We start from the raw sequence: 144,179 nt of genomic DNA, 5'->3' as shown, positions 1-144,179 counted from the left end.
ACTTTGGGAACTGTCCGTGTCAGCCTCTTCACTTTACAGGTAGGAAATGGACACCTGCAGACGTGAAATCCCTCCCTTCATGAATTCACGCTGAACAGGCTCAAGAATTTAGATTGCTTTAAGTCATGCCATCATAGCAGCTGAAAGGAAAATATTATGAAAATCTTTTAGGAAAAAAAAAATCATCCTGTCAAGACAGTACGTATTACAGGTCCTTGTACATCTGTCTATGGAGCAACTCCTGTTCAAGCAGTTATGTGGCTTGTGAAAACATGATTGAGACTCTTGCATCAATGGAGAGATAAGCCCAGAAAGAACCGTAACATCAGGCAGACTATAAACGTGAGACGTATGTAAGTTAAACCTCAGTACTTACCATTCCCACATCAAGGCAATAACCCATTAAGTAAGGGAGATAATAACCTGATAAGAAATAACACTGGGAATCTCAGACTCTGCTGTATACAAACGATTGAGGTTCGGGTCAATTAAACACGCCACAAGATTCGAGTTTTCGTGTTCAAGTTTATAGACGTGTTTCCATTATAGATACTTAGTGCCATATATAAAAATAATCTATATGCAAAGCAAAACTCCAAGGATGCATCTTCAAAGTGGAAAATACTCCCCTCTTCGTGGAGGCTAGATTTGTGTTTTATAAACTCCAAGCTTTAAATTCTGCATAGAAGGGAACCTGCCCTGGAAACCGATCCCTAAAGAAAAGCGTATATTCCTGTTTTAAAAATCTTTACCAGAGAGCTGTAAGTTTAAGATTCTTCAAAAAAAGTGATGTGCCTTTTAATATCTCAGAGTGAGAGTTTAGAAAAAGGCGGACAGGTTTTGGTGTCGGACATTCTTTTATGGGAAGGAAATCAGCAGAAACGGTTTCTCTTACAGAATCCCCTTCATGCCCTCTGACAAAAAGTTGCAACAAACTGTGTCCGCCCTTGTTTGGGAGGTATTTTAACACTTCCGGAAGCCATGAAGTTGTGTTGCTTCTAGTAGGCCCTGCCACTTGGACTTCTGCTCACTCAGAGCACAAAGGCCCAGAAAGGTGGTTGATAGAGGCCCCGGATGTGTGATTCAAGAGTCCTTTATTAACTTGAGAGGATCTTCTGTTTATGAAACATTTACATACAGCATCGCGTTTTATCTTCACAGCTCCTGGAAGATGTCAGGCAAGTATTAGAGTTCTTGCCTCCTAGACGAGGAAACAGAGATCCTTGACTCTGATTCCAAACAAGGGACACAGCTAGAACTTGAGTAGGAGCCCCCGACTGCCAAGTTGTTCCTTCTACCGCATTATATTTAAACCAAAGGCAAATTTTGTTTGATAATTTTTTTGTTAATGTATTTTTTATGATGTTCAATTAGTGATAACTTTTTTAAAAGATTTTATTTATTTATTTGGGAAAGAGAGAGAGCATATGCACACACACAAACGGGGTGGGGGTGGGGGGGAGGCAGAGGGAGGAGCAGCAGACTCCCCGCTGAGCAGGGAGCGGGACGTGGGGCTCAGTCCCGTGAACCTGAGCTCAACACCTGAGCCGAAGGCAGTTGCTTCACCCATAAGCCACCCAGGTGCCCCTCGTGGTAATATTTTTAAATCTTAAAAAATACACGAGGCTTTAATGTGTCAGATTTTATATGAAACTATCAAACTGGCACAGAAGAAGTATGCATTCTCTCTGGGCCCAGACATTTTCATCAACGTAAGAAACCAAGATACTTATGAATGGAATCCTTAATGGGCAAGTTAATATAAAATATGTTGCTTATTATGAAGTGCAGTGAATATATCCAATAGGTGAAAACAAGCTTGAAAGTTGAACCACAGAATCCACTTGAAGCATCACCCCCAGGATGCAGACAGATTGATGGTTCCCACCAGCACTGGAAAACAGAAAAGGCTTGACTTTTTCATTTAAGAGGGGAAAAATAGGATTAGAAGTGGACAAAGCTCTAGAGACAGATACACTGCCTAGAAGCCCTATTGCTGTCTGGTTTTTCACCACTGAATCTTTACGGACACCGGGAAAAGTAGAGCAGAAAAGCAATGTAAATTATTGACATGGTCCTGCCATTTTCTGAAGCAGCTGGGGTCGTCTGTCCATAAAACATTAACATGACACTTCTGAGCTTTGGCAGGTCGTTTGGAAGGAAAGGGTAAAGAATACACAATTCCTTTGGTGAGAATGGAGACATTTGTTGAGACAAAAAAACAAACGGGCGCTGTGGCGGGTCTGTAGGCCAGCATCCGTGGAAAAACAGGAAGCAAACATGAAAATGTAAAGTCCAACGTTGACATGGATTAAACTTGATTGGTTCACTGGCATACGAACAGGCAGGATTAGGAGCATCTAAGGCTTTTCTTTCCCCACTTTACTTTTTTCAAGAAAGAAAGTTGTCCTGCCGCCTGAACTATGCTCAAGATTTAATATATGCCTCTAGTAAATAATTTGAACTGCGTGTCCTTTGTACACAGTGAATTAATGCGTTTATCCATCGTGACCAGAGGGAGATAAAGAATAAAAAGTATTTGTTTCCTCCACTGGCAAAAGGATCATTCTTTTTCTAGTACTGATTTTTCCACAGTACTGGCTTACAAGTAGGGCTTAACCTTATTCGCATGAAGGCTATGGGGAAAGATATTAGCAGGACCACCTACCAGAGAAACATCTGTCCTCAAACCGAATAATCACCCCTAGAAAACCAGAGTGTGGGCACCCAGGTGCCACAAAATCCCCATTTTTTTTTCTTTTAGATTTTAATTATTTATTTGACAGAGAGAGATCACAAGTAGGCAGAGAGGCAGGCAGAGAGTGAAGGGGAGACAGGCTTCTCGCTGAGCAGAGAGCCTGATGTGGGACTCGATCCCAGGACCCTGGAATCATGACCCGAGCTGAAGGCAGCGGCTTAACCCACTGAGCCACCCAGGCGCCCCCACTTGGGTATACTTTTCCAAGTGGGACACCAAAATAGGTTCATGAGAGATGCGATTGTTCCATAGAGATCAGCTCCAAAAACGTCACTGATACATTCCAGATCGTCCCCACTCCCTTAAATTACTTATTAGGAATCCCAAATGAGTCAACTTATTTAGATTTTCTCTTCTCTTTGAAATGGTAAAGAACCAGAAGTGTTCACGAATTACAGACTCAGATATAGGCCATGCCTTTCACGGAAGCTTGTTTTCTGCCATTTCATGCATTCTGTTCCCTGCTCCAATGGCACTTCAAGAACTCGACTTGGGGCCATCCACAGCACACCTATATGCTCAGCCTTGCTCAAGCCCTGGGAATAGTTAAAGCCCAAAGCAGGGATGATGACGTGGTCCGTGCTCTAACCCGCCCTGTTCTTGGAGAGCACATCCCAGGGACAGTAGGTACTGGCCTCGTACCTCAGTTCCAGGGTCGGGCCTTCCTGCATACCTTCCCTATCTAGCTCTCCATTCTCTCCCTTCACCCCTTCCCAGTTCTGTCCTGGCGCTGGAGCCTTGTTTCTGATCTCTAGTTCTTTGCGCGTTCTCTGTCTCTCCTTTGCCAGTGGCCCCTGGGAGGTGAGCCCTCCCAACTACAGTCTCACCCAGTACATCCCGTTGGATTTTACCTTCACTTCTGTCCTAGCTGAGAGGAACCCTCTGTGTCCAAGCTCCAACCTTCTTTCCAGATTCAGTGCTGACATACATATGCTAGTCAGGGCAATGAGTTCTGTGTGGATAGCACTGATATCTTTACATTGTAACCTAACATTTATATGAGACTTCTCTCTGTCATCTTAAAATGGACAACCCCTGATACTTGGGATTGGAATCTGAAGAACGACCCCTCTTCACGTCCTTTAAGTTTGGCTGACCAAACTAAACCATCCTAATTATTTCTAAGCCAACCCTTACACCTAGCCCTCTTCAGGCACCATTTTGTAGTCCTTATCCCATCCTCTTAGGCTTCCTTGAGTTTTAATAACCAACATTGTCCATAAAATCCAACGACAGATAGCCCACGTATACATGGAAGAGTATGTTCTCTATTGCTTGCAATTTTATCAATAGGTGTTGCCAAGCACTTCACTGACCTTTTTGTCGGTAACAACACCTCCATTCAACCAATGAATATTTCCTAACTAACTACTATGTGCCAGACCTTGTTCTAAGCACTCAGAATACCTCAGTGAAACAGGGGATCCCTGCCCTAGCGGAGCTGATATTTTAGCAAAGAGAGACAGACAATAAACATAATAGAAAAGAAATTATAGAGCAGTGAAGAAGGGTTAAGTATACAGAAAACAAAGAAAAGACAGAGTAGTATAATATGACTGAAAATGCTAAAGGATGGGCAAGAACTGTTGAGGGAATTGATTGGATTGATTACATATAAGTGATGTACGGGATAACATTTTATATATACACACAGATGCATACGTGGGATAATGTTTCTGTTTCTGCTGTCATGGCGGATGAGGGCATCGGTATAGGGTTGGTGTGGAAGTTCGATTGTGGAATCAATATCCGAGACTCTTCTCTCTCTTTCTGCTCACCATGTTCGTGGCCCCAAGTCTCAAAACCATCACAGATCGTCACTGTTCTCCACTTATCATGTCTACATTCCAAGTCCAAGTCAAAAGAAAGAAGCACAAAAAAGGCACCTACAGCTGAGTCAGCCCCGTGGTGGGCTTATATCTCATTAACACCTATATCTAAAGGGAGACTGGGGAATATTTTTTAGCTGGGTTGATCGTTACTCACCGATAGTGAGGTTCTTCTAGTGAAAAAAAACAAAGGACAAGTGAATATTGAGCAGGCAAGTAATAATTTCTGCCACAATACTTTTAATAGAAAGTCGTAATTCATCTTAGCCTCCCCTAAGAGAATCTTAAACTAATAGTATAAATTTTAGTGTTAAGTACTTGGGGTTTTTTCCCCTTCTAATTATTGCCTTAAACATACACTCAAAGAACCTAAATAGTCATTTTCTCACTCACATAGCAGGTTGACTTCTTGTTGAAGTTTATTCTACTCATCTGGCATTTTGTTCCTGGTTTTTCATACTTGCTTAACTATCACAAATTTTTTATATTTTCCTTTAGTAAAACCCATGGGAGGACCTGTCATATTACTACCTCTTGAATTTATAACAGATACTTAACCACAAATATCACTATGTATTGTGAACATTTTCCATAAATTTTGACATAAAGTTTATTAAAATGGGGGCAATGTCCCAAGTTCAGTGACTACCAGATACCCGGATTTTTATAATTCAGGATCTCCTCAGATGGATTTTGTCTAATGGGAGCCAGACATCTTTCAGCCTCCCCAGCCCAGAGGTTATACTTTCTGATTTTCTTATTAAATGTTAAGTTTTTTATGTCGACCTCTTATTTATAAGTGCCACTACATGACTCTCGTTTTACAGGTCCTTGGGAAAAATAAGAAAAAAAATTGTTATTTAATATTTAAAGCCAAAAGAGAACTCATAGTTTTCTTTTTTCCATTTTTGGAGGAAGGAGAGAGAAAGTGTAAACAAATGAGCCGGAGAAGGAGAGAGAGAGAGAGATGGGATACACAGATACACAGATGGAGACAGAGAAATGGAAGATGAAGGAGGCACAGGTGCGAGTGGACACAAGGACGGCGATAAAGAGAGAGCTCTGTCTGCCTGCCCTCACTCTCGGAACAAGCCGTTGGTAAAAAGAGGAGGTACTACTATTGGCGATCACTTGACAGGGACAAACACGGCAGAACCTTGCGGGGCCACTAATCTCTTGACTTCTTAAGTGTTTGTTAAACAAAGCCCAGGAGCCTGTGTTCCACCTGCGGCCAAGCACATCCTCTCTCCCAGCGCGCCGCGGGGACATGGACAAGAAAACGGAAAGGGCAGGAAATTCACAGACCCGGTGTGGGGAGAGAGACGGACACTAAGGAAAAGCAAAAGAGAATGAGGCGTGGGGAGGAGAGCTAGTGGAAGGGAAGATGGGCGGAGAGAGCCAGCGGATTCTGGGGGATTCCGAAATGTTTTCTTGTCTCACCCCCGCTTCATTTAGGAGGTGGGTTGCTTGAGGGGCTCCTGGGTGTCTCAGTGGGTTAAAGCCTCTGCCTTCGGCTCAGGTCATGATCTCAGGGTCCTGGGATCGAGCCCCGCATCGGGCTGTCTGCTCAGCAGGGAGCCTGCTTCCCCCTCTCTCTCTCTGCCTGCCTCTCTGCCTCCTTGTGATCTCCGTCTGTCAAATAAATAAATAAAATCTTAAAAAAAAAAAAATTAAGGAGATGGGTTGCTTGATCTTTCAGCTTCTCCCAATCCTTATCATGTCTTCTAGAGCAACCAAAAAAGCCAACTTTCCGAGAAATGGTGCTTCCAACCTGAACAACAGTGAGCAGAAAATATTCCAGGGAGGTAGAAGAAATCAGTCCAGGCCCACCCCCTCCACATACTCCTCTACGCCTGTCCTCCTATAGATGCTTCATTCCTCTTCCCCCCCTTGTTTTAAAGAGCTGCACAAGAGGCAGCTGGAAATAGGAAGGAAAATGGCCGGTGCCCGTGTTCCTAGTAACGGAGATAAATGTCTCCCCTCAGAAAAGGGAGATAGCTCGGTGAGTGAAGCTACAGACCAAAAAAAAAAAAAAATCAGAGGCCAGTTTCCATCTACCACCTGCGAACCTGCAAGGCACTCAGCTTCCTGAGCAAAGACAATAGCTATAAAAGGAGATTAATTATTTTAACGAACAAATAACTTCTGCGTCAAAGCTCTTTTAAAAGTATATAATGTTATAGTCATTTGATGATTTAAGAAAGAATGAAACATTGAGTCAAAGAGTGGTTTCCAAATGGGTGACATTTAATCCCTTAGCAGTTGTGACAAGGTCTTTAAGGTAGCAACACGAGACGAGATAAAACTGAATGTGAAAATAAATAAATTGGAAAAAAAAAAGTTAAAAAAAAAACTGAACGTTATCATAATTACAATCTCAGAAAAACTAAAATAAGATTTCTTGAAAAGTCATTATTTTTAGACTTTGTTTGTAGAAGTAAGATATAGTGCAGGCACTTATAGTTATGTGGAGTGAAATCAACTTTGTGGGTTTTATATTTGCTTTTTCTACTTATTTTTTTTTTTTTGAGTTCAAGAAATTCAAGAAGTTCCAGAAATGACGGCTGCAGTGTGAGGTCGCTGCAGAATTTGCAAGCACCGTCACTCAGGTGAGTGGAGAGGAAAGAACATACATCAAGGGAAAACACCAAAATTGCTTAAATTATATTCTTGGACCCTCATTAATACAGTCCCACGCATGCAGGGTATCGCCGATTCTCTTAGGAGGTAAAAAAGCATTCATCTCAAGTGTTCGATTATAATGACACACATTCAAAAATGCTAGTAATTAGTATAATCACTTTTGCCAAAGAAGGAAACACATGCGAGATGGTTTCTAGTGTATTTGTGACTATTCACATCAAAGCAAGTGCTGGGTGAGTCCGCTGAGCGGTGTGAGAGACAGCTACCCGCTGAGAGGCGACAGGAGTTTGGATCCTTCCTTTTCAAGGATAGCTGTGCCCCAGTTGGTATCAGAAGGGTTCCTCATTGTTAGTGCTTGTCCCTGCCTCCAGGACAGCTCCTTCCACAGCCCCCCACTGTGGGGCCCTCCATCCTGCAATGAGCCATCTGGAGAGGAAAGGCTGGACCCGGCTCCCTCTGGAAGTTGTTAGCTCTGTCCCACAGTTGGCGCCCAGGGGCTCCAGGGAGTTGACCTCTTCCCAGGCTTTCTTCCCATGTCAGGAAGCTGATTGTCCCCTTTTCACAACACTGTCAGCTTCTACCGGTCCTCCAAATTACAGGACAAATCTCTAAGGCAGACATGGGCTTCCCATGGGAAATGCTCTTGCTACCCTGAGCGTCCTTCTTAACAAGCATGAGGACCTTGAGGTTTAATTTGAGGGGAGAGCATCCCACCTTGTTTCCTTTGTGTAGCTTTCGAAAATAATTAAAATCTGGAAGAAAAAAAAAAGCATAGAAAGGGAATGAATCACAGAACAAGCCAAATAAATCTCTCATTACTGTAGTCTATGACCATGAGCTTGGGAGTTAGAAAGGCTTGTGTGTTTCACCCCGACTGAGACTAACTCTGTGATCTCAGCCCAGTTACCTCATCTCACAGCTCCTCAGCTTTTGCGTCGATAAAAGGTGCGTGTGTGTTAAAAGATTCATGGAACTGTGAGACATTAGTATAAACATAGAAGACATCGATCCTCGTCTACCACATGTATTTATTAAAAGAACTTTTTTAATGTCTCTGCTAGGTTGCAAGATCCTATGCTAAGTTCCGGGGAGCAAAGGCAAAGAAAAACCTTCCTTCCTCTCCAAGAGATTCTTTCTGTAGGAGGGATACGAGGCTGTATCATCCTAAGGCAGACTTTAACAGCAATCCTTCACGCGACTGAACTCAGGACTATAAAGGATCATAAATGACCATCTGGCCCAGCCCCTTAGAGCATACTTAGATTGTCTCTTTACTATCCTTACTGAACAACAAAAATCAGCCCCTTTGTAATAAGACAGAACTATATGACAGTCCTTAGGGAAAATTCGAGCTTCCACAAAATAATAGCTGTTTAATGCTTTGCTGGCTACAAAGCCCTTTTCAAATGTGTGTTATTACCACCCTTTGCAAACAGCCATTTTCAGGTTTACTCGCTTCAAGCTCCACCTTCTCCCCACTACTTGGTATCATGGCGACTCCTCTCTGTCCCCTGGGTGTCATGGCGCCTCTCTTCCCCGGATAACCAGCAGGCAATGGGGGTGGTGATCTGAAGTTGCACTCGTAGAAAAGAAAATCTCCTATTTTGCTGTGTCAGGGAATTCAGGTGTAATGGTCCGACCCTCCTTTTTTCCTGCAATCCAGTTCTTTTTAAAGTCAAGGTTCTATTTTAAATTTTGAACCCCTGCTCTTTCATTTTCTATAGCACTAATAAGTAGTCCTGTCACTTTGCCTGGTGCAAACCTTCATCAAGGCGCATTCCCTCTTGGGCTGAGGCATCCTGTTAGATGCATCTTTCTTCTACTGTACTCAGGGTTGGTGGCATACCTTTCTCGTCACATATCCTGCCTTTGCTGCCTGACATCCGTGCTCCTACCAGGATGAAATGCTTGATGTTCCTCACAACACATTCCACTCTTCTCTGCCCCGAGTCCCTGCTCTGGCCATTCCTCTCCTTCTCATTATCCCTCCTTTCTCCCCTTCCCTTCCCCCCTTCATCTTAAGATTGAGCTCAGGCCTGCCCTTCTCCAGGAAGCTAACTCTGGCTTCCCTGAACCCACACATACACCTCCTGGTGGGTTCAGCACTGTCCAAACTTCCCGTCTGTCCCCAGCGTTGTGACCATTTTCTTATCACTGTCATGATCTTTGTACCTAACACCTTGATTCTCAACGGTAAATCTCATGAAAACTTAAGCCATTTCTTATTCCATTTGATAATCCCAGTCCCTGCTATGGAACGGCCTCTCCAAATTGCATCTTGAAAGAACAAACTGGTTTTTTTGCCTTCCTATGACATCATTCATTCTTTCTACTTTGGTCATGTAGAACTGAAACCAGAGCTAATTCCTCTTTGAAACAAGAGTCACTCATACATTTGAGGAAAGATGTGATATTATTCATATTCATTCATTTCTTTTTTTGACCAGTAAATAGCCTTCTGCATGGCAAGTATTACTGAAGATACTTCTGGAAAAGAACAGAGAGAGTAAATGTGAACCTTATCGTTAGGAAGAAGATGATTTTGGATAGTGTCCCTGAACTTCTCCATTATAAATTTCAACCGTCCTCCCATGTAATTTTTAAAAATAATTTTAATTTGGCAATTTGTTCATGTGGTCCAAATGAAATGTAAAAGGTTACATGGAGCAACCTTTTTCCTCTCCTGTCCCTGCCTACTCCATTCCCACTCTGCCTACCAGGGGTAACCACGTTCTTCAATTTCTTTTTTATTATTTTGGAATTTTGTTTTGCAACCAAAAACAAACACAATTATATATTCTTATTTCCTCTATTTCATACATAAAGGATAGTATGTAATATATACTATTATACACCTTTTTTTTGCTTAACAATGCATCCTAACAATCTTTCCCAGTTAACACACAGATAGCTTCTTTATTCTTTTTCATAACTGCAAAGTATTCCATTATGAGAATGTATCATCATTTATTTAATTAGTGCCCTAGTTATGGGCTGTTCTCTCTGTCTCAGTTTAACACATTGCACATACCAAATTACAGATTCTCCTGAGTTGTACCCTAACCTCTTCCAATTCATTAAACTAGGTTTGTATTAGCATTAAGGCAATCATGTTACCCTTCTGGCATCATTAGTATGTAAGCTTTTCATCAAGTAAAATGCTAATCCTTTCCACATGAAGTGGTATTAAGTCTTTCTCCTCCCTTCTGTACTTTAAATGATTTACTTTAGTATAAAGGGAAAATTTTGCATTTATCACCACTAAAGTTCGTTTTGTTTGTTTCACTTCATCACTCCCACACTCCAATATGACTTCTTGACTCTTAACTCTATCATCAGTCATGTTAGTGACTCCTCGCAGATTAGTAGCATGCACGCATTTGATAAGTGTGTTTTCTATTTTTATCCAAATAATTTATCTTCTCACTCTACCACAATAAATCTCTTCCCCAAAGGATGAGATCTTCTTCCTTATTCCCACAATTTTCTCTTCTTCCTGGGCCCTTGGCTTCATTCTTTCCAAGTTCCCTGATTCCATTTTCCTTAGTTAGTCCTGCTCTCTACATCTTCACTGTTTCTTTTCTACTCACACTACTCATACTCTACCCTCGAAATCCTTCCTTTCCCCCCTTAAATCCACCTTAAAGAAAATCCACTGGACCTTGCAAACATCCTAACTTATTTTCTTCCTTTCCCAGGTAAATTTCTCAAATGCGCAATCTGCGCTCACGGTCTTTAATTCCTCCCCTGTTCGGGCCACCACATGACTGAAACTTGGCCATCAATGGTACCAGTCACCTCCGAGCCACCAGACTCCCTTGCTTTCTCCACAAATTTTGAAATAGTATTGATTTGACAGTATGGGGCTCATAAGTGTCCCTGACAACATCTGGCTGTTGCTGAGTAGCAGCTGTCCGCTCTTGATGGGCTCGTCCTTAAACCCACCGCACTTCCTGTCGTCTTCTTCCCAACCCACGTGACTGGATGAGTTAATGACCCCTGCTTTGTGGAAACAAGACTGACTTCCGAACAGATACATCAAAACCACTCCCCAGGACCCCTACAGAGCAGCCAGCTTGTCATACCACCCATTTATTCCAGTGATATAGCTATTGCTTAAACTATTTTAGCAACCTGTGCATTCTTCCATGTATTATTAATGCTAATACATCTTTTTTTTTTTCCCTTGGAGGGTATATTGAAATTCACCTTTTAACCAAAATTTATTTGAAAAGGCAAATATTTTAATTTGGCTAATCATGCTTTTGGTCAAAAACGAAAAGCAAATAATTAACATTGGGCTGCATCAGGCTCCCTGCTCAGCGGGGAGCCTGCTTCTCCCTCTCCCAACTCCCCCTGCTTGTGTTCCCTCTCTCCCTGTGTCTGTCTCTGTCAAATAAATAAATAAAATCTCTTAAAAATAAATAAATAAACAAATAAATATTCAAAAACTGACAGAAAGGAAAAGAAAAATGGCATCATCCCTATTAAAATACACGTAGTTTTATATGGAGACTAGCTTGAAGATCAACAACTTTTTTTAATGTATGTGGTTTGGTTTAAAATAAAATCTCTTAACTTACCTAACTGGAATAATGAAACTACCATCCCCAGCTTCTCTAACACCATATCTAATGGGGACTTATGGATTTAACACAACACATGAAATGATGGCACTGGGCTTCACGCATTGTCACAATTCTTGTCACAAAGGACCTCATGCCATTGCTTTGCTTTATTTTGTTTTAAAACAGAACTGAGAGGGGAGGAGAGACAGAGACAGAGAGACAAAAGAGAGATTGAGAGGGAGAAAGAGGAATTGGCTTCTCCTACAATTGTGGAGACAAGCTGGAGAGCAGAGGAACCAAGGGTGTAGTCTCAGTTCAAGTTGAAAGGCCTGAGAACCAGGAAGAGCTAATTTCTTAGCTTGAATTCTAAAGGCTTGGAAAGATCATTGTCCCAGCTCCATTAGGCGGGAAGAATTCCCTCTAACTCTATATTTTTGTTCTGTTCATATTAGGGACAGAAATCTGCCTTACTCAGTCTACCGATTCCAGTGTTCATCTCGTCCCTCATAGACACGCTCAGAACAATGTTTGACCAAAGATCTGGGCAGCCCTTAGCTCAGTCAGGTTGACACACAGTTAACCATCACAATACTTAAGATCATTTATTTTCATTTTAAAAATATGGATTTCTGGCTCCTCAGACGTAATTCCAGTGGTCTGACAACATTGGAGACTCATTCCCAGGTAGTAACAAAAATTGTGGTATTTAGAGGTCGTCACAGTCCTTATCTCTCCCTGTGACACTGTACCCCCACACTCACTTGATTTTCCTGGCTGGCCTCAGGAATTTGAGACCCCCATCGCTTAAACTGTATTATCTATGAGAACTGAGGCTGGTATTTGGGAGGGGCTGTGTGTTTTCCTATAGTTATTATTTTAGTCAATGAGAAAAACCTAAGATGCATATACACAACTCACATTAATGGAGAGACGGCAAAAGAGAACAAAATTGGGGTGCCTATGTCCATACCCATGACTTCTAAAAGATTTGAAATTCGAAGATCCCTTCTTCCCCTGACTATCCCAAGATACAGACACTGACAAAAGAAAACGCAGACTGTCTTACTAGAATTCCTGAGGCATTATTCTAGACTAAATTATGCAGACACAAGAACACGTCCTGTTGGGGCAAAGAGACTCTATCTTGAGGCAGGACTATCCATCCTAGAACTTTTGCATTGACTGAAATAGGAGTGATACTGAATGTGAGTGAATGCCCAGGAAACTGGCTACTAGGCACTTTTTTAAAACATTGATTTCTCAATCCTTAATTTCAGACAAATATTGGCTGTTTCTTAATGCTAAGAGGCGTAAGTGAAGATTAAGCACTGAGCCAGAGAGCAGCTCTGGACTAACAAGAAAGAAACTTAAACTCCATTACAAAGTGGTGAGTCTAAGTAAGTGAATCAATGAATGAGTGGTTTCTACCTACCCAGGTGCCTGGCTGGGTTCCCCAACACCTCCTTCCACTCTTCCCCAGGGACCCTCCTGCTAACCTGGGATAAGCTTTATTTTGACGGCTGGTGGAGTCTAAGTTCCTTTAGGGGGAAAAGCATATCACATTTTTATATTACCTGTGACTCTGAAAATAGGATTGTCACATAATAGTGGTTCAATAAATATATATTAAATGAATGGAATGAATGTCCTTAAATATATTCTTTATAGTTGAATAAAACCATTCAACTGAGTGAAAGAGCTGCTGTAAAGAAAATGAAATTGTGACAGGTAATCACGCATATGCACACGCACACGCACACGCACACGCATGCACACACACGAGACCAGTTAAAACACTCTACCTTGTTACTTAACCAGCATGGTGGATGTGAGAAGAGGAAGTCAGTTCTCACATTTATAAACATGTTTCAGTCACGTGTGCACAATCCCTTTATAACATAAAGTAATTGAATCTTCTAAATAGAGATTCCTGAATTAACACATTTTACCCCATAACTAACATGTTCGCCTAATGGAGATTTGAAGGTCGTGGTATACATGGAATTTCTGACTCCTCAATGTGCAGAAAATAGTAGAGAAATCAGAAAATCGGTTACAGAATACCGACGTGGAAAACAAAAAACAAACAAACAACCAGGAGATTAGGGATAAAGAGCTCAGAGCTAGATTGTAAAGCACTCTAATGATTTGTCCCTTTGGTCAGAATTATAAGGATTGCAGTGGTTTTTTAAAGGGGGGAAAACACGGAGAATTGGGTTTTTTAGGAAGAAGTAATCTAACAGCTCCTTCAGACTCTCCCCTTCTAAGGCAGGAGGCAGTGGGAGGGGCTGCCGCAAGGTACTGATCTAGGCAGGAGGAAAGGGCTCGCAAGAGGACATCGCTGAGGATGGAAAGACAGTGACACACAGAAGAGATGTGTTGAAGGGATAATTGACACGGATTCCTGCCTGATAAAGGGAATGAGAGACACCGCAGCGTGTGGGGTGGGGGGGAGTCAGTGCAAAATCAAAGTTTCTACCCCATAGGACTGACATAAGGAGAATTCCACTGATATAAATAAGACTGATAGAATTCGACATCATGGAATTGGTCCTGAATCTGCCAAGTCTGAGATGACCATAGGACGTATCTTTTCTGTGCCACAGCTTCTTCCTCTATAAAGTGGAGAAACTGCCATCTGTTTTTAAGATCTTCATGAAGATCAAATAAGATCACATAAAGCACTTACAACAGTGCCTGGTACAGGGCTACGATCCCAGTCTTAGTTCAATACATGAAAATATGTATCTGTTTCAGATGTAAAAGGAGAATTTAAATAGGAGGCCTTCTACTTAGATGGAGATTTAAGTATCACCAACATCTTTGCCAGCCTCAGGCCCTTTGTATGTGCTGACTGTTTTCTCCTGTCCTTCAACTGGCTATTTTATTTGTCCCTCATTGGCTACCTCCACAGGAACAGATTTTCATACCTAAATTAGCACAGTCTCCAAAGCCCCACACCTGTCTGTCCTTGGAGCCACTCTCTTGCTATCATAAATTTTACCACAAACAGTCATTTTCTTTTTACTAGTTAACCAGCTTACTGGCTAGACCCACATGCTAGGATGTAAGCTCAGCAAAGACAAAAACATTACCTGTTTTGTTCGCCACTGCGTCTCTAACACTTACCATGATTCCTGGTACCCAGTGAGAAGCTGTCTCTGTCGGGGTTCCAAGGGTGCGCAAGATGAAGGGACTCGAAAGGCCGAGTGCATCACACAAACTGGCAACAGAAGGAAGCTGCATTAATTCCAGTTACAAAGGAGCAAGAGGAAGAAGTGATGGGCTACCTGAGCCCAGTGGGAGCTGCCATGGCAGAGAAGGGGCTCGCCAGCAAGCGTAGAAGCCAGAATCACCATTCAGCAGTGAGAAGGGAAGAGGAGTAATTACCCAAATTCACTTTCCTCCAAGCCTCCCATTGTCTAATTCCAACCAGAGACCAGAGCGAGGAGTCAGGACCATGCGGTCCATGGCAACTGGCCTCCCGTGGCACAAAGCAAGGCACCGGAAAGCCTGCGGGCAAGCGGAGACTAACCGGCCCCACGTCAAGCGATCACACACAGCTGTTCACTCTACACAGAGATGATACTTAAAGCCAAAGGACCGGACCCAGTACTCTAGCAGAAGTGCCTTTAGAGATGAGCAGAAAATCTAGGAGCATTTAGGGAGTGAGCAAAGAAAGTGAAGTTTAAAAGAAGGAATGTGACATTTGCGGAGGGCCACCCTATTCTGTCACTGCTCTCTTGAATGTGCTGATTCCATGTTACTAATGAATATTTTCAATAGCCAATGCTCCTCTCCCACATTTCAGTTGAGACCAATTTCTCACCCATTTTGAGGCTTATGGTGTTCACTTGACTGTATTAGAATGAAGAGCAACTCCTGGGTGGCTCAGTCCGTCGTTAAGCGTCTGACTCTTGGTTTTGGCTCAGGTGTGGGATCGACCCCTGCATTAGGCTCCATGCTTAGCGGGGAGTCTGCTTGAGATTCTCTCTCTCTGCCTCCCCCTGCTTATGCATATGCACACATACTCTCTTTCTCTCTAAAATAAATAAATAAAAATTTTAAAATAATATAGAGAGTTCTGCTTTTGAGACCACTGGTAAGAAAATAAATGATAAATAGGAAAAGAGGGGGGGAAAGTCCACTGGCTGCAATCACCATCACACTAAGCAAATCACTGTAATACTAAAGGCAAACTTGCAAAGGTGAAGTAAGTTGATATCAACATATTCTGCTTTACTGAAGAAGTCAGAAAAGCAAGGGAGTGAAAAATCATGAAAGACATAATGGACAAAAGATGGATACCAATTTTAAGTCTGAAAATTTTAATGTGTTAATCTTAAAAAGAAAACTGTCAGTTATTTTACCAGAGAAAATGGGTGTATTCAGGATTAGCAGAGACTTGTAATCAGTCCAGGGACCAAAAGAGAGGACCACTTTTTTATGGAGGAAAGGAGGGAGTTAGGAGGGGCTATTAGTAACTAAAAGTCTAATTATCAAATTATCTCTCTGATATGAAGCATTTGAAAGGCAGGGTGGGGGTTGTGGTGGGTAGGGAAAGGAAAAATGAAACAAGATGGGATGGGGAGGGAGACAAACCATAAGAGACTCTTAATCTCACAAAAGAAACTGAGAGTTACTGGGGGGTGGGGGGAATAGGGAGAGGGAGGTGGGGTTATGGACACTGAGAAGGGTATGTGTTACGGTGAGTGCTGTGAAGTGTGTAAGCCTGATGATTCACAGACTTGTACCCCTGGAGCAAATAATACATTTTATGTTAATAAAAATAATTTTTATAAAAAGAAGAAGAAGAAGAAGAAAAAGAAATGGAAAGTCCAATGGAGTAAACTAGAGCTGAAATAGAGTGGCTTTTCATTGGCTGAATGTGACTGTCTCTCACAGGCTGGACTGTGGCTCAGCCAACTTCCTTCCTCCTACTGAGATAAAAAAGTTAGTTTCTTTCATATAAAAACTTCTGATATAATTAAATGAAATGTATCCTAAGCTGACAGAAGGATTTCCTTCATGATGGGACAATTAGGAAGAAAGAGAGAGAGAGTGTGTGTGTGTGTGTGTGTGGTCTTTAAAATTTTGCCTTTTTTCCCTCACTGTGAGCATCCTTGGTCTATAACCGTAACAGTTGTAATCTGAAATTATATATGGCCATAAGAATGATTGTATTACCCAATATGAAGTAAACTTCACACTTTTCAAAAAAAAAAAAAAAGAAAGAAAGAAAGAAAGAAAAAGCTAGTTTCCAGAGCAAAGTCCCTCTCTTACCATTGGCGCTGTAATTGACGGGAGGTAGGGGATGAGAGCTCCCCCTACTGCCTGCCGACTCCATTCTAAATGAGGTTTCTTTTTCTTAATTTTCGCAAAGGAGATGCTTCTCAACTTGGAGATGGAGTAAGCTATACACGGAGTCATTGTAAGGGAATCATACCTATGCAGTACAATTGCTATCTAGAGTACAGTACTTACACAGAGTTAATTAGGATGTTTGCAAAGGTTTGAAGATCCACAACCCAAGGTAGGTTTGAAGTTTTTTGGCAACAAGGAGTCTCATAAGGCTCTTCAAAGCTTTGCTCTACTGATCAGATGTTTAAAAGAACACAAGGATTTCGTGGCTGTTGCCGTTGTTGTTATAGCTACAGATACGTTGCAGCTGACAAAACTCAGATGGCTCTTCACAGCAGAACTGAGGGAAATGTTTGTCCAGACATCAACAGGATTTATATTTTCAATTTCTCTTTAAAACAATCTACCATTGCCAACAGTACCCTGTTGTCATTCCCCAAAGGTAAACCAGATAACCTAAGCTTGAAACATTCCATGTTTTTGCAAAAATATTTAAACATAAGCACTGAGATCATTTCATATAAATTCTACCTAAAAAGATTTCTAGAATTTAAAACAACAACAACAACAAAACAAAGAAAAAAAAACCTAGGAATTATTTAACTAAGAGATGGGACTGTTAATTCTGCTTTCCAGACATAGGACAGTTGAGATTGGTTTCAAAGAATCATCAAGCTTTCGGAATTTAGTTTGAAAAAAAACCTTAACCATATGTAAGTGGACAACTGGAATCTTCTGGAACTTTGGAGATTAACTACATGATTAGAAATATTTTAGCTCCACTTTATCCTTATATACCCATAATATTGCCTTTATGGTTATGGAAACTGCAGGATTCAGGCAGGAATTCTGGGTCAGAATAAGGTTAAGGGTGAGGGGCACCTGGGTGGCTCAGTGGGTTAAGCCTCTGCCTTCAGCCCAGGTCATGATCCCAGGGTCCTGGGATCGAACCTCACATCGGGTTCTCTGCTCAGCAGGGAACCTGCTTCCTCCTTTCTCTCTGCTTGCCTCTCTGCCCACTTGTGATCTCTGTCTGTCAAATAAATAAATAAAAATCTTAAAAAAAAAAAAAGGTTAAGGGTGAAATCATACTTAGAATATGGGACAGAGACCTGTTCTGTTTTGTTCGCTGCATTAACCCCAGAGCCTGGGAAAATACCTGCCACATAAGTACTCAATAAATAGTTGCTGCATGAAAATGAGTAAGTGAACAGTCACTTTAACCTGATCTAAAACATCTGTCTCCAGAATGGAGAAAAGAACTCATAGTAAATCATTCGGGACCTTAAATGAGAACTTAGCCTGAGGGTAGCTCAATTAGACTATAATATTAGAATCTGTGTGACCTGAAAATTTCCTTTTTGGTTCAGGAAGCTCTTCTTCTAGAACCAGCCCTTAGTGTGGAAACTTCTCAGTTCAAGATTTGCCAAAGCATTTTCTATGCTGACATTCAAGTTTCCTCAAATTATTAAGTCACAAGCCAGACAAACTAATACCAACCACAGCAGGCTTCCTGTGGACTTAATTTTTGTCTTAGCACAGATAAAATTGAGACAATAAAATTTCGTCTTTTATCTGGTTTATATGAGATGATCCACCTTCATACTAAATTTGGTCTCTATTGATCCCAACCACAGGTGACGTCTTTGATTCTACACTGAGAGTAGAGAATGGAGATAAAGCATTCCTAAAAACTCAGTCCTGAAGGAAAATGAATGTAATCCATTTGGTTTTGCTTATTCTGGAAGCAGGTATCCTAGTGAATCAATCGGGAACCCTATCCTGTGCTTCTCCTCAGAAAGCTTTCATGGAAAGTTTCAGCACACGTCAGTTTTTGTAGAAACAGAATTCTGAGGCGATGACTCACAGAGAATATCTTTGGACTTGGTTTCAGGCTTCTTCTTCCCATTTACTGTATGGCTCCCGCTGCATGCCGGAGCCAGGCGGTTGGAGGTCTGCATGTCTGCCTCCTAACCTGCCCCCTTCACCACTGGGCACCAGCCGATCTGGGTATAAGCAAACCAGGCAATCTTCAGTGCGCTCTTAGGGAAATGTTTAACTTGCCACCTGCTAAGAAGCCAGAGCTGTGATTTTAGTTGTGGAGGTTCTGGTTATCCCATTCTTTTATCTATTCGTGCACATGATATATTTTAATTGCCAACTATGTACCGGTGCTATGCTAACATTAAGCATTTGTGATGTAGAAGCCCGCTCCCAATGGGACAAGCAAATCCTTTTAAACCCCAGGGTGGGTTCTGTTCATGACCATGAACTAGATTTAGCTTAGATTGTTCAGAATACTCTGTACGCTGTCTATTTCCATATTCATTATGCCATGGGATACCCATATTTTAGAAAGTTTTTTAAATGAGTTTGAGTAATTAATTAGGCAGTTCAAGGTCACAGAGTGAAGGAAGAGGACTCCTCCTCCACATACAGAGTTCGCTCTACCAAACCCCATTATGCATTGTCGTTACTACCCTGGAACCAGCTCTCCTAAAATCAGTGCTTTCTCTTCTGTAATACCTGCCAGACCTGAAGAAAAATGTGAGGCAAATAAACATATTTTATAAGGGCCAAGAAATTCCAAAATTCTCTAAAGAAAGAGATTAAATTTTTAAAATAGGAATAAAATGCAAAGAGTAAGTAGTAATTTGAGAAATACGGTTAATGAATAAAAAATAGGTTAAACGTAAAGCTAATTTTTTTAAAGATTTTATTTATATATTTGACAGACAGAGATCACAAGTAGGCAGAGAAGCTGGCAGAGAGAGAGAGGAGAAAGCAGGCTCCCCGCTGAGCAGAGAGCCCGATGCGGGGCTCAATCCCAGGACCCTGGGATCATGACCTGAGCTGAAGGCAGAGGCTTTAACCCACTGAGCCACCCAGGCGCCCCAACAAAAAGCTAATTTTTAAAATTTTGACAAAATAAAGAGATCCCTTAGAACAAAGCCTAATCTCTGATGGACCCTTTTAAGGGTCAAAAGCTAAAGATGTAAAACTAAGTTCTTCCATGTCTTAAGAGAAGTGTCGATCCCAGGTTGAAAACCCTAATTAGAGTTTCTTGGACAAAGATCTCCTGAGTTTGAAGCTCAGATTAGAAGTCTATACACTGTTTACCTATATTTCTTTTCAGACTACAGTACAGGGTCTTGGCTTAGCATGCAATTCTCTTCAAAACCTGGTGTTGACCTCCTTTTCCAACCTGGACCAACCCTCCAGACTGATTTCTGTGTGTCTCCTGGGCCTTCATAAAGGCCCATGCAGGTCTGGGTTACCATACTATGTTGTAGTGATTCATTCCTTACCCACAGTGCCCCTTAGATGACTGTCCTGAAGAACAGAGACCGGATCTTCACAGGTAACCTGCACTGAGTACACAGTCATGTGCCAGTATCTGGCTCTACTTGCTCTACTCACCTAATTTTTAAAACAAGTCTCTCACCTAGGTGACATCCCCATTTTGCAGATAAGAAAACAGATGAAAGGGATTAAATAAATGCTCAAGGCTAGCCCCTAGTAACCCAAATCTAGAATTCAAATCCAGAAAGCCTAGCTTCAAAGCCTTATCACACGATGACACAAGCTTTCCTCTATTACTTGTATTTTTATTTGCAAACTCTAATTTGGTCTCGAGCATGGAGCAGATGCCCAATAAGTGTTGAAATGATGATTGAATGAAAGCCCAAAGCAGTTCCTCGTAACCCCCCCAACCCACCTCCTTCCATCTGAACCTTCACGGCAGAAGATTCAGTGTCCAGACTGAAATTAAATTAGATTGCTTTCCTTAACTACACACTGACAAACTTGTAAAAGGAGACAGCTCAGAAATATATTATGTGGCAAGAGGATTTCAGTCCAGAACTAAAGTTCTCCACATGTAACCCACTAAGTGGGATTTGAGAGTTGGCTGTCTTTGGTAACCATACTTAGATCCAAGTATCTCAAGAGCTTCATGAAATATTCATGGCTTTATGTTTCTGAAACCCCCGTTGCAATTCATAAACACTAACAATAATATCTTTAAAAGAGCAAAAAAGGAGGGGGGAGGGCTTCTGGAATTAAGTGATTTGATTTGGCAAAGATCTGTCAGTAAATCTCTGGCTAAGGCTAAAATAGAGACGATAAATCTGACTATGTAGTCTCAGGAGGGAAGAGCTCGTTTTCGCCCCCTGGCTCACCATCTTGATGCTTCATTACATTATTTCTTCTTTCAGTTCCCTTTTTTTTTCTCTTTTCCCTTATCTCATTTGTACCCTCCACCAAGCATAGGAAGTATGAAGTAGAGAAAAAGAGGACAACCCCTGTGGAATGCATAAAGAAGAAATCCCTTAATTTCTCAGAGAACATTCCCCCTTTTCACTTCCGCTCTCCCTGTCTTTGCCTGAAAGCAGTTAGTATTTTATAAAGGTGTTACTGAAAACTTGCTCCGTAGGTAAATCAAGTGTTCTCTTAAATGGTCCCAGAGGCAAATTTTCTCTTAGCACAGCAGTCTTCCAGAACCATACTGGGATTCTAATATTCTATATTTTTCTCATCCATTTTACTGCAGAAACGATGAGACCAACCAGACATGAAGTCAACCTTCCAAATGGCATTCTTCCAGCAGTAATCAAGTAATGCCTTCCTTTCTTAAAACCTTCTCATTGTGTAAATTCTGTGCCAGAATTTAACCAAGTAATGTCAAAAAGAAAAAGAAAATATAATTGTATCATTCACACAGAAAAAAGGCATGAATCTTTCTAAGTCTTCTTCACAGTATTAGAAATCTGATTATCATAATAGAATGAACCTGAAGGACATAATTCTTTTTTAGTCAACAAATGAACTTAGGATCATAATATCGAGCAGATAATAAAGTACACATCAACTGGTTTTCAGATCCACCAAAAAGTATCGGTGTGATTTAGATAGCCTTAAAATGTTAACATAAAATCAATACTTGACATATTAATATATTTAAATTTTATGCTGAAAGTGCATTAAAGATTTAGTGGAAGAAAATAAAATTATTCTAAGGTTCCAAATTAAGTGGAGTTAATGCCACGAACAACATATCATTTTCACTGTTTCCTAAACTGAAAGTTCTAAAGCACAGTAGGGGGAAAAAATGTACAATTTTTCACCGGTATAAAAATAATTTAACTCTTTTATGATTGAAAAAAATGAACTATGATTAGTTGTCAGTTTTGCAAGGTCGTATTGAAAATGTTTTACTTTTTGTATTAATAACAATCAAAATGCCTATAATTTTTTAAAATTAATTTCACAGAAGTTTATTCATACCTCTTTGTTATAAGAGTGAATAAGCAAAGAAAGCAAGCAACACTATATAAAGGGTATGTCAGTGCGTTTGGAATATAACTGAGCATGTGGGAAGATATTCAGGGCATATCATAAAAATACATATAAAAATGAGAGCTAAAATATTAAAATCTATACATCAAAAAGGGAACATTCATGAAGGCTACGTGCCATTCACTCTACTTTGGTGAGGACTCAAAGTTACTTTGGTAATTAGAGTTTGGGGAGAAGTGAGCTACGTGTAACTGTGCATTTCTCGAAACTGTGGGGCCCTGTACTGTCATCCACAATCAGTGTCTTCATGCAGGTCTGAGCATAGGGACTTAGGATCACGGGAGTTTACCTCTGCTATTTTTTATTACACAAACTAAATAGGAGATGAGAATTTTAGCTTATTTTCAAGGTTCTTTTCTTCTCTTCCCCCCAGTCCTCAACTGGAGCTCTTCAGCTGCGATCTGGGCCCCCATCTGCTGGTGAGCTTGAGAACTTGTGGACTTCATTTATCCCGGCTTGATTTCTGCTATTACTTGATGTTGGTACCCACTCCCATTTGCACAACGTTGCACGCCTTGCGTGCTTTCAAATACCTTTAATGTGCAGCCACAAAATCAAATCTCGAATTTTATCTTTGGTTTTCTCTAAATTAAGTACCATAAGTTTCTCTAACACACAGGAGAAAGATAATTAACTTGAGGCAATCTTATTTATGCTGAGTCTTTTCTTGAAGATTTGCAAATAATTCTACAAGGATTTAAAGAGTCTAGGAAGCATTTTACTTTGAAGAAAACTCTCTCTCAAATAACTAAATACCCCTTGCTTTTTATTATTTTTGCTTCTGAGTTTTCATTTCAAAAGAAGAAAAGAACTCCTGTGAGACCAACTATATGATCTCGAAGGTGCCTACCAGCTCTCCAATTCTGTGGTTTTATGAAAATAGGTTGATGAAGATAATGCCCAAGAAAGATTTTATTGTGAAATCACATCTGTCTGACTCAAGTCCAAAAACCTAGGGTTTGAACTAAGGCTATTTTAAAGCCAAATAAGTACATTTCTGCATTATTCATAAGCCAATTAATAAGATAAATGAAGAAATATTTCTCCTAAGATTTTGATGATATGTTTTCTTAAAATAGCCTTGCCTTTCTTTGTTGAATTTTCCTTTTGTTTTCCCTTTTATTCTTTATGATTATCTTCTTTGGGTGTGGTTCAAATGCCTTCCCCCTGAAATATTAACCCTCCAGCTTTGTATCACCTCCCTGACATCATTGTAACATGCTCTTAAGTGGATTTCATAATTCATCCGCAACGAGCCATAGTGTTTCATTTTGAACAATTAGAACAGACATTCAAGGAAAAAGACATTCAAGGAAAATGAATAGATATTTTACTTGGGATTACTTGAAAAAAATTTTTTTCTGTTTCTCTAATCCTGTTAAAAGTTATATTTCTAAAGAAAAGTTAATCTTGGAGAAACAATCAATCTTGGAGAAACAGGTAAGAAAATTTCACCATGAAATTTTCACTCAAACAAAGTAAATGGTTCTGGAATAGGAGATAAAGTCATTCAAAGATGTTTCTACTACATTCCAGACTTTATTTCCCTTAAGGCAAGGATATTTAGCTTAACTAAATTAAATATCCATATAAATATCCGTATTATAGAATCCATACAAATTTAGTGAGCAAGGCAGCAGTTATTCTTTAAGATTTATTTTAGTTGCAAAATGTTTCCAGACTGTTCTCACTCTTGCTACAATAACCTCTAGAAGCCATCCTAACAGCACTCAAACAAGATCTAGTCTCTGATTTTTAGAACCTCCTCTGAGTCCCACATTCACTGTTCCATGCTACCTGTCATCTCCTGCGTGCACACTGCCCTATAGAGAAAGGCTGTCCAGGCCCTAAGTGTCCTCACCCGTCTCGTGCTTGTGCCTCAGCTCCCTACAATCTCACTTTTGATCCCACTTCTCTGGTGAACTTGCACTTTCAAAGGACTGCTGTGTTTCTAAGAGCTCAAGGAACCTTCCACTTCCCAGGTCTTTGACTCTCATTAAGGTTCAGTACAATTGGCACTCCTTAATTCTTGACTTCCTGTAATAACACACTCTTGATTTCCCACCCATTTCTCTGGCTTTTTCTCTACCCACATTTAAAGGCCCATCTCCTCAGAACGAATCCTCTTTGTTTCTCCTTCTCTGCTCTTTCTCTGAGGGGTTTTCCTTTCCTGACATGATTCCCTTATACCAAAGTCCTCCTAAGTTTACATTTGACTTCGTACTTCACTTCTGGGCTCCGGGTCCAAGTACTCAACTCTAATTAACATCTCAAGTTGGATGATTCTTCTCTCTCTCTCTCTCTTTTTTTAAGATTTTATTTATTTGAGGAACAGAAAGTTAGATAGCAATGAGAGGGGAGAAGGCCAGAAGGAGAAGCAGACTCCCCGCTGGGCGGGAGCCCCATGCGGGACTTGACTGTGGGACTCCAGATTGCTGAAGGCAATCACTCAACCTACACCACACAGCTGCACCACACAGGCTCCCTCAAGTTGAATGTTTCACGACAGCTGATCAGCTAACCAACTCCTCTGATTGTTGTTCTCCTGACCCGCTTCCTTTCCACTGTTTCACATCTAGCTGCTCCTAGAGGACATATAGGGTCATCCTTGATACGTAATTATTCCTTGCCCACATATCCAGTTATCAAGAGCTCCTTGCTTTACCTCCAAACATCTCACGTGTTTTCAGTTTTCTAGATCCCCTGCCATCCACTCCTCTGGCCCACTATCATCTCCCTCCCAGACAAATGGACCTCCTAACTGTCTCCTCATAGCCATTCTCCATTTGCTAGTGAAAACAGTATTTTAAAAATCCCAAATAGGTCGTGCTGCCAATTTAAAGATATCAATGTCTGCCCATTAGGATTAAAAATAAGATTACTAACCTGTGACTACACAGCCCCCATTACTGGGAGGAAAATTGCCTGGCTGGTCTTAACTTATGAACCATTCCCCCTCACTCCTCACACTCCAGGCCAACTAGATTTCTTTTAGTTCTTCAGTTGTCCCACACTCTTTGTCTTTGTTGTGCCTATTTCCTTCCAGGAGTCAATAAACACCTTCTTTTCCTTCAGACCACAGTAAAACATCATGTCTCCATTTCTCCCCAACTCTCCAGACCTAGTTATGGGGACATTTATTCATTGTCACAGCACCATACATTTCTCCTTCACGATCTCAGCACAACCATAGTCAAGTAGTTATTTATGTATTTTTGTTTCTTTGTTTAATTTCCATGTGTGGCAGGATACTATTTTAAGATATGAATTGATGTTTTTTTCCCAGGTATTTTTATTATGCTTTGGACCTCCCATATCAGGCGACTAGATCATGAGAATCTGTTATCAAAAAAAAAAAAAAAAAAAAAAAATTACAGTGGAAAACAAAAGTCAAATTCTTGTCTTTTAAAATTCAAGGCTTTTCAGCAGTCATCAGCCTTCTGGTCCACCCCACCCAACCCCACAACCTTAAAAGACTAAAGCTATCAAGGACAAGGGAAGAATGGGGCCAAAAGGATGCACATGAAGTTTGTAAGGCCCCATTCTGATATGTGAGGAAGGAAAATGGGAGGAACTTCCAGATGGCTTGGGGAATCTGAGAGCGGAATTCCCAAGTAGAGCATGCAAGGGAGGAAAGCACTGGAGTATTCCCAACACCTGTCCTGGTGAAGGAGAGAACAGCTCCTGCTATTAGTGAGGGGGTCTGGACAGATGGGTCAAAAATTTCTGTTGGACCCAGGGAGAGCAGAAAAATAGAGGAGAAAGAGCTAAGACCAAGAAGTCCCTTCAGATGGGAGAAAAGATATCTCAGGGGTTGGGCACATGGACAGCTGATGGCCTGATATCAGCCCTAAACAATTAAAACTCTTCCCAAATCTAACCATATCATGAACACCCAGTACTTAGACAAAAATCCTAGCAATATCTGAGAAGTTATTTTCCAATACCTGGTGGAAGGGAAGTTTTAAGTAGACAATGTGCCATTCAGAAATTGTTCCAATCTCTAGAAAGAGAAATTGGAAATAACATCTGCTTGCATAATGTTCTCTCCTTCTCTCTATTCTCTCCCTCTCCTGCAGTAGAATTTCTGAGGTCAGCCATCCAAGGCAAGTATGGCAGCTGCCCTCTTGTCAAGAGCCCAGACTCTACTGATAAATGACTTCCATCTATAATGCTTCTTTACAATCTAAGACGGTTATTGGATTTTAGGCTTAAAATAGTACGAGAGAGGAAAAGAAAGAAAAAGCCCATTCCGGTTCTCTGTCCACCTCTTATGGAGTCTTCCTAGAAGTCCCTCGAGCAATTTTCTCTTACATCTCCTTGGTAACCCTGAGCCACAGAAAAGGCTGAGAAATGTGATCTTTTAGCTGGGTTCCAAGGAAAGAGGTTCTTCTATTTTAAGAAGCAAGGAGAGAACGGACAAGGATAGTAGCTTACCACAGGCTAGTAGCTTACAGACCTTAAGTTCATTCTTCAGGAGAATATGAGAAGATAAAATTGTGCACATAGATTTGCGAGTCACATATTCCAATCCATCTCCCCGGATAGATTGTAACCTGAGAGAAAGCAGGGTCCACTTCTCCCTTGTTCACAACTTTATTCAATTATGTAGCCCAATGTCTGTTACTCATTAGCAATCTACATTTGTTTAATGAATAAATAAAATAATTAAGGGAAAGAAATGGGTAAATAAGTATAAGTGGCCTTCCAACACTCAGCTTCATGTAAAACTTTAGGTTCTAATGTAGTGTGATAGCGTTTAGTGCTGTTCCCTGAGTATTTCTGGTGCCCTCTCTCTGGGTACATGGTAAGATTATACACCCAGTGCTCCTTGTATCTCAGTAAAGCCTTGTGATTATGGTCAATGAGTTAGTTGTTAGTAGAAGCAACATATATATCTTCTGGGCCCAAGGATTCAGTTGTCAACATGAGACCCACTAGGGCTCTCATTCCCACTGCTACAGCAACGGACAATGTCAGAGCTGGGGTCTCTCCATCAGCTTGGGTCTCTGATAAAGGTGACATGAAGCAGGTGACCAGCAGTGAGTGTGTAGCAAGGTCTATTTCTGGATTCACCAACTTACTTTGCCCATCACATAAATGTAAGCCCTTTTAATGTAGTCAACTGAGGAAACATTTTAAATGCAAAAAATACATCAAATTTATGTCATGGGTCCACAACCAACTTGACCTCTGAAACAGTGAAGTCAACTTTTAAAAGCTAAGTTAAAAGTAATTAGTTTGATATAACTGGCATAATGAAAACATCCAGCATAAATAAAGATAGAACACTTAGAGTAAAATGTATTTTCAAGAAAAGCCTTTGCCTTAGTATTTTAAAGAACCCGGAAGTAAAAATTTTTCAAATATTGGTTGCATTTAAACCAAGATAAGGAATAGCACTGCAACAAGTGGAACAATTAAAAGAAGTCTTTCCTTTTTCTTTTATTTTAAGTAGGCTCCACACCCAATGTGGGGTGTGAACTCACGACCTTGAAATACAGTCACATGCTCTACTAACTGAGCCAGCCAGGTGCCCCGGAAGGAAGTCTTTTTTATCTTTTTTGGATACATATATTAATCACGTGTAAATACATTTGCATGTAATCATACAATGTATTATTAAAGCATATAACATAGAACTATTCATTTTTTAGAGACAAATTTTTAGAGACTATGGTACCTTTAAAGTATAGAATCTGGCTAATTTGCTTTCTTTCCCACTTTCTGAATCTATAATTAAATGCAGATTCTGAAAAATGATTAAAAGCTCTAATATCCTTGACCCTGAAATTGTGTGGACCATAAACATTAAAGCAATTTGGTTAATATCAAGCAGCCTTATCTTTCACAAAATTACAATCAAACCTCTATTCTAAAATCCTAGAGAATTATTACAAGACAATGTTTAGCTTCTTCCAAACCAAGCAATTTTAGTTGCTTTTAGCATTTTCCCCTAACATATGATTTCAGGGTTATTATGTTCTATGACTTGAATCCCCTGCACAGAAATATATATAACTAGATACTTAACACAGGTTTGAGATTTGTTACCCTTTTCTGGAAGAGCTGATTATATTCCAAGAAGATGAAAAAGATGTTACATTGAAGTCTGTTACTTCAGATGACTAATGGATAAACTACTTAGGCAAGAAGAGTAAATGGAAATAATTGGGTGTTTCTGTCCTTATAACTGAATCTTGTAACTTCGATGTAGATAGTGCCATCCGGGTGCAGATTGAAGCTTAACTTGTAACAGGCTCTGAAATTCAGGGTTTACATGCTATTTTTATTCTCCAGTTTATGTCTAAATGAAATAAATAATTTAAGAGATTTACCATCACTTCCTTCATAAGAAAAAAAAAAAAGGAAAAATCGGAAGGAGTTTAATGGTGTAGTGTAGGCAGTAAAAAGATGACACAATGAAAATTAAAATATTACTGGAGCCATGGATTTAAAAGATTTATAAGTTTTCCCATTCCACCAAACTACCCAGCCTTTTCTCTATTTTTTAATGTTACAACATTAAATTTTTCGATCATATTGGAGACTATACACCAAAACTTCTCCATAACAATGCCAAGGAAATACCAGAGAACTGAACATTTCCAGAGGAGCCCACAGGCAATTCCGGTACCCAGGCATTCAACCCCCATTTACCATTTATTTTGAGAGTAGGTGGTTTTTAATGGGAGAAAACAGTAACACAAGGTGAATAATTACCCATGTTCTCATCATTCTGGTTTGCACAATGTATCATTGCAGGGTCCTTAAAAATCACCACAGACACACTATCAGACAGGCTTTTTGGTCCAGAAACCATATGCTCAACTAGACTATGAAAAACCTTATTGCAGATAGGGCATGTGCTTGGCAAAGGCATGGATCACCAGCAGGGTGCTGCTTCCTCAAGAAAGCTCCAGCTGGGGGACACGATGGCATCCTTCCAAGGGCAATGGTTCTCTTTGGGCCATCAGAGAGAGAATCAAGAGCTTTGGCCCCTTACAATTGAGTTGATCCATGCAGTCACCATGCAGACATGTATTATGAGAGGATGGGAATGGGCTCAGCCTGATATTTCCCCATGCCTGGTCTTTGGTGTCCTTTGAGACACCCCCGCCCACCATGGCCCAGTTAGCAGATTGCCAGTCCCTTCCATTTTACTTAGTTTTCAATGATACAATATTCAGGTTCCACAGCTATTAGGAATCCACTCTGTGCCTCTTTTGACCTTAGGTAATATATACCTATTTCCTTCCTAACCTTCTTCAAAGAGGTTTAATGGAATTTTGAATTTTTCCTATTGCAAAAATTCTTAGGTTTTTGTCAAAAGAGATTTGAAATACCACATGGAATGATGTACTTACATCCTTCACCACCACCTCCAAATAACTGAATTACATAAATAAAACATTACCTAGAAAAGAGCTTTGCTACAATTTATGGGAGGTAAATTTAACAAGAACTGGCTCATTGTAGGAAAATTCAACTTATCTTTTCCCGATCCTTTTATCCTATACAGGGAAAGAAATTTATGTCATCTTAAAAAAAATCTATTACTGCTTCTCATAACTGAGTCCATTATTTTTCTCTATGATCCATCAGGAAAAAACAAGAATAATAGATTGCTTTGACAGAACCTTGAACATAAACGTCTCCAAGAATCAAACGTAGTAAGTTAAACCGGTTTCAGGTGTTATTAAAACAAGAAATGATAGCCTTCTCTATACATTTCAAAATCAGATCTTACTAAGCAAGTTATTATTATCAGCTTCTACAAAAAAGATTATACAGTAGTTGAATTTTCACAATTAGACTCTGACTTTACACAAATAAAGTTGTCCTATACATAGGCAACTGATTTATACAATTTGTGTGGACCTTATCTTGGAAGTCTTTCCTGTTTATAAAAAAAAGTCAAGGCGCTCTATGATCAATAGCTCCACATGACCCATTTCAGTTTCAGAGAAGTCTGAATGTATATACACACGCCGACCTACATCTGGGATTTTCTCCTTAATGGATACCTATTCAGCATCTAATTTTATTCCGATAAGCCGACCTTCCAACTGTCTCCGGGAAGAATCGCCACATTTCCGGCTTCAGTGGCAGAACTTATTCTAAGCCAATCGGCACATAACATTACAGTAAGTCTATTATGTGTCAGCATATGCCCCAATTTGCCTACAGAGAAAAAAGAATGATGTTCTTTAAAGATTTATTTATTTATTTACTTGAGGGAGAGAGGCAGGCAGAGAAGAGCAGACAGAGGGAAAGGGCATCTTAGGCAGACTCCGCACTGAGCATGGAGCCCGATGTGGGGGTTGATCTCATGGCCCTGATATCACAACATGATCGGAAACCAAGAGTCGGAGGCTTAACGGACTGCACCACCCAGGTGCCCCCCAAACGAATGTCTTTTATGCCAGCTGAAAATGCAGAGTGAGAGGTTTCCCACTTTCTGCTACTAGATGAGGAGAGGAGAAAAGAACAGGAAGCCCCAGCTGCTAGTGAGCCGTCTGTGACTTTGAGAACGAGGACAAGGCTGGTGACAGAGAAAACAGACGGAAGAAACGCGGGTCCCCATGACTACCACTTAAGTGGTGATGGTGTGGAACCAGCCTTCCAGGTAGAGTTCAAACACTTTCTTCTTAGCCCTTCCTCTACTTTGGATTTTGGTTTCCAAAACTGTTCAGATATGTTCCTCTTCTCCTTTAAAGATGAGAGAATGTACTCAGAATCTTATGCTTCCTTGTGGCTTGTTTCATTCATATTGCTTTACAGCAGAGATCTCTGAATATATACTTGATTCTGAAACTGCCTCTGAGAACCCTCCCTAATCACCTAATGGGGCACAAAATTTGATCTACCCATTGCTTAAGAAGACAGTAACATTCTCACAAAGGTTAATGCACATGTAAGATGAGTAAAAACCCCTTTTATCCTACCAGACAGAAAAATACAGCTTCATAACCCAAGTCAGACATTATTCCTAGCTAGCCTCTAGATCTAAACTGAGCTTGACCTGTACCGTAATCAATTTAAAACTCCAGCCTATATGCCAAAGGTCCATCTTCTTAAAATTATTCAGAAATCCAAGCCATAGCAATCCTACTGCTCTCCTCTCATTTTCCTAAACTATTTTATACTTATTTCTCAGATTTTGCAGGCTATTAGATGTTTCTCACATATTTCCAGAGATAATAACTCATCCGCTTTGCAATCTGATTCTTAACATTAGGAGATTAAAACTAATGTAGATGATTCTCAGATGACACATACCGAGGTACAGAAAAACCCCATCATTTCCTTCTACAAAATGAGAGAAATTTTAATTCTTTTTCTCAACAGCTGCTTCATTTTTTTATGCATAGGAAAAAAATATGTGCAATTACTCCAAGTACAATCAAGTCATTTCACATGGCTTTACCATCATTGTAGTTACAGGATATTTTAAAAGAGAAAAAAAAAATCTCAAAGCACAGGTCCTGCTGTGCAGCAAAGCAATCAGATTCCTTCATAATAACAGCCTGATGGGATTCAGCAATCCGAGGAATAATGAATAACCACTTTAATCAGTAAACAGGAAAATGCTACAACAGTCACTGAGTAAAAATTGACTATCATCTGTTGATCCTCTTGATCAGTATTTCAAACAATAAATAGAAATGTAAGTATTTTTTTAAAAAAGAAAAGTAACTGTGTTTATGTGTTTGATTTTTGCCAGACAGTGATAAAATATCATCTTAGACTGTCCTGCAGTGTTGCCCAGTCAATGAAGTGTACATACAATCTTCTTCGTAATACACGGCCAAGTTGACCTTCTCACTTGAATATGTCGAGGTAAGCTCTTCTGGCAGTCGATTAATAAGGTTGTTATTTCTGGACTGATTATTGAACTCTTTTGTTACTTCATTATTGAATTGTCTTCTTCAGTGTTCATCTTACAAAGTTGTTTGTATCCGAAAATGAAAAGTCTGTTTCAAAATAGTCTTCAAGTTTCCAATGCAGTTTCTCAAATGTTGGCCGTTCCTTAGGGTCTGCGTTCCAACACTCCCACATGATGTTGTAGAACTGTGCTGGACAGTTAGGTGGTTGAGGGAGTCTATAGTTTTGACCCAATCTCTGGATTACCTGAGCACCTGTCATGCCTAAATAGCATAGAACGGAACCAACAAAAAATAAGTTAAAGATCAGGGTCTTAAATTCATCGATAATTATATTCAAGATTATAAAGCAAACTGATTTCTTTGGTGAAGATCTGAGGTCTACCATCCACTTCCCCGGCTGCAGATATTAAACTAAATCTTGCAGCAAGTAATGTCTATAAGACCGCAATTCAAGAGCAAAGGAGAAAGAGGCAATAAACTACCTCATTAATGCAAATCATCATCATCAAATTTTATCTATTATGCTCCCACAGGCACATGGTGTGGTCAGCCCCATAACTCTGCCCTCTAAGTCTGGGCGAAGCAGTTAAAGTCACACCTAAGTAAGTGACCTGCAGCAGAAAGGCCCACTTCAGAATTAATTACTCACCAGTATAAGGCATTTTGCCATAAGTAATGATTTCATAAAGAAGGATCCCAAATGACCACACATCGGACTTAATGCTGAATTTATTAGCACGGATGGCTTCGGGCGCAGTCCACTTCACTGGAAGCTTTATTTCATGTTTGGATTCATAGATGTCTTCATTACCTACCTGTTAATGCATTGAGGAATCAAGCCAAGTTCAAGTGAGATAGATAGATATATATATTGCTACCCTCGTTCATCTGTAACCTGCTTCACATTAAAATTTAGAGGGAAAGCATTCAAAATGATCTTAGTTCAATAGATAATTAGTAGCAAATTCCAAATCTGGCTTATAAGACTGAGAAATCTATGAGAAAACATTTATAAAATATTATTTAAGAGCCTACTATGTGCTAAACATAGCACTGACGAGAGCATGCTACTACACATGGGAGAACTCACATGTGGTGGTCTTTGGCATTTGGTCTTCAGCAAATTAAAAAAACAAAAAGTGAAGGCAAAGTCTGTTTCCAGACTCACTGCTGTTATTGGAGAGCCACTGACTTTAATAATTACCATGTTTCACTTTCTAACGTTGAAAAGTAGGATCCAAATGATTTAAATTAATATATCAAGTCACTGGGGTTCTAATTAACTTATTTAAAAAAGAGATAATGAATTCATGAAGATCCAAAGAGAATCACTTATACGTTGTGTTTCATGTTCCACACCCTATTTGTAGGGCACGATGTAGAAAGTAAAAATTAAACGCAGAGAAAAACACCTAATAGTATGTCACTTATGTCAGTGTCTTTTGGCCTGATGTCATGACACAGGATGAGGGCCAGGAATTAAAAAGTCAGTGATTGCGAAGAATTCTGGCAACATGAATATTAATTTGGCAGAAAGTGAGCAAAGGTGGATGGAGTAACTATACAAAATGTATTGCTTTTTGTAAGGAAAATCGAGGCAAATCAAGAGAGGCTACTGCATGAAAGGCAGATCATAATCCAACCACAAACTTAATCACATACTTTCCCATCTGGTTAGGAATCATTTTCTCTGTTTCTCCTTGGTGAAGAAAGAAAAACAGGAGGTGTTATATCTGCAAGGCCTTGGGCTACTAAAGTGTTCTATGGACCACCAAACTTGGAGAAACATTATTTTTTGGATAAACTTGGAGAAACATTATTTTGAGGAACAACAGTAAATCTATCAGTTTGCTGGTATGTTAGACTTTTAACCCGTGACAAAACCTAATTAAAACAAAACACAATTCACCTTAAAAACTCTTGCAAGTCCAAAATCTGCAACTTTGTAGATATTATGTTCACCAACCAGGACGTTTCTGGCAGCTAGATCTCTATGAATGTAGTTCTGGGACTCCAGATAAGCCATCCCAGAGGCAACCTGCGCGGCCATGTCCACCTGCTGAGGCAGATGGATTTTTGTTCCAGCATCATCTGAGCAGTAAGAGAAAGTAAAACGTTGACTTTGGAAATCAGGTGAATTATTGAAGTGAATTTTGAGAATTGTGATGAATGAGCTATCGGTGGGATTAAGTGTCATAGCACTGATCTGTTGAGCAAAGAAACATAATTAATACAGACCATTCATTTACTTTAAAGGGTTAATGAGGCAACACTTTTCAGAGTCTAGACACTGTGGCCCTCACTCCCCGGAAGGAACATTCCACAGAGAAGGAAACAACAGCATCACATAATTCGAACACAACTCCAAAGTTCTGAAGAGCCCAGGTATATTTCCACAGCACGCATCCCTGACTCATCTCTTTGTGGAAATTGTTTACTTGGCTGCCTCTAGATTTCCTTCAAACATTTCATAGTTTGTTCTAGTCTTTAGGGCTATAAGATGATACCAATGTGCATGGTGGAGCTGATGAAAAGTTCTCATTCTTCCATCAGATTGGTATTGTTTTCCTATCATATTGTTCTTAAAAACTAGCTCACCAACAAAAATGAAAGGTCTAGTAGTTGTTATAAAATGAGTATGTCACATTTGTACTCCATTAAGCTGGATACATTTTTTTTTACTTCCCTTTTTAAGCCTGTTATTCTTAGAAATAGTTCACACATCTCTCCAGGCATGGACAAGACTTTAATAGACATAGTTTCGGGTGCCTGGGTGGCTCAGTCATTAAGCGGCTGCCTTCAGCTCACATCATGATCCCAGGGTCCTGGGATTGAGGTCCACATTGGGCTCCCAGATCTGCGGTAACCCTACTTCTCCCTTTCCCACTCCCATTGTTGTGTTCCCTCTCTCTGTGTGTCTCTCTCTGTCAAATAAATAAATAAAATCTTAAAAAAAAAAAAACCTTTAATAGACATAGTTTTTACTGCCACTACTCATCCTATATAGCTAAGTATAGGAAAGTTAGGCAGTAGACTCAGTTTGATCATTAGTAGAGAGGTTAGTGTTATTCTGGGCTGACTTTGTGAGGAGGGGTCAGCCATCCCTGGATACTTGTTAGCTGCCATACTGTTAGTAGATGTCTTCAGATTTCTGGAGAATTAAAAAGGTCTCCTATAAATCCAAACTACCAGCACCCCTGACTCAATAAGCCAAATATTACCAAAAGTGTATTGAATTCACAGTCAAGAGACTTAGATACAACTTGATTTGAAAGAACCAAGATGCCCTTCAATGGATAAATGGATAAGGAAGATGTGGTCCATATATACAATGGAGTATTATGCCTTCATCAGAAAGGTTGAATACCCAACTTTTGTATCAACATGGATGGGACTGGAGGAGATTATGCTGAGTGAAATAAGTCAAGCAGAGAGAGTCAATTATCATATGGTTTCACTTACTTGTGGAGCATAAGGAGTACACAGAGGACATGGGGAGATGGAGAGAAGTGAGATGGGGAAAGCGGAGGGGGAGATGAACCATGAGAGACTGTGGACTCTGAGAAACTAACTGAGGGTTTTGGAGGGGAGGGGGGAGGGGGGTTGGGTGAGCCAGGTGGTGGGTATTACGTATTGCATGGAGCACTGGGTGTGATGCATAAACAATGAATTTTGGAACACTGAAAATAAAATAAAATAAAATTTAAAAAAAGAAAAGAAAAGAAAGACAACTATTGCTCAGGGGTTAGAAAACTGGCTTGAAGCTAGAGTGCCAGGATCTGGATCAGAGCTTTGTCTCACATTACTTCCTGACCTCAGGCAAGCTGCTTAACACTCCTGTGCCTCCGTTTCTTCATCTATACAGTGGTCATCGTAATATCCTTATGGTATCAATTGTTAAAATGAGAATTAAAATGAGTTAATTCATGTAAAGCACTTAAAGCAGAGCCTGGCACCTAGAAAGAACTGAGTAAATCTGTTTTTTTATCTGACTACCTGTTTTTATTATCATTGCAGAACTAAACAGTTTAAGAATTGTTAAGGTTGAGATGCATATGGATTGCCCAAATGGAAATGCCTAAATGAAGACAGACATACAGGTCTGGAGCACACATGCAGTGGAAGATATCAACTTAACAGTCATAGTTTGTGGGTAAGAGTTAAACATTAAAAGTGGGTGAGACTGTTAGGAAGTGACAGAATCATGACAAACACCAACATTTAGGGTGGACAGAGGAAGATAAACCTATGAGAAGACCGAGAAGAATCAGCCAGAAGAATGAAACAAAAACCAGAAGACAGCATCCTAACAAAGGTTTTGAGAAAGTCACCACCATTGTCAAATTCCACAAGTCCAGCAAGATAAGGTCTAAAAGGTATTTATTAAATATTACTAGGGAGTCACTGGTGACCTCGGTGGCAGGAAGAGCATTTTCACTGCAGATGTGGGATAGAGGCCAGAACGGGAGCTGAGGATATGGAGACAGCAAGAGGAGATGTCAATTTCCAAACCCTAGTTAAGAAGGGAAGGCAACAGCGAGTTGGCAGAGGAGAATGGAAGTCAAGGGAAAGCAATTAGCAGGAAATTCACGATTGTGAGGGGCTATCAATGATATGGTACTCAGGGAGTCTCTGGAGTGCTAACCACATTCGCATTGTTGATTTGTTCGGTGGCTGTCCCATTGTTCACTTGCTCACTCTGAATTAACAATAAATTATACTAAATGATGTATGTTATTTATGTATGTCATCTTTTCAATAAAAAACGAAATAAATAAGGGCGCCTGGGTGGCTCAGTTGGTTAAGCATCTGCCTTTGGCTCAGGTCATGATCCCAGGGTCCTGGGATTGAGTCCCGCATCGGGCTCCCCGCTCAGTGCTTCCCCTCTGCCTGAAGAGCCCTTGGCTTGTGCTCTCTGTCAAATAAATAAAAATCTTAAAAAGAAATGAAATAAATATAGTTGAGTCCATTTTTTAAAATGGTATAGATCTAAGCACTGTGTCTGTGTGTGTGTGTGCGCACTCATGTGTGTACATACATACATATTTGTTTTTTTAACACAAGCAGCACATTTAAGTACAATGTGTGGTGAAACTAAGTACTCATGGACCTATCTGTCCTTTTCTTCCTGGGCAAACACTATATTCCCCATCTTCCCTAGAAGTTAAATTGGGCCACGTCACTAATTCTGTGCCCTGCAATGTGTGTAAGACAGTACGTTTGCCACTTTAGGCCTAATCCTGTTTTTAAAATCTCTGTTTTTATAGCTAGAAGAAATACATTTTGAAATGGCAGAGCCACATGATGAAAGGAGTCTAAATCCCTATGTCACCATTTAAAGAGAGTCATGTAGAAGGGCAAGTCTGTTGCATATAAAAAATGCAAATATTTATTTTGTCACTAAAATATTTGAATTGTACATTATAGCAGCTAACATCAATCATTCAGTTTAAAATGAGATGTAAGCAAAAAGACAAAACATAACTTTTTTTAAAAGACTTTATTTATTGGGGCACGTGGGTGGCTCAGTCAGTTAAGTCTCTGCCTTCTGCTTGGGTCATGATCTCAGGGTCCTGGGATCAAGTCCCAAGTCAGGCTCCCTGCTCAGTTGGGAGTCTGTGTCTCCCTCTCCCTCTGTCCCTCTTCTCTGCTTGTGCTCTCTCTCTCAAGTAAATAAAAAGATTTTATTTATTTATTTACTTATTTATTGAGAGAGAAAAAGAGAGAGTGCACAGCGGGAGAGGTAGAGGGAGAGAGAAAATCTCAAGCAGACCACCCAAACATGGAGCCCATTACAGGCTCCATCTCATAACTGAGATCATGACCTGAGCCAAAATCAAGAGTCAGATGCTTCACTGACTGAGCCACCCAGGCACCCCAAAGACAAAGCATAACTTAGTGTGCAGCATAATGAGAAAGCATTGCTACTGTGTTAGCCAAAATAGCTATGCCTTTCGATACCAGATTAACTCAATATGGAAAGAAACATAAAAAAGTCCAGATACACTGGTGACCAGTCCTACATCAAGTGACAGTTTCTAAAAATGGTTTCTCCTATTCTCTATCTCCTGGTATTAGAGCTCTTATGAAATCCCCTTCCATTAAATATGGTTTGGAACACCAACTCACTTTTAAAAAATAAAATATGGCAAGAGCCATGGGGTATCTCTTCCGAGATAAGTGATCAAAGACAGTGTCTTCATCTTGCAGGACTCTCCTCTCCTGTTCTCTCACTTGCTCACTCTGATGAAGCCAACCGCCATGTTGTAAGTTGCCCTGTGGAAGGGCCTTGTACCAAGGATCATAGGGCAGCTCTGGGCTAATGCCCAGCAAGGAACAGGCTTCCTTGGTCCAACAGCCTCGGAGAAACCAATTCCTGCCAGCAATCACACGGGTGAGCTTGGGAATAGATCAGCCTCCCTCAGAGCTTTCAGATAACTGAAGCACCTGCCAACACCTCACTGCAGCCTTGGGAGAAACTGGACGTAGAAGACCCAGCTCTGGGGCTCCTGGGTGGCTCAGTGGGTTAAAGCCTCTGCCTTCAGCTTGGGTCATGTTCCCAGGGTCCTGGGATCGAGCCCCAGATCGGGCTCTTTGCTTGGCAGGGAGCCTATTTCCCTCTCTCTCTGCCTGCCTCTCTGCCTACTTGTGATTTTTGTCTGTCAAATAAATGAATAAAATCTTTTAAAAAAAGACCCAGCTCAGCTGTACCTGGATTCCTGACCACAGAAACTGAGGTAATATGTGCTGCTGTTTTTAGCCACTATGTTTTGGGTAATTTGTAGCACAGCAATAGACCGTGAATACAGGTTCACAATAAGAAACTAATGCCAGTGCTATGCGTATGGTTAAAAGCATAGGGTATGGAGCCAGATTTCTGGGTTTAAATTCTGGCTCAACCACCTCAGGTAAGCTATTCACCTCTCCATCCTTCTGTTTCTTCTACCATAAGGAGGAAATGATGATAATAATAATAATTCTCATTTCATCAGATTTTTAGAAGAATGAACTAAGTTAATATTTGTACACCACTTAGAAAAATGCCTGGCAGAGGTGTCTACGTGGTTAAATAGGCGATTAACCTCCATCAATCAGTTAATCATCCGATTCTTGGTATCAGCTCAGGTCATGATCACAGGGTTGTGGGATGGAGCCCCGCATCTGGCCTCATGCTCAGTGCAGAGTCTGCTTGTGCCTCCCTCTCCCCGGGTGCCTCCTCTCCTTCCCCTGCCACTCACATGCTCTCTCTCTCTGTCTCTGAGATCGATCAATCAATCAGTCAAGGAAGGAAGGAAGGAAGATGCACGGCACATCGTAAATACCATATAGTGTTTTAAAAAAAATGAATATATATGCACCTCTCTTACCACTATTCCATATGGTTGATTTTCACCACATCACCTCATTTTATATTTAGAACTATATGAAGTAGTATCATTATTATTGGCTCCCTTTCATAGCAGTTTCTGCCACTTAGAAGAACAGGTAATAAGTTGTAGAGTGGAAAGTCAAGTTCAGGCATGTCCGAGGTTGAAATTTCGTGCTCTTAAAAACTATTCCATCCTCCGCCCTAAGACCAACCTTACCCATGATTCCTGAGCACCTGAATGCTGGGGCTACAATTGGGGTCAGCTAAAGAGTATCTCAGTGAAAACACTTCTGTCTACTTCAGTGCACCTAAGTGAACTCCCCAAGAGATCCGATGAACAACATGTAGGACTTTATTTATTTTAAAAAACATGTATGTATATAAAAAATGCAGATATATTTATTCTCTTTAAATTTCAGTAAGAGATACCCAATATCACTTACCCTCAATGCTTAAGTTTTTTGACAAGCCTCTTCCATTTTGGAGAAATTTATTACAAAAAAAATATTTAGCCAAGCTTAGGGACTACAAAGATGGTTCTATGGAAGAATATGTATGTCATTCCCACTATCAAATATGGCATCTAATCCTATTATAGTGGATATAAAAAGTTTTCACTGACAGGCACAACAGAGAAGAAAATTGAGTAATAACACATTTTCTACCCTGAAAGACTGCAGTGGTCTAGGAACTGCCTAAGTAAACCTTGGAACACACTTCTGATACAACAGCCAGTTGTCAAAAGTGACATAAAGGTTCACAGGCCTGTGACAATTTATATCTGCAACAAGAAAATATTTTCAATTACGTTCCATTACCCAAGAGTCTTAGATCTTACAACAGTTACTGTGATGGGCTGTTTAAGAGCGGCAGATTCATTTTAACATCACTTTGTTGAATGTAAGCCCTCTTCATTGGGAAGGGATTGTTTGTAATGAGCAGCTCTTCATTTCTCCTCATGGATACTAAGGATCTTGGCAAATGAAGGTCTTGGTAAACTTGACCCTGAAGACCCAACTCAGCATATGACAGGGTTTGTGCTCACCTCTGAATAAAACACATCAACACACCACGAAAAAAACTCATTGTCAAAGGAGTTTGTAATTAATAAGCGGATCTTGCCAAGCTGACACCAAGGGTCTCAAAACAAACTCAACCCCAAGTCTTGACATTAGGTTCAGAATAGCCCCCACACAATTTCTCCATTCATTTTCTCATTCAGTCAGTCAATGCAGAATTAGTGCATACCTTCTTTTTTTTTTTTTAAAGATTTTATTTATTTATTTGTCAGAGAGAGAGGGAGAGCGAGCACAGGCAGACAGAGAGGCAGGCAGAGGCAGAGGGAGAAGCAGGCTCCCTGCCAAGCAAGGAGCCCGATGTGGGACTCGATCCCAGGACGCTGGGATCACGACCTGAGCCGAAGGCAGCTGCTCAACCAACCTTCTATGTGCCTGACACTGTTCTATCACTAAAACAAAAATCTCCGTCCTCGTGGAGTTGTATTCTAAAAGATACTTACAAGAAGCCACATAACAAAGTCACACATTATAGGATGACCAGCAGCTAAGAAAACAAAAAGGCAGGAAAAAAGCATACAAAGAGACAGATGGAGAATAAATTTAGAATTCAGAGGGTGACCAGAGAAGGACTCACCATAGTGGGAATGTCTGAGGAAAGACGTGGCAGAAGTGAGGAAGTGAGCTATGTGGATATTAATGGGGCGGGGGGCGGGGGTAGGAATTCAGATAGAGGAAGGAGCAAGTGCAAAGGGCCTGAATGAAGAGCCAGCAAAGGACAGTAAGACCGACACAGAGTCAAGGGAGACAAGGGAGATGTTGGGGGAGATGTGGTCAGTGAGGTAATGGAGAGCTGTGCCATGTAGGATTTTAGAGGTCGTACATGCAGAACCCATGGGAGTCAGTGAGGCTTTGAGCTGAGGAGAGACATGATCTGACTGACATTTTAACAGGAGATCTCCAACTCCTGCGTTGAGAAGAGACTGTGAGGAACAAGAATCAAAAGAGGGAGACCACTTAGGAAGCTCCGGCACCATCCAGGAGAGAGCTGATGATGGCTTGGACGAGGGTGGGTGGGCAGAGAGGGGGCAACATCCTGGGTATACTTTGAAAAAAGTCAGTTGGATTTGCTGATTGGTTAGCTGGAAGCTGTGAGAAGAAGTAGAGATGATCCAAGAGATTATGAGTGTTGACATCGTCTAAGAAGGAACGACCACAAGTGTAGCAGATTATTGAGGATAACATGCGATCAGTTTTGGACACGTTGTTTTGAGATTTTTTTTTTTTTAATGGACATATGGAGTAGAAATTCTTGCTGTTCACAAACATTTATTTTTTTTCTCCTTTCAGCCGGCTTAGCGGATTGTACTTCACTACTCCCTCTGACTTGATTTGACCAAATGAAAAGGCACAGGAGTTCTCTCTGCATCTCCCAGTTGGAGCTCTAAGAGCCAGAACGAGATTAGTCCCATCGCCTTCCCCTGCCAAGGTGATCAAAACACCTGAGGCGTCAACCAATCTATTTTGCACACATGCTTGAGCAAGAAATAAAGGTCTCTGGGATTTGGGAGAGGGGGTGTTGCTGCATCACACCAAGGTTATCAAGAGAAGCACTGAAGTAGAGCAGTCAAGAAGGAAGTTGGATTTATGATTCTGAAGTAATGAAGGGATGTAGTTTGAGAAATCTTTGATACATAAATGTTATTTAACCCTGAGACTGACTGAGATTAGCAAGGGAACTAGTGATGTTGCAAAATTCCAAGATATTGAGAGGTCTGAGAGATGAGGGAAATCACATCGATGGGAGAAGGGACCAACGAAAAAGACAGGAGGAAAAGCCACTGACTGAAGTGTCTTGGAAGCCAAATGAAGGAAGTGTTTCCATTCATCCAAGTCCATTGAAATAAAAGCTCTGAATAGGTCTGAGGATTGAGAATTGACTGTTAGATTTACCACCATGAATATTACAAGTAAGCATTTTTGTTAAACCTGGCCCAAGATGGCTACCGTACTTTTGTCCCTGGGAATAAGGCAAAAAGGGTCAATGGCTGAGGTCAGTCTTACTCTGATGGCTAATATATTCTGATACGGTTAAATTTGCTCTCTTTATGCAAAGGAGCTAAGCATATTTTTTTAACAGCATTTAACAGGTCCACGCTCTTTTTTCCTTTTCTCCACTTTTGCCATTTAATACCAACAGCTTCACAAGTCACCCTGAAATCAGAGAACACTCTTATCTTTCTAATATCTTTGTTCTATTATTCTCACCTCCCTTTACCTGTACGCGTTCTATCAATACCACTCTTGTCATTTCAGGAAAGCATAAAAAAAAGTCTCTTTTTGAGGCATGAATTATTCTTTCAGTACTTGATCTCCACTACTTTGAACATCTCATTTTAATACTCATTATATTGTTGCGTATTAAATTATTCATTTGCAATAAACATCAAAATTTCACAATGCCCTTAAGTCTTCTCTGACTATAGGAAGCAGATGTAGAAATAAAGCAATAGTATATTTCTGCTTTTTAGTCTAAAAATTCTAATGCTGCCTAGCAGTGGACGTATTTTAAACACCAACAAGTACGATGTTGTCAAACACTGGCAAAGGAAAAAGAATGAGGGTACCTCTCCCTCTATTGCCCCAAAAGTATTCCACGCCCCCTAATTCTGGGCCATAGAACAAATTGGTCCATGACTGATAATGCTCCATTAGTTATTATAGGAAACAATGCATCCTGTAAAACATCTATTCCTCAGTTTTCTACATTACTTTACATACCCCACTATGTCTATTGTGAACAATTTGTTCTTTGCTACATAAATATTTTTCCTCCTTTTGGCACACAGTATATCTCCTGTTAAAATGTAGTCGAGCCTTTCAGTGTTGAGACATTCATTCTCACAGATGTACACATTGTAAATATCCTCTGGGTTACAGAAGGCTTGCTAAATTGACATTTATAGGACTAGCTAAACTAAATTCCTCTTTTTCTTCCTTTTATTAAGTCTTTAGCTTACTTTGGAGATATTCTTGCAGACTTCCATGTCTCATCAACTCTGTAATAATATAAATTGGATCTTCCAAAGTGCAAACAGCATAAAGCTGGATAAGCTTTGGATGTCTTAGGTTCTTCATTATCTGTGCCTCCCTCAGGAAGTCATTTGGATCCATTGAACCTGAAACAAGAAAAGGAGGAAATCACTTTATGTTATTGAGGCATTCCTATCCTCACAGCAGTCTGGTGGGAATCACCAAGATTGCTTCCTGCTTCTCCGTAAAGTAAGAGCACTGGTGTCACAAATCTTCAGATTTATCAAAGAAAAGAATCAGTCCAGCCAGGGCAACCTAATAACTAATGTGTAGGTACACCAAGGGGGTGTAATTTATGGGTTATGACCTGTAGGTGAAAAGAGGTGGATGCAGGTCCATATAAAAAATGAAGGGAAAAGGAGTGACTGACAGTCTAATTGATAAAACAAGGCCAGCAAATTAAGAACACAGAGAGAAGACATTCTGTTACCATGAATGCTGGAGGACACTGAATGTTTAATTACCACAGCCAGACCTTTTTGGTCCAGGATCCAGAGAAGACTGATAGCTGCCCCGTCCTTGGTACCCACTGTGGGAACAGCTGGGTAACAACCCTGAAGCAATGACATTCTGCCATATTTATGTTCTTAATTCTGTAGGGATATATGGTATCGGCCAAGCAGAAAACATTTAAGGGCTACACCCAAAACTTAGAGGTTGTTTTTTTTTTTTCCCACCAGTCTTCTATGTCTAACTTCAAATTGGTCTTCAACATTTTCTCTCATATTAATACATCTGTAGTCAGACTCTTAAAAGCTTAACAGAATGATAAGGGAGACAGTATTGGGACCTATTTGAAAGAGTCACCTATAATTAAATTGTATTTTAATGGCTCAACTGTTACCATGCAAAGTGCCCATAATTAACAAATAAAATCTAAGAGGAGGACGGACACACGGAGCTTACATTTCATCGGTAATTTTTTTAAATCTTTCATATTTTTTTAGGATATGATGTTTCAGAGACATTACTGTAACTGAAGGAATCCTGTCACTTCACATCTCAGTATTCACTGTGGACAGTGCAAATAACATTTCCACTGAAGCTCAAAGGGATGGTTCCATTCATCTAACTCATGATGAAGACTTCACAACTGATATTGGAACCCAGGCATGGGGAAGCTTGGACATTCTAAGACCACACTCCAATTGGTTTATTAACATCACGTTAAGAAGAGTTAGATGTGACTTGCAGATCATTTCACATAAAGCATTTAGGCAGTCTGTCCTTTGGTATTCCCTTGAGTGTAGAAGTTCAGAACACAGGCTTGGTCAAACTTGGATTCTGATCAAATCTTAGCTCACTTGTGTGACCTTTAGTAAGTTACCAAATGTCTCTGAACTTCAATTTCTTCATCTTAAAACATGGCTAATAACCCTACTGATATCATAATATCATCACCAGGAAATAGCAATATCTGGCATAAATATACATATATGTATATATATTTTTTTCAATGACTATTGGTTATGATTTATATTATTATTAATATGCATACTTCACAAAAAAGCCAAACACATCAACTCTAAGTATTTTCTCACAGACTGAGGAGGGAAAGGGGCAAGGACTTGAAACAGGACGAATAGAGGAAAAGGACCTATACTCATTTCCATCATGATTTTCTCTGTTCCTCCATTTCATCCCTACCACTGCTTTGCTCCACATAACCAAATAGTGATGAAATGGAGCTCAGAAGAAACAAGGGACTTGAAACATGATAAAGGACTTTCTTCTTGTCACAATTAGTTTGGTCTATGGTCAAATATAGATACACTTGGATTCTCCCCACCCCACCTTAAAATAATCTGACTCATGAAGCTTCCAGTGATAAAAGCAATTATGATCACCGTTCAGGCAATTTATGTATACAGTATGCCTCTACACAAATGCTTTGGTCGCCGTCAGATCCGTGAAATGCAGGACACTCAAATCATCGCCAAATCAGACTATGCACAAGAGCTGGACCCATGGGGGACTTCAGGAGCCTCTGCAGGTGACGTCTGCTCAGAACATTCCATGGCTACGCTGGTTACAGCTGACCAGCTGCACAGTAGAGACCCAATTTCAACTCAGCGAGTAATGCAACATTAAATATTAATTTTTGCCTGTCATAGCTACTGTGGGAGTTGATTTCAGGCTCGTCTTTATTGCGTGGTAGTCTGCTAAGCAATAAATAGCTGTTGAGATTGATTAATGGCCCCGGTGAAGTGAAGACATTTAACCAATCACCAAAGCTGTTTGCTGCTATTACACTGTAAATCAATAATAATTATTCCTGTTGGAGAGAAAACCATCGTGGCTTTTTTTTTTTTAATATAAGAAATGCAATTTTTTTTTTGTTCTCTTTTGACCTCCAGAAGGCCATCCTTAAAGAACAATGTTAGGATGAATAGCTAGCAGCTTCGTTTTTGGAAAAGAATGATTAGATTGGGAAATAAAGCTGAGGCTCAACTGTCAACAAGATTAGAATTCCAAATAACATATATGCAGTGATTGGGAACATCTCAGGTGCTGGAATAGATCGTCCTCACCTGGAGTGCTCAACATGACATCTGGCCACCGGGAAGTGCTTCTCCATCACTTGAGAAGGCAGGTGTAGATGCTGAGACAGAAAGGCTGTACTAGCAAATCGCACGTCAGTGGACATCTGCCAGCAGCCCCACTGAAGCTACCATTTAGTAATAAGTAATCACTGCCTGTATTTTATACACATTGACTCAATTTGTCCTCATAAAACCCTGTGAAGTAGGAACTATTATAATTCCCACTTCCAGATGAGGAGATTCAAAAGATTAATAAATCGTCTGATGTCACAGAAGCCAGAGCCAAGGCTGAAATCAGGTCTAACTTAGACCAAACTTTATGCTCCCACTATCACACCAGAGAGGCCTAACTTTCTCGCTTCACGGCACTTCACTGTCTCAAGAACCTTTTTCATGTTGCCCCTAAGCCAATATCTAACAGTTCTATTGATTCCTTGGTTAAATCAAAGCAACTTTAAAAGTATTTGTGTTCCAATAAGTTAATACCCATTTTGAAAAGTAATACAGATAAATCAAAAGAAAAAATAACTTTTATTTCATTCTTCACCACAATTACTTACTAAAGAGATACTTACATTTATGGGACACAACACAATTTTTCAAGTCTTGGAAGCAGAGAAAATGTGGCTCTGTTCATTTCCTGCCCCACATTGATTTCTGCTTGGATCTTGCTTGTGATCCCAGTCCCCACCAAAAACCCATTTTCACAAAGATATGATGTCAGCAAAAGAGTGTAACATGGTCTAATACTGAACCGTGTGGTATTCAAGCTTAGCTCAAAACTTTTAAATATCCTGTGACAGCCCTGTGAATTCACTGTGGTACCCAATGTGCCCTGGCACACAGTTTGGGAACCATGGTGTTACACCAGACTGCTACCCAGCAGCACCCAGAGGCTCCAGTTCTGCCACCGGGCGGTTTACTAAACCCTTAAGGATTCTGGGTTCGGTAAAGAAGGAAGGTCCCCCAGAGAACCATATTCTAGCTTCTGGTTATTATTCCTGCTTATGTTATTGGAAGTAGTTGTGAGGCAACTACAGTAAAGTCACACTGTCATAGAATGTCACTTCCCTAGGGAGACGCAGCAGTGATAGATGTGGGTTTGAATTCCAGCTCTGCCACTGAATGACCTTACAGTAAAAATAACAATAATAATAATAATTAAAATAAGAACAGCTTTTCCTGGTCACTTACTGTGAACCAGACTTTATTCAAAGCATTTGCACTAATGACCCTCTTCTTTTTTTTTTAATTTTAATTTTTTAATTTTTTTAATTAACATATAATGTATTATTAGCCCCAGGGGTACAGGTCTGTGAATCACCAGGTTTACACACTTCACAGCACTCACCATAGCACACACGACCTTCTTTTTTGTAAATGATAAAACTGAGACTTTGTTTTATATGACTAGTAAGTTTTAGGAAAGTTACTTAATCTTTCTAAATTTTCTTATCCTGCTTTTAAAATGGAAGGGATAATGCCTGCCTGAATAAATACGATTTTAGTGTACTTCTAATTTCTATGATAGGAAAAAGGAAGATGGAAGAAAAAAATAGTTCTTACATTTCCAAATATGAGTGCTTTTAGATGGACCCTTTTACCTTTTAACCATAAATAATTAGTGTTTAATAAAACTGTTTCTCCCTTCAGATCCCTGAAGATCTCCAAGGTTCCACTGATTTCAGTATTTTCAGTGTTTGTAATGGAGGCTAGGAAAAAATGGGAAGAGGGATAATCCAAATTCTAGAGAAGAAATATTTTGTTGAAATCTTGCCCTGGGGATATCTTAAGCATTAGCTGATCACAGGCACCCGCTCTTGCCTTTATAATCTAAATCATGTTATCCTTTATTGTCATCTGGTCCAGAGAAAGTGATCACAACACTTGCTTGGTGCCTTCATTGGTTGTCCTGTGACCCCTTGGACATTGACAGAAGCAAGCTGAGCTTCTAAAAATCAACATCTGACATTTAGCCTTTGACATTCTCTGTCCATACCTGGTTTTAATGTTTTCACTGCTACTGAAGTGGTGTTGTTCCACAGTCCTTCCCACACTTCCCCAAACTGCCCAGATCCTAATCGCTTCAGAAGCTGTATGGACTTGCGGTCTATCTCCCACTGGTCCGCGGTTTTATACGACAAATCAAAAGGCACTGGTACTTGTATCTGTTGCACAGAATAATTAGAGTAAGTATAAGAAAAAGATTTGACAATTTTTTGGGCTGAAAATAATAGTTTAGGCACTTTTTTAAAAAGACACCATTTTTAAAACCAAAACATTGTACATTTTATTCTCATTGCTTTAAAATGAAAAGGCGATCATGGCAGAACCTGCATCCTTGCTATTTGAGCTGATCTCCCCCTAATTCTTGCTACATCAGGCACCCTGCTGTCCATCTGACCCATCCCACACCCAATCCACTTCTACATGGGTCTGGTGTGACTTTCCTCTGACTTTTTGCTTAGCTAAATCCTCCCAATTTTAAGGCCCATTTGAAGTTCCACCTGATTTGCAATTAATTCCCAAATTCTTTGGCCTATAACGTTTACCATATGTATCATATATTTTTGCATAATTAAAATGTCCATCTTCTTTCAAAATCATTTATTTATTTGTTCATTCACTCATGTACTTGTTCATTTAGTAAATACATATTTTTCAAACACCAACAAGGTCCCATTCAGTAAACAAAACAGACAAGACCCCTGCCCTCCTAAAGTCCATCGTCTAGTTCGTTATCTATCATCAGAAATTATCTTAGCGGGGCTCCTGGGTGGCTTAGTGGGCTAAGCCTCTGTCTTCGGCTCAGGTCATGGTCTCAGGGTCCTGGGATCGAGCCTTGCATCGGGCTCTCTGCTCAGCGGGGAGCCTGCTTCCCTTCCTCCCTCTGTCTGCCTCTCTGCCAACTTGTGATCTCTCTCTGTGTCAAATAAATAAATAAAATCTTAAAAAAAAATTATCTTAGCACCTCTGCCAAATCATCAGCACATTGAATACACAGAAGGTATATGCTTCTTTGTGAACATTTGTCCCCAGCAGAACCCAACAATATTGGTTAAATTGAGTATTTTTTAAGCCCCATCTTTCATCAGGTAAGCTATTCTTAGCATGAGCTTACATATTCTTGTGGGTCATGCCTACACCATCTAAGATGCATGTACTTATACCAAAATTGCACATTCACTTGGCAAGATTTAAGTCAATGAATTCCCTACACATACACACTGAACAAAATTCTTCAGCTTCTACCTGTCCATAAAATTCTGGTCAGGTGTTACCAGGAGCCTTTCATTCATCATCCAGACATAAACCACAGGGCTGGCTGTCCCTTGACAGGACAAGACCTGAACTCTGATGAGGAGCTGAGGTTTGGTCCCACACCAGTGCCTGACCACTCCTCAACTTTAAATAAGTCCAGGTTAGACATGCCACAACTGATAGATGTAGATAAATTCTATCAATGGTTGGCCCGGCCAAACTGTTAGAACAGTTAGTTAAATGACATCTCTACGCAGACCAGCTAATGAGTCTAGTATTTTCATATTAATACTCTTGAGTACAGATCTAAATAAGATCGGGCACTTTTTCCCCTATCCAGAGATATCATTAAGTGCTCTAGTGGCAGGACACCAGATTAATTTCCTAGTGGAAAGAATGAATGCTTTCTGTCTTGAGTGAGTGCCTTAGGTCAGGGGTTGGCAAACTTTTTCTAAAAAGAATGAGATAGTAAGTATTTCAGTCTTTGCGGGCCATGAAGTTTCTGTTTCAACTATTAAATGCTGCTAGTACAGAGAAAAGTCAAAGACAATTTGTAAATGAAGGAACATGCCCATGTTCCAATAAATATTTAGTATTTAAAAAATAAGTGTGGGACAATATGGGTTTGTAGGCCATAGTTTTTCTATCCGTGCCTCAGGTAATCAAATGACCTTTTTCCCCCTGCTCCTGAACAGACAGATCACATGAGAGATACTCCAATATCTGAAGGCAAAAGGTTAACTTCAAAATGAACCATCTTGAAAGCATTTCACCTTTAAACATGGTTTTCCCAGCTGGACACACAGGCCATCACTTGTCTTGGTGTAGTAGCTCACAAATTCATTCAGTGTTGAAAAGGTTCTTCTCTGGGTAAGGAAAAATGCCCCTTCATCCAGCCTTCTGATTCTGTAGTGTTTCACAGCCCTCTCATCTAAAACTGGAACACAAAGTAAGTCCTATTAATACACTTCTTGCCAAAGCCAAGCAGATTTACTCATTCTGTGGTGATAGTTCCAATACATGGAAAAAAATTCTCAGAAGTTCTATTTATTTCACAATTTGGTTTCAGAAAAGACTTCAGGAAGTTTACAAAAAATAAATAGCAGAAGAAAAAGGAAAAAGAACTAGGAAATCACATTTTAAAGGAAATATAAAATAAAAATAAAGGAGTGAGGTCACCACTAATAAAGCTAGGCTTAGAGGTCTATTGGACTTGATTAAAACAAGACATAAAACTAACTCTATCATTCTAGGGGCACCTGGTTGGCTCGGTCAGTAGAGTATGTAAATCTTGATCTTGGGGTCATGAATTCAAGCCCCACACTCGGTGTAGAGCTCAGTTTAAAAAATATTGACTCTCATACTAGCAATGCAAGGAAGGAACATTATCAGCTTCAGAAATACCACAAGATAAAATCATAAAAGTTGTTTAGAAACAGTTCAACTCTGGGCGCCTGGGTGGCTCAGTGGGTTAAAGCCTCTGCCTTCAGCTTGGGTCATGATCTCAGGGTGCTGGGATCGAGCCCCACAACAGGCTCTCTGCTCAGCAGAAGCCTGCTTCCTCCTCTCTCTGCCTGCTTCTCTACCTACTTGTGATCTTTGTCTGTCAAACAAATAAATAAAATCTTTTAAAAAAAGAAACAGTTCAACTCTTCCTGGTACAGAGGCCACAGAGAATATTCTCCCATGAAATCTTATGAACTGGAGAGTAAAACAGTGTCCTCAGCCCTACCTGACAGGAATATAAGGAAATCCGCAGGGCAGCTCATTATACTGTCTCTAAATGCAGGCTGAGAACAGAATGTCCAAGTACAGTTCAATAAAAGCAATTCCACGGGGCCCCAAATAATGCAATCCATGTATACAACCTTCCAACACGATCACTTGATCCAAGGGCAACTTCTGCATTAGCTAAAGGAATAAACAGACCGCTCACCTTTTTGCAAATCATCTGACTCAGAGAGGATGTTGATTTTGGCTGCCACCAACCATCCTCCCGTCTTCTGGTATCAGAATCCCACCTTCTCCAGAGAATCACTGCTCCTTTAAGAGCATGTGGTCCTGGGGTACGGATGCCAACCCTGAGCCAAGGAATGAACAAGAGCCAAGAAGACTCAGTTCTAGGACGTGGGTTATAGAGCTCGAGGAAAACAGGAAGAAGTCTATCGTTATAGTTGTTATTTTGGTTTGGTTTCTGTTTAACTGCTGGGAGTTTAGAGCTCCTGGCAAAATCTTGTCCCCAACAGGGAGAGAGCCTGCCTGAGAAGCTCTTTCCGGGATATGAAAAGCAAAGCTTAGCCCCTAGAGCCCCCCAAGCTTGGATTCTCAGCCAGAAGAGTCAACCACATTTTTCACTTAAACTAGTTTGAATCGGTGGCTTTATTAGAGCATTTGCATTCAGAATATTGACTAATGCACTTCATAAACTCACCTTTCACTTAGCATAATTACTTGTAAGTACTGAGCGCATTTACCAGAAATACAGATATTCTGAATTCCCCGCAAGATCTAGAAGCTTGTGCTCCAGTAATCAGTCAAGCTGGAGCAACACTCTCACAAAAGGAAAGAAGACCAAGTAGAAAACAGCTCAGTCCCAGCACGGAGGCTTACTGAGGGCACGCTGCTGGCGAGGACAATGTTTTCCTCACAGAATAATCAATGCACCTCACAATGGCTAAAATAAAAAACAGATAATAGCAAGGGGTGACAAGGAAGCAGAGTAACTAGAATTCTCCTGGACAGATGATGGAGGTGTAATTTTCACAATCACTTTAGAAAACAGTCATGATCTTCTAAAGTTGAACATAATCCTACCTAGTGTATAGTGATTCCACGCCAATGTATTTAATCAACAAAAGGAACAATATAGGTGCCAAAACACATGTGCAAGAATGCTTTTAGCAGCACTGCAAGAGTCTAACCCTGGAAACAATCCAAATGTCCATCACCTGTAGAAAAGACTAAGAAATTATTGTATGTTTGTCCAGGGAATACTGTACAGACATGTGATAAACCAAATACACACATGAACATGAATGAATCTCACAAAAATTATTTAAAACCATTAGTTAAAAACTAGCAAATCTACTGCTATTTGGAGTCAGACTGGTGAATTGATAAGATTCTCTTTCTTGACTGGGTGCTGGTTTACATGGCAGTATTCACCTTCTGAATGCTCATCAAATCAAACTCTTACAAACTGTACTTTAGTGACATATGTCACACATCAATTTAAAAGAATTTTCTTAGCGGTGCTTGGGTGGCTCAGTCGGTTAAGTGTCTGCCTTTGGCTCAGGTCATGATCCCAGGGTCCTGGGATCGAGTCCCACATCAGGCTCCCTGCTCAGCGAGGAGTCTGCTTCTCACTCTGCCTCCCATTCCCCCCGGCTTATGCACGCACGCTCTCTCTCTCTCAAACTAATAAATAAAATCTTTGGGGGGGAAAAAAAACTTCAATGTTCTTTTACCAAATAAGGGTAAATATGTGAGATGATGAATGTATTAATTAACTCAGTGAGAGTCATCCTTTCACAAAGTATACGTATATCAAATCAGCACATGTACACTTTAAATATTTTATAATTTTCTCAATTTTTCCTCAATAACTGAAAAAAAGGATCACATCATCTGCATACAGAAAAATATTTTGGTTTCTTATAATACAGAGGGTAGGAGTGCACTTAGATACTCCAAAAGTCATAGAAGTTTATTTAATTACAATTTCTGAAGTATCTGTAACATATTCCTCTACTCTCTGATCTGTCAGGTTACCATTCCCGCTGACTGTGACTCTTGGGACAATATTAGTTGCCCTATATAATCATCACCAAAAGGAAGGGTTTTACCATGATGTAGAGCTAAGCTCATAACAATTCCTATATATGGATTAAAAGGCTAACAGAAAAATCAAGGAGAGCTGTCAACCGTATTAGCCCAATTCATTTCTTCACAGAGTAACAGAAATATTAGAAGCAGAAAGGTAGCTGAAAGCATACCAGCAATTTATATAAAAAGATTAACTTGAAAATTCAAGCTTTGCCATTTATCAAACAGGAAAGTGCATAAATTATAGAGATGTCTAGCAAGCCAATAGGGTTATAATCGGAAATTATTGGAAGCAATAAAAAAATCCCCTTCTTTTAAACAAGATGGACAATATCTACTTTCAAACTGAAGTGGACTGTGTGGAAATTAAACAAGAAACAGGAATTCCTTTTTTTGTTTAAGATTTTATTTATTTCTTTGACAGAGAGAGAGATCACAAATAGGCAGACAGTCAGGCAGAGAGGATAGGGGAAGCAGCCTCCTTGCTGAGCAGAGAGCCCGATGCAGGGCTCTATCCCAGAACCTGAGATCATGACCTGAGCTGAGGGCAGTGGCTTAATCCACTGAGCCACCCACGCGCCCCCAGGAATTCCTTTTTGATACACCACAAAAGAGCTAAAGATTTCCAAGCTAGAGACTAAAATCAATAAATGACTGAAGGGTTAAAGCACTTCCTGTGATTTTCTTAATAAAGGATGCAAATCACCATGATTGATATGGCTTTGGCAATTGTTATTGATTATGAAAAAAAAGCCTAAATAAATGTTTACCAACTCTGTAAAGGTTTCAACTCTCAACTGTAAAAACCAAATACTTTGCAATACATTTAGAGTTCTTAATCACAATAAAAGTAGTTTCGTTTAATAGAAAAAACAATAGATCTGGAAATGGGAGACCTGAGTGACAATTGAACTTGTATATGACCAAAAACTCATCAATCTCACCTGGCCTCTGTTTCCCCATCATTAAAATAAAAGAGCAGGCTTTGAGAAATCTCCAAATTTCCAGTTGTTTCCCCCTTAATAATCAAACATTTCTGATGGCTGTTGCTTTCTCTCCCTGAATTCCCATTTTTTTGGTTGTAGTCCTTTTAAAAACAAGTAATGGGATGCCTGAGTGGCTCAGTTGGTTGAGCGTCTGCCTTTGGCTCAGGTCACGATCCCAGTGTCCTGGGATGGAGTCCCACCTCTGGCTCCTTGCTTGGCAGAGAGCCTGCTTCTCCTTCTGTCTGCTGTTCCCCCTGCTGTACTATCTCTCACAAATAAATAAATAAAATCTCAAAAAACAAAAGAAAACAAAAAGAAAAAAAAGCCAACTTAAATAATTCTCACCTCAGAGCCTTGAACACCACTTGGATGCTTTTCCTAGGAATCTGAATCTTGTCCTCGAACCTGGTCCCTTCCTTCCCATCTCAGTTTAAAATCCTCTGAGCCACCCTTCTCCGCCCACCCTATCAAATGCCGCTCTCCCTATCTCCCTCCTATCACCCAGTTTAACTCTGAAACTATTTATCTCCATAGAGGTAACTCCCTGACAGCACTGGCTCTGCCGTTTCCACCCCATATCGACTCAGAGCTTGGCACAGAGTAACGACTAACATAAACATCTGCTCGATGAACGGACGGTGATGCGCCAACCCTTAAATCTGAAGTGAAATCCAAGCTTCTGAAATGTCTGATGCAAATTAAAAAGGTAAGTATACAAATATTTCAAGACACACGTCCCTGGAACTTTATTTTTAAAGGGAGGAAAACACACTTAGCCCCAGAATACAGATACTTTTAGAGGACAGTCATTCAAATTTATACCTTTTTTTTTTTTTTAAATTCTGTAGCATAACACAGAAATAACTACTCTCTCTCTAACTGACAGCATGGATATTCTATTTGGTTAATTCAAGTTTTCAACCTAAATAAGACTGAAAGACTATCTATCCATCTCTCTCTATATATATGATGTACAAATTAGACCACAGAAGCTACATCAGGGAAATTCAATACATTATAGTCAGGATGAAGGCCCTTTCAGTATGGAGTAATCAATATTGAATAATCAAATTCAAAATATACGGTTGTTTTTTAAAAGTGGTTTTAATTTGTTAGTAGTGAGCCCAGACGTTTGCAAGTTGTTATTCCTAACAAAGATAGAACTTGGGGGGCGGGGGAGGGCGCGTCTCAGAACTAGGGAGAAATGAATTTTCTATTCCTTTTCTGGCTCATTGTGATCTTTATTATTGGACCAAACCTATCCCAAACTCTACAGATAATAAGTGAATGATAATGTTTGTGCCGTTCTTATTGCGAATGACTGAGTTCAGACTAATTAAGCATTCTAGTAGTTCATCAGCAAAAACCATACGGCTAACTATAAAATATAATGGAACCGTCCATCAACAAACTCAGCAGCATCACGACTGAATGAATTTAGCTAAAAGGCCAGGCATCCTGAGTTTATATCTTGACTCTCATTTATGCTATTTGACCTACAGGAAAATGTTTCACCTGTCAACAGATTAATCTACTAGAACATGCCCAAGAATTAGGATATATTTCAGAGATGTAGGTAAGCATGTAGGAGGAGTACAATAAAAGTTTGTTGAATGTTGAAAGAATTCAACTATTTCTCCCCCATGAACTTCTGTAAGGGCTGTAACACGGGTCACGTGATTATCTGGTCCCCTTCACTTCCAGAGTCACTAATTCTGGGGGGAAATTGTGTGATCAGGATGGAATCTTAGGACTGCAGTCCTATTTGCCAGACTCAAATGCTTTTCTAAGTGGTCGATAGCAGATACAGAAGTTTCACCTAAAGGTGAGATCTTACTTTATATCGTCTCTGTTGGTGGTAGTGTTTGTGCAGGAAGTAGTGCTGTGAGCTTCCCAGGAGTCCCGTCCCCATTCTACCCATCACTAGTACAGTATTCAGAATATATTAAAGCATTAGGAATTACACGATATTCCAAAGTCAGACTTTTAAAAGGCAGATCCTCCAGAAATGAGCTTTAGAATACAATATGAACGTAAAGTTGGAGACTATGTCTACAAGACAAGAAGGCAAGCTAATAGCTCAGTGAAAAATACCAGTGAAATGAGTAGCTTGGCACTTTACAGATAAACGAATGGTTGATTGAGCAGATTTCCATTTTTCAGCTGGTCTCCTGGCATCATCTGGGCACAGCCTTATTCCTCTTGACTGATAATAATCTGTTCCCATACTGAGTAAAACACTCCGACTTAGATGATTGAACAAAGGACTGAAAATCAAGAACTCACGGCCCTAATCTTATTCCACCAGTGATTTGTTCTTTGACCTTAGGCAAGGAATTTCATTTCAGTTTCCTTATCTAGAAAATGAGAATAATGATCTTATCTATATAACCCCCCAGGGATAGTTTGAGTGTCATTATTCACAAAGGATGATAGATATATCTAAATGTGCCATGTGTGAGTACTATATTAGAATATCAGTAGTATCAAAAAGCTTTGTCAACAAAAGAGAACCACTTTCAAAGTAAAATTTTCCACTCTTTGCACAATAATGGCTACACAACATAGTGGTCACCACAGGTATTAAATGAGGAAATTGCTATTAATTCAGTGTGACGGAGCTCCTGCACTTGTAAATTCCCATTTATTTGTACTTTTCAAAACTATTACAAACAAAGATAGCCATGATTAACTCCTCTCAATGGCGATTACTCCGCCACTACCTCAGAAATCCTGCTCAGATGGGTCTACACCAGCAAGTAACACTTCACTGAATTATTATACTGTATCCCCATTAAAACAGAATTCAATATACACACTCATTTTATACTCTATTTTGTTCTAGAGTAGATAGAGTAGGATCCCAGTATGAATAGTTTCGAAAGGATCAAGTACAGCCTTCTTAAAATATTAAGGCAGGATCATGCAGAATAATTGTTAACTCCTTTTCAGGGGAAAGAACACACACAATACAACCGAAGGGAACAAACAGAACTACTTTCCTGCGTACACCTCAGCTAGTGGGCCCCCAAGGACATCTGCCTTCCAGCCAGGCATATTTGAGAGTGCTGTGGACCTTGGTCAGTAATTCTATTAAACTGGTGGGCTAAGTGAAGCCCGATTAAGAGAAGGTTTTCATTAGTTGACTCAAAAAAACATACTGAAAATACTAGTTGAGGACACATCCAATTACTAGGTACCTTTTTAAGTCAAAGATGACATCATCAGTTTACACATAAGTTGACTCTCCCGTATTATATAGCAAGAAATCAGGAGCCGGACCTATATACTGTACAAATACTTATGACATTTTTGAGAAAAACGTCAGTCTTATCCTCAAGACACCTACGGTCTAACTCTTTCTAAAAGTCAGTCCACTCCTTATCAAAGCTGGCTCTTAAATTTTCAGAACAGAATGTCAATTTTGCTGTTTATACGTATGTTATCTTAAGAAGATGAATTACCTCAGGGCACCTAACTGGCTCAGTGGGTGGAGCACGCGACTCTCTTTCTCAGGGTTGTGAGTTCAAGCCCTACGTTGGGTAGAGAGCCTACTTTAAGACACACACACACACTGAAATTTAAAAAAAAAGAAAAGAAAATGAGTATGTCTTTAATTAATAGTACATAATTGTAATGTTGAATATTTTGCTAGATAACTGGGAGCTTCTCCCATAGTTTCATATGAAAACAGCATTTGCAGTGTTGAATACTGCAGAGGAAAGTCTCCAGGAAACAAGTTGACTCTATTCCTCTGGGGACTCTAACAACTCACTTAGTATTATATCTGCAATAAATCACCCAGAATTTACATGTTTAGATTATATTATCTCAGTTTCCTACAGAAAATTTTTCACGGGGCTAAGATTTAATGTGACATGAGAGCCAGTACTTCCACTTTTCAAAACTTACCCTAAGGAAATAATCCAAATATTGACATGCATTTATTTAGCTCTATCCCTGCTTTGTTCCAGAAAGACTCAAAGGCTTGCACAAATTATCAAAATAAAAGCAAACTTAGAGTAAGCAGGTAAAGGAAAGAGGACAGAAGGTAAAAATGGAGGAGGACACTCTGGGGACAAGGCTGGTATCCTTTATGTAAGGTGTTCTTTACAGTCCGGTCCAGGTTTGCTAGAAGCAGGCCAAGATGTGACTCTCTGCATTTCTGGCAGCTCATAGCCCTGAAGGAAACACATCCAGTTACCTGACTCCCTGAAGAACACAGTAACATTAAATGAACATAGTAACATTAACATTACTCAAAACCAAAACCAAAACCAAAACAAAACCAAAAAACCCAAAACCAAAACAAAAAAAAACAACTATTCCTGGAATTGAAATGAGAGGAATTTCTCAGATGCGTCATCATAAAGAAAACACAGAACACGAGAAAGGAAGGAAGGAAGGAGGAAGAAAGAAAGAAAGAAAGAGAGAGAAAAGAAAACACAGAAAATGTAATAAGTAATATAAGCAGCAGCACTCTCGATATAAATACACAGACACACTGCAAAGAGGTGGCTCTTATCATGTCCATTAGCGTGGGTCCACTTCCAACATGAAATTCAATAAAAGCGTTTATATGGGAAACTAAATGCAGTTCATCATCCAGAATAGGAAAAGCGAGATGTATAAGGATGTTCACTGCAGCGTTTTTATAGCGCTAAATGACTGTTAAATTGCAGTAAATCTGAAAATTGAGAGTTAAAAATATAATCATAAAAATTATGTAGTAACAAGAAAAAACATAATGTGTTAAGGAAATAAGTGGGACACAAAATTAAGAGAATAGTATAATTGCAAACACGAGGCTGTATCTGGCGGTTCCCATATCCCCGGGGCCCTTTACCGCTTAGGGAACCCAGCTGAGGTTCCCTGTGAAAACCATAATTGCATAAGGGCAAAGATGATTACATTTGCCAACATGAAAAGATTGGCAGATTTGTATTTTACTCCCTCTGTTTTCCTAACCAACAGTAATAAAGGTACAGTGACTTTAAAATAAGAACAAATACATAATGCTTCCTGTTTTTTTAGAGAAGCCATATAAGAATTGACTCTGTGAGACAAGATGTACACATTCAGCTCAACACTGTCCAATCTGATACTTGGTATTCTTTATATAAAGACCCCCACGAACTCATTTCTCTTCAAACTTAATGCTTAAAACCAGAACGCATCTCCTCCTACAGAAGCCAGTGGGCAGCACAATGTGCTTTCCTTTTTGCCTTATCTGCCAGGGAATCCTTAGCTGAACTGAGTTCTAAACTGTGACAATTATCTCCCATTAGAGGCTCAGCAAAATCTATTTCTCTATTCTTTTTCATTGATTTTGTCTTTTTTATGTTTAGCTGTATTTTCCGCTGTTTCCGCACCGTAAGCCAACTTAAAAACCTTTTGTAGAAGTAAGCAAACACATGCACATACGAAATGGTAATCAAAGAAAGGTGCATCTGCTGAACATAAGAAGGAATTCCTAACGGAATGAGCTGGCCAACGACGGAAGAGGCTAGTTCTCTGGGGTTTCTGTCCACCAGAGGTTTGCAATTCCTTTTCAAATTATAAAAGAGTCCTCAGAAAGAACAATATTAGACTAGACAGTCCTGGCAAATTCTACTAGGCTTATCAACAAAGAGAATGTGATATGTGAACAAGAAGAAATTTTAAAGGTGATTTAGTCCCAATCCCTCCTTTACTGATGGGAAAAACAAAGGCCCGAGTTCAGAAACAAAACTGCTGGCTGAGTGCAGGGCTGCAAGCCAAGTCCAGTCATCTGGGGTGTCAGAAAATGACAGTAGGAACAGCAAAACTTTCAACCTCTTATTTCCCAAATCCTGATTTTGTTTGTTTTAACCAAGTAATAATTTACTAAGTCCTCAGGAGACTGTTTTAGATCTCAACGCTTTCTGAATGGGATCTTTCTGTCACCTCCTTGTCAAAACTCTCGGGAGGGGCGCCTGGGTGGCTCAGTGGGTTAAGCCTCTGCCTTCGGCTCGGTCATGATCCCAGAGTCTGGGGATCAAGCCCTGAGTCGGGCTCTCTGCTCAGCGGGAAGCCTGCCTCCTCCTCTCTCTCTCTCTCTCTCTCTCTCTCTCTCTGTCTGCCTCTTTGCCTACTTGTGGTCTCTGTCTGTCAAATAAATAAAATCTTAAAAAAAAAAACAAAACTCTTGGGAAACTTTCCCCATGCTGGAGAACTTGGGTTCTGAAGTCCTCTTGCCCCACCCACTTTCAGTAACTACCAGACATATTAAACACAGTGACCATGAAAGTCACTGTGGAATGTAATGAATGATAATCAAAATACCTTGAAATCAATTTTTATCTTCTTGCGAAAATACAAAGGACCTTCTTGTGTATTAGCTAATTTATTTTCACAGCATACTGTCTTCTTCCACTTTTTTTTTCACTGTTTTTACATACTCATGACAACTATTGATAATGTGCTCTTTATTCATTTGACATTTCCAAGAGGTAATAGCTCTCATTCTTGGAAATTTCTTTATATTGAATGAGGACCTATGATATATAAGATAGGTTCCTGCTGTTTATTTTAGATAAGGATTTGATGACGGTTACACAAGGCTCTGTCTGTCTGGTTACATCTCCTTTGTCATCGCTTGGTGCTCACATAGCTCAGGTCACATTCAGGTAAACCTTTCGCATAAAGACATACTATCCCCTAGTGACAGGCTGCACTGGGAAGGCTGGCCAACCATCCTCCTGATGACTCACAAGCTCAGGGTGACACAGGTGAACAACTGCAAATACTCAGCATGACGCGTCACTACTCCCAGAAAAAGTTCAAAGCACACGTTCCAGTGCAAGGGGGGCTGACGCCTCCATCCTTCTGTGCAAAAGGCAGCGCTGTTTATGCATAAGAACAAAATGCAATTGGATTATTATTGAGCAGATGCCTCAAGCACCCAGTGTGCTCCGCGCTTTTTTATGTAATATTTTATTTAATCCTGATAACAACCCTGTGGGATATGGATATTATTTTCATCACATTACAGAGGAGAAACTGAAGTGTATAGAGAGATTAAGTAATTTGCCCCTGGATACAAAGCAGATAAGTATTAGTGCTATGATTCAAAAGCAGGTGATAAAACTCTGCATCCCACACTCTTATACCAACTGATCCCTACTCCAGCTGTCTCCCTCGACTGCCAAACAGTAAGTATTTTCAGGCAGCTCCCAAACGGCAGTGCTCACAGCTCTGGAAGCTACTCTTGAATCATGAGATGATGGTAACACCGCAGATAAAGCCTGTTTCTGCAACTGACATCTTTTAAAGGGAAACGGAGGTTGAACGTTTCCTCCTTGAAACATTGTGCTCCTTGGATTACCACGATTCTATTCTCTCTTCCTCATTGTGTCTCAGGCTTCTCCACCTGCATCTGCTCCTTCAACATTGGTTCTGACCCGGGACTTCACATAATCTGCCCCACCCAGTGTTTTGAGCTACTGCAGACGTCCAGCTTCTGATGATATAATGCACATCGGCGACTCCCTCAGTAATGCTGTCCTCACTCTTGCCTTCTAGATCCCTCAGGCAGCTCCAGTGTACCAAATCGAAACTCACTCCTCAAGTTTCCTCCCAGATGGAATATTCTCTCAGTGAAATGGCACTGCCGTCCTGAAACCCTGAGAGTTAAACTAGAGATCTGGGGCGTCACCTTGGCTTCCTCTCTCCTTGACTATTGCAGTCAGCTCAGATGCTGGATTCCCTGCCTTCATCATCACTGTCCTTCTGCCACAGTCACCCAAGCAGTCTTCTAAAACCTAAGTCTGAACCTGTCATTCTCCTTTTGAAAGCTTTCCAAGTGTTTCCTGTTGTTTAAGTTCAGATGCCCCGAGACAATTCTCTGCTGTACCCTATCTTCAAGGTTTAAACACTTATCTATAGTTTCGCAAATGCACTATGCTGCTTCCTGTTTTCGTGCATTTGTACAAACCGCTAACTCCAATTAGAATGCCATTCTATTCATGTATTAGAAACAGATTCATTTTTCAAGGCCCCACCCAGGCATCTCCTCCTCTGTTAAGCCTTTTGGTCTAAGCAAGCAGACTGGCTCACTTGGTCCTTCAGAACTCACTCTATATTGACTCCTGCTATTGAATTTAGTCCAAAGTGTTGCTCCAGTATATTGTTGGGGATCAGGAATTCCTATACCGTAGAAGGTCCTTCCACCTGGACTAAGAATCAAATTGACATAAGATAGATTCACAGGAGAAAAACGGATTTAATATAAGCATACATATGGGGAATTCACACAGACATGGAAATTCCAAAGACAGCCGAGCTAATTGAGGTATATATGTCATTCTGAACTAAAGAGAAGGGGGTAGGGGTCTGAGATTTCAGAGGAAAGAAATGTACTTCACAGAGTGATAAAAAGAGCAGATGCTTCATAATTAGTTTGCCCTGTCATACAGATGAGTCACCCAGATAAAATGTATCTTTGTTAATGACCTGTATTCTGGAAAGGCCCAAATTTAGATTCTTCTGTGTGCTCAAGTGAGGGACAAAACCCACAGGGTCTCAAGTGCCTTCAGCTCAAAATAATCCACATGCCAAAGTGGCACATTGTGGGGGTGGGGGGAGGGCAGGACCTGTCCTGAACCCCTTCAATATTTACAGTGTGCCTCTTCTATTGGATCCTGAGCCTTCAGTTGCATTTATTACAAAAGGCATGTCAATGAAATATTCTTTCTTGGCCTTTGATGTGGCTTCCAATAGGTGTAACATCTTTTCCCATCTCACTGACTTAGGATGTGGCTGTGTGATTCCTTTGGTGTGGGGGCAAAGACAATATATGGCACAACGTCACAGGAGCTTTAAGTAATCCGAATAGTTTGCTCTCCTCTTCTTTGCTCTGCCCCCATCTTCTGCTCTGTACCTTGAGAGTGCTGCATCCCACACAGCCACTGCTGCGCCCCTGCCCGGAGTCCCAGCATGAAAGCTGCATGGACCTGACCCCAGGGCTGGTACCACGGACAGAGCCTCGCCAAGCACAAACAACTACCAGTGCTCATGCAAATGAGCAAACCACTGAATTTTAGGGGCACCAGTGGCACAAACTAGCTAACAGAGGGCATTTTAAAGAAAGCGGCATGATTTCTCAGTAATATTTAAAAGATGTCAAAAGATCCCATTTTGAAGGTGGCTACACCTTGCTCACACAACTTGTGTTCCGTTGGCCAAGTAACTTACACTCTCTGACCTTCAACTCCTTCCATTATAAAATTGTGTTATGACTAGATGATCTGAAGGTCCTTTTCTGTTCAAATTCTCTAATTCTACTGTTCTAGCAGGAAGTTTTACAGTAATAAATATAGTCATTGCAACGTTTGAATGTGGTGGAGAAAAATTGTAATTTCTACTTTCTGGAGGGAAAAACGAAGACACAAACAGTTAACTAAAACATGAAAATCCTGGGGGTTCGGCGTTGTGACAAAGGCCCACTCAGGAAAACATGGTGGGTTGTACATATTTATATATGATGATAAACATGCTTGATACTCAAGATTCTACCCCATTTGCTGGGCATCTCTCCCACTCCTGATAGCTCCATTATTGTACCTAATCCTTGTTTTTTACAACCTAAATTACCAAAACTAAAAAAAAAAAAAAATGCTGAAACTACATCACAAATTTCAAAGAGAAAAGAACAAAACCATTATCTTCTTAGGTCCATCCTACACAGCAATTAACATAGTTTCACGGTCCCTTTGTCATGTCTTGACAGCAAGCTGCCAGGATGGGTCAAATAGTCTGAGAGCTCATTATTGCTCAGGTTTGACTGCTAATGAGAATGGCAAATATATTGCTTGCTCTGTGCCAGGCAATGTCCTAAGTACCTTTCCTGTACTATATTAGCTCATCTAATCCAAAGAACAGCACCAAGAGGTAAATACTATATATATTTTTAAAAGATTTTATTTATTTATTTAAGAGAGAGAACATGAGCCATGGGGCTGGGGGGTGGGGCGGGAAGCAGACTCCCCCCTACCCCACTGCCCACTGAGCAGGGAGCCAGATTTGGGGCTGGATCGCAGGACTCCAAGATCATGGCCTGAGCCAAAGGCTGACGCTTAACTGACTGAGCCACCCAAGTGCCCTGGTAGATACTATTTTCAATTCTCATTTTGCTAAAGAGGGAACTGAGGCACAGGGAAGCTGAGTGATTTGCCAAAAACCACCCCGTATAAAAGGAAGAATCCAAACCCAAACAACCAGGCTCCGGAGCTCATAATCACAAATTGTAAAACCTTGAATGGGAGAATCCAACTGAAGCTCTGATTGACCTCATCTTTCCAGCCTAGATATTCTCAGCATAAAATTCTGCTGCCAGATTTCTTTCCAATTGCCAATGTAAAAAAGTGATTCTCATTTTTACTCCAACCCATCATTATTATGTATAGTAAAACAAAGTGTTTTCCTTGATTTTAATGATTTGCTTACTCTTGTAGAAACCAGAGTAACACAGCAAATATATAAATATCTTTTCTATATGAGCGTGTCTTTTATATTTAGTTGGCACTTGTCTCCCACTGTCAACTAGAGTGTACAGTTCATGAGAGCAGAGACTGTTGGCCATTGTAGCTCAGCCCTCTGAACACTAACTGCACATAGTGGGCATTATATAAGGATTGATTAAATGAATGAATGAATGAATGAATGAATCACAAGTTCCTGAAGGCCTCGGTTATCATTTTGTTCAGGATTATACACATAATAGATAAACAGAAAATGATGCTTACTAAAATTATATAAAAATATGAATATAACTTTTGTTTCTCCTTTTATACTTTTGCCTCCTCCATGTTTTACTCCAAGCAAAACATTTTTTAAAGCATCTGAAGGTGATAAGGAGCTAACTCTGCAGAGAGAAGGAATTTAAAGAAAGTTCCTGTCCTGCTAACACAAGTAGGAAAATAAATTTAGTACCTGTCACACATAGGCTTTTAAGACAACAGAACACTTTCTCAGATTGTAGCTTCTGTGCCAAAGTTTCTAACAACTTAATGCAAAGCACGTTTCTAAAATGCATTAGAAATGACTTTGTGATTGATGCGATGCTGATAGTTATAAAGTAGCTAATATGCATATTTCATTTTAAATACATAGTTTAAAATTAGAGCTACTAATTTATTAAATTGGATTGTACTTATTTCATTCACTTATTACATCATGAACACATTTTGGGTAACTATCACCCCATAGTAACTAGGTATCTGAATCATTAAGAAAATATAAACCTTGGTCAATTTTTTGACAAGTAAGATTACTGCCAGTCAGATGTGTTTCCATTTATAGCACAGGCTGCTGAATATATTTAAAAATTGTAATCTTGTTTTGAACTGGAATCAGATATTCTTCTCCTTCCTATAAATTAATGGGTCACAAAACCTAAAAACAAAAACAAAAATCTCCCGTACTCTTTCTGTAATGGGACGTTATCTCATGACGTGCCACAAGAGGGAGCAAATCCCCAAAGCAAGGGTCTGATTGAAAGCCCTCCAATGGCCCATGGGTGTAAAGAGTGCAAGCAGAAAATAGACGACAGCATAGTGTTTTGGTTTTAAAACAAAGAGAGACATAAAGCATTCAGCACTAGAGACAGTGTCTCTGTATAAACACCATATGAAATATGCTGGTTACGCTTCTACAGGATTCTTTCAAAAAATTATTTTTACCACTTTGGAATAACTAAAAGAAATTGATTAGATGCTTAATATAACAATCAGGCAGCCTTGAAATGCAAACATTTAGTTATTCCCTGAAATATACACTGGACGAGAATGCTCAAGACCAGTGGAAAAGAGGAAGAATTAGAAGGCCTGTGGGTCACTGACTCATTTCCAGAGCCAAGATTAATTTTCTATTCAATCCAAAACTCAACATCATGCCTTCTCAAATGTTCTTCTCTCTGCCTCCTGCTGTTTTTCACTGCTCAGCTTTTCTTTTACTCTTTTCCCTTTACCTCAGTTTGTGATCATTAAGTTTATATGTTATTTGGGCCCAAGATCCAGAGAGACCTCAGTTCTGGCATTGTCTTGCTATTCAAAAATAAAACTCATGTCGAATTGATCATGATCACATTTATAATAAATACAGTTTACTACCTTGATAGTTACCTAAGCATACGGGTAGTAATGGATGAATTATTTACAGATCTCTACTTTGTCAAAGTGTTCAAAATAATTCCCATTTTCATCTAAGGCATCATTTGATTTTTTTCAAAGTAAGAAAGATTCTGAATAATGGCCATTATCTGAACAAAAAAACTAATTTTGTGTGCACTATTTTCCATTTACTTCTACTCACTATTAGGTAGTGTTGACTGTTGTCTGATTCCCCGTAATGCCCTCCCTTCTTAGTCCAGGAAATAATTGTTCTCTTCTCTGGGTTCTAAATGCAATTTGCATATAAGTGCTTTATATGCATAATAATCAAATGCTTGTTATAGTCTGAGCTGTTTGTTTATACAGTTATGCCACACAACATACACAAAAGAAAGGTTCATGATGAATGGGTTAATGAATCAATCAATGAATAAATGATTTAAAATAGTCCAAAATAAATATTCCTCCCAATATTTTCTTTAAAGATTTTATTTATTTATTTGACAGACAGAGATCACGAGTAGGCAGAGCAGCAGTCAGAGAGCGGGGGGGCGGCGGGGCGGGGGGCGGCGGCGGCGGCGGAAAGCAGGCTCCCTGCTGAGCAGAGAGCCCCAATCCCAGGACCCTGAGACCATGACCTGAGCCTAAGGCAGAGGCTTAACCCACTGAGCCACCCAGGTGCTTCCCTGGTAAAAAAGCAATATTTTTTTAAATTGCTTTTCTATATAAAGAAATATACTGAGCCTGAATAGCTCAGTAGGTTGAGTGTCCAACTCTTGATTTTGGCTCAGGTCACCATCTCAGGGTCCTAGGATCAAGATTCTTAGCAGAGAATCTTCTTGTCTTCCTCTCCCTTTGCTCCATGCCCCCCACCCCAGGCTCTTTCTCTTTCACTCTCTTTCTCGAACAAATGAATGAATCTTTTTTTAAAAGAAGAAGAAAGCAAGGAAAAAAAATTAGTAGCAAACTATTAAAATGATTCACCTTTAGTAAACAAACATTTATCAAGAAGATTTTCTACAAGCAACACACTTCTAAGTCTTAAAGTACCTTGCTCATTTCAGAAAGTTAAAAAAAAAAAACAAAAAATAGGAAGGGGGGAGTGTAAGGAATGGTCATTGTAATAGCTGGTATTCACCTTGCAGGAAGCACTGTTTGACTACGGAGACTAGGAAAGATTAGGCTGGGAGATGGCTTTGAGCAGTTCTATGAAGGGCTGAAATGTCAAGGTAGATAAAAATTTATGGGGTATGCAAAGGAGAGTTATCAAAGGCTTTGACTCTTCAAGATAAAAGAGACTAATGAGATACAATAACCAAATGCAATGCATGATCATTTATTGCATCAAAACACAAATAAATAAAGGGCTAGCAAGGACACTAGGAGAGATTTAAGTACATACTCTGTAATAGATAAAATTGTTCTATAAGTGTGAAATTTTTTGAGTTTAATAATGGTATTGTGGTAATATAAAAGTGTCCTTATTCCTAGGACATGCATTCTAATACTAAAGGATTTAAAGGTGAAATAACATGATATCTGCAGCTTCTATATAAATGTCTATATAAAGAGACATATATCAATACATGAATGATGGCAAGAAAGTAAATGTCACAAAGTATTACAACTGGTGGATTAGAGTGAAGGTACACAGTTACCTTTTTAACTTCATCAACAAGATTAGGGAGAAGACTTTATATTGTGGGTCTTTATTTATTTGTCCTTGATCAGTGGTAAATTTTTTTTTGTTGTTTTAAATGTTTATATTGAGTTTTGGTGTAGGAAAAGAATGGTGTGGAAAAGAATTCTGAAACCAACTCGATCTTCATTCCTTTGAAATTATTTTTTTCCTAAATGCTCACAGAATTCTTGGTTTACACTGATACTAAATTGTTTTGAAAAGATACACTAGTTAAGGATCTTTTACATGCAACAATGTAAGTTCTTTTAATTGAGAAGCACAGATTATTTTTCTTTAATTCAGGAAAGTTTTCTTCTACTGCATATTTAACTGTTGCTTGCATTTAATTATTCTTATAAATTTCAAGAAAAGTCTCCTGTTTGTGCATTATTTTCCCTCACAAATTTTCACGTGTTTTTTCTGTCTCTGAGAGCATCTCAAGTATCCCTTTACATCCTGAAAGTGACAGTTTTGCTGTTTGTTATCTTCATCTTTTGCCTATTTGTACTGCTTCTGATGCCTAATTTCTTGGAATTTGCATTTTCTTGAATTTTATAATTGCAAATCAAATGCTTTCAAGAATTTTCTTCTGTTCCTTTTACTGAATATGTCTCCAAAAGATGACTTTTCTCTACATCTTCAGATTGTCATTTATCATCTCTTATACTATTATTTTTTCCCAAACCACATTTTACAGAAAAAGAAATGGTTCTCTCTAATCAAGTGGTTTGGGAAACTCTGGGTTGAAAAGTTAGGCTTCTTTGCTGTAGGGCTTCTAAGACTTGAATGTGCTTTGTCGAGTCAGGGCACAGACAATGTAATATGAGGTGCTCTTCAAATGCATTTTAACCCCTAAGCCTGTTCTATGGGCCACTTTCGGCTTATCAAAGACCTCACCTGCTGGAATAGAAGTTGGGAAAATTTGTTACTGGGTATACAGACTCTCATTACTTCTATCCACCGCCCTCCCACATTATACACAATGAAAAGAAACTTGGCATTTCAAAAAAAAAAAAAATGTGCACTGGTCCTCCTCTCCATCCAGTTGAAGGTGTGTATGTTTCCTTCTCAGGGCACACGCATCAGGGCTGCTAATGCACCAAGCCTCGGAGCAGACTGCCAGTGTTCAGTAGTTGTTCAGCCCTTGTGGCTTTGCTGGAAGAAAGGTGGATCCTCTGTACCCCGGGCATACCTGCTGACTGTAAGGAACAGAATGCAGTCCTTGACGGATGCTTGTCTGCCCCTCGAATTCACCTGCTGAAGCCCTAATCCCCAGTATGACGGTATTAGGAAGTGGGTTTGGGGAGGTGCTTAAATATAAATGAGGCCGTGAAGGTGGAATCGTCATGAAGGGACAGGGCCTTCAGAAGGAGGGGACGAGACCAGAGCTCACATGCCATCTCTCTCTCTGCCATGCCAGGCTACAGTGAGAAGGCAGCCGGCTACAAACCAGGAACACTCATCAGACATTCAATCTGCCGGCACCTTGACCTTAGACTTCCCAGACTCCAGAACTGTGCGAAACAAATGCTGGCTGTTTTCAACCACCCAGCCTCTGGTACTCTGTTTAACCAGGAGAATGGGTGACATACACCATCACAAGAGACAAGAGTTCTCATTTCTTTCTTTCTCTAAGGTCAAATTCACCCAATTTGCAACACACTGTCATTGCCTGTCAATTTCCATCTTCATAACATTGACTGTGTGGCAAGTGGCTGTCCCCTATGGATGCAGAAAAGGTGGGGGCAACCAGTGGATGCCAAGGGAAGACCCAAACCAGTAAGTCATTCCACTCAGGAGAGCAGTGGCTGCTTGGTTTCCTGGTCGCCGCATGTCCTGCCTCTCGAAGACAGAAATACACCCTGAGCACAGGTTAGAGCCTCCCCACTCCTTCGTGGAACCCTGACCTGCTGTGAAAGTCGGAATCTGCTCTAGCCACTTCTAGACATTTCAGCATTTCAGCGACATTCACACTGAAGGCAGGAGAGTATCCATCCAGAGTCTAACAAGTCAGGCTCAGTTTACAGAGCTGCTCTGAGCTATATCTCATATGTATGTTGGTTTGGTTGTTTTTTTTTTAAAGATTTATTTATTTGAGAGACAGAGACAGAGGGAGCGTGCGAGCACAAGTTGGGGAGGGGCAGAGGGAGAGGGAGAAGTGGTCTCCCTGCTGAGCAGGGAGCACAAAGCAGGGCTCCATTCCAGGACCCTGAGGTCATGCTCTGAGCCAAAGTCAGCTGCTTAACCAACAGAGCCACCCAGGTACCCTCTTACATATATTCTTAAATAGAAAACAAGAGGATGCTAACTCAAATCATTCGTAGCTAGCTACTATGTCCATCTAGAAGTATAAAATGGGACAAAATGTAAATAAAGAATCCATTAATTTGGCAACTAATAAAATGAAAAAAATAACAGAATGTCATACACTTTGAATTACAAGAAGGTAGCAATTTCACCAACCTCCACATGACTTAGCAACTTCCCACTGATTTATTTAATATCTGGAATTCATTATTATAACATTACATTCAAAAAGCAGTAATAGGGACGCCTGGGTGGCGCAGTTGGTTGGACGACTGCCTTCGGCTCAGGGCGTGATCCTGGAGTCCCAGGATCGAGTCCCACATCAGGCTCCCAGCTCCATGGGGAGTCTGCTTCACTCTCTGACCTTCTCCTCGCTCATGCTCTTTCTCACTGTCTCTCTCTCAAATAAATAAATAAAATCTAAAAAAAAAAAAAAAAAAAAAAAGGCAGTAATAATATGCATTATTTTTGTGTTTTCCTCTATATAGCTCAAAATATTCACACAGAAAGGTCTTTTTTTTTTAAATAAATGAAATAAGGTAAGCAAAACCAGAATCTAAAATTTAGATGAATTAGTATGTGGTGTTCAGAGACAAGTGGGAAGAAGAAAAAAAAAATAGACTGCAAGCGCCCTAAAGAATACTGTGGCTTCTAGAAATGTTAGTCATAGATTTCCAATAAGACAGAAGATTTCTCCATGAGCCAGGGCCCTAGAGAAAAGGTTCTCTGCCTATGCATCTCTATGTGTATGTATACGTACAGACATAAACACAAATATATATACTAGATAATAAAATGTTAATTTAACTTTATAGAGTATTTAAAACATTTGAAATATAATTTATCAGTAGTAATGTTAAGAAAAGGAAATGTTAAGAAATGCCATAACTCACCAAAAAAAGCCACTTGCTATTATAGGCAATGATATTTGCAATTAAGCTGAATACAACTAAATTATGACTTTAATTAAAAGGCATTTTCTAAGATGGCACCAACATGTTTAAAATTTAATACATTTTATATGAGATACTGGAGTTATTAACATAAAAATTTCTTTCTGCAGCATGTGCACTTTTTGAAAAGCAAAACATCTTTAACCAATATCAAAATGCTCCCAGAATCCATAGAAGTTTCATTGCATAATAAATTCAAGGAGCAATTTTTTCCAACCTTTAATCCTGACTCCTACTTGGGATATATAATAATTGTATTTACATTCATGGCTAATAGTAAAAGGGCTGTTGACGCACTCTTGTGGCCACGATGTCCACATTAATTTTAAATGAAGAATGAATGGATGGCTCAGGGGACCGGTATGAAACACACGCCCTCTTGCCACTGGGCCAGCAACAGATGAGCAGAGCCAGCAGATCTCAAGATGTCTGGGTGTAATAACAGCTCTTCCGTCAGTGGAAGTGAGTTTGGGTCTGAACCCTGGGCCAGGCAGAGACAGAGGCCACACTACAAGTGTTGTCCTTTTCCAATTTTGTCTCTGTCTACAAAAGTCTTATTATCTGGAAACAACTAACCTGTCAAGGTGAGAAATAGTCTGTCGAAAATAAGCCTGAAGCACAGCAAATTGGATAATTTGTGATCATGCATGGTCCAGCCTTTAGAGGTGGAAGAAAGCGACAATGGCCTTGCTTATCTCTGCTCCTGGTGGGCTATAGGGTAAAGAGGGGAGTGTCTGAGCCTCTGCTGGCTTTGCAAATGATACAGCAACTGTGGAGATAGGAAGAACGTAACAGAAGCAAAAAAACGTGTGTGTCTTCTGCTCAAGGGGTTTATCATCTGGTTTGAAAAGCACATGTCTACCTACAGTGAAAGAGGTGTTCATAAACACAAATGAATCTTGGAATATGAAAGTTCAATGTGAAGGACAGACACAAGGTCAACACAAAACGGTGAGCATCTTTCCCTGGCGAAGCTGCTTTTGAGTTACCGACCCATTATTAGCCTTTGAGTTACCCTCAGAATTAATTTATAAGACATGCAGAAATATTTACAAAGTTGTATCACTTTGTACCCACAGTATCACTCAGGCTAAGGGTCCATGTTATTCAGAAAGTAGCAACAGGTAACTCCGGCCACTTTCCAGCGTCAAAGCTAATCTCAATGCGCAAACACACAGTCGCCCTGGCTAAGGGCGTCTAACAAAAGTGATATCCCTTCTATAAGACACTTCTACCTTTTGTGCAATACTTTAGTCAAGGTCAATCTATTACTCTGAAGGGCAAAAACATTGATTTGGTTCCAATTATATCAGTATATTTACTTAAAAATTAAAATATGTCGCTATGGAGGCTTAGCTTATGTTCTTTTTTAAAATTGACATAATGTATTACTTGTTTTAGGGGTACAGGTCTGTTATCTTATATTCTTAAGAAGGGACCTCACAGCAACCATAAAGTATCATGCAAGCCGAGCATATTCCATGAGACGGATACATTCCCTGTGATGGAAATTTGTCACAGGAAGTACTCTGCTCAAATTCAACAGAAACAAGTCAGAAATGAAATGATGGCTACTTGTATGTCCGCCATATGTCCATTGCCTCAAACATCTCGAAGCATTCTTGCCTTGGTCTTTTCTCCTCTCTCCTACGTATCTTATCTTGATACTAACCCCCCTCACTCAAGTCAGAGACCCAAGAGTCAGCCTGGATTCTACGTCCGATGGTACCTAATTCTGATCGACCACACACTCCTGTCCGTTCCATCTTCTTAATATTTCTCACCTCTCTTTCGTACTCTCTATTTGCCATGCCTCTGCTCTGCTTCAGGCTGTCATCTGCGGAGACAAGCAGGATTCTCTAGTGAAGAACCCGAGGAGCTTATTCTTGATCGTGTGGGAGGGACCCACTGGGTCTGTTTCACTGTCCCCCCCGATCAGGAGGGTGATCTCCACTTTCAAGAGATCCCACGATTTCCTTGGATGAAAAAGGAGTTGCAGTTTCCCACCATGCCCAAAGCCCATAGGTGCTGAGATTTCCAAATAACCTGGCAAATAGCTGATAGAAAGCCAGACTCCTCAACACCAAGGCAAAGACCGCTGTCGTGGGTCCTCGGGTGATTCCCATACTTGCCCCATAAGAAAAGCGCAGCAATAGACAGGCCGTGTGGCTTCTGGGCATGCCCTGTGCCAGAGCAGAGCCTCAGTTGGAATGCCCTGAGCTTGGGTCCCGTTGCCCCCCTGTGTGGGATGATGAGGAACTCTGACGCCTTGCACACACCTAGGATTTCAAACAGGGATGAGAGATGCCACTCTGGTTTGCCCTGTCACTCCTCTGAAGACTCTCATCGGTAAACCTTGTCCCTTTTCCACATGCTCTCAAGGTCAGACCAGGTCACTTTCTGCCTAAAACTTCCCCTGTAGAACAAGGTCCGAATCCCTCACATGGTATACAAGGCCCTGAGTGGTGTAGGTCCAGCTTTCTTTTCCAGGCTCGTTTTCTACCATTCCTCCTCTCCTCTCCTCTTCTCCATCCCCACCACACACACACACACACACACACACACACACCCCACAGACATAAAACCCTGTGCCCTTGCCTTCCTACACTGCTACCTGGCAACAGAAATTGGGCCAGAACACAAATGCTTCCTCCTCTGTGAAACCTCCTTGCCCCCCTCGTTAGAGATGGGTCCCTGTCCCCACCGCTCTCACTAGATAGCTCTGTTACAATCTTCCCGAAGACTGGGTCCTGGGACTGTGCCTTGTTGTCTTTGCTGCCCTTCACTGAACAAAGGCCTGGCCCACGGTAAGCACTTGAATGTTTGTTGGAGAAATAAGCAAATGTATAAATAAATGATGTCAACTCCTGAAGGCATCTCCCGGAATACCGCCGATGGGCTTTTCTGCTTTGTGTCCTCGATGCCGTCATTTTTCAACTATTTCAATCTGTTGTCACTTGCTCTTAAAAGGGTTTCACTGACGATGAATCTGGAATCCCCTCTACCACTCCGGAGGTTTCTATATGCAGTGTTGCCCAAAGTAAAATGACAATGTGAAAAACCTACCTACAGCTCAGTTTTAGCCCTCTAAGTGTGTTTTCTTCAAACTGTATTTTAAACAATAATATAAATGTGTATAGAACTCCAAACATCAACTTAATATTAATGGCGGTAACAATAATGATTGTCTTTAAAGGACACGACTGAAGTAAAAAAATAACCAATCAAGTTGAGGCGCAATCGAAATTTTATATTTTTCATCAGAAAAACAATTCACTATCAGTGACAAACAACAGTAAGGCTACTAAAACTACCTGTCATGCATCTAATGAAGACAGATTCTCTGGCGACCACATATAATATGTAATATCCAAAAGTGCTGCTGTAATTCACAGCTAATTAGTGTCGTGGCATTATGAGAAATGTCACGGCCCTAACTCTCTTTCCAGATCTACTCAGACCTCATAAGAGCCGACAGCCATGCAAGGATCACAACAAGCCAATTAGCTCCCACCCCAACCCTGGGCTGCCGCTTCTCCAGCCCGCCCCAGCGTCCATAAATCACGCTCCGTCATGAAGCTCTTCTGACAGCTGTAAGCTGTTGCTGCCCAAGGAATAAAGACAATACTTCCAAGGAAAACGTGTGTGGGAAACACAGAGCTAGAAGGGGGGTATTATTTGCCTTCCTTTGGCAGCAGAGCAGTCAGCAAAATGGAAGACCATCAATTCAGGCTGATTAAGGGGACAACTGCACTAAGAAATCAATCCATGTCTATCTGACAATTCTCAGTGGTAATCAACGGTCAGCAGTGGGGTTGGTTGTTTGCGTGTTTGTTTTAATGTAGACATATTGAAGACCTTTTTCATTCCATTTTTCTCTTGGATAGCCCTCCTTCTGGCTAATAAGAAAATGTTCCTTTCAGTAGAATATAATGGTCCGCATTTACTTTGTCCCCCAGTGAATACACAGCAATCAGATAATTTGTTTGAAAGACTCTAAATTGTTTGACTTCATTCAAAAAGAATCTATAATGATATCCTGGTTTCCAAGCAAGGCCTACAAAGCTTCCTAAATCCATAAGCAAGCGCTAGAGTATTCTCAGCACATAAAAGCCAATATCCTTGTAATTTTGTTCTAAGCCTGTAAAGCTGTTTTGTTCCATAATATTCTACTTAGAAAGTGTTCAGAATAGTCACTGCAGCCTGGGCATTATTCAAAGATATGACTCAAGTCGTTCTACTTTTAGTTTGTTTTCCTCATGGAGATCTTCTCCTATATGTTTAATGCTAATCCAAAACATTTAATCTAGCTTTTAGCTAAATAATGATTACCTAAATTTGTATATAAATATTGGGAAAGCCAAATAAACAAACAGATAGATTTAAATTGGCAATTCTCTTCTATCTCTTATCGTGAAGCATAGAGATTTCCAAAAGACTTGTTTTTTCTCCCTCAGAGTATAACATTCTCATGGAAATCTTCCAATATTTATCTATAAGGATGTTCATGGCATCATACTTTATAACAGCAAAATAGCTAAAAAATACATAAAACATGAAATAGGTTAAATGATGAAATTCCCATCCAATGGAAGGTTACGTGGTTTCTAAACATAATGATGTAGAAGGATATGAAAGGACATGCAAAATCGTTCACAGGACACTGGGAGACAAATAAGAAAAATGCGGCCTAGGTCCACTGCGTGTGTGTGCACACACAAATATGTGTGTATGTATTTATAAATACAGATAGCATATATACACACTCATATCTGTATTTTTTTTTCTTTACAAGATGATCTCTATTTATTTTCTGAGTACAAGAGTGTGTTTGTTTAAATATACTTACAGGTGAAGTACAGAAAAAAGCTTGCCAGGAAAGGTATTTAGATATGAAAAATGTATCTTCAGAAGGTGATATTTTTGATTCTTCTTTGAGCTTCTCTATTTATATAACAAGGCTGATATTGCTTTCATGATCAGAAAGAAGTTATTAGTTCTAACAAAACATTCACGCATGTCCCCCCGGTGTGGATAGGTGTGCTCTAGTATGAAGTCACGGGCTAATGGAGCACCACTGCCAGTCATGATACTGTTTCATTATCACCTTGGGCATAAGCAAGATTAGAAAGGTCAGTGGTACATTCCAGAAATAGTAATCAGAACAGCATCCCCTAAGCAGGGTGGACATGAAGCCAAACAATCTGAGAACACCATATGAACTTGGTGCAGGTAGAGGCAGGGGCTGAAGGATGGAGCCTCTGATGCTTCAACACCACTGCCCTTACTCCTTTCCAGCTCCATTTTTCTTACTCACACCAGGCAGTCCCAAATATCGGGGCAGATGGGTCCCAAACACACACAGTCTGGCCTGAGTTCAGATCCAATCAAAGTTCCTAGGACATACTGAGCTCAGGGCTTGCTTCCCTGGTGCACCATGAAGGCTGTCCTGACCTCAGCTCAGTGAGCTAGGCAGACACAATAAAGGTACGTAGGCATTGTGTTCAATAAACATTTACCGCAGGGCAATAAGGATAAAGAAAGGCAAAATCCTTTCCCCCAAAAGGTTTATATCTAGACATAGTGCACACTTTAAAGCGGATCATAGCACAAGATGGGCCCAGGCAAAACAGAAGTCAGAGCAGAGCAAGGAGAGAAAAGGTGTCACATGACAGATGGTCTGGTTGGTCTTTAAGAAAGGACGTTCTAGGGGCGCCTGGGTGGCTCAGTGGGTTAAGCTGCTGCCTTCGGCTCAGGTCATGATCTCAGGGTCCTGGGATCGAGTCCAGCATCGGGCTCTCTGCTCAGCAGGGAGCCTGCTTCCTCCTCTCTCTCTCTCTGCCTGCCTCTCTGCCTGTTTGTGATCTCTGTCTGTCAAATAAATAAATAAAATCTTAAAAAAAAAAAAAGAAAGAACGTTCTAAGCCTTGCAACATACACCAAGAAACAAATTCCTCAAACATTTATTCATTTATTTTAGAGAGAGAGCATGAGCAGGAGGAGGGGCAGAGGGAGAGAGAGAGAGAATCCCAAGCAGACTCCCCTCTGAGTATGGAGTCTGACCCAGGAACGGGGTTCAGGGGCTCCATCTCATGAACCCCAAGATCAAGACTTGAGCCAAATCCAAGAGTCAGACATTTAACCAACTGAGCCACCCAGGTGACCCAAGAAACATAGATTCTTGAAGGCAGAGACATGCATGTAAACACCTGTAACTATCAAAGGCCATTCCCAGGTCTGTCTTCCTTCCTAAGAAAATGTAAAGTAAACACGTATTTTACTCTTAGTTAGAAAACTACATCTGGCTAAATTTTACATGTCATGGAGTTAACTAAATGCAACTGCATCCAGCATTTCAATTATTTCACTGGGCAAAGACAAATGAAACACAGTAAGTCAAACTGTATTGGGAAAAGATCAATTTTTGACAACAGCGTAGTTTTCGCTTTGGACTTATCATTTCCCTAGAAGGACAGACCCCTAGATGATGCAAAAGTGAGAAAATGCAGCCTGATCTATATGATTGTCATTTCATATCCAGAGCGCACGTATTTGCTTACAGAGAGTCCTATCCGCAGACAGAAACTGCTTGCTAATCCCTACATTACTCTTGGGCAGTTCAGATTTCATTTGGCACTTATTATGAACATAAGAAATAAGGCAAATTTCAAATTAACCTGTCCATGCTCACACAGCAGATTCATTACCACAGACTCTCAAACCCACACTTAAATTACACAGAACAATGGCCCATACCTGAAAGGGCGAAATCTCCTTTCTGGCTTTCACTCTCTCTGATTAGAAAGGCACCCGTCTGATTTTCTGAATATAATAGTTGTTTTTCTGCATCTGTTCTCTTGATTGCTCCAAAAAACCACCTAAAAAAGAGACAGATGTAAACTTTAATTAACCAATCAACAGTCATTTTTTAAGGAGCAGGAAGTTTGGCAAGAAAGTATTCTAACATCAGAAATGTTTGCTATTCTTTACTGAAACTATACCAGGTATAAATGGCACCTTTTGATACTTGAGATTATTTTTCTGGATGTCTGTAATCCTTACCAGGAGTCTTTTAAAAATTACAGAATAGGGGTTTGGCTGATGCCTGCTACTACCTCCCTTCTCACATCTGAGTTCTGTTCTGTCTGAGAGGTAATGTGGCCTCCTTCTGTCAAGTTCGAAGCCTCCGGGGTGGGCCCACCACAGTAGCCTGCTGGGTTCCAAGCTCTATAATTATTCACCATCACCATCAAACTTTCACCACCTCACCTAACACCTTCTAGGGGCTAGGAGGCAAACACTCCAATCAAAGGAGTCCTACATTTCACATTAAAGTGTGAACAATTAAAAATGTAGTTCTCTGGGCATTAATTTCCACCCCCCCACCACCACCCCACTCCATCCGTTACTGCCCAATGGCACCATAATATGAGATGATCTTTGCATGCTTAGGAGGAACTTATCAAATATAAAGGAAATTGTCCTTGGTGGAGAGATGATGTGAAAAAGATGTTTCTACTTGGGAAGTATCTTCCTAGTGCCTCCCCCCACCTCTGATCTTTACCCTTCCATCCTGAACATTCCAGATATATAAAAGTCAGATATTGAACACATATTTGTGAATGTGTTTAATCCCAACAAAGAATTATGGATTTTATTTTATTTTTGAGATTTTATTTATTTATTTGACAGAAAGAGAGAGAACACAAGCAAGGGGAGTGGCAGGTAGAGGGAGAAGCAGGCTCTCTGCTGAGCAGGGAGCCCTCTGCTAATGCGAGGCTCAATCCCAGGAACCTGAGATCATGATCTGAGCTGAAATCAAGAGTTGGGTGCTTCACTGACTGAGCCACCCAGGCACCCAAGAATTATGGACCTTAACATTGGAGCCAGTCTAAGATGTAGATAAAGTCTGTAGACACTAATGTGATCATATGAGGAAGTTGAGAAGTTGAGAAAACTTCATGACGCCTCACTCTAGAGTCACAAAGTTGATCATTATCATTTAAGATTTTAGGTAAAACATTTTATCTTTCCAGGTATCATCTTTAAAAATGCAGACACTCAAAGAGGGGAAACATGGGCTTGGGGGGAGACATATAGGCCGTGTAAGGAGCTGCAGGCTGAGGGGAGGAAATACAGGCCACCAAAAACTGGCTCCAGTTGGCGTGACAGGTCATGGACTGGCTTGACGGGTCATGGATACTGGGGGGTATGAGTCTACTGAGGGTGATACAATCGGAAGGAAAAGGGGAAGGAAGTAGAAAGAGAGGCACTAAAACATAATCATTACCCTCTAACAAAGGCAAGGTGCTTGTTTACCATTTTGCCAATCATCAAGTTGGAAATACACAATATTAACTCTATCAGTTAGGATATGCCAGGTTATATTAATGAACAATGTTAAAAATCTCCATGGTTTAAGACAACAGAGATCTGTTTTTCCCTTAGCTGCATGTCCATGGAAGTTCACGTGGGCTCTGCTCTAGGTCTGTCTCTCCACTCCCCCCCTCACTGAGCCACCCAGGTGCCCCTGTAGCTCTACCAGGGCATTTTCGTCTCCATGCTTCCTCAGCTCTACCAGGGCATTTTCGTCTCCATGCTTCCTCAGCAAACATGGAAGCAAACGTGAAATATGTGGCCAACCACAGGCTGGTTCCAGCACCTTCTAGTTTCTATACAAGTTTCTACACAAGAATGAAACCATTGCAAATAAGTCATACGTTTGTGCCTAAATACAAAGAGAGTAGGAAACACAATCACACCGTTCTCCAGAAGGCAGGGAGCTGGCATCGTTTGGTAGACTGTACTAAAGGCCAGCCCGCTGATTCCGTATCAGGGGCCAGATCGATGTCCACGGACTATTGCTTATCTGATGGAAACTATGGTAGGCATGGTGACATTCCGAGGGGCTATTTAACGAATTCACAGGGAAAGAAAAATGCATGTATTCTATGAGTACAGAAATAAGTCAATAGAACAATGGAAAAAACAACAACAATAACAACAAACTCAAACAGACCCAAAAACACAAATTAGAGATGAAAGTACAGATTATTCAATAACCAATATTAGTACCATTAAAAATCCATATGGTAAAAATTAATTGATGCTACTTACAATATACATCATAGTTTTACGCGGCTTAATGACCTAAAGGAAGCTTTTTTTTTTCTAATTTATTTATTTTCAGAAAAACATTATTCATTATTTTTTCACCACACCCAGTGCTCCATGCAAGCCGTGCCCTCTATAATACCCACCACCTGGTACCCCAACCTCCCACCCCCCCACCACTTCAAACCCCTCAGATTGTTTTTCAGAGTCCATAGTCTCTCATGGTTCACCTCCCCTTCCAATTTACCCAAATTCCCTTCATCTCTCTGACTCCCCTTGTCCTCCGTGCTATTTGTTATGCTCCAAAAATAAGTGAAACCATATGATAATTGACTCTCTCTGCTTGACTTATTTCACTCAGCATAATCTCTTCCAGTCCCATCCACGTTGCTACAAAAGTTGGGTATTCATCCTTTCTGATGGAGTCATAATGCTCCATAGTGTATATGGACCACATCTTCCTTATCCATTCATCCGTTGAAGGGCAACTTGGTTCTTTCCATAGTTTGGCGACCGTGGCCATTGCTGCTATAAACATTGGGGTACATATGGACCTTCTTTTCACGACATCTGTATCTTTGGGGTAAATACCCAGGAGTGCAATTGCAGGGTCATAGGGAAGCTCTATTTTTAATTTCTTGAGGAATCTCCACACTGTTCTCCAAAGAGGCTGCACAAACTTGCATTCCCACCAACAGTGTAAGAGGGTTCCCCTTTCTCCACATTCTCTCCAACACATGTTGTTTCCTGTTTTGTTAATTTTAGCCATTCTAACTGGTGTAAGGTGATATCTCAATGTGTTTTAATTTGAATCTCCCTGAGGGCTAATGATGATGAACATTTTTTCATGTGTCTGATAGTCATTTGCATGTCTTGATTGGAGAAGTGTCTGTTCATATCTTCTGCCCATTTTTTGATGTGTTTGTCTGTTTCGTGTGGGTTGAGTTTGAGGAGTTCATTATAGATCCTGGATATCAACCTTTTATCTGTACTGTCATTTGCAAATATCTTCTCCCATTCCGAGGGTTGCCTCTTTGTTTTGTTGACTGTTTCCTTTGCTGTGGCCTAAAGCAAGCTTTAAAACTTTCTGAGGATACCAGACTAGGGAGGGTTTCTTAGATAAGAAAAAAAGAAAAGGACATTAAAAACCTTAAGGGGGGGCGCCTGGGTGGCTCAGTGGGTTAAGCCGCTGCCTTCGGCTCAGGTCATGATCTCAGGGTCCTGGGATCGAGTCCCACATCGGGCTCTCTGCTCAGCAGGGAGCCTGCTTCCTCCTCTCTCTGCCTGCCTCTCTGCCTACTTGTGATCTGTCTCTGTTAAATAAATAAATAAAATCTTTAAAAAAAAAAAAAACCTTAAGGGAAAATATTAATAATATTTCTTACACCACAATGAAAAGATTATCACGAAATAAAATTAAAATACAAGCCAGAGGGGCAGCTGGATGGCTCAGTCGGTTAAGCGTCTGCCTTCGGCTCAGGTCCTGTTCTCAGGGTCCTGGAATTGAGTCCCTACATTGGGCTCCTTGCTCAGCAGGGATCCTGCTTCTCCCTCTCCCACTATCCCAGCTTGTGTCCTCTCTCTTACTGCATGTCTCTCTGTCAAATAAATAAAAATAAAATCTTAAAAAAAAAATACAAGCCACAGACCTGGAGAAAATATTTGCAAAGTATATAATCAAGAAAGAAGAGTGTTCGAATTACATGGAGACCTGAAATCAATTAAAAAAAAAAAAAAAAAAAAGACAGGGGCGCCTGAGTGGCTCCATTGGTTAGGCACCCTACTCTTGATTTTGGCTCGTTATGCTTGGTCTCAGGGGTCATGGGGTCAAGCCCTGCCTTGGGCTCTGCGCTTAGAGAGGGGCTCTGCTTGGAATTCTGTCCCTCTCCCTCTACCCCACCCCTACACCGGTGAGCTCTTCCTCTCTCTCTCAAAATAAATAAATAAATCTTTACATACTTCTTAAAGGTTTTATTTATTTCTTTGACAGACAGAGAGAGAAAGAGAGCACAGGCAAGGGGAGCAGCAGAGGGAGAAGCAGGCTTCCTGCTGAGCAGGGCACCCAGGGCCGGGCTCAATCCCAGAACCCTGGGATCAGGCCCTGAGCTGGAGGCAGATGCTTAACCCACTGAGCCACCCAGGCACTCCTAAAAGGAATTTTTTAAAAAGAGACAACACAGGGCGCCTGGGTGGCTCAGTGGGTTAAGCCGCTGCCTTCGGCTCAGGTCATGATCTCAGGGTCCTGGGATCGAGTCCCGCATCAGGCTCTCTGCTCAGCAGGGAGCCTGCTTCCCTCTCTCTCTCTCTGCCTGCCTCTCTGTCTACTTGTGATCTCTGTCTGTCAAATAAACAAATAAAATATTAAAAAAAAAAAAGAGAGAGACAACACAGTAGAAAAACTGGCATAGTATATAATTGTATAGTTCATAGAAAAAGAAAATCCAGTAACTTAAAAAAGTAAGAAAAGAAGCACAGTCTCTGTCTGTAGCAATACTATGATCTATACCAATAAATATTAAAACAACGAAATTTCAGTTTTCAGGTTGGACAAAATTTAAAACTTTCACATTCGGCCATTGGGAAAAATGTGAAACAAGAATTTTCCTACAATACTAGAGGCAATATCCTGTGGTACAACTATTTCAGAGAGAATCTAGCAATATCTAATAATGGTATTTGTATACCATTCAACTTCACTTCTAGATGATATGCCATATGTGCTCAAGGACACGAATCACAAGAACATTCACTGAAGAATTCTAGCACTGAAACATTGGAAACAACCTAAAAGTCCATTGTAGGGAAAGAGATAAACTTAGATACAGATATAAGGTAGGATAATACACAGCAGACAAAACAAACTGTTGAGGGACTAAAGAGAGTTGAAGACTGATACATACTACTGTGACGTCACTGAAGTGAACACATAAAAAAATTATGTATTTTCATGGACAGTTGCATGCTTAATGAAAGTCAATAGTTAATAGCTAATAGTATTTTTTTACTTCATTTCCTGAAATGGCAAAATTTCTTTGCACCAACATTTCAAGCACATTAGCAGCATGGATCAAATATACTGATCAACCCCATGCATTTCCTCGCTTCTGAGTATATTGATTATGCATCAGCATTAACATGTTTGCTCAAAATATAAATATTTAAACCTTTACAAGAATTACAATTTATCTGGCAGATTAAATTCTTAGAAGTACGATTATATCTCATACACCTCATCATTCTCAAGAATAAATTTCATTATATATTTTCAATACATACATTTGTATTTTGTATAATCAAATCTGTAATTGATGTATTTTCTCTGCCCAATATACGTATAAACAAGCAGTTTCTGTAAATCAAAGTCAGAGTAATTTTACAACATTTTTAGAGAGGAACTCCGTGGTAATTTTTTAAAAATCCTTTTTGTCTCACCAATTTTAGATTCTTGCACATACTCACTTTACAAGGCAAATCACACCAGTATTGACTCCACAGTAACAATTAAATGGATATAAATATTTGACTGGATGCATCAGCTCGCTTAATACCTGGAATTTTTCTTGGCTGAGCTATACCAGAAACTGAATAAAAGAGTTGTTTTCTGGATGTAGTGTCATTACAATGCCATCTTTCATACTCAGTAATGATGCAACCACGGAGAAAGATAATTCTTTCCTCCCTCCACATATAGGAAAAACATTCCTTAATCTGTGGTCTGAGCCTGAGCTGGAGACAGGTCAAATGGCAAAACTGTCATTCTTCTCCATTCTGCCTGTTAGAGCCCCTGTTGGCCCCATTCCGGAGGGTCATGCACACCCAGGCCTGTGTGCCCACCACAGCCACTTTTCAATGCCCTCTTTCAGCTTTACTTCCTGTGTGCAGTAAACAGTATGTGCTGAGAAGTAATCAGGGTATCCCAGGGTGGATCCAGGGAGAGTCTTACAGGGAAACACCCAGGAAGAGTCTTACAGATCAGTGACCCTTCAAGTGTGGTGCCTGGACCAGAAGCATCTGCATCACACGCAAACTTGTTAGAAAAGGAAATTGGCAGGTATCTCCCATACCTTTAAATCAGAGACTGTGCGGTGGTGCCCAGCAGTCTGGGTTTCACTAAGTCACCAGATGCATCTGATCCATAGTAAAATCTGAGAACTACTGAGTTACAGAACTAGTAAAAAAAAAAAAAAGTTAAAAAATTTTATGAGACAGCTGAGAATAATAAGAGTTGGGTGTTTACCTCTGAAAATTATCCAATAAAATGACCCTACACACACATTTTATTGATCTTTAATGAAACTAATCTTTATTGGTGTGCCAGACTCGCCATGAATGAGATCTTGATTAAGAATAACCAAAAAGGGGGCACCTGGGTGGCTCAGTGGGTTAAGCTTCTGCCTTCGGCTCAAGTTATGATCTCAGGGTCCTGGGATCGAGCCCCACATCAGGCTCTCTGCTCAGCAGGGAGCCTGCTTCTTTCTCTCTCTGCCTCTCTGCCTACTGGTGATCTCTCTGTCAAATAAATAAATTAAATCTAAAAAAAAAAAAAAAGATACCCAAAAAGGAGAGGAGGCTCATAATAACCTCGGAGAGGGAAGTGCTTCAAATAGATGAAAATGGAGCAAAAAGCATAATGTTGGTTTTGAATGAAAGGAATATGTGACTGAAGTCTAAGGTGTATTTTGCAAACATTTATCCAGTGTCTACTGTGTATAAATTCTGACCCAGACCCAGAAAGATCTGCAAGATATACTCCTGAATGAAAAATAGTATACTGCAGAGTAATCAAAATATTAGTTTTATTTATATTTTAAAAACCAACAAACCAAAACTGTTATGTGCTTACTTCTCTAGAGATTAGTAAGAGATAACAAAAACATTGGCAAACAAAAACAAAAACCTTTCACTTTTTACTCTGCATTCTTCCCCATAATGTGGATATATTTATAGTAAGAGGTAGTTTTATATCACTTTGCAATCTACTTAAACAGAAAAAACATCTAAGGAAGCCAATCAGAAATAGGCTATAAAAATCCACATGCTAGGGCGCCTGGGTGGCTCACTGGGTTAAGCCACTACCTTCCGCTCAGGTCATGATCTCAGGGTCCTTGGATCGAGTCCCACGGCGGGCTCTCTGCTCAGCGGGGGGCCTGCTTCCCTTTCTCTCTCTCTGCCTGCCTCTCTGCCCACTTGTCCTACTTGTGATTTCTCTCTGTCAAATAAATAAAATCTTTAAAAAAAAAATCCGCATGCTGTATGAGAGCTGAAGTAGAAACTTTGGCAGTTAGAATTGATAGAGACAGGAAAATCTCAAAGGAGCACGGGACAGGTGCTGATGGATGAGGAGGGAAACAGACAGGAGAGCAAACATAACCCCAGGGTTTCAAGTCTGGACGACTGAAGAACAATAGACCCAGCAACACTTTAAAGGCAGAGCACCATAATAGTTATGAGCTACAGCATCTCGCTGGGAAAGTCAACTTCTCTATGCCTGGACTGGACTTCGTCATCTGTTAGTGAAAATAATAATAACTGCCCAGTAGGTTTGTTTTGAGAGTTTAAAAAAAAAAAAGAAAGAAAGAAAGAAAGATGTGTATCAAGGGCCGGATGCCTGGCCACATTTATGCTCAATAAATAGCACCTCCTTTCAGAAAACTAATTTAAGGGAGAAATTTATATATTTGGTTTTAGATGTGTTAGGTGTGAGGTCATGATGAAACGTGAATGAATATGTGGATGTGATCTCACTTCTCTAGATGTGTTTGGATGGCAAGTTTCCTCCCCAGTGGGTCCTGCCGGCTCGGTCTTGACTAGGACACTTTGCCACTAGGTGGCAGTAGGCCATTTTACTAATTCAGAAAGGCTGACGCCCTAGTGTGGTAACTGGAAGTACTTTATTTGACAAAAAAGACAAAATTAGTCCTAAAAAAAAAAACCACAAAACAAAAAATAACCCCAGAACTTATGCATTGTTACTGAATACCAACATTTAAATAATATAGATATCAATCAAAATTTAGGGAAACCAACAAGTAAATAGATGTGGTACCTCCAGGGGCACCTGGCTCACTCAGTTGGTAGAGCATAGAATTCTCAATCTCAACATCCCAAGTTCAAGCCCCACATCAGGCATGAAGCCTACTTAATTAAAAGAAAATTGTTTTTAAATAAATATGTGGTACCTCCCCAAATATGTCCTCATTTCCTCCTAATACTTTCATTCTGTCCACTCTGCTGACTGGCACAAAGTAGATGTCTAGTACTCTCATAATTTTGATCTAATGGTGTTAGCTTCCTCCCACATTTTTTTTAAAGTAAGCTCTATGTCCAGTGTGGGGCTTGAACTCACAACCCCAAGATCAGCAGCGGCATGCCCTACTGACTCAGCCAGCCAGGCACCACTCATCCTACATTTTTAAAAAGAGAACACCTATTCCTAATAACTGCTGGCTAACATTCGCAAAGTTTAACATATAATTTCTTTTCCCCATGCCTCCCTCCCAACCAAGACAGCTGACCTTCAACCACAGCAGACAGACCCTGAAGAAAATAAGTTTCTAAAACCAGCCCCAGAAGAATGCTGGTATCCTCCCAGAAACTGCGGAAAGGAAAATGGGTAGATCAGCGTGGCACAGCCACCCATGAGGGAGGTAACCTGCCCAGGTGGGAACTCGGGGTCAGCTCTGTCTTTATTGTTGTCATCGCAGACACAAGTTACAGTGCATAAAACCACCCATCATCCTCACCGGCGTGGCTTGCGGGCATCAGACACTATACGTTCGAAAACAGCTACAGTCTGCAGGGTACGCTCACCACTGCAGTTAGTCCCTTATCATAACTAAATCATTCTCATGGTCCCCGAGCCGTGGCAGTCCTACGCGACCGCCCTGCATCTATCTGCATCTGGGCAACACGGCCAGGACAGCCCCTGCGGTAGAGCCCCTTCCTGTCCAGGTACGCACGGCCCTGCCCTCTATTAAACATCCCAAGGCTCAGCGGCCCCTTTAGCTCACAGATAATGCACCCTTTTCCCACTTACAGAGCATAAGGACAAAGAAAAGGCAATTAACGCTCACATGTATTTTGTTATTCATTCCCTCCTTTTCATTTCCCTCGTCGCGAAATTTGTCCCCTTCATCATCACCACTTAGATGATGGCAACGTTCCACTCTCCGTTCTCCCTAATGTTAACAGCTTCTGCGGTTACTGATCAGGTCCAAGGAGGCAGCGTCTGCTGTTAACAGCGTCACACGCGTTCCCGTGGACCCCAGCCTGGCTCACGCCGCTGCCACTAGATGAATCATTTGATCCTACGACCAGATACAGCTCCCCGAGGCACACACATTAGTAAGTTTTAAGGGTTCCCTTTGCTTAGGGAATAAAATCCTTATTGACCTGGAATTTCAAGCCCTCTGCATTTCTGGACACCAGCCATTTCCTGAGCAGTGTCTTCCCTACCATCCACTCTTCGGCTCCAGCTAAACTCATTCTCTTACCTGTTTGCCCTGGCATGGCTTAAATCCGCCTCCCCAGAATTCCCCAGAACAGTGACCATCCTCTGGGTTTCTCATGTGGCATACGAAAGTTAGAGCTGCCTTTTTTTTTTTTTTTTCCCCTAGTTATTCCATGTTCACTTGAGGCTACAGACCTGCCCGGTACAAAGCCTAACTTTGCCTAATATGACTTTTTTTTTTTTTTTTTTTTTTTTTTAGATTTTATTTATTTATTTGGCAGGCAGAGATCACAAGTAGGCAGAGAGGCAGGCAAAGAGAGAGGTAGGGGGATGCAGGTTCCCTGCTGAGCAGAGAGCCTGATGTGGGGCTCAATCCCAGGACCCTGAGATCATGACCTGAGCCGAAGGCAGAGGCTTAACCCACTGAGCCACCCAGGTGCCCCTCGCCCCCATATGCCTTTTGGAACAGTTAAATAAATACTTGTTGATGAAACAATACATTGTACCCAGTGTGGGCATTTATAGGTCTTTCAGTTTATCCTGAATGTTGAACTCGATAAAGCCCGTGTTTTCATGTAATCTTTTATTTGCTCTTGCCACATACTTGGGAGTGTTAAGCGCTTTTGGGAGAAGCCTTATCTGCTCTGGGCCAGTTGCAACACAGATTCACATGTTAATTGGCCGCAGACCACTGGTTCCAATCTGACCACTCTCTTCCCCCAAAAAAGAGCATTTGCCTATGAACGTAAAGATCAAAAATGAAGCCAATTTTCCTGTCCTCCCAAACACAAGCGTATCAGGGCTGCACACATGTAAAAAATGGGTGATAACGTGACAATGTCGCCTTCGATATCTGAGGTATGACTTGCAGTCACAAAGAAACCAGGAAGCTCCTTGCTCGGTTCATTTGCTAAAGCTTTTTTTTGTAGTCGTTCACCTCTAGGGTCATCATAAAAGGGGAATTTGGAAGGAACTTCTTTAGAAAGGAAGTACGATGAACTAATTGGTATTTTCACCACTGGGGAAGGTGTGGTGCTAGATGTTTGTAAGGATATGATTGTAACCTGAACCCACCTGCCAGTGTGAGGTATTGTCAATACCTCACAAAAAACTGAAGAGTAGAACAAAGTTCAGATAGCGATCCAACCTCAAGGCACTGCTTTGGTCTCACAACCATCTCCTATTTGTATAAAAGGAAATGGAAGCTAATATTGATGTCTCTCTCTCTCTTTTTTTTTTTTTTTAAGACTTTGTTTTATTTATTTGGCAAAGATCACAAGCAGGCAGAGAGGCAGGCAGAGAGAGGAGGAAGCAGGCTCCCCACCAAGCGGAGAGCCCGAGTGCAGGGCTCAATCCCATGACCCTGGGATCATGACCTGAGCTGAAGGCAAAGGCTTTAACCCACTGAGCCACCCAGGGGCCACTGATTTCTCTTTTAAGATAAAAAACAAGAGCGCCTGCTGGCTCAGTCGATGGAGCATGTGACTATTGATCTCCAGGTCATGAGTTCAAGCCCCACAATGGGCTTGGAGCCTACTTAAAACACACACACACACACAGAAAGTGTGTGAATATATAATGGCATTTCCAATCATCAAGCCTGAAATATAAGTGTAAATTCTGACCTGTCTGCTTTGTTTTTATATGTTTTTGATAATGTTTGTCCTAGAAACGAGAGAAATATGGATTAGAGTTGAAAGCATTAATCATTAAGGAGTTTCCATCTTTGTCACATCCAAAGAAAGTAAATGCAATTGATTTTTATAATGTCTAGGAAAATGCTTATTTCACAGAACACCACACAAATGTTCACTCCAATTCTTTATTTGACTAGCTTTTGGGTACTAGTATAGCTTTTTAATAGTTATAGGGAGCACTAATTTAAGAGGTGACAGCCCCAGGGCACGTGGGTGGCTCAGTGGGTTAAACCCTCTGCCTTCAGTTCAGATCATGATCCCAGGATCGTGGGATCAAGCCCCGCATGGGGCTCTCTGCTCCACAGGGAGCCTGCTTCTTTCTCTCTCTCTGCCTGCCTCTCTGCCTACTTGTGATCTCTGTCTGTCAAATAAAAATATAAAGCCTTTAAAAAAAAAAAAAAAAAAGAGGTGACAGCCCCAATTAGTTTCCTATCCAAAAACAAACAAACAAAAAAACCCCACAATAGTTATCTTCTCTCACGAATCATTTCCTTGCTCACTTCCAAGAAGGAAAGAAATTAAAGGAACTTTTTAATTCACTTAATTTTAAAGAATCTTATTTCTTAGTATCATGAATGACACTTTATTTAAAGCACTGAGTATTCTTCTTGAAAGATCTTTAAATATGGGGCACGGGGCTGGCTCAGTCACTAGACCATGCAACTCTTGATCTGGAGGTGGTGAGTTCAACCCCACCCTGGGCATAGAGTTTACTTAAAAAAAAATAAAGATCTACAAAATAACTTGTTCTTTGGGAATGTTCCCTGGATCAACAAGACCAAATGCTGATTGTAGTGAGCCAGTAGTCCTTGCGTGTACCCTCTTGGAGATGGGTTAATAATGTAACACTCTGTATCACTTATTTCCATTAAATCTTGTATCCCAAATCACATAGTACACAACATGAAGTACCCTAACCTTCTTATTACCCTACATGATTATACTGATATCATTTTCTGTGTACTTCATTTGCTAAAATATATCAGTAACATTTATTTCATACTAACTATATAGAAAACAGATGAAGAAGCTTAGGAGCAAAAGAAGGGTCTATTTCTTGTCCTTTGAGAATTTTCGATTATCCAGGGAGGGCTGAGAGATCATTTTAACTGAGTAACCAAAAAGAAAGTATCAAAAACAAGAGGAGTATTTCATTTCTTAAGGGAACTGCAATCCAAGAAATAAATAACCCAACAGTGTGTCAACAAGGGAAGGCATCTTAGAGAAAAGACCCTTGGAATAAGGACTTGGAAGAGATTAGAAATCCAAAGAAATGAAGGACAAGGTCATGTCACAGGTGAAGAAGCAGCGGCATGTCTGTGAGCAGAATGGTTTGATGGGCAATGGTGGGGGAAGAGGGTCGGTTAAATGTAGAAGAAACAAAACCAGTTCTTTGATGTTCACAGGCACTCCCATGTTGGAACAACTAACTCCACAGTGGAAGTAGCTCTTCGACAAACAGTCAAAAAGTACATCAGGAGGAGGATGAGATAGTTCATTTAAGATTTAACACGGTAAAGAATTTTGAGTTCTGGGCACACCTGCAAAAATAATGGGAAAATCTGACTTGTTTTTTTAAAAATCAGTGAACAAATTTAAGAAGTCAAAGTGTGGAAAGCAGGAGCAAGGGAGAATTATTCTATGGGAGGCACACAGGAGAGGAAATCCGAATTTTAGAAATAGAAAGAAATTTTTATGAGGATCCATGGGGACAGTTCTGAAACTTATTGTAAATGCATTTTAATGAGTACATGCATTCTTGGGAAGAGAATCCAGTGTTTCAGTAAATTCTCAATGACGCCTGTGACAGAAACTACACATCTCCTTCAATAAGGCTAAGTGGCTTTTTTTCCCAGGTTCACGCAAGAACTGGTACCAAGACTATAACCACAGCCTACCACCATAAAATTCCTTCACTCATTCATTTTTCATTCAACAATTATTTATTGAGCGCTTACTATGTGTCAGGCTCAGTTCCAGTTGGTAGAAATAGAGCAGTGAATGGAACAAACAGGAAGTCCTGACTTTCTAGAACTTCCATACCAATGGGGAAAGATAGACAATAAATAAAATAGATGAATATACAGTATGTTTGGAGGTGATAAGTGCAAAAGAGGAAAAAAAAAATGAAGTAACATAAGAAGGAGAGTAGGCAGCGACAGGTGGCAGACAGAATTCCAGAGGGTTTGCCTGTGTGTTCCTGAAGAGAAAGGGATCAAAATAAATTCAGCCGTGGAGAAAAACTCAACTCACTATCATTAATACTTAACAATAACCACACCAGTATTAATAACTGAAGGATTTATAACCTACATAAATGCCCCCACTGGACTCCGAAATGGAAGACGCTGAACCACTCACAAAGCAGCTGGTTCTTGTCAAAAGGAAAGCCAGAAACAGTGCCAGAAAATACACCTTTTGTTTTCAGTGTCAACAAGCTGTTTGTCAGGAAACAAAAGGAAGGTCTGCCAGCATGATGGTAGATTTTTCTAAAACCTGAAAATTAGCTCTCGTCTTGTTTTTGCTGAGAGTTACAGGAAAGGGCAGTCGCACAAGAGTATCAGGGCCCCACTCCTCTGGGGAAAGCCTGCCTCACATGCGAGAAGGAAAAGGGTCCCTCCCCACCCACCCCGCCATACTTCTTAACCTCGAGGGCCTCAGTTCTCAAACTCCAGTTTGCTAGGAAGTTTGCCAGGTAGCGTGTGGACAAGGCAAATGCTCCCAGCTCAGAGGTGGGGCTCCCGATGCTACAGCTTCCCAAGTGGCCCAGAGAATTAATTCTGAGGCTGGGAACCCAGGAGTGAGTTTGGAAAAGCACAGCTGTTCTCTGAAGGGAAAGAATTTCTCTCATGTCGGCCATCGCCCACACCAAACCCTGGTTCCCTCTGGTCCACTCTGCCCCACACCAGACCCCACTCTCTTATTTTCATCCCAACCAAAAGATATAAATTCAGCCCAAACTTTGTGTAAAATTGGTGGAGAGCCAAAGTGTAGTCTAGAGTTACAAGTTCAAATACATTAGAAATCTCTTTCCTCGAAACTTGGTTATCAAGTGCCCTGAAGAAAGAATTTCCCAAAACGCTCTTTTCCCTCAGGTCCAGAGCCCCCTGCCAGGTTGCTAAGGCCCCTCTCCTCTTCCCCTCTCCTCTGGATCACATTTTTACAACAAAATACCCCAGATTTTATATGCAAAGCAATTTAGTTCTGAATCCCACCCGCACTCCAAAGGAGCATTCTGGGCCTCCTTCTGTATTCTCCAACAGACATTCCATTGTTCTGCTCCATAAAGGCCCATCCACTCTAGGTCTTGTTTCTCAACAGCACAAACAACCAGAGCTTTGAAAATAGAATTTTTTTTCAGCAAGATAAATCCTTAGGCAGAGCACCTCTCACACCATCCTCCACAGCAGAGGGTAGCAAAAGAATTACACATACTCTTGCTGTCAAACACTACTCCACGTCTGAAGATAAGGGTGAATGAGCAGAGTTGGGTTTTTTTCCCAGTTACATTTATGTTTTAAAGAATGTAGTTTCTTAAAATTATGAACTTCGTAAACTAGGTTAAAATATTTGTTCTCTCAAAGTGTCTTCAGAAGAGGATAAACTCAGGGGCACCTGGGTAGCTTAACTGCTTAAGTGTCTACCTTTGGCTCAGGTCATGATCCTGGGGTCTTGGGATGAGCCCCCCCACCCCAGCAGAGTCTGCTTCTCCCTCTGCCCCTCCCCCAGCTCTTGCTCTCTGTCTTTCTCTCAAATAAATAAATAAAATCTTTTTTTATTTTTAAAGATTTTATTTATTATTTGACAGAGAGAGATGACAAGCAGGCAGAGAGGCAGGCACAGAGAGAGGAGGAAGCAGGCTCCCCGCCGAGCAGAGAGCCCGATGCGGGGCTCGATCCCAGGACTCTGAGATCATGACCCGAGCTGAAGGCAGTGGCCCAACCCACTGAGCCACCCAGGCGCCCCAAAATCTTTTTTTTTTTAAAGAGGACAAACTCTAATGATACACAAAGTAAATATTAATTGTAAGTAGCACATGAACTATTTGCATGCAAGTCACCTTACTAATCATCAAATTGCAATTACATAAGGTTAGTTCCATAACTTTGGTGATACAAAAAATGATCTAGGTATGAAAATGCTACCTTCTTTGTTTGGGATTAACTGAAGAAAGAACTCAGTGAAACACACAGAGTATAGTAAATTCTGACTTGTCAAGTTGTAACCCAGAGAAGAGATTTTTTAAATCTTAGAGATTTGAAAAGACGGCTGCTGGGATGAAAGCACAGGACAGGAACACCCTAAAGCCTTGGAATTGGGACCCCCCCCCGCCCCAATGAGCCTGAGAAGCAGGTATTCCTAAAACCTTTCCTTCACACCCCTTTCCTTGTGTTCCTCTTTCTGGTATTATTCAACTAGTTCTTACTTCCCAACTACACTTATAAGCTCCAAGAGCAAAACCCTATCTTTTTGCTCATTACTGCAATTCTTAGAGTCTAGCACAGCACCAGATATTAAACATGCCCTCAACAAATATCTTTGAATGAATACATGAATGAATGAACAAATGATTGTTTGGGGGCGTGAGTCTCACTGTTAAATGTTAAAGCTGACCGAACAACTCTAAACAAAATAAGACAAGAATATAGGATCATCTGAAGATGTGGAACAGAGGGTGAAAGAAGCAGCCAGATTTTATCCGTCGTGAATATCCTCAGGGCTAATCAAGTGATCACAGTCCGAAGAGGAAGGTGACAGTAATAGCAATCACAGTAAGACTAACATTTGGATTCCACTTTACAACTCCCAGTGTCATCACTGACATTACAGCATTTGTTCTCATGGCAAATCTTGGGGCCATCAGAGCGGGCGCTTCAGTAGCTCTACTTTGTGGAGTTAGGAACTAGAGCTGAGTGGAGAGCACAAGCCAGGCCAGTGTGTTGGTGGATATACCCTGACTGTGCCCACTGTGCACAGCGGGACATTGGGAGTTGTCCTAACCTCATAATCCCACTCTACAGAGTGGGTCAGAAATATAAAGAAACCATGGCAGAAAGAGGAACACCAGGTTGAAAACATTATAAATAGGTATCAACATAGTTTCACCTAAATTCATAGAAAACTACCCCACAATGTAACCATAATTTTAAAAAGTAGGGAGGGGCTTGGGGGCACACCCCTTTCACTGAGAGTTGATAAGAGTTGATAAGCTTTTTTATTATATCTCTCAGGCGGAATGCTGAACAGAGTACAGCATTGGTTTGCACGAGTGTAATAAGTCACATATTTTCATTTTTCATTTTAAAAATTTCTCTTTAACTTCACTGATTTTCCAGGAAAAAAAGAAAACCATGAGATTTACCCTTTATTCTCTTTAACATTTTGCTGAATAACAAAATACACTTTTATGAATAAAAATAACAAAATATACTTTTATGAAGTTAAACAAAAGAATAACAAAATATACTTTTCCCATAGAATAACAAAATATACTTTTATGAAGTTAAACACTAATTCCTGTTTGTTATTTAGAGGTAGGCTTGGTTGCACAAGGATCAAAATTTGAAAATGAAAAGCACAAACTAAGATTCAAATAAATATTTAAATAAGCAAAGCAATCCCAAAATTTAGATGATATTACAAATAATGAATTATGAAGCTTAAAACTTTAAGCTTTTCCTAAACTGTCAACAAAAAAAATGTGACCAAACATTTCAAAAGTAAGATCAAATTGTCATTTATTCTTTCTATGGAAAATGGTATTACAAAATCATTATCATATCAAGAGTCATTCAAAGAAAATGAGTCAAAAATAAAGGGGAAAATTTATATAGAAGGCAGTTCATTAATATTTCACTATGCTTAGGTTTATTATTTGTCAGCTTCTCTAAGTAGTTTGTAGTGATTTCTGTTCTAAATATTCCCCCTTCTCTAAGTAGTTTGTAGTGATTTCTGTTCTAAATATTCCCCTTTATAAAAAAAATGTTTTTTTTATTTATTTGTCAGAAAGAGCCAGGGCACAAGCAGGGGGAGGGGCAGGCAGAGGGAGAAGCAGGCTCCTCTCCGAACAAGGAGCCCAGTGCCGGACTCCATCCCAGGACACAGGATCATGATCTGAGCATAAGGAAGATGCTTACTGACTGAGCCATCCGGGCATTCCTAAATATTCCCTTTCTTACCAAATTCTGTTCACACAGTTTTGTACTTATTTTCTTAAAGAGAACCTTCCCCTCCAAACCATATTAGCTGTAGGCCCATGAAACCAAGATCCATCCATGTTTGAAAATACTATCTTAGATAGGAAATCTCAATGACAAGACACTATTTTCTCATCTCCTTGAGTTTCCATACATGCATTCATAATAGATATTCTTAAACTTTCCATTCATATTCCAAAGGTGGAGATGATAGTATAATGACCCACTTTTATTCAACAATTCAATCCAACTTCAATAATTATTAACATTTTTCTGATCTTATTTCTTCCTATATATTTAATTGATCTGAATTCACATGGTTTCCAAATCTTAGCTGGAAAACTGGAGTGAAAAAAAGAACTACTAAATGGTTTCATGTTCATTTTTTTAAATGATATCTTACACTCAATTTTTAAAATCAGATTCTCATTCTTTAGAAACTAAAAGAATAGTTTTTAAAATGTTTCAAATGCTGAGAAACATCGCATCTAAAAGAAAAAACACGACAATAAACATTTATTGAATCTACAATAAGCTACAGGAATAATAAAAAAAGACAATATGTCTGCTTACAAGTTTACATTGCAACTGGAAAAACACACATGTAGACCAGCATAAAAAGAAAACACAAAAGTCAAAAACATATAAGCTACCTAACCACACCATACATCATTTTGATGTCAGATAATTGAAGAAATGTATTTTAAAAGAAATGCATTGTGAGGAAATGTTTCATAATTGACATGAACGTGATCAATATGTCAATGGTGCAGACAAAATTTCACATATAATAGCTAATAAGGCAGAGGCTATGAAAAAAAAGACCTATGCAGTGTAATTGACTGAAAAATATAACTATGCTTCTACCTCCACATTAAAGTACTATTTTTAGGAGTTTGGTTTGACAAGGATTTTCCACCTCACAATTTCTCTATGTGCCTCAAATGCCCTTTACATACAATTAATTGAGATTAAATTTACAACAACATTTAATTTTTTTTTTAAATCCCTTGTTAGGGGCACCTTGATGGCTCAGTCTTCAAGTGTCTGCCTTTGGCTCAGGACAGGATTCAAGGGTCCTGGGATTGAGCCCCGCATCCGGCTCCCTGTTTGGTGGGAAGCCTGCATCTCCCTCTCCCACTGCTTGTATTCCCTCTCTCACTGTCTCTCTCTCCGTGTGTCAAATAAATAAATAAAATCTTTTAAAGAAAGGAAAAATAGAAAAAAATCCACAAGGACATAAATTGATTTTTCAAAAGATTAATAAGAGGTATAAGCAAGCCTCTAGCAACATCATTCAAGAAAAAAATCAAAAACACATTGTCAATATCTGCAGTTGAAGAGGGGACCATCACAGATTCACACTAATATTAACGTAACAATAAAGGAATATTGTTAACAACTATATGCCAATAATTTTGACAACTTGGATGAAATAGACTGTCCTTTGATAAATACATCTTACACAAACTACCATAAAGAGAAAGAGAAAACCTTAATAACCAAGAAGAAGGTTTGTTGAAGAAATTGTATTCATAATTTAAAACCTTCCCACAAAGAAAACTCCATGTCTCTAGTGCTTCACAGGAGAATGCTACCAAAATTTAAGAAAGAAATAGTACCACTCTTATAACCAAGCGCTCTCAGAAAATTCAAGAAAAAGAATATATTCCAACTTACCTTATGAGGCCAGAATTACCCTGATATCAAACATCAAAGACATTTCAAGAAAATCACAGATAAATATCTCTCGTGAACACAGATGCAAAAATCCTTAAAATATATAATAAATCAAATCCAAGAATCTATAAAATAAAAAATGCATATCATAACCAAATGGAGTTTGTCCCAGGAAAAAGCTGATTGATATTTAACTATCAATGTAATTGACCATGTTAATAGACGAAAAATAAAAGCTACAGAATCAAATCAAAAGACACAGAATACTTTTGAAAAATGAGTGATTAAAAGCAAAAACACTTAGCAAATTGGCAACAGAAGAAAACTTCCTCCATCTTAAAAAGGGCAACGATGACAGACCGTCACCCAATGTCACACTTAGAGGCAAGATAAAAATAAAACCAAGATAGGAGCAGGTACATATCTTAAAGGAAACAAAGTTTACACATAGATTTCAGGCTACTATCTACTAAACTATCTACAAAAACAGAAAGCCAGTGATTCTCAGAAGAATGTGATAGAATCTAGAGTAGCTCCAACAAAATTGGCCAGGATGCATGGGGGAAAGGTGCTGAATATCATTAGTCATTAAGGAAATGCAAATTAAGGGGTGCCTGGGTGGCTCAGTGGGTTTAGCCTCTGCCCTCAGCTCAGGTCATGATCTCAAGGTCCTGGGATCAAGTCCCACTTCCGGCTCTCTGCTCAGCAGGGAGCCTGCTTCTCCCTCTCATTCTGCCTGCTGCTTTGCCTACTTGTGATCTCACTCTCTCTGTCAAATAAATAAAACCTTAAAAAAAATAAGGAAATGAAAATTAAAATAAAGTAAGATGAAACCAGAGAGGGAGACAAATCAGAAGAGATTCTTAACTCTAGGAAACAACTGAGAGTTGCAGGAGGGGAGAGGGTGGAGAGGGATGAGGTAACTGGGTGATGGGCATTAAGGAGGGTATGGATGGTATGAGCACTGGGTGTTATATGCAACTGATGAATCACTGACCTCTACCTCTGAAACTCATAATATACTACATGTTAATTACTTGGATTTAAAAAATGAAATAAATTCACAGTGAGATATATCATACCTAGGAGAATGGCTAAAATAAAAAAAAGACTAAGATTATCCAGCACTGGCAAGCTATGAAGCCTCTCTCATATGTTGTTGCAAGAGTGTAAAATAGTGCAAACCCTTTGGAGAACTATGTGACAATTCTTTATACACTTAAACACACATTAATCCTAAGGCAGAGCAGTTCCACTCTCGGGTATTTACTTAAGAAAAGTGAAAACATGTGTCCACAAATAGACCATCACAAAAATGTTGAGAGTCGTTTTAGTCATCATGGGCAAAAACAGGAAACGACCCAAATGCCTATCAAGAGGATGAAAAACAAATTGTGGTATAGTCACACAATAAACTAGTACGCAGCACTGAAAGTCAACCTAATGACACACCCAACAACATGGCTGAATCCCAACACCATTACAATGAGCAAAAACAGACACAACAAAGTAAGTGTTGTAAGACTGCATTTATATGAAGTACCAGTTTAGGCACAACTATTGTCCAGGGGCAGGGATGGGGACAGGGGCGGTGTCTGGAAAGGGACGATGAGGAAATTCTGAGGTGTTGGAATGTTCATCTTAACTGCTGTGTTCTTCATATGGCCATATATATTTATCAAACTTTATCAAAATGTAAGCTCAAGATCTGTGCATTTTACTGCAAATAAACTGTGCTTCATGAAATTTATTTTTTAAAAACTATACTATGTGGCTTTTATAACCCCACTATTTCCCTAGTTAGAATTGCAAATAACTAGTTTGGCATTTGCAAAAATAATTCAACTGGAAGTCTGGACCTCAGAAATCTTCCTTTCATAAAGTCTGTGTCTGTGCTGCCATGGGCACCTGAAAATGTCCCCCATTCCTTCCCCACCTTATTTGACAGCCTCACTTGAATATAACTGTTCTGGCTTCTGCTTCCTTAGGGCCCTACTCTCACCTAAGGGTGGATGTAGAAATGTGAGTCACTTGAGAATATTCTGCTTCCTTCATTAAGATACTTACCTCTTTAAAACAGATCTTCTAGATGGAGGACTTTAACTTAAAGAACAGCAAAAGTTTTAGGTTCCGGGGGCCTGGGTGGCTCAGTGAGTTAAGCCTCTGCCTTTGGCTCAGGTCATGATCTCAGGGTCCTGGAATCGAGGCCCTGCATCAGGCTCTCTGCTCAGTAGGGAGCCTGTTTCCCTTCCTCTCTCTCTGCATGCCTCTCTGCCTACTTGTGATCTCTGTCTGTCAAATAAATAAATAAAATCTTAAAAAAAAAAAAAAAAAGTTTTAGTTTCCAGGAACAGGAGAAATTGGGATTAGTGAGGCCCTGAAACATCTGCCAAATGATACCACATAGACTACCACTGCTTCTTTTTTTTCCTAAAGGTATAGACTGGCACAATTTTCAGAGGACTAGCTAAGGCTCCAAGACTGGCGTAAAGAATCCAAATATCTAATCTGCAATTGTTACGCAAACCTATGCTTCTGACTAGCTAGCTTCTTGAGAAAAGGAGTATGAAGACAGGAACGTAAGAAAAATGCATTTTTTTAAATTTTGGTAGAGAAAAATTGACTATAAACATCTTAAAATATACATATAGAATCTACATTATATAACTGTAAAAAGTTATCTTAAATTTCAGAGGTTTTAAAAAGATTTCATTTATTTATTTATTTGAGAGAGCGAGCGCACACAAGCTGGGGGGCGGGGGGGTGGGGAAGGGAAGGGAGCTGGTGGAGGGAGAGGGAGACGCTCGAGGAGAATCCACACCGAGCATGGAGCCTGATGGGGGACTTAATCTCATGACCTCAATCTCAGGATCATGACCCAATCCAAAATCAAGAGTCAGATGCTGAACCGACTAAGCCACCCAGGTGCCCTAAATCTCATTTCTATAAAGAAACTCCTACCACTACTTGTGAAATCATCATGAACTTATGCATGGATCATAGACGTTCAAAGTAAGCAAGGCTTTTCTAGAAATAATAAAGCTTGAAGCCACACCCTTAAAAATTGACCTTTATTTTAATTTTGACCTTTAAAAAGACAAGACTTATTACAAGACCCAAATACCCAAGGTATGTGGTTATATCTTTCTTAGTTATCTATTTCTCAACAATGTCCTTACCTATTACTGACATTTTGTGTGTTATAATCCTTTGTTAATATTATGAGTCATCTACCATTGGTTCTGTAATCCAGGACGGTGAATAAGGAGAACAACCTACAGTTCTCTATCCTTAACTCCAAAGTAGGCCATTTATTCACTGTACGAGTATGTTTCACATGTTGCATGACCTCTGACCTCAGTTTCCTCCTGACATTTCTACTGGATGCCCCTCATTCTAGGAATCGGCTAATAGCTCTATAAGGCACCTAGAACAGGAGTCCTATGTTTCCATGTGCTCCTTAATTCACACAGTACCTACAGAAGTGTTTCTTTATAATGCTGGAGCCATCAAAAATACCTTTTAAAGATCCGGCTACATACTCTATGGCTAATTCACCCATGTATTCATTTATATAGTTTTAAACTTTGGCATCAAGACTTCTGATTTCAGCTGAGAAGAGTGCAGCAAGCAATTGTCTAAGTAAAATGCATGGTTGTAAAAAAAAAAAAACAAAAAAAACAAGGAGCAAATCTTCAGGATCTACAGCTAGGCAAAGAGACCTAAACTTTTCACCAAAAGTACGATTCGTCATCAGAAAACATGATAAATTGAACATCCGCAAAATTAAAAACTTGTGCTCTGTGAAAGATCCTATTAAGAGGATAAAAAAGCAATCTCCAGGCGGGGGGAAAATATGTGAAGTATCTGGAAATTACATATGTGGGGCGGGTGTCTAGAATAAATAAAGAACTCTCAAGACTCAGCAGGAGAAAAACAAATCCATTGCACTCCTAGACATTCATCCCAGAGAAATGAAAACTTATACTGATACAGAAACCTGTATAAGAAAGTTCATAGAAGCTTTATTTGTAATAGCAAAAATATGGAAATCATTCAGATGCCATTCAATGGGTAAATGGTTAAACAAATTGTGTACTCCATACCAGGGAACATAGTCCACGCAATAAATACATAGCAGTAGCAATAAAAAGGAACAAACTCATCCACACACAACTTGAACAAATTGCCAGGGAATTATACTGAGTGGGGTAAAGGCCAGTCTCAAAATGTCTGATTCCAGTTATACAACATTCCATTTATACAACATCTCCATTTAATTGAAAAATAATTAAAGAAATGGAGATCAGTAGTTGTCAGGGTTCAGGACCAGGACTGGAGGGAGGGTCAGGGTGCTGGGATGGTGGGAAGCAGGGTGATGGTTGACTATTTACTGAAGAGTAAGAAGAGAAAAAAAGGAAAAAGGGAGAGCCTCATGGTAATAGAACCACCTGTATCTCAACTATCAATACCTCAGTTCCATATTGCAGTACAGTTTTAAAAGATGTTATCATTAGGCAAAAGGGAGTAAAGGGCATCCCAAATCTTTCTATATTATCTCTATCAAAATGCCCATGAATCTTCTATTATCTCATAATTAAAAGTTTAATTTTTAAAAAGGCACTAATGTCTACAAATCACTCACTCTTCTAAAACTCGGAGCAGAATAAGTTATCCCACTTGATTATGTTTCAGTGTGCTTTCTTGTTTGAGAAATAAAAGAGCTAGAAAAAAGAAATTAGGTCTATTTTATCTAGGCTGCAGGCATTAATGGTTGTAGCAATTACAAATTACCATGGCACCAGATGTCAAAATGTCAATTGTGTCGTATTTAAAAGTAATCAAATTATTAGTTGTAACTGAGTTCCTGCTAACCTCAAGGAACAGAATTTGAATAGCAAGCAAAAATAACACATGGTAAAGTAAAAAAAAAAAAAAGAAAAAGAACAGAGAGGACATAAATATCCACTTCTAGAAAGATGGCAGAGGAAAAGTCACAGGGCACCAATCCCTGTGCTCCGGTTTTCCAGTAAAAGATTTAAATTCAAGGAGATGATAAACAAGACATAATAATTATAAGGAAATTCTAAGTGACCAAAGAAGAAATGAGCCTAGAGTAATTCTTAAGTTATAGTGCTCAGAAATTTGTTGTTGTTTTTATTTTTTTAAGATTTTATTTATTTATTTGATAGACAGAGATCACAAGTAATCAGAGAGGCAGGCAGAGACAAAGGAGGAAGCAGCCTCCTTGCTGAGCAGAGAGCTGGATGCGGGGCTCGATCCCAGGACCCCGAGACCATGAGACCATGAGACCATGAGACCATGACCTGAGCCGAAAGCAGAGGCTTTAACCCACTGAGCCACCCAGGTGCCCCAGTTGTTGTTGACTGAAACATAACAGGAACAATTAGAAGGGCCAAAGTAGATCAAACAACAGGTACTATAAGAATGCGATGGATAGATAGAAGATAGATACAGTAGACAGACTGATTATCAGATTTGCTTTTATTGATGAAAAACTGTCAGGAATATAAATAAGGTGTCCTTCAACAAGCTAAGTTCTTTGGGATTCAAGTTAAAGAGAGCTGGCTGCTCTTCCTACAAGAGTAACCAGGAAAGAAAAGCTTTTGAGACGGTATTATTAGAGAGGTAACTGTCACTAATGATTTGCCAGAAGAAAGGAAATGCTGCATAAAAGTGAAGGATGATGACATGACTTGGGACCTAGAGAAACCGGAGAAAAATGTGTCAAAATGGAGTAAGAAAAAGAGTGTGGAGTAGGAAAGAGACGGTAAGAAGTTGGTAATAAATGGCAGAAAGTGTCGAGCATTGTCCATGATGTTTGCATTAGGCAGAATCGTGTGCTCCTACAGGGATAGAATCAGGCCTTGGAAGAGTTAACCATGGACCATCCGGGCTGTCAGATGTGTTGAAGGTGAACTACTTCTCATGGGGACTGTGACCACAGAGGAAACATAGTGAAGTCATCTAGCAGTGTTCAAATACACTTACACTTTAAGACGAAAGAGTATCCTTCCATCATACTAGTAAAGTGAAAAACAAAAGGAGTCCCAAATAAAGACCCTCAATAGAAAAGAGACAAGGAGGTATAATTTTTAACAGGTCATATAGGATAATAGATAATAATACTTAAATAATAAAGATTATATAAGCAAATGAATATTATATAATGACTCTAAGCAGCCTAAATGGTCCATCATGTCATAAAATTTAAGACTGGTTTAAAAAAAATAAATCGGTCTGTTTACTATTTGAGGCACCAAAGGTTGAAAGACACAAAAATGAAAACAGTAAAATGTTAGATAAAAACATATCAATTTAATTTGTTTAATCTAAAAAAAAAACTTAGAAAAGAAAAAGGTCATTCTAATTGAGAAGTCATCATTAAACCTTAAAAAATGTTAATATATTTAAAAAAAAGGATAAATCAGAGTAACATAAAGAAAGAACTATTTGAAATGAGAAGGGAAAATGGGAGGTTTTTAATCCAGTACTATAGGTCTACAATAGACTCAATTATAAAAATTTTCAATGGCTTAAAGAAGAAAAAATATATTATTAAAAAGAGTCACGTTAAAGACAATAGGAGAAAACTTGAAGATGGAGCTAGATCCTTGAAGGTTTTTTTAAATGCTAACGTACCTGAGTGCTGGGACAGGACTGGAAGAGACACTGGCAGAAAGGGCTGTGAGAGAGACAATCAGGGCTCAAGGGAGGAGCCAGCCAGTCCAGAAAGGGAACACTGAAAATCATTCTGATATTCCTAAGAAGTGCTGAAGGCAGGAACGGTGCAATATATCACAAGAAGATGGTCAGCTCAGGCATAGAGCCATTCCAGCCTCGAGTTGCTTGAAGGGAAATGAATGACACAGGTATTCTGAATGAACAGAATCCACAGACAGCACCACCTGGGAAAGTCAGCAGTCCCAGAGAGGCTGGGCTTATTACACTAAAAGAAACAGCATTTTGTGGGACACCTGAGGGATCATTCTTCCATCTGTCCTTCCCCACTTTGGCATTTAAGAGAAATTCTTTGAGAGAGGCTGTACTGCGGAGTGGCTGGCTCATCATCGTCTCATACTCTGCACCACGATGAGGCAGGGAGAACCAATTCTATATCCCACACATCTGTATTAAATCTTCTTAGGGAAGGTGTGTGGCTCGCAGGTAAAAACAGATCATGGTAGGCCACTAAGAAATTCAATAAAGGAAAGAGTAGGAATTGACATACTACTTTTTGAGCTGGTCGGAAATTATGGCCTGAAATTAATGAGCTAAGCTAAAACAAACAACAAAAATTAGAAATAACTGGAAGATAAAGTTTTCCTAAGAGAAGTCAGGTTAAAGAAGACATTAAGAATATAACAGCAGAGGATTATCTCTAGGAGAATCATGCCCAATAGAAGACTCCACATAGAGTGAAAGGGGTGACTAACACATCTGGATTAGCCTTCCAGTCCTTAGACTGGCTACTTCTCAGCTTCCTTCTCTACAAAGTGAGGATAAGAGAGCCTCCCCCGTACAGTTGTTCTGCAGAACTGCTGAATAATTAATGTAAATAACTCAGGCAGTGCCTGAATCTTCCCTAATGCAATAGAACATTGGGTACTTTCCCAGATCCCTAAAAGCAATACTCAGAGGCAAATTCATGACGTAGGAGAGTTATTCTTAAGGGAAAGAGAGAATTAAAAACAACAACAACAACTGAAGTAGGTATTGGTCATGACTACACATGTACTATCTCAAGAGGTGCTCAATAAATAGTTACAAAATAAGTAGTCAACTGAAAACGTTAACTATGATACTGTCACTTTCCTTAGTGCTCCAGAAAATGAAATACCTCGGTATAAATCTAACAAAATATGTACAAGATCTACATAAAGAAAACTGCAAAACTCTGATGAATGAAATCAAAAAAGAACCAAATAAATGGAGAAATATTCCATGTTAATGGAAAGACTCAACATTGTGAAGATGTCACTTCTTCCCAGCTTAACCCACAGATGCAATGCAGACCCAATCAAAGTCACAGAAGGTGATTTTTTGCACAGCAACAACTGCATTCTAAAGTTTATGTAGAGAGGCAAAAAACTCAGGGAGCTAACATAATTCTGAAGGAGAACAAAGTTGTGGGACTGACACGGTCCAACTTCAAGGCTTACTATAAAGCTAAAGTGTAGTACTGGACAAAGAACAGACAAATAGATCAATGGAACAGAACAGAGACCCAGAAATAAACCCTCACAAATACAGTCAGGTGATCTTTGGCAAAGGAGCAAAAACAATACAATGGAGCAAAGGTAGAACAACTTGACATCCACATTCATAAAAATGAATATACACACAGACCTTGTACCCTTCACAAAAATTAACTCAAAACTGATCAGACTTAAACTTAAAACACAAAACTGTAAAAACAGCTAGAAGATAACATGGCGGTGGGGGGGACCTATATGACTTTGGATTTGGTGATGACTTTTAAGATATAATACCGAATACATGTACCATGAAAAAACAACAACTGATAAACTGATGTTCATTAAAATTAAAAAATTCCCTGTGAAAGACAATGTGAAGAGAAAGAGAAGACAAACCACACATGGGTGGGGGGGGAATTGCGCAAGATACATCTGCTAAAGGACTGCTACCTAAAATGTATTTAAAAATACTCTTGAAGGGCGCCTGGGTGGCTCAGTGGGTTAAAGCCTCTGCTTTTGGCTCCGGTCATGATCCCAGGGTCCTGGGATCGAGGCCCGCATCGGGCTCTCTGCTCAGCTGGGAGCCTGCTTCCTCCTCTCTCTCTGCCTGCTTCTCTGCCTACTTGTGATCTCCATCTGTCAAATAAATAAATAAAATCTTTAAAAAAAAATACTCTTGAAACTCAAAAATAAGAAAACAAAAAGTGGTGGGGAGCCTGCGTGGCTCAGTGGGTTAAAGCCTCTGCCTTCAGCTCAGGTCATGATCCTGGGGGCCTGGGATCGGGCCATGCATCAGGCTCTCTGCTCCGCTAGGGACCCGCTTCCCCCACCCCTCTGCCTGTTTGTGATCTCTCTCTGTCAAATAAATAAATAAAATCTTCCTTCGGCTCAGGGCGTGATCCTGGAGTCCCGGGATCGAGTCCCACATCAGGCTCCCAGCTCCATGGGCAGTCTGCTTCGCTCTCTGACCTTCTCCTCCCTCATGCTCTCTCTCACTGTCTCTCTCTCTCTCAAATAAATAAATAAAATCTTTAAAAAAAAAAAAATTTTAAAAAAATTAAAAATTAAAATTAAAAAAAAAAAGAAAACAAAAAGTGGTGCCAAGATCTTAGCAGATACTTCACTAAAGATTATGTACAAATGGGGGGCGCCTGGGTGGCTCAGTGGGTTAAGCCGATGCCTTCGGCTCAGGTCATGATCTCAGGGTCCTGGGATTGAGTCCCGCATCGGGCTCTCTGCTCAGCAGGGAGCCTGCTTCCCTCTCTCTCTCTCTCTCTGCGCCTGCCTCTCCATCTACTGTCAAATAAATAAATAAAATCTTTAAAAAAAAAAAGATTATGTACAAATGGCAAATAATCATATGAAAAGAACTCTTCACGTCAAATGTCATCAGGGAAATGCAATCTAAATAATGAGATACCACTACACACCTATTAGAATGGCCAAAATCTGGAACACTGGTAATACTAAAATGCTGACAAGGACCTAGAGCAGCAGGAACTCTCCCTCACTGATGGTGGGAATGCACAATGGTACAGCCACTTTGGGAGACAGCTTGGCAGTATGTTACCAAACTAAACAAACTCTTAGCATACAATCCAGCAATCACACTATTTGAGGTTGAAAACTTGTCTAAAACCTGCACACGAATGCTTATAGCAGCTTTGTTCATAACTGTCAAAACGTGTAAGCAACCAAAGTATCCTTCAGTAGCTGGATAACCAGTGCTGTATCCAGACAATGGAATATTATTCAGTGCTAGAAAGAAAGAAAGACGGTAGGTGGGGGAGAAGGAAGGTGGGGAGGGAGGGTGGGAGGAAGGAAGAAGCCATAAAGCTATAAAAAGACATGGAAGAAACCTAAATGCATATTGCTTAGTGAAACAAGCCAATCTGAAAAGGCTTGATACCATATGATTCCAATTCTATGACATTCTGGAAAAGGCAAACATACAGAGAAAAGGAAAAGATCAAGGGTTGACTGATGGGGTGGGAAAGTGGAGAAAGGGATAAAGAGGTGGAGAACAGAGATGTATTAGGCAATGAAAACACTCAGCATATCATAATGATGAGCACATGCCATTATACATTTATCCATACCCGTAAAATGTGCAACACAAGAACTAAACATTAACGTGAACTACGGACTTTGGGTGATCACGATGTGTTGATATAGGTTCATCAGTTCTAACAAACGTAGCACTGTAATGGGGAATGTTGATAACAGAGAAGGCTATGCATGTTGTGGGGACAGGGAATATACGTGAATCTCTGTACCTACCCCTTAATTTTGCTGTGAATCTAAAACTGTTCTAAAAAGTAAAGTCTTAATAATAATAAAAATGTAATCAAATAGTAAAAGCTTAACACTGTAGTACCTTCTGATCCACTGGATCATAATTCTCTCTTCATTCATTCATTGCATATTGACTGAACATGGCCCTTAGAATACAGTAGTGAATAAAACAGACAAAAATCCCTGTCTTTCATATCAGATAAAGGACTAGTGTCCAAAATCTATAAAGTACTTAGCAAACTCAACACCCAAAGAACAAATAATCCAATCAAGAAATGGGCAGAAGACATGAACAGACATTTCTGCAAAGAAGACATCCAGATGGCCAACAGACACATGAAAAAGTGCTCGCTATCACTCGGCATCAGGGAAATACAAATCAAAACCACAATGAGATATCACCTCACACCAGTCAGAATGGCTAAAATTAACAAGTCAGGAAATGACAGATGCTGGCGAGGATGCAGAGAAAGGGGAACCCTCCTACACTGTTGGTGGGAATGCAAGCTGCTGCAACCACTCTGGAAAACAGTATGGAGGTTCCTCAAAATGTTGAAAATAGAACTGCCCTATGACCCAGCAATTGCACTACTGGGTATTTACCCTAAAGATACAAAAGTAGTGATCCGAAGGGGCACGTGCACCCGAATGTTTATAACAGCAATGTCCACAATAGCCAAACTATGGAAAGAACCTAGATGTCCATCAACAGATGAATGGATAAAGAAGATGTGGTATATATACACAATGGAATACTATGCAGCCATCAAAAGAAATGAAATCTTGCCATTTGCGACAACATGGATGGAACTAGAGCGTATCATGCTTAGTGAAATAAGTCAAGCGGAGAAAGACAACTATCATATGATGTCCCTGATATGAGGAAGTGGTGATGCAATATGGGGGCTTAAAGGGGTAGGAGAAAAATAAATGAAACAAGATGGGATTGGGAGGGGGACAAACCATAAGTGACTCTTAATCTCACAAAACAAACTGAGGGTTGCTGGGGGGAGGGGGATTGGAAGAAGGGGGGTGGGGTTATGGACATTGGGGAAGGTATGTGCTTTGGTGAGTGCTACGAAGGGGGTAAACCTGGTGATTCACAGACCTGTACCCCTGGGGATAAAAATATATTATATGTTTATAAAAAATTAAAAAAATGTAACTTTTGAAGTCAAATTAAAATTCCCATTAAAATCAGGGTGATATAGGAAAAAAATAGATGGAAAATTCAAAAAAAATCTGTCTTTAAGCCATTTGTTTTCCAGTGGAAAGGCAAACAATAAACTAAATAAATAAGTAAATTGTCGACCACAATCTTAGAAGGTGATGAGAAACTTTAAGAAGGTAAATGCAGGAAAGAGAAATAGGCCATGCGAGATGCACAGTGTCACCACTTCAAATTGGACAGTCAGAGGAGGACCCACACAGCTGATGACATTCGAGCAGAGAATTGAAGAAGGGAAAAAAGCAGGCCCCACAACATCCAGTGGAAGAATATTTCAGGCAGAGGACAGAGAAAGTGCAAAGTCCCTGAGGAAGGCACGTGCCCAATGTGTTGTGAAACACAGAGACCACTCTCCTGGAGCAGGGTCAGTAACACACAGAGGTAGGGTCCACATCGAAACTTCCAGCAGTTCCATGAGGACAGGAACTGCGTCTTTCGTCTTATTTCCAGTGATTAGCATGAGGCTTAACATTGCAGGAATCACTGTATAAATGTTCTTGCCTAAATTTCCAATAAATAGATCGATAAGTGAATTACTGAATGTTATGAGTTGAATTATGCCCCCCTCAGTTTCATATGTTGAAGTCCTACTTGCCTGTACCACAGAATATGACCTACTTGCAAATAGGGTCGTTTCAGATGTAGTTAGTTAAGATGAGGTCATATGCAGAAGAATGGGCTCATAATCCAATATGACTCTTGTTTTTCTAAAAAGCGACAATTTGGAAACTCAGATACACACACATGCTATGTGAATATGAAGGCAGAGACGGAGAGGAGGAGTCTTCAGGTCAAGCTGACGATTGCCAGCAAGCCAGCAGAAGCTAGGAGAGGGGCATAAAACATGGCTCTCAGAAGGAACCAACCTGCCAACATCTTGATCTCAGACTTACAACCTCAAGAACTGGGAGACAGTACACTTCTGTTGTTTAAGTCACCTGCCTGGAGGCACTTTGTTCTAGCAGCTCTAGTTGAATATACTGAACCAACGTTTCCTTCTGACACAGCCCAAACATGACGCTAAGGAAAACAAAAGAGATCCAATATTTAAGTGGTCATAGGACTAAAAATTCATGAGGAAAACAGAATTAGTAAAAGAACACACAGAAAAAGTTCAAAAGTCATTCTGCCTACTGGGTTGAGCATAGACTATATTTAGGGCAACAGTTAGTGTAGAAAAAATTTTTTTAAAAAATTGTGATTTCCGGTCACTAGAAAAAATAATGATGATACTGTGTAATACTATGGTTCTTTGAGAATGTAAGCATTTCCTTCTGTGTCAGTGGAATCCTTTTGAATCCTTTTGAATGAAATTTGGCAGTAAGCATTAAGAGCCACAGAACTGTTCATTACCTTTGACTCTGTAATTTAGATTCTGGGAATCTGTCCTGAAGAAATGATACAAAACATGGTAATATCTTTACGTAGAAAAATATTCATTGCTATGCTATTCAAAACACTATGAAACTTAAAAATGGGGGGCACCTGGGTGACTCAGTAAGTTAACCATCTGTCTTTGGCTCGGGTCATGATTCCAGGGTCCTGGAATCCAGTCCCAGCATCCGGGCTCCCTGCTGAGCAGAGAGCTTGCTTCCCCCTCTCCGTCTGCCCTTCCCACCCCCCCAACTTTCATTTGTGCTCTCTCTCAAATAGATAAATAAAATCTTAAAAAAAAAAATTAAAACTGGAAGAAGACCAAAGTGCTAACTATTAAGAGAAGGGTTAAACAAATTATAGTACATTCACTGACAAGAATATCATGGAAATTTAAAAAATTAATGTAAAGACTCTATAGTACCCTAAAATGCAGTGAAGTAAAAAATCAGAATATATACACTGATTACTTTTATATAGAACACAATGCATAAGAAAACTTAGAAAACATTTTTTATATTTTTGTATTTGTTATATATATGTATCACTTGGCAAATGTTTTTAAAAATATTCAAGATTAGCAGCATAAGACAACATATGATTAAGTGCCAAAAATACTTAAGCGAATTTCTGAGAAGAGGAAAATCACATTCAGCTGTATTGGTTAAGGGGACATGTAATGTAGCAAGTGGGTTTATTTAGAGATATACGGATACATATATATAGATATGGAAAAAGGAAGGGACAGAGAATTCCTAAAAGACTGATATGGAACAAAGGAAGAATTTCTAAAAGATGATACACATCAAAAATGTGGACAGTTACTATGTCTGGATGTTCAGAGGAGAGGAAATTTTTCTTCACATTTTTCAGTGTTGTCTGAAACATTTTATAGTAAGCCTTTATTAGTTTCCACAATCAGAAAAAAAGTAAACTTCTGTCCATTTTGGAAAAAAGAAAAAAAAAAACTAACATAACCAAACCAAAGCCAGATGGCAGCTTTACTTCTCCCAGAACCATACCTAAAATCAGCTTCTCCCTCTCTATGTGTACCTGTCTCAGTCCTGCTAATTCAGACCATGGAACTTGTCCCTAACACCCCCATTTCTGAAGGAAGAATATCTACAGGTGAATAGAAGAGAAAACTCGAAATTCATGATGACAGATATAATAAACTTGTTTAATAAAAGAAACCATTAATAGGCATGAGGTTTATTGATGAATGTACCTAATCTACTCAACATTGTTATTATGTTCCCTGTTTAAGCATGTTACATTGTTAATTAATATTGGTTAATATTAGAAATCCTGTTAATTACAACTTAAATTCTAAGTAGCATTACAGCAAACATATATTCATTTATACTTAAAGGCTTTGTTTAATTTCTTAGGGGAGGGGGAAACATATTTGAGGTGCAGAGGGTAATTTTCAACACAGAACTGACTCATAATTTTTTTGTGTTTAGAATCATTTTTAGATGTACATATATTGCATTGAATTCATTAAGAAAAAATTCTTCATTAAAGACATAAATAAGAGAAAAATTAAATTTGTCCAGGATTTTTGAAATGCCTAGAACTGAAATCTAGATATATGTCCATTAATAATACAGACTTTTGTTGATGTCTTTAGAGGTACAAGAGACTACTTTGGTTCAACTCCCAGATTTTCCCTTCCTTTATTTAATACCCTTGAGCAAGAAAGATTGTGTTCTCATGGCCATGCAATAGAACACAGGCTACCACCTACTAATAAGAATGAGTTTGAAATGACTAACGCAGATGAGATATCAGCACTAGCTAATTAAAACCTACTTTTCAACTCCAAGGTCTAAGTGAAAATACTAAAAAAGTCCTGTGGTTCCATCAACAGATGAATGGATCAAGAAGATGTGGTATATATACACAATGGAATACTATGCAGCCATCAAAAGAAACGAAATCTTGCCATTTGCGACAACATGGATGGAACTAGAGCGTATCATGCTTAGCGAAATAAGTCAAGCGGAGAAAGACAACTATCATATGATCTCCCTGATATGAGGAAGTAGTGATGCAACATGGGGGCTTAAGTGGGTAGGAGAAGAATCCATGAAACAAGATGGGATAGGGAGAGAGACAAACCATAAGTGACTCTTAATCTCATGAAACAATCTGTGGGTTGCTGGGGGGGGGGTTGGGAGAAGGGGAGTAGGGTTATGGACATTGGGGAGGGTATGTGCTTTTGGGTAAATTGGAAGGGGTGGTGAACCATGAGAGACTATGGACTCTGAAAAACAATCTGAGGGGTTTGAAGTGGCGGAGGGGTGGGAGGTTGGGGTACCAGGTGGTGGGTATTATAGAGGGCACGGCTTGCATGGAGCACTGGGTGTGGTGAAAAAATAATGAATACTGTTTTTCTGAAAATAAATAAATTGGAAAAAAAAAAAAAAAAGTCCTGTGGCAGCAATAGAAGAAGCCAGGGAGGGATTGATGAGGAATGGAGTCAGAAAGAAAGGTTAATAGCAGAAACAGGGGATCCCTCTCAACGATATAGGATGCTGCTGGAGAATTTTGAGCCGAGAAGTAATTTTAATATTTTGTCATTTAAACAGAGTCACTCTGCCTGTTGGGTTGAGCATAGACTACATTAGGGCAACAGTCACAACCTACAGAAATGATCCCTGGAACTATAGTCTTTTAGGGCAACAGTCAAATCAGAAAGGCTAGTTAGGAGAGTATCCCACAAAGCCAGATTGAAAGATTAAGGTGGATTGGACTACATGGTAGCCAAAACTGTCAGAGATGGTTTACTTGTGGACATATATCCCAAGTAGAGGCAAATGATGTGCTGACTGACCAGAAGTAAAGTATGAAGAAAAAATGGGAGTCAGGGTGAGTACAAGATATTTGGCCTAAGCAAATGGAGGCCTAGTTGCTATTGACAGAGCAGGGGAAGGCTTTATGTGGTAGCTTCAGGAGCTCAGTCTTAGAAAAGTTAGAAATAGCTGGAATCTGGAGAGTTCCACATAGCTACAGAGATGTCAAGTAGATCATTGAACACATGTGTCTCAAATTGAAGGAGATGACCAAGAAAGTGAGGGGACTCTGGGCACTCTGACATCAGTGGTGAGGGAGAAGAGAAGGAACCAAGCAAAAATGTCTCAGTTGGAGGTATAGGAGGAAACCAGATGAGTGGCTGCCCTGGAGATCGATTAAAGGAAGTTTATTAAGGCTAGCAGAGTTATCATGTATGTTAAATAGTGTTAATAAAATAATTAAAAAGAAGACTAAGAACTGACCAATGGATTTTACAATGTGGAGTTTTCTGGGTGACCTTTGATCACCAAAGTCAAACCAGCAGGTTCCCAGAGTGATAAGAGTAAAAGTGTAATAGCAAGCAGCTCAAGAGATAATCAGCCAGCAAAATTCAGATTGTGGGGAACACTACAGGTAAAGGGAATAAATTTCAAGGAAGTAAACCTAGAGGAGGGATCCATGTTAAAAGAGATTTAAATGAGACAAATTAACAACTGTAATGTATGGACATCATTTGGATTCACACACAAACCATAAAATAAATCCACCAAATCTACATTCAAACAAAGTATCAAAAAAGGTTTATAAAAGGTTTTATAAACCTATAAACTATGGGAAGTTTCTCAGTGACTGAATATTTGATGATACTAGGAATTTTAAAAAAAAATTTTAAGAGTAATCATTATAATTATGTTTAAGAGTACTTCAGTATGGGGCACCTGGGTGGCTCAGTGGGTTAAAGCCTCTGCCCTGGGCTCGGGTCATGATCCCAGGGTTCTGGGATCAAGCCCTGCATCAGGCTCTCCGCTCAGCGGGAAGCCTGCTTCCTCCTCTCTCTCTGCCTGCCTCTCTGCCTACTTGTGATCTCTATCTGTCAAATAAATAAATAAAATCTTAAAAATAAAAAAAGAGTGCTTCAGTTTGTTTACATATGCCTACAAAAAGAATTTACAAGAAGAATTATAGGATCTCTAGGATTTGCTTCAAAACAACCCAGGGGTGGAGTGGGAGTAAGGGTTGGAAGAAGGAATATGAGGATTAAATAAAATTGCCATGTGTTGGTAACTGTTAAAGCTGAGTGAGGAGACATGGGGACAGGAGGGGGCGGATACTGTTTTCTATATTTAGGTAAAAAAAAAAAAAAAGGAAAAATGAGAGAGAGACAAAAGAAAGAAAGAAACCCAAGTATAGGCAACTTTTTCAAAGCTGTGCTGTACAGGAGAGATTAAGTGCAATAGCCCAAGGGGAAGAGGAGTTAAGAGTGGTTTTTAAGAGTTAAGAATGTTGATTTCGTTTGCTGCTACATAGCTTTCCAAGAAGAAACTAGGTCTGAAAAATCATTTAATTCTTTACTAACTAGAATTTAAATTGTAGTGATGAATTTAAATAATTTTTATAAGAAATCAATACCTGTTACTCAACTTCAGCTGAACCCCCAGCAAGCTTAAGAATCAGGGCTATTCTAAACCTGCTAAAGCTTTGATTCTTTTCTAATATGACCACAGTTATTACTCACTCTTACACATCCATCAAAAACATACTTTCAGAAACCGTTTCCTAATAATACTGATTGAAAAACCTGCTTCAAAGTTATTATCCAATAGCATGTTTGATTAGCAAACTACCGTGCATGATGGCTAATAAATTTGGATTAAATGTAACAACCACCTGAACCAAAGAAAGGAAGAAATAAGGAAAATTATCATACAATTCATGTAGCTACTCCTTAAAATCAAACTTTCCAACTCATTAACCTTTTAGTAGAATTATTATTAAATGTCTTCCTTAATTCTCCTCTATACTGACTATTATTTCCAATACCGGTGGCCAAGCTAACAAGTACTGAGTTTTTGTGTTGCAACAACTACTCATGAATAAATAGTGAGCAGGTGAGTGTCTGTTTCTATGGTTTCTATTTACAGTAGAGAAGAACATCCACAATGATCTTTGGCATTTGTTACTGTCCTTTGTAATAGAAATTTAAGTATTGTTTTCTCCTCCCTCATTCCTATCTTTAGTCTCCTTCATCTTGTCCTTATTTTGTCAACAATTTTCTTTCCTTTTTTCTGGCTTTCTTTCTCAAGGATCATTACTTCTAAGTTTCATTAAACATGATACCATTTCAATTTTCCATTCTTGGAAAAGTGTCTGGATAGAAAAGGGACATGCAGTAGATTTATCTGCTCTTTTTTAATAAGTTTGTCTGAACAAATACTTGGTTTCTGAAAATAGATCAGAGAGTTACGAAGAAATAACAAAGTTTCCTTCTGTGCTTGGACAAAGCCTCCTTCCATGACAAATCCTCCAGTAACAGGAATAGTTTCCCAGCTCTTTCAGCAGTGGCTGAGATCCCATTAGATAAGGTGAGCTCCAGGAATGCAGTGAACCTTGCCAATTCCTTGGGTTGCCCTCAGCAAATAGACTTAACCTTCTGTGGATCAAACTATTATTCACTACTTATACTCTTATTTCTTTACAATGGTACGAAATTATAGCAACCGAAAGTTGCTAAAATATGTTTAAATGCATAAAACCATAGGTTTGAAAAACAAGTTGGGATCATTTGTCTCATAATACCTACTGTACTAAACTAAATCACTCGGTGTGCATAGTAATTTCCATCAGGTATGACAATGTACTTAGAATGTTAAACCAAAATGCTTGTTGAGGTATTTTATATCCCCAGAATTGCTGAGCAAAGATGCCTGGGAGATATTCCTTCTTTGCATTTGAAGAAGATCAACTTTGTTAAATTACTCAAAATTCAAATAAACTGAAAATACTCCCTTGAAAAAGATTTTTTTCCATTGCATTTTGTCCATTTAATAAGTGAAATAGCTGTACTAGATAACTATCAGTCTACTTAACTGTAAATATAAATGTATGAATAAGATGAGCAAAATAATTGTGCTCTGTCTTAGGAAAAGTCACCACTGGAATCGTGCAGAAGCTTATGGAAGGCTTCCTCAGCATCCGTTCACCTATCTTTTTCTTTTAACTCCTCAAAAAGTAATTTCATATTCTGTATGTGAACATGTCATCAGAAAACAAAAGTTGTCACTATTATTATTAACATGGAATTTTTTTAAACTATACACCAACAAAGAACAAAGTCTTCAGGTTTCCCTAAGGGAGAATGTAACACACCCAAATGTGTCAGTACTTTGTGAGACTTTCTTAATCACTGGGAGCTAAGCAAGGCTAATAACTTCCTCTAATTCCCCACAAAAGTCTTCTATTTTACCACCTTGCCTGTACAGTCCATTTCCCATTGGCTAATGCTAAAGATTTCTTATATCACTATTAAGTTGCTTTAACCCAATTTGCACACAGTACAGGAGGTCAATTTATTTTCAGGTCCCAGAAGTTACTTATTTGGTGTCACTTTCTGTATGATGTGTGTATTTTTGTGGGTTGTTTTCTTTTTACTTTGTGAAAGACAATGTACACTAAAGTGTAATACATCACCGGATGGTAAAAGAAAGTAGAAAGAAGAAGAAAAGGATTTAACTTACTTTGGTCTATAATAATGAGCACTTTCTTTTTTTCAGTGTAGCCCCAAAAGGAAAGCCTGAGATGAAGAACCTGACCTTGTGATAGTCTCCTTAGTATAAATGTTATGTAACACAAACATAAAAGCCCCTGGGCTTAATTTTTTAAGCAGTTAACATAAGCCTAGAATCACGAATTTTCCTATATGCTCGTAGTTGTCCAACTTCTGTCGGTTCTAGCAAGACATCCTTATCTAGTCTTCCCTCAACTGTAAACCAAGCCTTGCTATTATCTACTTGCTCAAACTCTCTCCTATCCCACTTTCTCACACAGTTTCACTTCCTTTAATTTCCTTAAACACCATTATATTTTTTTACTTTTGCTTATGGGATCTTCTGTTTGTTCCTTACGTCTTCTTTTCTGATGCTTATTAAAGACTCATCTGCCCTTTTATCCACACTTTATTTTATTTTTTTAAAGATTTTATTTATTTATTTGACAGAGAGAGACACAGCGAGAGAGGGAACACAAGCAGAGGGAGTGGGAGAGGGAGAGGCAGGCTTCCCGCTGACCAAGGAGCCCAATGAGGGGCTCGATCCCAGAGTCCTGGGATCATGACCTGAGCCAAAGGCAGATGTTTAACAACTGAGCCACCCAGGAGGTCCTTATCCACATTTTAAACCTCTGACTTCCCTCTTTCCCTTTGTTTCTATCCTTCTCTTCATGCCTTGTGTCTTTCTCCTCAAATGCACGTGGGTCTCACACGGGGCTGAAGACCCTCCTGGCGGCACATTCCTGTCTCACTCTGCAGAATGAATCTGACTCCGGTACAAACGCACACTGCCTGCAAGTCCAGGAGCAAGGAGAAAGGCCAGGAAGGTTGTGTCAAATTCTCCAGCAAACAAAGATATATGCCTGATTGAAACTTAGAAGGGAATAGATGAGGCAAGAGGCAGGGGAGACAGAACCAACCAATGTTGGAACCTCAAAAAAAATGGGGAGAAATGAAATGGAGTGGTGAGGTTGGGTTTTGGCCAGCAATCATTAATTGTATTCCATCCAACAACTTGTCATGTTTGCCTCAGAATTAGTCTCTCAATCAAGCTCACAAAGCTGATTTAAAAATGTATTCTTTCATTAGTATATAGATTAAGATATAAAATTACTTTTTTCCGGGTGCCTGGGTGGCTCAGTGGGTTAAGCCGCTGCCTTCGGCTCGGGTCATGATCTCAGGGTCCTGGGATCGAGTCCCACATCTGCTGAGCAGAGAGCCTGCTTCCCTCTCTCTCTCTCTCTGCCTGCCTCTCCATCTACTTGTGATTTCTCTCTGTCAAATAAATAAAATCTTAAAAAAAAAATAAAATAAAAATAAAATTACTTTTTTCTTTCTAATTTAAGGTTTTAAAATGCAAAAGATGTCTAGAATGATAATTATTATTTATGTATTAAAGTAGGTTATATAACAGACCCCTATTAAACTCAATATTTGTTCTATAAAATAAGAACAAAAAAAGGATTCAAAAAAAAGAAGAGAGAAGGTAGAAAATAAGCCAGACTTAAGGTCAAAAATGGTTATTGTGAACAAGCATTCAACAGGACTCTGAGCTTTCCAGGACCTAAGAATTAAAAAAAAAAAAAGGCAATGTGTAATAAAATTCTTATTAACTGCTATAAGGAAATAGATAATTTTTCAGGAGAAACAAGCACATTTTGCCTGTGCTAATAGTGTAACACAGGTTCCTACACTTTTTTTTTTTTAGCATGGTTCCCTTTAGAATATCATAAAACCTATAACTCCTTATCCTAAAAAATGCACAAATCTATATCACACAGATTTGACAGTTTCAGAGGATTCATGGACTGTCTCAAGCCTATCTCTGGAGCCTCTAGGAGTCCATGGTCTACAGGTTTAAGGATTCTTGTCACTGAAATTTGGGGGAAGGACATCTTAAAAGTCATAGTGGATAATGACAACAAAAATTGCAAAAGCTGTATGTTTTTATATCTTTCTTATGTAAGTTAGGAGGTAATATTAAAGGATAATTCTGTGAAAGTAATTTTATAAGGAAGGTAAGATCATGAACTATGTATGTTCAATCACAATATTTGTATGTGACCTTTTGTCCAGTACATTGGCTACCCTTTATTTCTCATGACGCAGGTAACTTCTAATCATTTCTTTAAGTGTTCTATAGAAGTACAGAATTTACAATATTCAGATGAGTAAGTCAATAGCTACTGTTTATCATTCCCTTACTTTATTTTATAGTTTATTAACATCTGTGCCTACCCAAACAATATGTTATTTGGTTTCCCTTACTTGTAGACTTTATCAGATAAAATTATATTATATGCAATCTCTTGAAATTACTTGACATTATGCTTCCAAAATTCATCCATGCTGTTGCATACCACTCAATTCATCATTTTCACTATTGTATAATAGTCCACTGAGTAAACAAACCACAAACTGTCCCTTCTTATTAATCAACATTTGGAGTAATCCTAGTCTTTTGCTATTAGAAACTGAGTTGCAATTAACATTTTCTAGGAAAAAGATTTTACTCTGGGGATGGGGCAGGGGAAGAATTCAAAGGCCCAACAGTAGTTGTCTAGCTCATGGACTAGCTGGTTATATGGATGTTTATTAATCATTATACTTTAAAATTTACCATAAACTTGCACATATTATTATTTTTTAGTTCTGAAACATGTTTTCAAAAAGATAAGGTTTTTTTTTAAGCCGTTGATAAACTAGTATATTTTATAATATTAAAATCTTGGGAAAATGGGCAATTATGCTTTAAAAACTATCGGGAATTTCATTAAGCACCAAAATGATCATATGTGAAAAATCACCCTGTTGGGATTCTTCAATCCTCACTAATTACCATGAAGCTATTTTGCTTTCTACCACTTTACCAGGACCTACTAAGTAAACAGCATGACTTTCTATTTTGTTAAACTATTACTTCCTTAAGTTAAGCTCTTGATAAGAGCAGAGTTCAAAGTGATTCAATAGCAAAACCAGTATCTGCCTGTTTCCTATAAACTATTGCATAATACAGATACAAGATACTGAGTCACTTTTGTATTGCTTTTTTCTGAAATATCACTGTACTCACTGTATTATGACAGCCTAAAATTACACAGAGGAATATTCTATAACTGTAGTTTATGACAGAAGACAGACAAGGCTTGCCTGACCCACGACTCCTCATCTGCCTCTAAGAGAAGACAAAGAGGACCATATATTGTGTTTTGTATATAAAACATTACTGGAGGAGATAGATCTGAGTGCATTCTTTTTTATTTTGTAAAATAGTACTATTACTATACCACAGAAAATAAGTACTAAATGTGTAGATGCAAAAAAATTAAAATAAATAAAAATAAAAATGTAGATGCAAGATATATAATTAAGTATTGAAGTATTCTTAAGGAGCTGTTAAATGACTGAGTTCAATCTTCCCACATGACCCCAAAACTTGGAAGTATAGCACCAAAAAGAAAAATTCATTAATTTTCCTGAGAATTTTGGGGAAGGCCAAAGTGACCATGCTAAAAATGAACCCTCAACCCACTCTCACTCTACCCTAACTACCAAATGCTAAATATCCCAACCCACAAAAGGATGCTGAAATGCTACCAACTTTGACACCCTACAGAGGGTGAAAGCTGAAACCAAATAAACATAGTCCTTAGGACAATGCACACTCTGTTCAGCTGGGTTCCAACTCTCTCTTTTGATTTTGCTTTCCCTTAGCTGAGTGTCAGGATGGACCCAAGTCCCATGCATAGAGCCCTACCATACAGTATCCTTTCCTATGGCTCAGCCCAGCCTAACCTTCCCAGTGCAAAGTCCTAGATGAAGCATGAAGTTCCTCATTAAACTCTCTTCACCTAATGACGTCACCCAAATTACTTTATGAAACTTCTTTTTAGTGTTGTCAGTAATCTCCAAGAAATTCAAATCATTTTTACCTCTTTTTCATTACTCTGATCATTCTTTAGCATCTCCTTCTTGACATTCTATTTTCTTATTTTGAAAAATATTCAATTTGTTTTTGCTCTGCTTTCATGAATTCTTCGCTGTTTCTTTCAGTGGCTCTTCTTCGTATTAGTTAGTTTTGCTTCAAAACAACTATTCCGTTAACTCACAAATCTAGAGGTGAGTGATTTGGGATGGGCTTTGTTGATCTTAGCTGGGCTTTACCATGAGTCTGCAGTCAGCTAGAAAATCAGCTGGGACAAATAAGGCCTCTCTTTACACAGTCTCTTCCTTTGCTTGGGTTATTCTCATGGTACTTGCAGAACTCCAAGAACAATAAGAAAGCAAGTCCCAAGGCGGAAGTGCTTTACGATCTCTGTTTTTGTCACATGTACCATTGTTCCATTGGCCAAAACAAGTCAGTTGATCAAACTGAGAGTTTGTGTGGGAGGAAACTTCCAAAGTGTGTGGATGCAAGGAGGTGTGAACCAATGGGGCCATTACCGGGATCTACACACTGCCCTTACTCACCCCAAATATGGTCATTTCTAAAGAGTTGATCTTTGGCCCCTTCTACTTCTTAGATTCACACTGTACGTTTCTTATAATCCTTCTGAAGTCTACAGTATTCTGCAATTCTTATTCTTGTGACATCTATAACACCTCTGTGTGAATGCCTTCAAAATTCAAAATTCTATCTTTATATCCATCACTTTATTAACAAGAAATACAAAATCATAAGAAGAACTTACAAATTCTTCCTATGAAGGTTAGAAAAACCTTCTTAGAAAAGGTTCTTAAAAGCCTGAACCCTGAAAGAAAGGTGTGATTTTTCCCAAACCAGAACTGATCAATGTGTTTGTTTCCTCATTCATTCACTAAATAGCAATTTTTTTTAAGGGCATGCCACATGACAATTTGTACTACTCTTATTGTATTTATCAGCATCTGTCTTATGCTAGTTGAGAAAACCAGCCCCTGACAACCAAGGGCTGGCCTTTTGCTATAAGTAGGCCTTGGTGTTCCTCTGTTGAACATAACCTCACAGAACATCAACATCAGATGAGGCCACTCTGTGACTACGATGAGGAAGTCCAACACAAGATCAGATCACTCTTAATCACATCTGAATACCAACAAAGACACGGACATGGTCTAACCACAAAAATGACCAAACATCCACTTATCTTGGCTACCCTGAGTGACTGTTGTTTCTTTACCAATCACAGCCTTAATCTTGAACTAGTCTTCCCTCCTTCTCAACAAAATTTATTAAAGTACCCAATCGTACAGTTATCCCCACTTCCTGACAGTAGTCAATCCGGAGTGAAGCCTTGCTTCTTTCAACCCTCCCCAAAATTATACCCCCAAATTCTATAATGCATCCTTTCTAACATGCTCTTACTGAGATGGCCCTGTGGTCCATGCTGTGTTCTCCTACCTCTCACTGAGTAATAAACCAGCACAGGAGTATTCCTGATGGTCTTTGGCTGACAAGCACTGACAAGCACTGACATATCTTCTTGGTTTACTTGTCTTACCTCCAGAGATTATTAAAATTCCCTAGAAGAATCACTGTATTGTTCATTTTGGTAATCTGGTATCTCCCACTACCCAAAAACAGTGCCTTTAACCATGTAAATATACACCAAATGCTTACTGAATGGATACATGAATCCCATAGAAGCTATCTTTCTCAATGACTAGAAATGTTGAGGAGATTTTGGAGAAAGTGTCCTGAATTCTACTTTATAGGAATAACAAAGGCACCCTCCAGAGATGACTTCCTAGAAAGGACTTTGCCAGCAGCAAAATTCTGGGGCTTACATGATGATGCCCCTCCTGTGATGAGAAGCTTGGTATGTCATAATTGATTAATACTCAGATGTGGAAGAAGAGATATATGTGAGATTGGGATAGCATCAGAAGGACTTTAAATCCACCAGCAACACTGGCCTTTCACAGGAACCATACGGCATTCTTCTGAATCATGCTGCCAATGGGATACGCAATATTTGTGTTAATAGAAATATTTATTTTGGTTTAAGATTCTAAATGCCTTTCAAAACAGATAACTAATATAAATTTTTAAATTTCTCAGTAATAGTATTTCTCGAGTTACAAATGTTCTTAGTTACAGCAGTCTTTGAATTGCATCCTCATTTTACCCTTCAAAAGGCACAAAATTCATCAAAAAACCTCTGAGAAATTAGTCTGAATTTAAAGGCACTACAAAATATGCATATCAATAAAAAAGACACATAAAAACAAAAGAATCTAACACTAAAATTAATTCAATTTTTAAATAAGAAGAAATCTAATTGAAAAGCTTTGTGGAAAAAAATGACATCAGGACAAAAAGATCATACACAAGGGACAGTCTATATGGCATCTCAGATTAGTTAAATAAGTACAAAGATGTATAATACAGATCACATGATCTACGTCTGCATCTATATGGTTTAGCAAAATTCTTGTTTCATTAATCTTCAAAAAGATCCACATAAACTAATACTAAATTTGCAGGCTTCAGGAAAACAGCCACAGGGAGGTCTAAAATATCATCAATCTGCATAACTGCCTTCCCCCAGAAACACTGGTCCAACCTTTCCAATAACAGTAAGTGTTAAGAATTCCCATTAGAAATGGGAGTCAGCAAATGCTGCAGAGAAATTAGCAGCTCATTAGTAAGAAAACTAGTAAAAAGGACACATAATTATTGTGTTTGGTAATGTTTTAGGATGTGACAGTGAAAATCTATTAATATTCAGTAAAGGCATCAAACTTTCAGCGTGCACAATCCGAAAAATATTTCATATACATAATAATTTGAAATTATGTCTGTTAAGCATAAAAACTGAAATTACAAGTCTGGCCCCGTGACATTAATTTTGTAAATTGGGTTTTGGTTTTCTGTCCATTTTAAAAGCTCAGACCAATAATTCCTTTACTCTAAATATAACCACAATATGGTTTAATTTGTATATATGTGATTTTTAAATACCATTTCAATAAGATTCATAATCTATTTCTGGCTTGATATTCATTCTATATTATAGATAATATTCAAATCGATCTGTGACCCTTCAGTATTTTGTCCCAAGGAGTGGATTAGAGCCACTAATTTCTGAAACCTGGAAGTTATGCCATTCTGACTATGAGTCTAACCAAAAATTAAGACATGAACAATTCATTGAGAAAAGAATGCAAAATGCCCTGTGCCTCTAGAAACTCATTAGCTTTTTCTGGTAGGTAAAACAACAAGAAAGAGTTATTTTGAATGGCATACTACAATTGAAACTTTCAAAGTACTGGGGCGCCCGGATGGCTCAGTCGTTAAGTGTCTGCCTTCTGCTCAGGTCATGATCCCAGGGTCCCTCATGGAGTCCCACATGGAGCCCTGCTTCAGGCTCCCTGCTCAGCGGAAAGCCTGCTTCTCCCTCTCCCACACCCCCTGCTTGTGTTCCCTCTCTTGCTGTGTCTCTCTCTGTCAGATAAACAAATAAAATCTTTAAAAGAAAAGAAACTTTCAAAGTATTATCAATTTAATCAATTTTCTTAGAAAAGATTAAGAATTACTCCTAGCTCATTTTAATGACTCTGTACCATGTCACTTTACTGCTTCTCAAAGATATCATGCCACTTCATGGCTTCTCAAAGATATCATGTCATTTCATTGCTTCTCAAAGATATCTGGAGATACGTGTAATCAAATTCTACTATTCAGCAAGTACTCTAAACTGTTATTAATTGCACTTACACTTTAAATGTGATTTTTTTTTTTTAGAGAGGGGGAGGGTAGGGAAGGGGTAGAGGGAGTGGGAGAGAGAGAGAATCTTAAGCAGGCTCCACACCCAGCAAGAGCACAACAGTACCCTGAGCTTATGACCTGAGCCAAAATCAAGAGTCAGATGCTGAACCAACAGAGCCACCCAGGAGCCCCTCAGCTGTGATTTTAGTTCAGTTCAGTTGGTTCCTCTTCTCCTCACTTCTATGACTTTGCCATTGTTCTCATAAAATTTATTTTAATTTAGCAGTCAATTATCATTTTTCTTGAAAATAGTGACAATTTACATAAAATTCATTATATAACAAATTAAGAGAAACACAATTATGCTGACATAGGCATAACAGTTATATTAATATGACCAACCAACCACATAATATTATATCTGAGATGTAATGTTTTATAAATTAATCATTTTAGCACCATATTTGTTATTTTACCTCAAAGGATTAGGAGAAAATACATCATAATTCTATAGGTAATACAGTCATTCAATAATACATTTTTCTAATTAAATTATTTGTCCTAAAATTCTTATATTGGATTTATCTGAAACATTTATTTTAATAACAGTTATGTTATTCTTACAATATACTTTACTTATATATGGAAATATCTTTTTTACTTAGTTTCTAAACAATGATATTTACACTTTGTCTTGGGAGGAGAAACTAAAAATGCATTATTTTCACTTTCCATATATATACACTTAGTCTCCTTAAAAACCATCACAAAGAGAAAGAAATAAATGATTTGGAAAAAGAACAATTATAGAATGACTTGACTATAGGTGATTTTCTAGTGATTTAAACTACTCAAAGTAGATATGTCAGATTGGTTTGTGAATATACTGATGCCTTTGGTATAGCCACTGTGGAAAATAGTATGAAAGTTCCTCAAAAAATTAAAAACAGAAATATTATATGATCAAAAAATTCTACTAATAAGTATTTACCCCAAAAAAATGAAAACCCTAATTTGAAAAGACATATGTACTCCTATATTTATTACAGCATAATTTACAATAACCAAAATATGGAAGCAACCTAAGTGTCCATCAATAAATGAACAGATAAGGAAGATGTGAGGTATCTGAAATATTATGAACTCATCAAAAAGATGAGATCATGCCATTTGAGACAATATGGATTGACCTTGAGGGTATTATGCAAAGTGAAGTAAGTCAGGTTAAGAAAGACAAATAGCATATGATTTCACCCACAAAAAAATAAAACAAAATGAAAAATAAATGAATAAACAAAAAGCAGAATCAGACCTATAAATACAGAGAACACCTGATGGCTGCCAGAAGGGAGGTGGATGGTGGTTGGACAAAATGTGTGCAGGAGAGTGGGAGAAACAGGCTTCTAGTTATGAAGTGAATAACATATAGGGATACGGGCAAGGCATCAGAAATACAGTCAATGGTATTGTAATAGCAATATATGTGGACAGAGGATAGCTATACTTGTAGTCAACAGAGCATAATGTATAAACTTTGTCGAATTACTCTGATGTACACCTGCAACTGATGTTACACTGTATGTCAATTATACTCAAATAATATACATATATTCTCATGCCTTCATTTATTTATGTATTAATAATAATTTTAATTTTTAAACTACATCATTCACCAAAAAGATTCAAAAGTTGGCTTCATTTCCCAGCTGAGAAAGAAGTCTACTGACATCTAGTTCGAAAATAACTAGAACACTACATACAGCTTGTATTGGATAGTTATCAAATTCAGCAGTATTCAAACTGCCAAATAGTGAAGCTCCAATTGTATTTTAAATGGTGGGGCAAAAGAATCCTCTTCTTGAGACTACACTACTTTATTTTTCAATGCTACTTTCTTCAAGCCAGACAACGGCAACTACCTTAAAATTGGATAAAATTTTGATGGAACTCTAGTTTGACACATTAAAGAGGAGCACAATTAAGAAAATATGCCCTAAACAGATGGGGAGAAATTCCATTACCTTTATACTTCATAAAATTCTAACACTTTTATTTCATATCATAAACTACCAACAAAGTTACAAGGTATAATTTTTTTTTTCAAAGCTGCTCCTAAAATGGTGACTAGGAGAGGAACTGGAAAAAAATCTGCCTTTATGTAGCAATTGAAAAGAGAAAAAGCTTTCCACTGAATGCTTTCATAGTTTAATTTGGTACAAAGTATGTGAGTACCACCTAAAGCACACTTAGACAATTAGGCAAAGAAATTTTTAAGCCCTTTGTAGATAAATGACTTCCTATGTGTAAATTGTACAGCCACTGACCATTTTGCTTTCCATCACTATACTGCATTAGTTAAAAATTTTTATGGTAAAAACATGGGATTTAAACCCATTGTTCTTGGCTCCAAGATTTATATATAATTTCCATGCCATTATTTTCTGGGTGAACTTTATCTCTAAAAACACTATGAATAAAAATTGTAAATGAATGGAATACTACTCAGCCATCAAAAAAATGAAATCTTGCCATTTGCAACAACATGGATGGAACTAGAGGGTGTTATGCTAAATGAAATATGTCAGAGAAAGACAATTATCATATGATCTCGCTGATTTGTGGAATTTAAGAAACAAAACAGAGGATCATAGGGGAAGAGAGGGGAAAAAGTAAAACAAGATGAAATCAGAGAGGGAGACAAACCATAAAATAAGAGATTCTTAATCACAGGAAACAAACTGAGGGTTGCTAGAGGGGAGGGGGGCAGAGGTATGGGGTAACTGGGTGATGGACATGAAGGAGGGCACGTGATGTAATGAGCACTGGGTACCATAAGAGACTGATGAATCACTGACCTCTACCTCTGAAACCAGTAACATATTATATGTTAATTGAATTTAAATAAAAATAAGTACATTTTTTCAAAAAAAGAAAAACATGTAAACGGAGTTCTAAGTAATCAGGCTCTAAGAGCAAGGGTTTTGAGAATTTCCATGTTGAAAATGTTGAAGAATAGCTCTCATCTATGAAAGGACCTAGGAGTTCAAATTGAACTTAGGAGTGTCAAACTAAAGTTAAGCTAAATATAATAATTTTTCCTACAGGCAAAACAAGTCATTAAGAATGGGTTTATTATATTACTTAATGCAAGAGATTCAAAAAAGGTATTTCAAGAAGGAATACCAATCAAGTATTAAATTGTTTTGTCTTTTAACAATAGTATAGTTCTTTTTTTTGACAGTTCTACTTCTCAGTATTAAAAAAACAAACAAAAATGCTACAACCTTCAACTGATTTGCCCTGACTCTGATTAACTCCATTAAGTATTTGCATTGTTTTCTTATTTCTGCAAGTCAAGAAATAAAGATGCAAAGAATAAATACTAGTATGAATGCATAAAGCTAATCTACTTGGGAATGAGATGACCCAGTCTTCACTGGTTTCCCCTTGCCTCCCACCACACACATGTAAATAAAAACAACAAATTTACTTCGTACTATATACTGAGCTCTCTATAAAATAAACCACATTAACGTCCACGGTATTTGAAAGGAAAAAATGAAAGACTCAATGAAGAAAGATATTAAAAGACATCTTTGTGTAATTCCCTGGGTATTAAGGCACTGTGAGGGCCACTTGGACACCCTCACTCAGAAGACTGTTAACTGCTTCACTGTTAAGCTTCAATCACTACCAGTTAAAATGGACTGTAAGTCTCGAGGCTGCAGCTACCTGCACTGAAACTTTTGAAGGAGTTTAGCCATTTGATGGCAAGAACCCTCATTACTCATCTCTGTTCATAGACGAAGGCCATGGTGTACACTTAAATGAAAAGAAATGGCCCACGCTATCCGAGACGCACAGTGGCAACATCTTTTGGCCACTAAGCTTTTATTCCAGTGGATGTGAAGATCCCAAGGGGAGCCCACTATAGGTCAGTAGTGACACACAGGAATACTGCTGAGAACCAATTCCAAGAGGAAAAATGTTCTGCAGGAAAGAAAAAGTATTCTTGGTTACAGATAGCCCATGAGAATTAAAAAAAAAAAAATAGCCATGATATTTTAGTCATCTTATTTTGTGTTTGTTAGGCAAAGATAACCTAAATAAGCAACAGACACTGTACTCGAGCCTGTTACCCAGAGTATTATCACTTTTGAATTGTCTTATTTCAGTTTACTTGTTTTCTTCAGCATTTACGGATTTATCAAGTAGGAATGCAGCTAAACCACTACATATGAAACATTAAGAGTTCATTTTCCCAGACCATCAGGGAACCCAGAGATCTATGTTACCCCAGGGACTCTAGAGATGAGCAAACAAAGGTCCTAAGCAATTATATATATTGAATACATTTAAAATTAGTAGATTATGGTTTTCAGAGTATAGGTCTTTCACCTCTTTGGTTAAGTTTATTCCTAGATATTTTATTGTTTTGGGTGCAAATATAAATGGGATTGTTTTCTTAATTTCATTTTCTGCTGCTTCATTATTAGTGTATAGGAATTCAACAGATTTCCGTACATTGATTTTGTATCCTGAGACTTACTGAATTCATTTATCAGTTCTAGTAGTTTTGGTTTTTTAGGTTTTTTTTGGTTCTTTGGTTTTTCTGGTGGAGACTGTAGGGTTTTCTATATATAGTATCATGTCATCTGCAAATATAAAACTATAAAACACTGATGAAAGAAATTCAAGATGACATAAAGAAATGGAAAGACATTCCATGTTCATGGGTTAGAAGAACAAATATTGTTAAAATGTCTATACTATCCAGGGATGCCTGGGTGGCTCAGTTGGTTGGACGACTGCCTTCGGCTCAGTCATGATCCCGGAGTTCCGGGATCGAGTCCCACATGGGGCTCCCAGCTCCACGGGGAGTCTGCTTCTCTCTCTGACCGTCTCCTTGCTCATGCTCTCTCTCACTGTCTCTCTCTCTCAAATAAATAAATAAAATATTTTTTAAAAAAGTCTATACTATCCAAAGCAATCTACACATTCAGTGCAATCTGTATCAAAATACCAATAACATTTTCACAGAACTAAAACAAGGAATCCTAAAATTTGTATGGAACCAAAAAAGACCTCAAATAGCCAAAGCAATCTTGAAAAAGAAAAGTAAAACTAGAGGTATCACAATTCCAGATTTCAAATCTAGTACAAAGTAATTAAAACAGTATGGTACTGATGTAAAAACAGACACATAAATCAATCGAATAGAACAGTAAACCCACATTTATATGGTCAGTTAATCTTCAAAAACAGAGGAATGAATATACAGTGGTAAAAGATAGTCTCTTTAACAAACGGTGTGGGGAAAACTGGACAGCAACATGCAAAAGAATGAAACTGGACCACTTTCTTTCACCATACACAAAAATTAACTCAAAATGGATTAAAGACCTAAATGTGAGACCTGAAACCATAAAAATCCTAGAAGAGAGTATAGGCAGTAATCTCTCTGACATTTGCTCTAGCAACATTTTTCTAGCTATGTCTCCTGAAGCAAAGGAAATAAAAGCAAAACCTATGGGGACTACATCAAAATAACAAGTTCTGGGGGTGCCTGGGTAGCTCAGTGGGTTAAAGTCTCTGCCTTCAGCTCAGGTCATGATCTCAGGATCCTGGGATCAAGCCCCATAATGGGCTCTCTGCTCAGCAAGGAACCAGCTTCCTCCTCTCTCTCTCTGCCTGCCTCTCTGTCTACTTGTGATCTCTGGCAAGTAAATAAATAAAATCGTAAAAAAAAAATAACAAGTTTCTGCACAGTGAAGGAAATAATCAACAAAATTAAAAGACAACTGACAGAACGGGAGAAGATATTTGCAAATGACATATCAGATAAAGGGCTAGTATACAAAATCTACAAAGAACTTATCAAACTCAACACCCAAAGAACAAATAATCCAGTCAAGAAATGGGCAGAAGATACGAACAGCCATTTCTACAAAGAAGACAAAAAGACAGCCAACAGACATATGAAAAGATGCTCAACAGCACTTATCATCAGGAAAATGTATATCAAAACTACAATAAGATATCACTGCACACCTGTCAGAATGGCTAAAATCAAAAACACAAGAAACAACAAGTGTTGGTGAGAATGTGGAGAAAAAGGAACCCTCCTGCACTGTTGGTGAAAATGCAGACTAGTGAAAAACAACTGTGGAAAACTATATGGAGCTTCCTCAATTAAAAATAAAACTATTTTATAATCCAGTAATCATACTACTGTGTATTTACCAAAAAAACTACAAAAACACTAATTCATTACATCCCTATATTTGTTGCAGCATTATTTATAATAGCCAAACTATGGAAGAAGCCCAAGTGTCCACTGGTAGATGAATAAATAAAGATGAGATAAATAGATAGATACAGATATTTACATAGATATCTAGAGAGAGAGAGAGAGATGATAGATAGAATATTATATACCTATAAAAAGAATGAAATCTTGCCATTTGCAACATGGATAGAGCAAAAGAATATAAAGTTAAGGGAAATCTGTAAGTCAGAGAAAGACAAATACCATATCATCTCACTCATAGGTGAAATTTAAGAAAGAAAACAAATGAGCAAAGGGGAAAAGAGAGAGAAAGCAAAATCAACAAAGAGATTATTTTTTTTTTTAGATTTTATTTTATTTATTTGAGAGAGAGAGACAGTGAGAGAGAGCATGAGCGAGGAGAAGGTCAGAGGGAGAAGCAGACTCCCCATGGAGCTGGGAGCCTGATGTGGGACTCGATCCCGGGACTCCAGGATCACGCCCTGAGCCGGAGGCAGTCGTTTAACCAACTGCGCCACCCAGGCGTCCCAACAAAGAGATTCTTAACTAGAGAGAACAAACCAGTGGTTACTAGAGGGGATGTGGATGGGTGGATGCGGGAAATATGGGGTGCGGGGTAGAGACTACACTTATCATGATGAATAAAAAGTAGAATGATAAAAATATTAGATTATGAGTTCAAGACTCTAATATAAATATTCTAGTATTCATTCGTACAGTATGCATATCTTATGTGAATATAAAATATAATAGCATACTACCACATCATACCATAATACCATATCATGTCTATAAATCATATAGTAGTGAAAACATAAATACACATAAGTAAACATTCAATGAATAAGGTATTTCCTATAGATTAACACAGAAAACAAATGTTTATGCAGATGACTTTCTCATGTGAGAACAATTCCATTCATCAAAAATCTAGGTTTCAGTTCATTTCTAGGCATAAAATTTAGGCATAAATAAGAGCCTTGTTAACATGTATAGGTTCCTGGTGTTGGAAAGAATCTCAAAAATAACCAAACCTCCTTCTGTATTTGTATTTGAGTTTAGCAAGCAGCAGTACTACCCTAAGAGCACTTTCTTGCCATTTCATTCCCTGGGCTAGTAAAGGACGCTGCAGCTCTCATAGAAAAGGAGAACCATATGAGAGACTGAGTGAATCCCCAGTGGTTCGTTCCTCTACTAAGGATCCAGTCTATAGAGAGTCCTGGGACACATTCCCAGTCTTGGGTTTCACGGAAACAAGGCAGGAACAAAGTTAGGGCCAGTAACAGTCCCCACTGGCTTCTCATCCCACCAAACCTCAAATATCCACTATCAAGACTGTGTTTTACCTCCTTTATATTCAACCACCACTAGCATAACCTCCCTCCTCCCCACTCATCATGCCACTACAGTGCCTGGCACTTGCCTGGATGCATGGATGGATGGATGGATGCATGGACGGGTGGGGTGGATGGTGGTTGGTGGATGGATGGATGGATGGATGGATGCATGGACAGGTGGATGGAGGGATGGATGGGTGGATGGATGCATGCATGGATGGGTGGATGGACGGATGAGTGGAAAAGTATATATAATTGTCCTCTGTGGGTTCATCATAATTCATCAGATTTTTTTCAAATATCAGAGTAGTCTTTATCACCTCCTCTCTACCATTACTAAATACCTGTAGCTGGCCCGTTTCTAATCATAACAAAAGCTCCAAACGATCACAATTTGGGTAGCATAAGTCCATATCTGGTACTCAAAGAAAAAAGTCTGGTCATGATTTCAGTGGGAAAAAGTAGTGAAAAATTAGCATCTTCTAAATGTTAAACCCTGTATGTTAGTTGGCCCTGTGTGTGCCTAACAGAATGAAAAAGGATTAAAAATTGGAGTTAGGGTTGGGGTTGATCCTTCAAAAGTTTTAAAAGCAAGAGGGCTGGACTTCAGATTTGAAAGGGCGATGTAAGGAAGATCTATGACCTACCTGCCAGTGAAATGCAGTTCTGTTACACAAGTGAGGCATGATTTATTTTACAGCCAAAGTAAAGGTAGGGCCTTAACTGCACCATTTGTTTACATTGATGAAGATGCACCCGTGGCCCCCTGGGTTTACATATTGTAATAGAAGTCATTTCCACAACAATTACCTGCCAGTTTCACTCTCACTGAGCAGGAGAGGTGTGTTTCAATGAGGAGGTTCCTGCCAGGACTTCCTCATACTTTCTGGGTGGCTCTTTGGAAATTAGGGGGTTGCAGATAGGTAAGAAGGAAAGCTCATCCGCCCACAGAGAGTTGAGAAACAAAGTGTGGGTTTGTACTACTCACGGCTCTGCCTGCAGGCTTCTGTCCTCAGCCACATAGTTAGAAGGAATATAGCCCTGCAGCGGCTGGCCAGAGCCATCTCCCCTTTTCTCCAAGTGCCTGGCGAACCACCAGCCCTCCCGGGAAGTATCCAGGACTTGGAGCTTGTCGCCCGTGCGGAAGCTAAGGTCCTCTGCGGTCCGAGCCTGGTAGTCAAACAGAGCCACAAAGTAGTGGCCGTGGCTTCTCCCGGGCTCCTGACTCTGCAGCTGGGGAGGACCGGGGGAGCAGCGGGCCATGGGGTTCTCAATCACCACTCCTGGCTTGTCAGCCTCCTGAAACAAGCAGGGGAGACAGGGCCGCAAGTATGCCCAGAATCTCAGACAAACGTTGCCCATGGTGCTGTGGTAGGGGGAGGGGAGAGGGGCTTCTCCCTCTCCCCTCAGGGTCTGCAGATCAACTTTCTCTTCTTCCACCAGGCAGCTTGGAAGTCAGCACCAATTCCCTGGGCTTCAGAAAGTGTGCAAAGCCCCGTTTCACAACGAGGGGCAGATCTGCCTGCAGTGATCCCCGCTTGGGGACACTCACCGGGTTGCTTTCTGTGGCTGGAGCTGCTGCCCCAGTACCAAACTGAATGGGAGCTGGGAGGCTGCTCAGGGGAAGATGTCTTGTCTTCTTCTCTGCTTAGGAATCCCAGAGCAAAAATGAAATCAAGAGGGCTTCATTTAGACAAATGTCTAAGAACAGAAGAGTCATCTTGCTTTATGTCCCGAGGTGAAGTCAGTAAAAGAAAGAGGTGAACTGCAGGTAAAATCACTTCTTGCCTCTGCCAGGAGCTCGCTCCCTGCTTTAGTTGGTCTCTGTGGTCTGGCCGGTCCTGACCCCGACAGAGCTTTCCTTTTAGCTAATGATTAACTAACCAGGGGAGCCTATTGCCTTTAACATCCTGAACTATGAGCAGTAATTTCTCCTGACTTCCTGGTTTCCTTTTGTCTGTGATTTAAAAGAGATTCCTGTCCTCTCTACCTCTCCCTTCCCACAGCAGCGCCCTCACCAGGGAGCTGCCAAAGTCCTTACCACTGGATAAACAGGCTAGCCCAGGGAGATTTTTGTCTTGCTATGTTCCCAGCACAGACTTTTTGCTCCCTCCTGAAGAGGAGTAGGATCATTCTGCCACCACTAAGGGAAATTAAAAGGATAATTAAAGTGTTTAGATATTTGTTTTTGGACAAATGGCAAATGGGAAAGAACTATTGAGTTCCTACCTTTTTTCATCACGATGAATAGATTTTTAATAGCTTCAAAATATATTTACAGTCTGGAAAAATACGAGAGCAGCTGACTAAAATGCTGAGAACCTGAAACACTGCTTTTTCCCACAGAGACATTTAATTTCCCATCTCTCATGTACTATTTCTGAAATGCACACACACACACACACACACACACACACACACACACACACTAGCAGATCAGTAGAGAGAAGGAGTAGAAGGAGCTGCTGTGGGTCTACAGGAATTCTAACTTTATTGGTGGGACCTCAGGAGCTAATGACACTGAGATCAGACCGCCATCCTGAGGGGCAGGGGGGTTTTCTCTATGTCCTCTTGTTTGCGACAGCTGACTCCCAACAATCAGGCAGAGACTGTGACAGATCTACACACTGCCATTTTCACTAGTGGAGACCAACTCTCAACTTGCTTACCATGTGTCACTTGTTTTCGTATATGTTATTTATTAAAATTTTCCACTCTAAAACACAATCTCTATATATATTACTGGAGACTTGACCTGGCTAACCGAGCCTCAGCACTCTCCAAATTCCTGTTCTCTGACAAACAGCAGGGCATTTTTAGTAATCAGAATAATCAAACTCAAGGGAAAAAAAAAAAGAAAACCCAGAGAATGATGGCCATGGCTTCAGCCCCATCTGCTCTTACCTGGTACTAAAATCAGTCATTCATGGTGGACAGATGACCTGGCTAGAACAAGTCCTCATGTCAAATTCCCAGGCTTTTCCAAATGTCTTCTGAGTTAGAGGGGAAGCACCAATTAGCCAGAAAAGAAAAGCCAAAAGCTGAGCCAGTTTTGGTTGTCTGTTTGTGACATAGGACCAAAAATGCAATTCCATATATGAGAGAAAATGGCAATTATATAATATTGAGAAGCCATAAAAATATTTTGTTTCAGACACAATATTAATTGTAAAAGTATGGGATCCTATGAATCCAACCACGTAGAGGCATAGGATGCTCATCTTTCCAAAGACATATACAGGATCTAAAAATGAAATGAGGTTTGGAAGGAGTTAGAGAGAGGTATTCAAAACCAATTTGTAAGCAGAGTCTGAGACTTCAAAAAGTTGAAGTTTTTAAAGTCAGATATGCCTCCATTATGGTTATGACAAGGCATTCTGGAAAAAGACAAAGTGGCAGACACGCACAGCACAATCACTGAGCGAATAAATGAAATTGAAAAAGTAGGTGACCACAGGAAGGTGTCAGGCGAACAATGGTCTGAGAAAGCTGAGCCATGGGATGGGGAGAGAAAGGGTTTCTTTGTGTTAACAGCACCAGAACTCTGCAGTCACCCAACCTTGAAGCCTTAAAGTCATCTTTGACTCCCCCCCTGGTTTCTCTGAGCTAATCAATCAGTAAATTCTGCTCAGTCTTCCTTTTAATTTAGTCCACAAACTTTTTTTATTCCTTCTGAACGACAGCTGTGTACTGGAAAGAAAAGAAAGAAAGAAGGAAGGAAGGAAGGAAGGAAGGAAGGAAGGAAATAAAGAAAAGTAAGAAAGTTAGTTAGTTTTTCCCTGGATTCTTCCAGAAGCATTCTAAGCAGTCTCCCTTCCTCCAGCTTACCCCCTACCTCTGCCACACCTTGCATACAACTCCCAGATCAATTTTTACAATCATCATAATGGTATGAGTGCTGGTAGAGAGTAGCCATCAGGACTGGAGGGCTTTCTATGTGCCAGGCCCTGTGCTAAGAATGTTACAAATGGTATTCATTTAATCCTCTTGGCAAATAAAAACAATAGTACCTATGAGGAAGTTGGGTTTGTTTATTTTCGATTTTAAAGAAGAAACCTAGGCTTCACGCGATTAAGTAAATTGTCCAAGCTCACACAGCCACCAAGGGGCTGAACCAAGAGTAACACTCTGGTCTCAATCTCTCTTCAAAGCCTGAGTTTTGATGACTCTGAAAAGAAGTTAATGTCATTCTTCTGTGTAAAATCCACCAGGACCACCCAGCGTGTTAGGAATAAAACCCAAATTCTTTATCAGGACACATAAAGCCCTCTCTGACCTCATGGCCCTTCCCTATCTCTCTCTCTCTCTCTCTCTCTCTCTCTTTCTCTCTCTCTCTCTCTCTCTCTCACACACACACACACACACACACACCCTGGGATGCAGTTTCCCCAGGCAACCAAGGCTCCTGAAGCCCTCCCTGCTACCCTACCCCACCCTGTTACCTCCTCCTGGTTTTTCCAGGCTGAGTTCAATTGATACTTTCTCTGGATTAGAGGCCTCCCTACTCTGTGTACCCGTAAAACCTGACACACACTTGGTCACCTGCTAAATGTCACTTGGTTCTCTTGTTTGCTAAGGAATCAGATTTCCTTCTCTGAGTCTTTAGTGCCTTATACAACATCCAGTATGTAAGCAGTAAATACTCTGTAAGTATTGAGGAAAGAGGGAAGGAAGGAAAGAAGGGGGAGGGCAAGGAGAAATGGGGAGGGAGGAAGGAAGAGGGGCTCCTGGGTGTCTCAGTTGGTTAAATGACTCTAGATTTCAGCTCATGTCTTGATCTCAGGGTTGTGAGATCAAGCCCCACGTCAGGCTCCTCACTGATCTGATCATGGAGCTGCTTAAGAGTCTCTCTCCTTCTCGGGCACATGAACCCAAATGTCTATAGCAGCAATGTCCACAATAGCCAAATTATGGAAAGAACCTAGATGTCCATCAACAGATGAATGGATAAAGATGTGGTATATATACACAATGGAATACTGTGCAGCCATCAAAAAACCGAAATCTTGCCATTTGCAACAATGTGGATGGAACTAGAGGGTATTATGCTAAGCGAAACGTCAATCAGAGAAAGACAATTATCACATAATCTCTCTGATATGAAGAATTTGAGAGGCAGGGCAGGGGCTCATGGAGGGTAGGGAGGGAAAAAATGAAACAAGATGGGATTAGGAGGGAGACAAACCATAAGAGACTCTTAATCTCACAAAACAAACTGAAGGTTGCTGGGGGGTAGGGGGTTAGGGATAGGGTGTCTGGGTGATGGACATCAGGGAGGGAATGTGCTATGGTGAATGCCGTGAAATGTGTAAGCCTGATGACTCACAGACCTGTACCCCTGGAGCAAATAATACATTATATGCTAATTTTAAAAAGTGTCTCTCTCCTTCTCTCTCTGCACACCACTCCCCACCCCCCACGCCACTATGCACATGCGCTCGCTCGCTTGCAAGCGCTCTCTCTCTCTCTCTCTCTCTCTCTCTCGCCTTCTCTAGAAAGAAAGGAAGAACACAGAATGGAGAAAGGGAAGAAAGAAGGAAGGAAGGGAAGGAGGAAAGAAGGAAGATGAAGGAGAGGAGAGAAAAGGAAAGGAGAAAGCGAAAGAAAAAAAGAAGGGAAAGAAGGGAGGGAGGGAAAGCAATGGAGGGAGGGAGGAATCTCATGGGTGAGAGAAACTATGCAAGTCACTCACATTTGAGAACAAGAATTCTGTGTGAGAAGTACAGGGAGCAGAGTGAGGGCAACTTTTTGCCCTTTGCCTCTAACCCTCTTTCCTCTCTTGCTGTTTCCTGGATGTCAGATTCCTTTGCCAGCCTCCTAGACCAGTTTTCCTGCCTCCAGCCAATCTCCCTCCCAACTCTGGATGGAGCGGACTGCCACCACGATCATCGTCTTAAATCACTCTCCTGCACAATAACCTTCATCAGATCCCCACTGCCTGGAGGATATGGCATGGACCTGGAGGCTGAGAGTTTGTACTTTACCTGATCTTTGTCAGATGGGCCCTTTTCACACCCTCCTTCCATGCTGGCCTTTCTGCAGCCCTCCCGCTCCGCCAGATTGCTTTACTGCGTCTTCTAACATGCTCGGTCCATTCCCGCCTCTGATCCCACCTCCTGTGTCATTCCTCTGCTTACTATACTCCTTTCCCTCCCAACAGACTCCCGCCTGCAATTTGTTATCTGAACAAAAATCCCACACATTCTCTAGGCTTTCTTTGTCAAAATAATATTTCCTTCCATTGAGTTTTTCCTAGCTTATGCAACCCTCACACCCGGCACATACATCATGTGAAATGAATTTAACCATGCTCCTGTATTCTATTTGCTGAATACTGCAACAGAAAATCCCACAGCTACTCAGTTTTATACCCAGACAAATTAATGATCTCCAACTCCTGCTAAGTCCATAGCGCGGCTCAACGTTCTTTTATATGCTAGTCTGGTCAGCGGCTGTTCCCTTCATTTTCTTGTAACACTGTAGCAAATTTGTCCACTATTCTTCGCAGCATCTCTGTGGATACCCTCTTTCTCCAGTGATGATGCCAACATCCACAGACATTCCCAGTCTATTCAACTTTAATAAATTCAATTTCCTTTTCTTGCATCAAAAAAATACATCTAAATCTATAAATCCTTGTACGTTCTTTCCTTTTGGGACAGAAACTTCTACTTCTCTACCCTATATCCAGTTTCTTCTTCCTTACTAATAGAACCTTACTTTTATGGAAACAAAATCTAAAGATATATTTCTCAACCCTCCTTACAGCTAGAAGTGGCCTGTAAATAAGTAAGCAGAAATCCTTAGGTAGGGTTTCAGGATAATGGCCCAAAAGGGCTGGACTTAGCTGGGAGGTCAATTCCTCTTTTCCTTTCCTCTTTTCTCTTTCTGCTTCCCTGGAACTCAGGTGAGATGGCTGGGCCTCCAGCAGACATCTTGCACCATAAGGTGACCTTAAAAATGTAAAGAGTAAAAGAAAAAAGGAACTTTTGTCTTACAAGTACCTACCTTCAGACTTGTTTGCAATATGGGAGACAAATTATCTGCTATCTATGTAAGGTATAATTATTTTGACTTTTTATTATAGGTACCGAAAACTAATTCTGTTATGTTTTCAGTGAAGGAAAAGGAGGTTAAAGTTCATGGCTTGAGCTCTTGATATTAGTCCTTTTTATGGTTGATCAATTCCATCTCCTCTTGCCTTTCTTGGTAGGTACCTTCCCCCAAATCTATAATCAAGCTGAAGTCTCTCAAGCATTAAAAAGAAAAGAATAAAAGGGAAAAAAAAAGGGAAAAAAGGAGAAAAATAGAAAACAACTGTTAAATCCTTTATCCCACTGTAGGTACCACCTCTCTTTTTTATTCTTCAGCCACATTTCTCAGAGCAATAGTGAATGTTTCCTCTTTCCACTTTGCTCTTCCTTCCCCACTCACAGAGTGCGATCTGGCTTCACCTCATGCCGCAGCAGTGTACTTGGTCCACTTGATGTCACCAATATCTTGCCGTTGGTCAAATCAAATCACTCCTTTTCCATCCTTGTTCCATTCGACCAGTCTTCACGGGCAAAGATTGTTTTTAAGCCTCTTACAACGTTGTCTTCTTGATTTTCTCCTTTATTCGACAATTCTACTCAGTAATTTGCAGATTGGTCTTCCTCCACCTATCCCTGGAGGGTATGTTACCTGGGTACCTGGGCTAGAACCCTTCACGGGGTATACGCACTACTGGTTAGCCCTGCGCTCTGCATCTGTGGCTTCAGTTACTGAAAACTTTCAGACCTTCATCTCCATCCCAGTCTTATCTGTTATCAAACTAGACAGTCATGGTCTATAAAGAATGTCCCAAAGGCACCTTAATTTCAAATTCAAATATAGCATTCAAAATAATGTTTTTCCAAAATATTTGGAATGCTATTCCAAAATAACATTCAAAACCTTTCATTTTTATGTATTCTCTGCCTAAGTCAAAATCATGTCAAATTAGTACCTTAAGTAAGAAGCACCCTAAACTCCTCTTTTTTCCTTTCCCCCAGCTGATCACTGAACAAATGCTGGAAATTTAAACTGTTTAACATCTGCTTTCCTTATTGACTTCCTTTCCAGCCCACTGACACTGCCTTAACTCAAGACATCTTTGGCTCTTTCCGACTCTCTAATAAACTTCCTCTTTCTAATCCCATGTTCCCCATCCATCCTCCACTCCGTAGGCAAAGTGATCGTACCAGAGTATAAATCTGCTAATACTGCACCCTTTTAAAAACGCTTTGATGAAAAGAATAAAGTAGGAGTAATCAGTCTACCTGATATTCAACATATTACATAGCTACAGTAATCAAGACCATGCGGAATCATTAGAAGAATAAACACATAGATCAGTGAAACAGAGTAGAGTACCCAGAAAGAGACCCATGTAAATAGGCACAACTGATTTTTGTCAAAGATGGAAACGTAATTCAATTGAGGAAAGATAACTTTTTCAAAAAATGGTACTGAACCAATTGGACAGGCACAGACCAAAAACAAAAAACAAAACAAAACAAAAACGTCAACCTAAGTCTTATATCTTCCACAAAAATTAACTTAAAAGATCATGAACTTGAATGTAAAATGTACAACTATAAAACTTTCAGAAAAAAATATAAAAGAAAATCTTCAGCATCTAGGCCTACCCAAAAAGTTCATAGACTTAACACCCAAAGTACTACCTATAAAAGGAAACTGGACTTATCGTAAACTAAAATTTTTGTTCTCAAAGGACCCTGTTAAGAGAAGGAAAATATAAGTTAAAGTAAGAGAAGATACCTAAAGTATTTGCAGCTCACAATTCTGATGGAGGACTAATATCCAGAATATACAAAGAACACCTTAAATTAAAGGATAATAAAACAAGCAATCCACTTTGAAAATGGGTACAAGATATGAATAGACATTTAACCAAAGAAAATATACAGATAGAAAATAAGCACAAAAAAGATGTTCCAAAAGATCATTAGCCTCCAGAAAAGGCAAATTAAAACCATAATGAGATATCACTATACAACTACCAGAATGGCCCAAATAAAAAATAAGACAACACCCAGTGAGGATGGTAAGGATGTAGAGAAGCTAGATCACTCGTACACTGCTGCTGGAGATGAAAAATGGGCCCGTCACTCTGGATAAGTTGGGCAGTTTCTCATTAAACTGAACATGTAACTACTGTCTAAAGCAACTATTATACTGGTAGACATTTATCCCTGAGAAATGAAAACTCATGTTCATACAAAAACTTGTATACAAATGTTTTAGCAGCTTTATTCATAACAGCTGCAAACTGGAGACAACCCAGCTGTCCTTCAGTGGGCGAATGACCAGACCAACAGAGCTCTGCGCATACTGTGGAATCTGTACGAACTGTGGAATACGATTCAGCAATTATATGGACACACTACCTATATCCACAGCAACCTGCATCTTAAGAAATTATGTTAAGGGGAAAAAAGTTGATCCCGAAATGTTGGTTTATTGTATGATGCCATTTATGTAACAACATAAGATATCTTGAAAGACAGAACTATAAAAATGGAGATTCCATTAGTGGTTGCCAGAGCTGAAGGAGTGGGTGGAGAAGAGAAAGAAGTATGTGGGACTCTAAAGGTTAACGGGAGGATTCTCACGGTGATGGGAATGTTCTGTGTCTTGGTTGTATCTATGCCAATATCTGAGTTGTGATACAGACCTGTGGTTTTGTAAGATGTCATCACTGAGGGGAGCGAGGTAAAGGATCCGCAAGATCTCTATTATTTCTATCGCATACAAATCTATAATTATGTCAAAATTAAAAACTTAAATTTTTAAAAGTACTCTTCAATGACTACTCACTTCCTTTAGGATAAAGGCCGTATTTTAGAAGGAAAGGCTCTGCATCACCTCACTCCTGCCTAACTCATTCTACTCCACTCTGTATCACTCAGAGTTCTTAGGCAAACTAAGAAACCAGCTCTGGCTAACTTATGCTGAAAAAGAACATACTGAAATTATTCAAGTGGTTTTCAGAGTCGACAATCAAGTTGAAGAACAAGGCTTGTGCAAGTCAGCAGAAATAAAAATGTGTGGCCATGTCCAGAGTCTTCCCACAAGGACAGGTCACTGAGGGACTGCTACCACCAAGGACACTGGGCACTCCCACTGGCTCCTCCATGGGCTTTAGCACAACTCCGCCACCACTGGATACCAGATGACACTGTCCCCTCCAAAGCACCTCACCCCAACTCCAGCTTTCAGGGTACAGTGAGAGCTCTCAGAATGGAAGATGGGACTTTGCCTCTCCAACTCATACAGTGGAAGATTCCCCACACATAGAAAAAGGACATCTTAGAAAGAAATATAAAATAAAAATAAAAATCATAACCCCATCTAGTTTTCTACAAAACTCTTGAAGTGGGCTCAGGTAAGTCTTAAAGTCCACAAAGATGCCTTGCTTGTTCATACATGTTCAAAGGCAGACATTTAACTGACTGAGCCACCCGGGCACCTCCTACATGTTAACTTTTATCCAGTCCTCCCCTTTGTCCTAGTGTGGCTTCCCTAGTTCATCTCCCTTTTGTACCCAAGTGTCCTCCAATTTATTCCCCAGACAAATATGGGTACTTATATAAGAGCAGGAGAAAGTATCTCTCTCCTTCATTCATTCCTGACCACTTTATTAAACAGAACTGACTACTCGCTCATTCATGTCCCCCACCAGATTTTAAACCATCTCTATCATTTAACTCATAACTGTCTCACCCAATCAATTCTAACCTCTTTATACACTGTAAGCCTTTGTTGGCTTCCTATACCAGCATAATGCCTAACACCTAATAGGTACTCAATAATGCATGCTGAGAGTGAATACCATTCATCTAAAACACAGATTGTAATATCTTAAGTCATTTAATATCTGTTTATGTGTAATTGCATTGTTTTCCCCAAGCACACTGCTCTGTCCTTGAAGTTAAGTGTGTGTATCACTCATTTCTTTGCATCTCAAGGAGAATCTAGAATGCCATCTTATGCACAAGGGACCTCCCTGCTTCCCCTCTTGCTATGCCACAATCTACTCTCCAAATGGCAGTCCAAATTGTCTTTTTAAGTTCTTTTTTTCTCTTTTCTTTTCTACTTTTTTATAAGAGAGAGAGCGAGAATGGTGGGAGGGCAGAGGCAGAGGGAGAGAAAGGATCCCAAGCAGGCTCCACACTCAGCACAGAGCCCAACACGGGGCTTGATCTTATGGCCCTGAGGTCATGACCCGAGCCAAAATCAAGAGTTGGACACTTAATTGACTAAGCCACCCAGGTGTCCCTGAAAAAATAATCTTTAAAAGTACTGGGGCACCTGGGTGGCTCTGTCAGTTAAGCGTCTGCCTTCAATTCAGGTAGTGATCTCAGGGTTCTGGGATGGAGACCATGTTGGGCTCCCTCCTCAGTGGGCAGCCTCCTTCTCCCTCTCCCTCTGGTC

The 144,179-nt window shown here is 39.7% G+C and overlaps 1 protein-coding gene across 1 annotated transcript; it reads right to left on the bottom strand.

Annotated features, from left to right (window-relative positions):
* Positions 1 to 32,073: 32,073 nt before the first annotated feature.
* On the bottom strand, positions 32,074 to 134,232 carry FRK (fyn related Src family tyrosine kinase). The gene is made up of 8 exons (XM_044244201.1): positions 133,690 to 134,232; positions 78,326 to 78,447; positions 50,463 to 50,626; positions 48,428 to 48,596; positions 43,813 to 43,971; positions 34,317 to 34,498; positions 33,057 to 33,222; positions 32,074 to 32,668 (listed from the first exon to the last, which is right to left on the bottom strand). The coding sequence occupies exons 1-8, from the start codon at positions 134,061 to 134,063 to the stop codon at positions 32,457 to 32,459; spliced, it is 1,548 nt and encodes a 515-aa protein (XP_044100136.1). The 5' UTR covers positions 134,064 to 134,232; the 3' UTR covers positions 32,074 to 32,456.
* Between the last annotated feature and the right edge of the window lie 9,947 nt (positions 134,233 to 144,179).

The sequence above is a fragment of the Neovison vison genome, chromosome 1, assembly GCF_020171115.1.
Source record: "Neovison vison isolate M4711 chromosome 1, ASM_NN_V1, whole genome shotgun sequence".
Lineage (NCBI taxonomy): Eukaryota > Metazoa > Chordata > Mammalia > Carnivora > Mustelidae > Neogale > Neogale vison.
Note: the sequence above shows the minus strand (reverse complement) of the source record. Positions and strands in the feature narration are given on the sequence as shown.

Excerpts from the sequence above, each read along its gene's own strand:
- FRK (XM_044244201.1), bottom strand. The coding sequence starts at position 134,063 with ATGGGCAACGTTTGTCTGAGATTCTGGGCATACTTGCGGCCCTGTCTC. Across the intron at positions 48,597-50,462 it reads TGGGAAAACCATGTTTAAAG|ATACAAGTACCAGTGCCTTT; the intron begins GTGAAATGCTTT and ends TCTGTGCAACAG. Across the intron at positions 43,972-48,427 it reads AGTGAAAACATTAAAACCAG|GTTCAATGGATCCAAATGAC; the intron begins GTATGGACAGAG and ends TTCTTGTTTCAG.